This window comes from Sceloporus occidentalis, unplaced genomic scaffold (assembly GCF_023333645.1).
Source record: "Sceloporus occidentalis isolate IW3139 unplaced genomic scaffold, rSceOcc1.0.p SCAF_3, whole genome shotgun sequence".
NCBI lineage: Eukaryota > Metazoa > Chordata > Lepidosauria > Squamata > Phrynosomatidae > Sceloporus > Sceloporus occidentalis.
In genome coordinates, this window is record NW_028316983.1 from 205,134,314 (window position 1) to 205,256,209 (window position 121,896).

The window sequence follows — 121,896 nt, forward strand, 5'->3', positions numbered from 1 at the left end:
CCTTTTCCCAGCAGAGAGGGTCCTGTCCTCCTGTAATCTGGGATTTACAAAAGCCCCCTCGAACTGGGAGGGAGGTGCTGCTAGGAGACTGTGGGCCCCGACACAATCTGTTGGAGGAACTTCCTTTCAAATGATGCCTCTGCGGACTGAGACACGTCCAGTTTGTAATGTCTTATGAAGGTCGAAGGAAAAACTTCGCTGGCTCGAAGAGAACATCCTGCTAGGAACTTAGGCAGGAACAAGACTGAGGCTCAGGGGGGCTAGCTCCTCCCTATATAGGGGCCGGTCTTTTGTTTATTGTCCCTGCCTACAGGAGCAAATAGGAGGAGCTAAACCCAGATTACAGGAGGACAGGACCCTCTCTGCTGGGAAAATTAGAATATATGTGGATTGAAATATATCATAGGGATATCAAGGTACTTACAGGTTACCTACCCTGTATCTACTATAATGAGTGAATTGTCACATTCAGGTCCTGATTGTTGAAGATCACAGAAATGCACCTCAGCACTCAAGATACATGTCTCTGCATAGAAAGACAACCTCAATTTTCCTACATGGTCCTTTGTCTGCTCAAAACCATTTTTTAACCTCTATGGTTCTTCAAACTGGCTTGTGAACTCACACAAATAGGTCCTGTGCTTGCACAGAACCACACACAGGAATCTCTTGAACTGAGTAGGGGTTTTGGCGGCATTTGCAAGAGATTTTATCTGCAAAATAGTTATTAAAAGTACCACAGTGAGTTATTGAAAGTTCCTAGGTTTGGTTCAAGGGGGAGAGTGCCTGAGTTAGACCTCTCACCACACCACCCTGAACAGCTCAGATGGACATGAATTCACAGACACAATACATGCAGAAAAGATAGCTTTCTTTGCTGCCACTTTATAGGAGCAAAGATGTTCTCTTTAGCGTGTCTTCTCACACAGAAGTCGAGTTTTCTGCCATCTGTGCTCTAGTCGTCATCCTTCCCATTTTAGTTCCCTGGGGGTTTCTGTTTACAAAAAGTTTGGGGAGGATGTTTGGGGATGACTGTGTCAATAGCCCTGGTTAGGTATTGGTTCCATTTATCAACCAGAGCTACAACAGGGCTGTCAGTGATGCCAGACATATAACCCTACAAGGAGTCTTGGAATCCTAATGGACCCATTAGCCTTCAAGGGAGGATCATTTTAATAGGTCCTCCACCTCTACAGGGGCAGGTTGTAACTGTGATGCTAGCCCTGGCCAGAAAATGATCTGTCCATGACAACTCAGAGGTATTAGTCAACTCCACCCACAGATCTGTATATTCCAAGCTTAAAACCACATAAATGGTGTGACCTTGGGATAAGCCCATCTTTGTCACAGATACCATGAACTCCCAAGCTGCACCTGACAGGCTGGTCTCCAGTGGTATGTTGAAGTTGCCCAGAAGCAAAAGTCTGGGGGACTCAAATATCTCCAAGACCAGTTCAGTGAGCTCAGCGAGGGAGTCTGATAGAGAGCAGGGTGGATGGTACGCTAACAGAATCTCCAATCTATCCCTGGTTTTCAAGCTCATGGATACATATTCAGTGTGGCTCAGCTCCCTGATAGATAAGACTATCTCCTAGGACTTCTGAATATCCACAATTTACTCCCATACCAATTTCCCTAATCAGCAAAGGCATAATAAGAATGTGCTGTTTTGCACAGCTTGAGTAAATTGGAGTGAAGGAAATGCAATCATCCAAATCATTCATTCTAGATGTTGCTCTCCTCCTCCTTCCCTCCTTATCCTTTCAAGTTCTTTCTTAAAGAATTTTTTCAGTGGCTTCCATCTTGTTTCTGCTGCCCAATGACTTTTTGGTGGTATTTATGTGGTGTCTGTTTTGAAAACAGAGTGAGGCGCGTTACAGACCGCCGGATTGCGGCGGTCTGGCTCCGCCTCCGCTTTCAGCATCCAGGAGCCACAGCAGCCAAACTGCGCGGCTCCCGGACATCCGAGGAAGGAGCGCGGAAATCACGCTCCTTCCTGGGCCCTGGAAGAGACGCCGTGAGGCGCTAGTTGCACACTCGCGGCGTCACTTCCGGGGCACGACATGCAGACGCACAGCGTCTGCTACATCAATATGGCGGTGGCCATGTGGAACGGCCGCCGCCATTTGTCATGGACTCTGTCCGTGATAGGGTTAGGGGCGTCTGGAAGAGACGCCCCTTTTTCAAACTGGGACGTCCTCAGGACGTCCCTAATGGCAGTCTGTAACCTGCCTAAGTAAAGGGAGAGCATTTTATATCTCTACGAGAGTATTTGAACCTAGGACACTGTTAGGCCTGAATTTGAGGAGCTTAAACCTCACATCTAATTCCTACAAGCTTAAAATTTGATCACTGTCACCTAAACTGACTTCGCTTTGCATTGTGGCTCAGGGTTGGGAGACAAAAGTCTGCTATGGCTGCTGCACAGCCTAGTACTTTATAACAAGTACCCAACCGTCAACAGGAAAGCCTTATATAGGCCTTGTGATGTCAAGCTCTTGGGTTAAAGAATAGTGTTTAATTTAAAGATATGGCAATGTTGGGAATGAAGAGAAAATGGAATATTGGAGTGAATGCAAGTAATGGAATGTTTGAGATTTGCATAAGGCTGGTGACAAGTGGTGTTTTGGTATTAGCTAGAGTTGACTGACAATTAACAAATGATTGTCCTTGAAATGTAAATCATTGTTTTCTCCTGGCCATCACAAGAATTGAAATACCCAAGAACTGGAAGACAGGCAGCTTAACAATGGACAAATAGTGGCATAGGCTGTGGGACAGTTTACCAATGGAAAAATTGTGCTTCTTTTGAGGAGAGATGGTGTCCTTTTTTGGAGTATATTAACAATCACTCAACTCAGCCAAAAACACCAGATCAGCATTTGAATTTCTGGAAGGGGACTTTTACAGAAGTCTAATGATGATGATGGCCTATGGTTGTTTGTTGGAGTCCCTTGTGCATCCCTCCTTAGTAGTATTTTGCCTGTGTCCAACCTCTGTCTGTTCTATTGTGATTTCTTGCAAATTATAATAAAGAATTTTTAAAAATTGGATTGCCCTGATGTATAACCTGTACTCAGGACAAGAGGCTATTGTTAGGACAAAATGCAGAGAAACAGAATGGTTTCTAATTGGCAAGCAGGTCAGGCAATGTTTCATCTTGTTAACCTGTTTACCTTGTATGCTGAACATATCAAACATAAAGCAGAATTAGACTCAGAGGAAGGAAGCATGAAAATTGGAAGGAGGAACATCAACAATTTAAAACATGCAAATGGCACCATTCTACTAGCAGAAAATAACAAAGAATTGGAACAATTACAGAAGAAAGTCAAAGAAGCAAATGCAAAGACAGACTTACAGTCGAATATTAGGAAAACAAAAATAATGACCACAGATGATTAACATAACTTTAAAACAGGCGATGAAGACACTGAAATAGTTCAAGACTTTCCATACCTTGGTTCAGTCATTAATCAGAATAAAGACTGTAGCCAAGAAATCAGAAGATGACTATTTATTTATTTTTATTTATTATTATTTATAAACCACTTTTCCAAATTTGATCAAAGCGGTGTACAACACAAAACAAAAATATGAGACAATAAAACAAATCAATAACACATATCATCAATTAAAATTATATAAAAAAGTTTAAATTTATTAAAACCCAGAATAACAAACTAGCTGGATCACCCAATTGCATATCAAGGGGAGAACAGAATGGAATCAAGACACATGGGGGAAAGCTTGTCGAAAAAGAAAGGTCTTAAGATTCTTCTTAAACATGTCAAGGGAGGAGACAGAGCGGAGCTCGTCAGGAAGGGAGTTCCAGATCTGCGGGGCCAAGGTAGAAAATGCCCTATGTGAAGACGAGGAGTATCTTGTCTTTGGAACCCTCAGCAAATGCTTCCCGACCGATCTGAGAGTGCAGGGCGGATTATATGGGGAGAGGTGGTCCTCTAAGTACCCTGGGCCCAAGCCATTTAGGGCTTTATAGGTAATAACCAACACCTTGTATTGCGCCCGGAAGCGAATAGGCAGCCAATGTAGGTCTTGTAAAATAGGTGTTATATGGCTAGTCCTGGAGCATCCAGTAACCAACCTTGCTGCCATATTTTGTACCAACTGAAGCTTCCGGGTTTGGTACAAGGGTTGCCCCATGTAGAGCGCGTTACAGAAATCCAACCGAGAGGTTACCAGAGCATGTACAACCGTTTCAAGGTCCCTCTGGCCCAGGTAGGGTCGCAGCTGGCGTATTAGCCGAAGCTGGTAACAGGCGCCTCTGACCGTCGTATCCACCTGAGATGTCAGGCGGAGTGACGAGTCCAGAAGCACCCCCAGACTGCGAACTGAGTCCTTCAGGGGAAGCGTGACTCCATTCAGGACAGGTGGACAAATATCCATCCCCGGGCCAGGGGAACCAATCACAAGTACTTCCGTTTTCTCTGATTCAGACTGAATCTGTTTTCCCTCATCCAGCCCATTACCGACTCCAGACAGGCATTTAGAGGAGAGATGCCATCCCTAGTCACTGCATCAGTCGGAAGCACAGAGAAACATATTTGGGTGTCATCAGCGTACTGATAACACCACGCCCCATGTCTCCGGATGATCTCGCCCAGCAGTTTCATGTAAATGTTAAATAGCATGGGAGACAAAATCACTCCTTGAGGGACACCAGATGTTAGTTCCCTCTTATCGGAATGACAGTCCCACAGCTGCACCATCTGGAATCTACCCGAGAGGTAAGAATGGAACCACTGAAGCACAGTGCCCCCAATTCCCAACTCTCTCAGGCGTTCCAGAAGGATACCATGATCAATGGTATCGAAAGCCGCTGAGATGTCTAAAAGCACTAACAGGGACACGCTACCCCTGTCCATGCCCAGACGGAGATCATCGACTAAGGCGACCATGGCAGTCACAACTCCGTAGCCTGCCCGGAAGCCAGTTTGAAATGGGTCTAGAAAATCCGTTTCGTCCAAGATCGCTTGAAGGATTTGGAAGAGCAGCTGTGATGAAACTAGACAAGTTCCTGAAGTCTAAAGATATATCATTGAATATCAAAGTCATGCCATCATATTTCCAAGATGAAACCAAGATGATTACATTAAGACTGTCATACTTTGAATATATCATGAGAAGACATGACTCACTAGAAAAGATAATGCTTGGTAAGGTAGAAGGCAGCAGGAAAAACAGAAGCCTGCATTACAGATGGATGGACAATCAAAGATGCCACAGCCCTGAGTAAGCAAAAATTCAGCAGCTGTTGATGATCGGGCAACTCGGAGATGCTCATTCATAGGGTTGCCATACGTTGAAGGAAACTTGACAGTAGTTAACAACAACAAAGTAAATTGGGATTATTGAGGGGTATTGATGGTCTGGGTGAGGGAGTGTGGAAGATTAAGAATAAGTCAGGTTTAAGAATAAATTAGAGGTTTTTGAGGGTCTGAGTTACTTAGAGGAGTGTAAGAGAGAATATGTGATGTTTATTTATTACATTTTTATTATTATATTACAAATTGTCCCACTCTATTATGTATTACATATGTAAATAAAGTTTTCTTTTGTTCTATACACTTTTGGCTTCTGGGAATGCTATCCATATGAAAGGATGGGTTTAGAAAAGGTGTTCATGGTAGCAGCATTGAATATGGAGGGGTAGTATTCATTGGAGATAGACGTTGCATAAATCCTCATAAGGACTTTGAGGGTTTTTAGATGGTCCCAACAGTTTGGGTCCCACCAGGGGAGTAGGAGGAAGTCACTACATTGGGGCAATGGCGGGTATAAGGCACAACCCACACTCTTGCTGATTCCAGTAAGCATTGTGGCAGTCTTCACATTTGGTAGGTTAAAAGGCAGAAATCCCACATTTGGCCACATTGGTGGGATTTTGTGTTGGTGGCATAAATGTTGGAAAACCCCACATTTGGTGGAAACTGTGGGATTGCCTCAAGGGAAAATCCCCCACAAGTCTCATCAGTCTGGTGTCAAATCTCACAAAATTTTACCAGGTCCCATGAGATTCCACCAACCTCCAGACGTTTTCTCCTACTCAAACATAGTCATACATATATCAGTACAAACACATGCACACACAAACCCTACCTGTATGTACATATACGTGCATGCATACACTATGTTGCAACTAGGAAAGGTAGGTTGCTTCTGTGCCTTGCTTAAGCTTTTAAGCTTAAGGGGAAACCTTTGAACTGGTGTAAGAGGAAACCTTGTTTTCACACAGGCAGGGAAGTTGGGGTAGAGGTGTGACACATATGAGGCGGGGTTAACCTTTTCCTCCCTGCATAGAGTGATTCCTTCCAAACTAAATCTCCCCAGACACATCAAAGTTCAAGGGGGACAACTGTTAGTGCCAGTGGGGTCTCTCCCCCCCCCAGCTTAAGTGCCATGGAGCAGAAATTTGGGGTGGCGTATCACAGCACAGTGTGGCATTGTGGTTTGAGGGTTGAACCCCCCCCCACACACACACACACACACAACCACTGGATGATCTTGGGTAAGTCACTTTATCTCTGCCTTAAAGCAATGGGAAATCTGTATTGGATGCCTAGTAGGAGTCATAGTGAGAGTTGTGGACTTGGAAAGAGAGGAAAATAGAAAGGGTTAGCAAGAACAGATGGGGAGAATGGAAGAATGACAAAAGTTTGGGAATGGGAAGCAAAGGTAGCGGGGAAATGATGCAAGGAGAGGGCAGCATGAAAAGAGGGAGCTTGGAAAGAGAAAAAGAAAAGGTGATGGGATGAATGGGCTTCTTTCTTTTCTGTTCTGCAGTCCCTGAGGTCTTTCACTCTACCTTTCAAGCAAGCGCCCACAGAAGAAAGCAAGCAGAAGCAGAACATATGAGGAAGCTTCCCTTTAGTGCCTCACTCCAGGCACAAAGATAAAAAGGACCCAGCCAAAAGCCCACACTTAAACATACACTTGGATAGTTTGAGAAGGACATCCTATCCAGATTCATAACTCTTTAAGAGGGGAATCAATAGATTTTGTTGGTTGGGGCCCACTGAACCCAATGGGATTTACTCCTGAGTAAACTCCTGAGTTCGGCCCATGCCGAAGTGTAGGATATGTTGTTGTTTGCCTTCAAGTCATTTCCAACTTATGGCGAACCTAAAGCAAACATATCATGTTCTTGGCAAAATATGTTTAAAGTGGGTTCTTTGCCTTTCCCTGAGTCTGGAAGTGTGACTTGCCCAAGGTGACTCAGTGGGTTTCCACAGCTGAGTAAGTATTGAAACTGTGGTTTCCAGAGTCATAGTCCAACATTCAATCCACTCCACCACACTGGTTCCCATACTGCAGGATATATGTGGCCTACTGCAAATACAATGTGGTCCTAGCCCCAAAGGGCTGAACATTACACACTGCATGGCATTACTATATCCCTGGAATTTAACGACAATCCTGCCTCTTGTGTTGATCTTAACAGATTATTTAAAACCTTATTCCCACTACATAACAAACCAGTTTTCAGACCTATCTGAACTGGTTTAAATGGCCCTTGTTCGCACTTACATCGAATTTCTGACATGTTTTGCCAAGGGGGGCACAATGCTAAACCCACTTAAACCAGTTCTTCCAGATCTGTGGCATTCTCCACTTCTTTTGAAACGAATCAGTTCAGCGCAAGTGTGAATGTGCTGTCCATTTGATTCAGTTCCTGTGGCGCAGTCACCTGTGAGGCGACTCCATGGTGAATCGATTCACTGCTGAATGTGAACACAAAGTAGATTAAATTGAAACAGGTATGTTCGATCACGGCTCGAATAGTGTGAATGTCTTTTTGGTGCTAAATCGCTTCATCGATTCAACACAAAAAATGGTTTATTTTGTAGTGGGAATGAGTCCTTAAATTCAGTTGAATTCTAGTTGAAAACAGACACATGAAGCAAGACAAAAATAAGATCTCAAAGCACAGTACCATCTTGTGGTAATTAAAGAGTATTGTTCCAAAAACAGTCTGGAAATACCTAGAACTTTTATTGAGAACTGATTTTAAAATGGACTAGCCTGCAACTATGGGATTTAATCTATAAAACATTTGTTATTTTTTGTACATACTCTATGCAGGGCATACTAAATGAATATTTTCAGAGTATTAAAAAACCTGTTTCAAATCACATTTTCAAAAGAGAAACTATGGATGAGTTTTCTGAGATGACTGTGGCAGAGGATCTCTCAAAAACAACAGGTAGTCAGGCAAAGCTGTATTTTATCACCCCATCTGTTTAACCTGTGCATTAAACATATCATACATAAAGCAGGATTAGACTAGGAAGAAGGTATTTAAGATACGCAGATGACAGCATACTGTTAGTAGAAAATAGCAAAGACTTGGAATGATTACTGAAAAAAGCCAAGGGAGAACGTGCAAAGGCAGGTTTACAGTTATCTTGAACTATTTCAATGTCTTCATTGTAAACTTTAAAGTTACGTAAATCATATGTAGTCATTATTTCTTTCTTTGGTGGAAATGAAAACACACTGCGGAAATATTCCAGTTTGAGCCAGCTTTAACTGCCCTGACTCAGTGCTAGGGGACCCTGGGAATCGTAGTTCATTGTGGCAACAGAGCCCTCTGACAGAAAGGGCTAAATGTTTCATAAAACTACAGTTCCCAGAATTTCCTAGCACTGAGCCAGGACAATCTGTTTTGCACCAAAACCAAACAAAAATAATAACCACATATGATTTACATAACTTTAAAGTACACACTGAAGATACTGAAAGAGTTCAAGACCTTCCGTATCTTGGCTCAGTCATTAATTGAAATGGAACCTATAGTCAAGAAATCAGATGAAGACTAGGACTTGGAAGGGCAGCTATGAAGAAGCTAATCAAGATTTTGAAATGTCAAGATATATCACTGAATGCTAAAATTAAGATGATCCATGCCATCATATTTCCAGTTTCTATGTATGGTTGTTTAAGGTGACAGGAAGAAAATCATCTCATTTGAGACGTGGTGCTTGGGAATACCCTGGATTGCTAAACAACAACAGATAACTGGGTCCTAGAGAGCTAGCATGGTGCAGTGGCTTGAATGTTGGACTAGTACTCTGGAGATCAGGGTTCGGTTCTCTGTTCAGCCATGGAAACCCACTGGGTTACCTTGGACCAGTGACACACACTCAGCTCCACAGGTTCACCGTAGGGTTGTCAAGGAATGCCTTGAAAGCACAGAACAACAGCAGAACAAATCAAAGCTAGAAGCCAAGATGACTAAACTGAGACTACCATACTCTAGAAGCATCATGAGAAGCCATGACTGACTAGAAAAGGTAAAAATGCTAGTTAAGAAGGGAGCAGGAAAAGAGGAAGACCATATTCCAGATGGATAGACTCAGTCAAGAAAGCGACAGTCCTGACTCTGCAAGACTGTGGGAGCCAAGCCTGAGGCTCTTGTACTTTGGCCATGTCAAAAAAGAATACACTTGTCCCTCCATATTCACTAAGATTCGGGGCACAAGGCCCCCGTGAAGATGGGAAAACCGCAAATAACAAAAGCGCCACGTTTTCACCTGAGAGACACCTCTCTAGGAATCTCTAGGTCCTCCGGTGCAACTCTGTGGTCAACATCCAACAGACACTGACCATAGAGCTGCACTGGAGGGGCTACAGATCTCTCTAGGAATCTCTAGGTGTGACTTTTAGTTAAAGTTGACCATAGAGTTGCGCTGGAGGACCAAGATACTCCTAGAGAGGACATATTAATAAAAAATCCATGAATAATCAAATCCGCCAATTTCAAATCCGCAAATATGGAGGGATGAGTGTAATTAAAAATGGCAATGATCCTAGGAAAGGAGGAAGGCAGCAAAAGGAGAGGGAAAATGCAGAGCCCTTGAGCACAGAGGCTCTTGGAGACGCCTCATGCGCACCGAATGCAAGAGCCAAGGCCAGGAAGGCAGTTAACAACAATCCGCCCCGCCCATCCAGGATGACGTCACGCCTCAGCCGGCGACGCTATGCGAACGCAGCCTGAGGAGAGCGCGGTGCATGCTGGGAAACGTAGTTTCTACTGAGAACCCCCTTCTCTTTGTGGAAGGAAAGAGCGAAGTGGATGACGTCACTCCTCGGCCAGTCGACGCTCCGCGGACGCAGCCTGAGGAGAGGAGAGCGGTGCATGCTGGGAAACGTAGTTTCTATTCCCCTTTCTCTCTATGGTAAGAAAGACTGAACAGCCACATCCGGAAGTTCTATGCTTCTGCGCCGGAAGTATATATCTGTTTGCGCCGGAAGCAGTGAGGCGCAGTGTCCCGCACGTGTGCTAACATGGCGGCGGCCGTGCCGGTGGAGGAGCTCCTGGCCCGGGCCGAGGCGGCGGAGGCGGCGGCCCTCCCTCGCAGCGTTTCGGTGCAGAAGGAGCTGGAGCTGGAGTTCGACGAGGGCAACCTGCTGGCGGTGGATAGGAACCCTGCTCCGCGAGGCCTGGCCCGAGAAGGAGCCCTGAAGGAGGAGAGGGAGAAGGAGAGGGAGTCGCTCCTCCGCTCCTTGGCCCGCGACAACGCGCAGCTGCTGGTGGCCCAGCTGTGGGCGCTTCCCTCGGAGCGGGCCGAGGCCGGGGCGGGCCCAGTGGTGGCTCGGTTGCCGGAGCCTTCGACCAAGCTGCCCAGGGAGAAGCCCCTGCCCAAGCCCCGGCCGCCCACCCGCTGGGAGCAGTTCGCCCGCCTCAAGGGCATCCGCCCCACCAGGAAGAAGCGCGGGGGCTCCCTGGTGTGGGACGAGGGGGCCAAGGAGTGGCGCAGGCGATGGGGGTACAAGAGGGCCGGCGGCGACAACGACCCCAAGCGGCCCCAGTGGCTCCTCGAGGTCCCCGCCTCGGCCGACCCGATGCAGGACCAGTTCGCCCGCAGGAAGGAGGAGAAGCGGGAGCGCGTGGCCCGCAACGAGTTCAACAGGCTCCGCAACCTTGCGCGCGCCCAGAGGAGCCTCGGCAGCAGCAGCGCCAACAGCTCCGGAAACGGTCCTAGCAGTCGTAACAGTCGCGTCGCAAGGCCGGGAGCGGAGCTTCACCCGATGGGACACCAAGACCGGGCAGAGCTGGGCCGCGTCACCTCCCTGGCCCGCCTCTCCACCGCCTCCAGGGGGCGCTTCCAGCCCCGCTTGCCCAAGGAGCCCCCCATCAGCACCGTCAGGGAGAAGAAGCAGAAGCGGCGCTTTGCTCCCCTGGTGGGAGACCTCGAAGGGGAGAAGATTCGGCAGCTGGAGCTGGCCCGGAGCCTAGGGAGCAAGAAGCCGCCCCTGGACCTCACCCGCGCCGTCAACAAGCAGCTCCGGGAGGAAGAGGCCGAGGCTGGAGCAAGGGCCAAGGGGAAGAAGCGTGGCCAGAGAGGGAAGAGGGGCCGACGGCAGCAGCAGAGGCCCGGAGGAGCCAAAGGGAGGAAAGGAGGAGCAGCGTCCCGAAAAGGAGGCCAAGGGAGGCCTGGAAACACTGGTGGAGGTGGCAAGAGGAGGAAGAAATGAGCCCCCTTCCCGCCACCCTAGGAGTGCAAAGGCCGAGGGGGAAATGGCAGCACCTCTCCCCAGCTTTTCCCTACGCATGCTGCATCCACACTGGAGGAATAACCCAGTTTGGGACTGTTTTTCAGCATCCTGGCTCAAGGCTATGGAATTCTGGGAGTTGGAGTTTGTTGTGGGCCCCAGAACAGAGCTCCGCTGTACTCTGGGCCCCACAACAAACTCCAACTCCCTGAATTCCATAGCCTTGAACCAGAAAAGAGTTAAAGCAGTGCCAACCTAGGTAATTTCTCCAGTGTGGATGTAGCCGCAGGGAGCTTCTCATTGTTATTGTTGCTTTGGAAGAGTAAATTAAGACTTGTTGTTATTAACTGCACTTGAGTTGACGCTGACCCTGCAGATGAGGCATCTCCAAGATGCTCCCCTTCCCCCCCCCCCCCCGCCCTCAACTGCTCTGCAAATTTATGCCCATGCAATTGAGTCAAGCCATCTGACATGCGTGTGGCCTTCCTCTCTTTCTTCTACCATCCACCTTTTCCAGCATTATTGTCATTTCTAATCAGGCGTGCCTCCTCACAATGTGGCCGAAGTACGACAGCCTCAGTTTGATCATCTTGGCTTCAAGGGGTGTTTCAGGCTTGATCCGGAGGAGAGGCCAAGGGAGGCCTGGAAGCAGCACCAGCAAGAGGAGGAAGAAATGAGGTGGAATGATTTGTTGTTAGCTGTGTACCTCAACGCATGGCCTCCCTGTAAATGAGAGATCTCGAAGACTCCCTGTCCTCCCCTGCTCTGACCAGGTCCTGCAAATTCATGCCCATGATATCCCTGATTGAGTCCAGCCATCTGGCGTGCAGTCTTCATTTCTTGCCTCTGCCCACAGCCTTTCCCTTACTATGCCTTAGGGTGGGTAATTGCTTTTGTTACAACAGTGAGGAAATGTGACCTTGGTTTTGTGGTAACTCTTCTTTTGAGTTTGACAGTGGCCTTGTGACTGTAGGGAATGTGCCTGAGGAAGAAGAACAAGAACATAAGCCCTCTAAAACCCAGTACTGCAGTAACAAATTGGTGATGGTGGTGTTAACTGCCCTCCAATCAGCCCTGACTCATTTTTTATTCCAGTCTTAATAAGGTTGTTGGGAGGGTGGCGTGGGTGGAGCAATATTTGTGTAAATCTTTGAGGAAGAGTTGTGGTGAAAAAGATCTGATGGTGCTTATCATTTTAGAAAGTTACGGAATTCTGGTTGTTTGCATTCACCTTTTTCTGTAAGCTTAATTGAAAGTGCAAAACAATCTTAATGGGGCTGTTCAGTGCTGAGCTGTTTAGAGGGTTGTACTTTGTAAAGAAAAAATAAATAAAATCCTTCTAATTTTTGCTTGTTTTTTAATGAGATTTAAGTAACAGCCATCCTTCACAAGTCAAAATGTGTTTTTCATGGTAAAAGGTTAATACTGTAACACAGATACAGAAATAATAGGAGAAGTCAAGTTATCTGAGACTTTATGCATAATAGGACCAGGCTAAACTGAAAACTTGATAATTGCATGAATCTTAAATCTGGTGACATGTTAATTATGAAGTTTGACTAATACCAGAGATAGTAGCTACCTTTTGTATTTTATCAGTTTAAGTGAATATTATATATTTATATTGTCTTTGAGAGTACTGTTAAGTAAATGCTAGGGCCCAGTGGCACAGTATTCGTGGATTTGAGTTTTTCCTGTGGCCAAATTTTTTGGTGAAATAAATAGAAAGAGTAGCTATGTTAACCATAAAATACAATCCATACTGTGTGGTTACCTTTATAAGGCCAGACACAAGATGCAAAGCACCCTCATTTTTTAAAGTTTTAGGCATCTTCATGAGGCAAAGATAACAAATACTTAAGGAGATGGAAAGTGCCTGCGAAATTCTCAGAGGCAGACACAGTTTGGTGTGAGTATGCACTCTGTATCTTCAGGTGGAGAAGCAAAACTTTTTTACTGTTTTTGTCCCCAGTCAGCTCATAACCAGTGTGTTGATGGTGGTTCCTAACTTTCTGTTTACAGACCCTTACTCAACAACATCTCAAAAATGTAAATAGCAGAAGTTTACACCATCACTTTCCTTCTGCATGCTTTTAAAATCATAGTTGCCTGATGAAGAAAACGGAACTTGAGCAACTAGCATGGTTGACCTAATAAAGGTATCACCACATCGTAGACTTCCCTTGTGAAAGATATACTTTCTGTTCCCCCTGAGAGATTGAAAAAACATGTACTGAATCAGGCATAGCTAAGATGCCCATGAAATGTTATATAATTACATTTTAGATTAAATCCAAATGCATCTGAGGAAATAGATTTAAGTCTACAAAAGCTCACACTGCCAACTGCTTTCTTTCATTTAGTTTCAAAAGTGCAACAAGATCTCTCTACATAGATTAAATCCAGTTTTAGCCTACACTAGAGTAGACCCATTGAAATAAATAGGATTTATATAAATGCTGACTAACAAGACCCATTCATTTCAGTCAGTCTGCTTAAGTTGGCACTAACATGTCACTTAGCTCATTAGCTTTAAAGTGCTATAGTGATTGTGTTTTATAGCATCCAGTTAATGCAGGAAGCGGTCACTGAGATACCTGAATCTATGTCATGGTCCAAGTTGATCTGTAAGGCCAAAGTAACTAAACTTGTTTTCAGATATATCAGATCACACTAGGAGAACATATACTGGCATATTTTGTAGTAAGGGGAGGACATGAAGGGGATATCATTTTGGTTGTATATCTGCCACAAAAAATGCACTAGTAAATAAACATTCTACATATTTCTGTCCCTTTTGAGATTATAAGGTTTTAGACATTCAGAGATGTTTTGGAGAGATCTGAGTGAAAACTGTTTAGTTGTGAGGCTAAATAAATCTTCACACATGCTGTCCTAAGAATGAAAACATTTACTTTTGAGTTAAGTCTAAAAGAACTGATAATGGATACTCTGGCTGTTCTTTCTGCACTAAGTTTGTTGTTCTTCAAGGCTTAAGAGGAAAACATCTTTTTTGTGAAATTGTCGTTTGTCTTTTATTAGCCAAAAAGTAGAGGAGACAAACACCATGGGATAGGCTTCCAACCTACCATCAGTGACTCTGAAACCTTTTTCTTTCCCCAAGAAAGTAAGAGATATTCCTGGTGTCTCCAGTCATAGGGAATTATTGTGCAAAGGGAGCCCTGCTTTTGTGTTCGGACATAGCAGGAACTCAGTCCAGTTGTCAACTGGCACTTGGCAGGGGCCAACTGAGTCTCAGTTCAGAACCCAGACATCCTGTAGAACAGGGGTAGGCAATCTTTTTGAGCCGGGGGCCGGGTTGCTGTCCCTCAGACAACTGGGGGGCCGAAGCCAAAAAATAAATAAATAATTTTTTAAAAAAAATTAAATATATAAATAAACCAGGACAAATGTAGGACAAAATTTTCAAATGGAAGACACTTTTTTTAAAAAAAATGGAGGACACGCGAAAAAAATTGCTGATTTTTAAAAAAATGTTAATGTAAATGCATGTTTCTGAGGCTTCTATAGACAATTGCCCCCCAAAGGCCCCAGCAGCAATCGGCGGCAGGACCGGGCTGGGGCCGGTCCCAAGGCCTCGCCGGGCCGCATCTGGCCCGCGGGCTGCAGGTTGCCTACCCCTGCTGTAGAAGAACCAACTAAGAGCAAATTGCTCTCCTTCTCTGCAGGGGAAAGCAGAAGATGTTTGATATCATTGCTGATCATCCAGAATCCAAGGAGGTCCCCAGGACTACCATCTTAAGAGGGTTTCACTTTTCCCTTTTTGTATAGGAAGGAAGATAGTGGAATGAAGCTTGACTCCAAGAAGTGCCAGATGAAAAGGCTTCACTTGGTGCTTCTGCTTGAAAAGCCTCATGATTTGGGTATCATCACATTCTCTGACATCTTCCTACCTATTGGGGTCATTGCTTTTTAAAAAACAAATACATGGAGAGATGAATATCCTTATATAAAAGTTTTTTAAAAAACAAATTTAATCAAACTTATTTTGTAGGAAGTCAGCCTTAAAATGTAAGATTCTAAATAGTAGAATCTTTGCTAGAAAAGCTGGAATCATTGCAACTACTTAAAGAAAATATTTGCAAGATACTGAAGGCTCTCTTGAGATAATAGAAGGCTAAGCAAGTGGCACTTTGCGTTTCATCATCCCCAAGGGTTTGTGCCTGGCCTCTACTATAGCGTCAGATGCAGTCATTCCCTTATCTACCCCAACCACTCTCCTGTATGAGTCAAGGAACAGACATTAAACTCTATGCCTCCCAGAAATACCATCTGCAATGAACTTCAAATGCTTGTTCAAAATAAACACCTTTCAATTGTTTGGGCTTCTAAAGTCAACGGGACAGGGAGGTTTGTAATTCTGGTCACTTCATCCTTTTGCTCGAGTGATTTGGCGTTTTAGCCCATCTATATGTGAATCAATGGGCAGAGATAATTAAGCTGGCACTTGACCAGTTAGTGATCAACTCATTCTGGCTCCTATTAAAAATAGTTGATTGATCAGAGTATAAAAGATTATCATGGCCATGACAGTTTTCTGCTTACTAAAAGGCTTGAAATAGTTTCAGATGTCTATTCAGGAAATAAGAGCAACATAGGTCCAAAACACACAGCAGAAATTATCCACTTTAACTGCCCTGGCTCAATGCTAGGGGATTCTGTGAACTGGTTTTGTGAGACATTTAGCCTTCTCCGTCAAAGAGTTCTGCTGCCTCAATAATCTACACTTCCCAGGATTCCCTAGCACTGAGACAGGGCAGTTAAAGGAGTCTCAAATGATTATTTCAGCAGTGTGTTTTGGACCAATGCCTCCTTTCCCTGTCAGACAACTAAATGAGAGATTGGCTGCATCTGCACTTCAGAAATTATCTGGTTTGACACCACTTGAACTACCATAGTTCAATGCTATGGAATTTTGGGAATGCCATAGGTGCCCCAACAAACTGCCATTCCCTGAATTCCACAGCATTAAACCATGGCAGTTAAAGTGTCAAACTGGATTATTTCTGCAGCGCGGATGCAGCCATTCCCAGAAATGAAGTAATCTTTTAAATCCTGTATGTAGAGAGATCTTGTAGCAGCTTTGAGACTAACTGAAAGAAAGTTGACAGCATGAGCTTTTGTAGACTTCAGTCTACTTCCTCAGGTGCATATACGACTATATGCATCTGAGGAAGTAGACTGAAGTCTACAAAAGCTCATGATGCCAACTTTCCTTCAGTTAGCCTCAAAGGTGCTACAAGATCTCTCTACATACTGATTCCAACACAGCTATATCTTTGAATTCTACCACTTTTAAAACCTGATGCAATTGAAGTGACTGAATCATGCCCAATAGGATGGTTGAATCTTAGAAAAAAGATAATTGTGCTTGAAAATTTCAGAACTATTCTGTTGATCATCTGATACTATGAAATGAGCTGTTGCAATGAAGAACAGCTGATCTCCCCTGCTCTGTTTACACAGCCTTTCCAGACTGCTTACCCATCATGCCTTGCTGACCCAAGTAAAGGCTGCAGAAGAAGCCATGGCAGGAGGACGGGAGAGGGTAACTCATTTGTTGAAGCAACTGCATCGGGCATCGTGAGTGTTTCTACCTTCTCTGCTTCTCATATTTATGAGTGATAAACTCTAATAAAGCTGACTGCCTTTCTACAAAGCCTGTCCCCTTTACAACATTAAAAACACCAACACTGCATTTTATTTTATATTTCCACAATGCTTGAGAAATCTACAGGTCTTTGAGTCAAAAGAAACTGCTTTATTTTGAAAAATGTGTCCCCTTCAGAAGTAAACTTTATCTGTCAGGTTCCATTTGCCTTCTTGCTGCTGAAAAAATGGAATGATCAGGCTTGTTTCAAAAGAGCCTTCTTACCAGAGGAATGGACTTTGGTATTTGCTGAAAGTATGTACCAGGTTACATGGTGTGTGTTTTTTTAATATTCCCATTGCCTACCTCAAAGGCTTGTCCAAGCCTGAGCTGGGATTCAGACCCTACACCACACTGGGTCTTTACTGTATATTATAAGGGTATGTCTTTATTCCACTTCTTTCCAGGTCATAATGTTTCTCTTGAGAGATACATTATTAAATGCAATAATTAAAACGCAAAAAGGAATAAAGTAACTTTTCCAGATGGGGAAAATTGAAAACATTTAGAAGTAGTTTAATATTTTTAAAAAAGAGTTTTTCCAACTGGACTTTATCATATATCAAAACACAAAATCAGTTGCGTCTGTAACATTATTTTTGGAACTGACCCAAACATTTTTTGCATGGATTCCAAGAGATTACTTTAAGCAAATAAAATGTGTGGAGAAGTTGGTTAGTTTCCTATAATCTCATAATCTTCCTCTCTGATAATTCATAGAATCATCTATGAAATTGGCTGCCAATAGATTCAGGACAAATCAGAAAAAGGTGCAATATGCTTTTTACTACTTTTTGCTTTTCATTATTTTCTGGTGAGCAACAACAGGAAGGTGCTTTAGCCTCTCCTGTCCTCTTTGTGGACAGGAATCTGGTTAGCCACTATGGCTTCCTGTGGGAAGCAGGATGCTAGAGCTACAGAAGTGTTGTTTCTCATTCAGCAGTGAACTCTTCTTTTGTTCATATCCCCTCTGGAGTATGCATCCTTATGATAATAAAAAGGCTGCCAAGTGTAAGTCATATATATGCTCATGTGTTATATATGGGTTGCACAGGTTTCTTAAGATAACAAAAGACTGCTAATACTGTAAGACATCTACTCAAACAAATTCCTCTTGCAGCATATAGACTTGTTTCAGAAAAAGTGCATTGTTAATTTGTTCTAGCCATAGTGTTTGTTCCTATTGTTATACCAATGGCCTCATTTTTCAAGGTTTCTTCCTTGAATCATTTATCATTTGGGGTAATAAAAAATACAGCTTTTGGTTGATGTCTCTTTCTCAATACTACCTTCTTTCCAGTTACTTTGTAGGTGTAGCTTGAAATGTCCTTGTAATTTCGGCTCCTGCATGCTGTCTGTCATGCTTTTGTTTGAAGACTGAACCTACAGACTCCAGCTAACTGCTTGGACCAGAGATGAAGGACTTGTGGCCTTCCAGATGTAGTTGTGTTGCAATTCTCATTAGTCTTAGCCAGTACAGCCAATGATGAGGGATGGAATTGTAATCCAGTTACCTTTAAAGGACCCTGGTTTAGTGATCTTAAACACATACGGAGGGAAGGCAATGTTATTTAAGTGATTAGACATGTTTCCATATAATCATTGTTCCTTATGCAAAATAAAAAGCATCTAAATCTTGTTCTTAAGTAGCTATGTATGTAAGCACATAATTGTGGGCTGCAAATTTTATAGATTTTAATAAGTCTTGGAAATGTTCACTTTTTGAGGATTGCATGCAACCCACAAATCTGTTATAGTATCAAACCATGTTCAAATATATATTTAAGACTAACACTCTAATTTACAGTGCATAGCACAAAGAAACATTATTCCCATATGTTTGAACAAAAAGCATGAGCCCAACATTTATGTTCCCTTTTAAGATTTTGTTTTCATCAATTGGGTTGGATTCAGACCACTATTAGTTCTAATCCCAGTTTAAATCCCACAAATTTTAGTAGGTATTTTTGGGAATATCTGCTTGTCACACTATTGTCACCACTTGTGATAATCCTCTTCTGCTCAACCTTACCTGATCAATATTTAATTTTGGCATAGCAACTCCGAAAGAGATGTGGGTATAAACAAAATAATTTATTTAAAAGAAGTTAATGAAACTGTTCACAGTTCTCCAGTAAACATGACTTCAGTCTGGATACAATCTGGTGTGTCTGCAAATCCATACTGTTTGTAACCATCAGCATCCAAAAACTAGGAATCAATCAAGATTTTTAAAAAGTTTTTTTTACATTTATGTAGTATCATATAGTGCATCTGTACTGAAGAAATAATGCAGTTTGACACCACTTTAAGGGCTATAGCTCCAACCTATGAAATCCTGGGATTTGTAGTTTTACAAGGTCTGGCCTTCTCTGCCAAAGTGTGCTGGTGAGTCACAAAATTACAAATCCTAAGGTTCTTAGAATGGAGCCATGGCAGTTAAGGTGATGCCAAACTACATTCTTTCTACAGTGTAGAAGCACCCTAAGACTATTCAGGTGGATTCAGATTAGACTGGAACATTGTTGGAGAATTGTAACACAGTTGTGTGGACTGAGCATTTTCATAAGCAAAGGCTATTACCACTTTCAGACGCTAGGTGGCAAGGTGCATTTGTGCAATAAGATTTTAATTATATTACGATACAGTGTTGATACTTTTTGGTTGCTCTGTGCATTGTTACACAAACTGTTTCCCCTTTCCCCCCTTTTCATTAGATGTGTATGCCCTGCTCATTCTCACACCTATTCCCAAGGTAAGAGTAGCATTCTTTTGAGTCTATGCATCTGTTCTTGATTTTAAGCCTTTCCGATGTCAAGTTTCTGTTTAGCATATATTATGCCACAAACAGGCCAATGCACTTGTCAAAAGCTAGATATAATAATAATAATAATAATAATAATAATAATAATAATAGTTTTTATTAGTGGTGTGTTAGCAGCATGTTGATGTATCTGTAACATTTTCAAATTTTGCAAGTTGTTTTCTTGTGGACACTACCTATCTTATTCCAGTATGATGGAGTCTCCCTCCCTTCCACATGCTGGTTTATACATGTTAAAAATGGTGTGCAACAGTAAGTTGAGGGGCCCCCTGCAAACCCAATGGGCGTGCACACAGACAGGGCTCTATTTGTCAGCTCTGGCACATGTGCCCTGAGTTCACTATGGCTGTTATATAATATTTTTTTAAAAATAACCATAGTAATGAGATTGTAAATGACTGACTTTATTACAACTTCTGTCCAAGAAGTATTCTGTTTAATGAGTATCCATACTGCAGGTGAAACAATATAATTTTCCAAGCTCAATAAAGTCTTTGACAAATGCTTAGGTCTGCAAAATAATACAGCAGCAGGACATCTATCATACCATCCAAAGGAGATAGTGTAAGTGGGCTGGACGTGTCTTTGGGATGTCAAATTAATTACAGAAACTACAACAGGCTCAGACACTAGGGGAAGTCAACCATGAAGAGGGCTGGCAAGAGACAGTGGGAAAGGTAGCCAAGGGTAGCAGACAAACAGGATTCTTAAAATATATTTATGTGTTGAATTATTTAGGTCACTACTCCAGTGCACCCCAAAGTAGTTGTAGACTCAATGGCTATGAATTCAAAGACTAAATAATTAATTCAAATACCAGATGGAAGAAGTGGTTTGCTTTTTGACTGGATTAAGAAAAGCATGATTTGACTTTCTAGGGTGAAGAGTTGCTCATTTATCTTGTGTGTTCCACTCTGTAGAATGAGAACTGTGGGTTAGTTAGATCAGATGCATTGAATCAGTGCCCATGACTTTACATGGCCCACTCTAAATATGGCTAATGTCCAAAACACACTGCAGAAATAATCCTGTTTGAGACCTCTTTAACAGCCCTGGCTCAGTGATAGGAAATCCTGGGAATTGTAGTTGATTGTGACACCAAAGCTCTTTAATAGAGAAGGCTAAATGTCTCACAAAATTACAGTTTCCAGAATTTCCTAGCATTGAAGCAGGGCAGTTAAAGTGATCTCAAACTGGATTATTTTTGCAATATGTTTTGGACCTAGGTCTGGATCCAATCTTATGGCACTTTCCTCTGCCAGATCTGAAAGAAGAGCTCCAAACAGAGTGATAACAACCCAGAAGTCTGAAACATCAATGCTAATGACATATCATAGTCAGACAAAATGATAAGTGAGAATTCTGATGTATTGTTCATGAACAGCATGTTCATGTATGCTGCAAAATCACTCCTGCATGACTCTTGCCAGCAGGAGTGGTAAAACAAAAAGCACAGAATTCATTGAATCATAATGGACTGCAAGGGCCATCCAGTCCAACCCCCTACCGTGCATGTTTTGTTCTAATCATATTCTTGTAATTTGAACCCAGTGGTTCATATGATGAGCCACATTCACGGTATATTCTACTTCAGCTGCCATGACAATATCCTATGAATATTGGGATTTGTAATTTAGTGATGGACTAGCATTCTTTGGCTGAGAATATCCTCTCTGCAAACACCAGCATTAACACATTTAGTTCTAAAGGGGAAGCATGTGTTTTTAAAAACGATGAATAGAGATGCTTTGGGAAGGAGCTGCATTTACCAGCTTACAAATCATTTTGTCTTGCTCAAGTCTCTTTATTACACAGTCTCCCAATGGCAAAGTACCTTATATTGCTCTTTTTTCAGTTCCAGGTTTTAGATAAATTATGAGAGATGGATAGATACGGCCTATAGTGTTTAGGCAAAAGGTTTTGTTTTCTGGAGTATAATTCCCAGAATCCCCTAACTAGTGCCATGCCAGCTTGCGGTGGGGACAGGTTCTGAGTATTACAGTCCAGTTCCCAAGTTCTGAGTTCAGGAATAAAGCTTTCAACTGTGAGGATCAAGCAAAAGATTGTTTTTTTCATAGTGACTTAGTACCTGGTATTTCTTCCTTTTTTAAAACTAAAATAAAGAATTGTCAAATGAGCTTTCAACTGAAACTATTTATGCATGACCAGTTCCATGATAGCTGGCCCCATGTAACCTTCTAGTAGCACATAGTTTGAACCTGTTTTCATATGGAGGTTCCATTTATGTGAACAGGTGGCACTGTGGAGATGCTGTACAAGTATGTGTTATCTGTGACAACAATGGAAAAAGTAAGTAAATCTCAGTGGAAATATGCTAACAAGGACACCAAGAAGTACTGTGTTAACCCTTGAGATTTATACCTCAAAGCAGAAGATTCAATGAACAAGTGTTTCCTGGAAACATTTTTTAAAATGTATTTTGACCAGCCAGCGGCTTGCTAAATTTGATATATAATTTCTGTTACAGGTATTGAACATGCTACATCAGGGAAAACGGACTATGCTTTTGAGGTAAACTTCATGAATAAATCTATTTGAAAACAAAATAACAACACTGTGTTCATGTTAAACCTCCAGCTTGCTGAAGGTGTAATGCACATGTCAAATATATTCTTGAAATCCAATATTAGTCCTGTGTGGAACAGACCCCGTGAACTGAATTGTGTCTGTTAGCTATAACTAACCTACAGTAAGTCCTGTTTTTAAATAAATATGTTTTAGGTAGCTCCATTTAGAACTTTTTTTTAAATGTGCACTTTCTTAACTTTTCTAGATGGCTGTTTCCAATATCCGATATGGAAAGGGAGTTACTAAAGAAGTGGGCATGGTAACGTATCATTGGTATTGTTCCATGAAAGTTGCTACTACCTTATTTTTTTAAAGAATCTATAGTATTAACAATTTTCATGAATGGTATTTGAGGGCAGGGAACAGTCTAATTAAAAATAATAATTGTAAACCATTCTGATAGCCTTTAGGGCTGAAGAGCAGGGTATAAATACCAAATAATAATAATAATAATAACAACAACAACAACAACTTCCTAATCAGTAAATCAGATCTTCCTAATCAGAAATGTGGCAAGTAATTATGTTACCTGTAATGCATTGCTTTGTACGATAATGAGGAGCCAATTGCAGCATTTTCCCCATGTTTCCCTTCATATTTTATGTTAACATGGCCATTTTTCTATTACTTAAAGCTTTTTTAAAAATCAAAATATTAAAAAATGATGCATTTGCTAATACAGTACCAAAAGAAAGGCAAGGTGTAAATAAAATTAAATCAATAATAAGATAATGAAGACATTTTTAAAAGTAACAACTAATGAATAGCCCAAATTCTGTTCTGAAATTACTGTATAAAATTTGCTGTACCTGCAAAGATGAGATTATGATGAGAACACACAGATACTTGGGTTTTGGCATCATTGCAACAAAGATGTTAACCATTGGAGCCACACATACACAAACACATGAAAATCAGAAACACCCAAAGGCATATAGTGACATTCATTCCAGTGAGCCAGCAAAGTAGTGGAGGAATGTGGGGGTACAGCTTCCCTGCCCTCATGCCATTCTTGAGGCAGACCTTATATAGTCCTGTGTTATGTTGCACGCACCTCAATTGCCTGGGCCTCAGAATAACAGGTACCAGTCAAACATGCAACAGATGCACACTTGAAGTAACTAGTTTGCAATTTGAGGCCATTTTGCTGTGCACCAAATGCTGATGGATTTGCCCGTTGAGTGTGACTGGTGCCCACTTTTCCTACTCATACCAGATTTTTAAAAATGTGGGATTTGAGGGCATCTTATATTGCCTCCATATGGAGCTGGAGTTTTAGCCCCCAAATATGCATTGTCCAGTACAGAATAGGACTCCTCAGAACACTAATTCCTCAGAACCCTACAGCAATCAGCACACAAATCTGAGGCGGGTTATAGACCTCCACTTGGGACGTCCTGCGGACGTCCCATTTTAAAAAAGGGCATCTCTTCTAGACGCCCCTGGCTCTAGTACGGACTCTGTCCGTACAATATGGCGCCGGCTGTTCCACACGGCCGGTGCCATCTTTACGTATCGGACGCTGTGCGTCCGAACGTGTCGCGGCACTAATGACGTCGCGAGTGCGCCAGCGGCGCCTCGTGACGTCATTAGGGCGCCGCAGAAAGAAGCTCCATTTTGGAGCTTTTTTGCTCCGCAAGGGAGCCGCGCGGTGTGGCTGCGACAACTCCCTTACGGGGCAAACGGCGGCGGCGGCAGACCGCCTCAAAGCGGCGGTCTATAACCCGTTCCACAAATAAAGCAGACTTATCAAAAAGTAAGGGATGGAGTGTAGAAAGCCAGAGTGGACAGCTGGCTAACAACTTTGCTATTTAGCATTTTGTGCAAAATTTCTGTTGCTTTTACATTGGTTTCCTCATTTCCTTTCTCTTCTCTTTCTCCTTTTGTTTTCCTGGTCTAGGATCTGCAGAACATGGGTGCCAGAAAGGTTTGTGTGATGACAGATAAAAACCTTTCTCAGCTCCCTCCTGTAAAAGCAGTACTGAATTCTCTGATCACGAATGGTATAAACTTCCAAATTTATGACAGTGTAAGGGTGGAGCCAACAGATGAGAGGTACTTAATTCTTTTTCACATCATTCAACCGGCTGTTTACTACTTGACTTCTAAGTTTCTGTAAAGAAAAGCTTTCGATGAGAGATACCAGTTATTCAGCTTTTATGGTTTAGCATTCAGGATATTAAATTTCATCAACAGATTATTACACTCCCCTTAGACCTAGTAGCTTTACCTACTTTTATTTCATGGGTAAATTTACTACACTTCATAGCTATGTAATAAATTGCATTGAAACAGATTAGATTATTTATTATCCTAGCTCAGAGGTGGGAACTCTCTTGCCCTGGGCTCCCAGGCCACAAAATGTTTTGAAAGAGTTCAGCTTTTTTCAAGCAAAATTGTCCTCTCGGAGGTGTGGCTTGCCCAGTAAATGCTGTTTCAGGAGCATTTAATGCTATAAAATGTCCCTCTAACCCTGAAAAATCATCATCCACACATTTACCCCAATCTAGCCCAATGTTGTGTAACCCGACTGATAAAGATAGCTGTTCAGAATCTCAGACGAAAGGTCTTTTCCATCATTTGCTACCTTATGTCAGGATCTGAACATGACATGTTCTGTATGCAAAGTGTGTGCTCCACAACAGTACACCAGCACTTTAGGGCAGCTTCCCTCCATATGGTTTCTGCCATATATGTTGGAATGCATTTTTCCAAACCAGCACAACCACTACTTTCAGGCCTGTATTGTTTTTCTGTAGCCTTTCTAGCACAATCCCTGTTTAAGGTCTTAGCAGCTCAGGTCCATCATAGTTAAGAGGTCTCCTCCACTATTTCTTTTCATATCCCACACAAACTATTAAGATTGGCTACTGTATTCTACTGTACTACATGGACATAAAATCAGAGCAATATGGTTGTACTGCATGGTGATTGGAAAGGTTGCTTTTGATGCTACAACTTCATAATCCCCCATCCACCATGTCATGTGTATTTGCTGGCTTGAAGATTCTGGAAGTTGTATCCCTCAAAAGTTACTTTTTCAAAATCTAGATACAAATCTGATCTGCAAGCACTGAAAGATAAAGGCCATGTTTTAGTAAACAGAAATAAGTTCAGATTGACAAGGAAGGAAAATTATTTTAACCACATTGTTCCTTGTAATTTTATTCTGATCTAGGTGTTCAATTCTCTAATGTAGAGATAATTTCTGGAGATGATTTCAATATTATATCTCTCAGGACAACATAAGGACATTTGATTTCAGCATGTTTACCAGTATGCTTTCATGTGAACTGTCTAGTTCATTTGTATTGCAGATTTCTAAAACCAAAATCAGTTTGTAAAAGAGGCATTATAAAACTATACACATTGGTTTGGAGCTAGCTATGGCTCGATACAGAGGGGCAGCAGGGAGCAACTTCCGGCTGCTCCAGGGACATGGCATTTACATGATGCACACCCCCAGAACTCTCTGAAGCTGCTCCGAGGCTGTTTAAGGTGGCCCAAAACTGGACCCAGAAGGAACACTCTTATTTGGGACTGCAGAAGGAGGTGCCCTTGGGGCTGTGGTGTATGTTCACCATTACCCTGGGGCAATCAGACTCGGAGCGGCCTGTAGCCGCTCCTTCCTGCCCATCTACTTTGCCCCTACGACTACATCTGCATGGCAGAAATAATCTGGTTTGGCAGCACTTTAACTGCCATGACTCAATGCTGTGGAATTCTGGGAATGGTGGTTTGTTGGGTACCCCAGTTGTATGCTATGCTCTCATGCCACAACAAACTACAGTTCCCAGAATTCCATAGCATTGTACCATGACAGTTAAAGTGGTGTCAAACAGGATTATTTCTGCCATGCAGATCAGCCTGTTAATTCTCATTAGGTTTGTCATAACTAGCTTTTCACATTGACTTCATTTGGAGTTAAATTCAGCTTCAATTGTATCTTAACTACATAGTTCAAGCAGTTAAATACGAGTATGTTTGCATCCTACAGAACTCAGGGATTTGGCTGATATGTCAGATGCATTGTTTCCTGGAAGTTAGGGACCTAGAAACTGTGGTGCACATGCTGGTAACCTCTCGTCTCGATTTCTGTAATGCACTCTACATAGGGCTACCCTTGTGCTTAGTTCGGAAACTCCAATTAGTGCAGAACATGGCAGCCAGGCTGGTCTCAGGTAAATCTAGAAGAGACAATATAACACCGATTTTGAGATCACTCCACTGGCTGCCTGTTAGTTTCTGGGCGCAGTACAAGGTATTGGTTATCACCTTTAAAGCCCTAAATAGCTTGGGTCCAACCTATCTTCAGGACCGTCTCCTTCGTATAATCCACCCCGCGCACTCAGGTCCTCTGGGAGGAATTTGTTGCAACCTATGAAAATTAGAATGTCTGCCACCTCCTAGAGGACCTTTTTAGCAACCGCTCCCAAATTATGGAATGGCCTGCCAGAAGAGATCCGTCACATCACCAACTTAAACAGCTTTTAAAAAGCTGTTATGACGGATCTCTTCTGGCAGGCCTTTCCTGAAAAGATACCGGACACTATAACCTGAACTTGTTATCCCTGAACTCTGCTATAACCACTGCCTGATTTGAATGCTTATTTTAAAGTATGTTTTAATTCTGTATTGTTTAATCGTTATTTTAGTGGGGTGGGAGATTGGGATATGGGTTTGTACAGTTTTAACTTGTAAGCCACCCCGGTTGTATTGCACAGAGAGGTGTGATATAAATAATTTTATTATTGTTATTATTATTTGAAGTTTGGGGAGGTACTTTGAATTCTCATCTGGAGAGCTCTTGTATTACATTCCAAGGGAATGCACTAGAGCTCACTCACTCTATTACAGAGCTACAAGTCCTAGGATTCCAACAGATGGAGCTGTGAAGTGGTATCAAACTACTATAGCAATTCTGTGTAAATAAATCAAAGGATCTTTTCTTTCGTAGCTTCCGAAATGCCATTGAGTTTGCTAAAAAGGGAGAATTTGACTCTTATGTCGCTGTTGGTGGAGGTTCAGTCATAGACACTTGTAAAACTGCCAATCTCTATGCATCCAGTCCAGAGTCAGATTTCTTGGATCATGTTAATGCTCCAATTGGAAAAGGCAAGCCTGTTAGAGCCACCCTCAAACCACTGATTGCAGGTAAAATAAAGAGGTTGATTGGGTTTGCTTTTGCATATATGTGTGAGTGATTATGAAATGTGTGTGTGTATGTATGTGTGTGTGTGTGGTGCTTTCATATTATTAGTTCAGATATCTTAAGTAAGCCTGGCCCTGTAAATAGTTTGATTAGGAGGCTGTCTGATAATGTTTTGACCCTTTGGGGGGAACAATGAAAGTAAAAACATGATAAGTGAATCATACTGATTAAAAAATGCACACAGCTTGTCTTCTAGGTTGGAGAACCTGGTGGTGTTCACAGTGTCTCACCATCATTTCTACTGGTGCTTGATATCTAGCCAGCCTTAGTAATAGGCAAAGTAAAGAGGCTACCTTAGGCAGATGATGCCAGGTGGCATAGAACTGGGGTAAACATTGGAGGTTACAAAGCAGGTGGTTTTTATAGTGGATCCATTCTGGGTTTTAGTTTAAAGTATCCATCCAAGATGCTGAACACTGTTTCCAAAACAGTTTCAGTACATTATGGAGCTCCTTTACAGGACAAACCAAAAGTACCCACAGTCAGTTCACTGCTTCATTGACATGGGAGCCACCAGCAAGGTCACAGCTGTATATGCTACAGAGCTCACTTTGTATTTATATGAGCTTTATATCCTCAGATGAAGTGGAAGAAGGTTTTCTTTTGGCAGCATTTGTTCAACTGCCACTTTCTGAACATAGAGTGGGAGCCATCTTTTAATCTGCCACAGGCAGTGAAATGTCTTGGCAAAATTCTACTTTGACATTTTGTGATAGAGGGTGAAAAACAGTAACTAAACCTTCTCCACAACTTCTGCCCAACTTGCTGCCATTTGTGTTGCAGTGATAGTGCTCTTCCTAGCTGCCACTAATTTTTGCACAGAATCTCTCTGTTTGAAAATGATAAAGTGTTGTTCTAAGAAGATTTGTGCAGAAAAATGGCAATTGGCAACCAGAGGCTGCTAGGAAGAGGTGCCTCCATCCAGTTTTGCCCCTTTCTTGAAAATGAGTGACATAGGCCTAACTCCAATTGCTGATTATAACTAGATTAGATACACTGAATCAGTAGAACTTGCACAAGTGTTGACTTATTATTCAAAAGTTAATTCATTTGGTCTACTCCATGTGGGATAATTGCATTTTGTTGCGTGCAGATTTACTTTTTGGATTGCTTTGCAATAGTGTTTGTGTACTAAACCTCTCCCCTCCCACAGTTCCTACGACTGCTGGAACTGGAAGTGAAACTACTGGAGTTGCAATTTTTGATTATAAAGAACTAAAAGTAAAAACTGGTAAGAATTTTATCAATAGGCCTCTTTTGTGAATTGCATTATTGCTTCTTCTCCCCCCCCCCCCACCTGAAGTTTCTCTGTCTCCCATTTTATGGAATTCAGTGTCAAATGCTGAGAAATATTCTTGGTTGCATGCAACAATGACATGGTGCAGAAAGTTGCCAGTGAAAAAGGAAACTCATTTGAAGGAACTTTTAAGTGTTCTACTGTCTTTTTCTGGAAGAAAAGGAAGAAAATGATGGTTGGGCTTAGCAGATGATAACTTTCTTTCTCGGAAATGTGTAAGGATGCAATTAATATTTGTTGTTGTTAACTGTCCTCAAGTCGACCTCGACTCATGGCAACCCTGTGGATGAGACATCTCTATAAGATTCCCTACACAATCTTTTTAGCTGACGGATCACCAAACTAGTAACTGCAGAAGCACAACTGTACACCTCCAGAGCTTCACAGGACCCCCAAATCAGCTGGTATTGCCTTTTGGACAGTGGAGTGTGCCCATTCAAGAACTGGAGTGTGTTTCCCTACAGAGCCAAGCTACATGCTGCATTAAACTCTTAAAAACATAGCATTCAGTTGAAAATCACTTTTTTTTTAACTTTAGAAGTGTGTGGCCTTGATTCCAATCAAGATCAGGTGAAGGAGTTTAAACCTGTCTATCATCTGACTTTTGATTTAAAAATTAGATTACAGTTTGTTAGTGGTGATTAAAAAGGGGATAAAAACTCCTCCATTAGTACCATTTCCCCCTTTTTAATCCATGTGCAGAGGGCTATTTTTAAATAGCAACCAGATCAAATGGGAAGCTGCAATCTTCAATACATGTGCATGCTAGTACTTTTCTAGACTAGGTCCTGACATTTTTAAAATGGGTATCTTAGGCTGCACATTTCATGCTTAACATGGTGGACTCCTCAAAGCACCAACAAAGCATCAGAGCAGCTGGACTCCTCAGAGCCTCATAAGGCACTGTGCCAACCACCTTGATTACTTTTACTGAACAAACATTATTGTTTTCTGATTAATACTAAATACATTTAACTCTTGTTTGGTTTTATTAGAAGCATAATAAGGTGTTTAAAACTTGCCCTTCTTTCCATGACAATCCCTTAAAGCTCCAGTAGTGTGTATGATCACTGTTCTTATGCTACATTTATATTATTGTAAAATCTTTTTAGAAAAGTCCTTTCTCGTAGATTGATGTGTATATAATTTCAATGTTTAGGCATTGCCTCTAGAACTATCAAGCCTTCTTTGGGTGTAATTGACCCTCTACATACTCTCTGTATGCCTGAACGCGTGACAGCTAATAGTGGCTTTGATGTCCTTTGGTAAGTATTTTAAAGGCACTTTGACATTTCTTGTGTGTGTGTGTTGATGGTTATTTTTAATTAAATATTTTAGAATTTAGTACTATATAACATTTCAATTTTCAGCTGATTTACTGGTTTGTTTGCTTTCCAATCTTCCCCCTTCCCCTCTCTCCTTTCCTTATTCCATTTTTTTCTCTGGGTATATCCCTACTACAAACTTAAACTGAACTAACAGTCCTTTCCAGTTCCTATGGAATACTTAACCCTAAAAGATCAATAATACTTTATATTTTGTAATAACATAGATTATTGTTTAAAGACTTTTTCTGCTTCCACCATTATCCTCACATGCATGTGAGAGTCAAACGAAGGGGGGAATTCCATTAACACCAATGGATACTTTGTTTTGTTTTTTATTCCTGTGCAGTGGGGGAGATAAATGTACCTAACTGCACCTAAATGGGAAAGGGGCAATATGGATTAACATGCAACACATGGTACCTACCATGGGCCTGATCCAAGCTTGAAATTCTGTCTGGCTTTTAGCATGTTTGTCAATGTTTGTGCACTGTTCTCGCTGAAGAAAAATTATCACGGATGGTTTGCCAGGCAGTATGTAGATTGGCTTTTTCACTTATTTATTTATTTAATATGCTGCCTTTTTCTCAGTGTGGAAACCAAAGCAGCTTACAAATGTTAAAAACAAGATAAAATAAAACCTGATAATAAAAAATTTAAAACACAATTAATCGTAACATTAAAACACTATGAAATTTGGAAATTATAAACTCATTTTAAAAACCATAGCAATAAAGCTAAAAAATACAGTGTGCACATGCACATACCCTACAAAAGGCTCTGTGCAACCAATTAATAATTAAAAGCTTGTTTCATTAAGATCTTTGTCAATCAAATGAAAGAGAGCATAGAGGAGACCAGCTGAGCCTCCAATTGAAGAGAATTCTACAGTCTGGGAGCAACCATTGAGAAGTCTCCCTCCCATCCCCATCAGATGGGCCTGTGATGGTGGTGGGACCCAGAGAAAGCCCTCTCCCCAAGGATCTTAAGACTCTGAAAGGTTTTTCTAGGGAGATAAGATCTTTTAGATAAACTGGACTGAAGCCATAGTACGATTGTCAGGAAACAGCAACAGAATAGCAGCTATGTTAATTGTACCCCCTTAGTAATGAATACAACTTTAGTCAGGGCTGTCTCTGGTTTGAATATTTGTGCTTCTGCCAACTTAATGTAGTATTGTTATTCTCACCCCAATTCTGTGAGCAAGGAGATTGGGAACCCTCTTGTTTTTCAGCAGTATTGATTTTCAAATTCTTATGAATAAATTCAAGTTCTTAAGTATTTTCCTCCACTTCCTTCCCCACCCACCCACCTGCCAGCCATGCCCTCGAATCCTATACTGCCCTTCCCTACCATCAGCGCAGTCCCTGTCCTTCAAATCCAATGAACCGACCGGCTTATCAAGGAAGTAATCCTATCAGTGATGTCTGGGCCATTCACGCATTACGGATCGTTTCTAAATATTTAAAAAGGTAATACTTTTCTAGGGACCTTCGTTTCTTTCATTAAAAATAGAAATACTCCCTCATGCTATGCAGATGCACCTCTAACCTTGAATGAAAGAGTCTTCTTATAATGTGGTCCAACTTGGGACATTATCACATGAAATTGAAATGTTTGAAATGTAAATAATTGAGCAAGGTTTTTAAGACTGAAGTTCATAATTCATGAACTCTTGAAAGTGTGACTTTCCTTTCATTATGTATCAAAGCAAAGTTGGAACCTACAAAGCTGGTTTATATAAGTCACAATATATCTAAATTTGTCCCAGTAGTGTCTAGTCTGACTGGCACCAGCTCTTTGAGTCTCAAAGATCTTTCCCATCATCTTATTGTTTAACCAGAGATGCAAGGACTGAACCAGGGCTTCTGCACATAAAGCATGCACATCAAACATACTGCCTTTCCCAAGTAGTTTGCTGCCTATGAAAGCTGGTGCCACAAAGATCTCATATGCATTTTTCTGTACACACATATTTGTTTCTTTGAATAAAATGTTGGTATTTGTGGACAGAGCCATCAGGGACCCCGAAGATCAAGAAGCAAGGGCTAACATGCATCTAGCAAGTGCTTTTGCTGGCATTGGCTTTGGAAATGCTGGTGTACACCTTTGGTGAGTTGAGCATTTTGTCTTTGGGGGCTGAAAATCATCCAGAATGCATCAAAACATCCTGCAAATGCAGCTATTCACCTCCTATCCACCACCACAACCACCAGATCTCTAAAAATAGCTGCATAGCAGCCCAAACAGGAATCAGATGTGATAGGATGTCACTTCCTGTGCACTGCTGGGCAAGCTGGGGGCGCTCCATAATTTTTGCATGTGAGCAAAAATTGGGCCTCACTCCCTCCACCATTGCCCACCCCTGATTTATAGAAGCAGGATAAATCATTGCTAGCAGGTTATTTTCTGCCTTTCTTACTATCCACATGGAGAATTAGTCATATGCAGAAATAAGCCCTTGCTGTATGAGAACTCTTAATCAAGGACCCCAGGTTTTATTTTTGTGCTATTTGCGTTGTATTATTATTAAAGAATACCAGTTTACACCTTGATACAACTGAAACACAAGCAAGCATAGACTGAGAAGAACAGATCAATTATGCAAATATAAAAGTGTATTTTTTTCTAGCTGATCATGAGATTGGTTTATTTTAATATTGATTTATTTTAATACTGTTTTAATATTGCTTTTTCCCCTCTCTAGTCATGGCATGTCTTATCCCATTTCTGGCTTGGTGAAGAAATATAAAGCAAAGGATTACAACGTGGATCATTCTTTAGTGGTAACAACTTAATATGACTGTAAAGTCATTTGTCTGTGACTACATAATATTGTTGCTTTTGGATTCAGTCCTCTTTCAGTACAAATTGTCAGATTAATGTGAACTATGTTTGCTTTCCTTCAGCCACATGGCCTTTCCGTTGTCCTCACATCCCCAGCAGTGTTTACTTTCACAGCACCAATGTGTCCTGAGCGTCATTTGGAAGCTGCCCAGATAATGGGTATGGTTCTCTTCATACAACTGGAATGTTTAAGTAAAGTGCTTTTGAGATGCCCTTGGCTCTTCCAGAGCCTATGTCCATAGAAAATGCATTTTAAAGCAACATTTGTTCACTCTGGAGGGTTCTCAAACTGACATAAGGAAGCTTTGTATATTTTTAAAAACGTGCCCCATTTCCCTCCAAATGTGGCACATTTCTTCCACAGGATGGGCATAACCTGCTTGAAAGCTGAAGAAATATGTGATCAAAGAGCAGAAAAGCAAAAGCCGTAAGAGCAGAGTACTATTCCACTTGCTTCCAAGGCATCAGTCAGCATGTCAGTTCACTGACAAGAAATTCACACCATTTTTTAAAAAATTTGGTAACTTATTTGTTGATTTATCCCTTTTAGGAAGTATATAAGCAAGAGTGTGTTGTATTAGGGTTGCCAGGTTGAATACAGACAAAGATTTCTTTACCTGTAATAGTTAACAGATTCTGTAAAGTTCAACCAGGTGGAATTATGCAACATTTCCTCCCCCACACCTAACCCACAATTTAGCTGCTGCATCCCACTCCCAACACAAACATTTACTAGCTAGTAGAGAGTGTGAGTGGTAACAGAAAAGTTCAGTTCTCTGCTTCCAGCTCTTGCTTTTCAACAAAGCCAGTAAATGGCTTTGTTGAGAGGGGGGAGGGGGATGCAGCTGTAAAAAGTGGGTGTGGGGGAGGATGAGGGAGGAGACATTGTGTAATTCCACCTGGTGGAAATTTACATCTTTTTTTTTAAGAATCTGTAAGCTATTAAAGATGCAGGAGGCTCCCATATTCATCCTGGAAACATCTGTGTGTGTTTGTGTATGTAAGTGACCAGTCATTGACTCAGGCTGCATCTGCATTGCAGAAATAATGCAGTTTGACACCACTTTGGCTCAATGCTATAAAATCCTGGGATTTATAATTTGTTGTGGCACTAGAGCTGCCTGACAGAGAAGGCTAAATATCTCACCAAACCTTTGTTGGTGTCCATATTAGTTCTAGTTGTACAAACCATTATAGTGTACAAAACACTATCTTGTTGTGTTTCTAAACTAACATATAAATATAATTTGATATTACCTGTAGGGAAATTATTGCTGTGGGTATGTAGCCATGCAATTTTATTTTTATTTATTTTTTATGTTGTATTTCAAACTATTTGAGAAGTGATGCAATAAACAAGAGGATATTTCTTTTTTACTTGCTTCAAGTTTTTTTCATTTTAGGAGCTGACATCAGCAGTGCCAAAATCAAAGATGCTGGGCTTATTTTGGCAGACACTCTCAGGAAATTCTTGTTTGAGCTTAATGTTGATGATGGGTTAGCTGCTCTCGGTTATTCTACAGCTGATATCCCTGCCTTAGTTAAAGGCACACTGCCTCAGGTAGGACAAACAGCAATGGTCATTTCTCTTAAAATAAAATAAAAAATCCTTCAGCTTTTTCCCCTTTCTTGCATTTATTTGTCTTTTGGCAGGCAATAATCAGGAATGATTGAACTACTGTGTGAAATCAGCTATCAGTTCTTCTGCTTTGTAGAAGGTTCTTAGTAGGAGATGGAGAGTTTTGTGACTTTCCATCCCTGTATTCCCAGAGAAGGAATATCTGGTGACAAACAGAACAACTGTCACTCTGCAGCTCATATATCCTCAAATATATATTTTTGTTTATGTTTGTGTCTGATTAGCTTGGAAATGTGAAGAAAAAGACAAGGGGATATGTCTGTATTAGGCTGGGATATTTGTGCCTCTTCAGGTATTAGTAGATGATGATTCCGATCACCCATGACCACTTGCTTTGCATGATGTGGATGACAGAAGCTATAATCACATCTGGGAGCCACATGTATGCCATCTGTTTGCTGTACTGTTTCACTGGAAATCTGCTCTTTCCATACCAGCCAGTTTTGATCATCAGCTTGATAGATCAGTCCAGTGGGCCAGAATTAAAGTGTGGGCGGGCAGGTGCCAAGCAGCAAGAGGACCATTTTTTATACATCCTGACTGTCAGCAAGCCACACCAATGTAGTTGGTGATGACTGGAAGGTCAAGATCCTGCATCTGGAGACATAGCTATGGAGATGAAGCCACATCCCTGTGGCTATATCCCCTGACACTACCGTCCAAACCCTACCTTTTAATCAATGCACACACACCCTACCACAAACCTAGCTATTTCTGTGTTTCCAGAGAATGGAGGGATGGATGTAGAGACATCCTGCAATAGGAATACACATCTCTAAGATCTCAAGCAACACAAAAATGGCTGTGTTTGGGGAAGAGGGATGCACTACTTAAAATGTAGATTTGCAGGGGACTTTTTATCCTTGTGTAGTTCAGAAGAGAATTCTGACCTACACATGGACCATAGTATTTTAATTAGTTACAACATCATAATTCATTAATAGGAGTGTATCCAGTCATAGGAATTTGGTTTTGGTCACTTTTAAACTGCATTTGTTGCTGTCTTGTGATGTCTGGACCTAAAACATGTGTTGTAGGTCAAAATGCCACACAGTTTTTCTTTCTCATTTAAAAAGCTCTCTCAGGTTATAGCCAGCGTTTTATTTTTCTTGTTATGAATAGCAAACACACCTGTGGAATATCACAGGCTTCTCTTGAAACTTCCTGCAATTCCAAAACAGTGTTTCTGTGCTCAACAAATGCAAGTCTGTGACTATATAGATTAGTTGCACATTTCTTTGGATTCATGTTGTCCCCTCAAGCTGTCAACAGTCATGGCCTAGCACATTTTGCATTATACTTCTTATTAAGGATTAGCAGAAGTTTTTCAAGTAGCTTTGTTTTTCACTTTGAATTTGAACTTCTATCTATGAAGATGGTATTATTGCATATATTTTCTCTACAGGAAGTTATTATTCATTTGATATATTCTATATTCCTGGATCTGAAATATCTGAAATTGTTAATATCAATGTAAATATTTCTGTTTACACAATATTACACAAAGAGATTATTTCACCTCTGGGTGACTAGAGAGTGGACAAAGGTCATATCCACTTGAGACAGGCTCTTACATTTCCCGGAGTTTCAATTCTTTGCTCAGAACAATGTTAGTAGGCAGTATTTGGTACTAGGCTATCAGGCATAGTATACCTCACACCTGTGTATGTCGTTTTTCATCACTGCACAGATTGGTATTCTTTTCTACTCTCTACGGTGACCAGATTTAGCACACACACACAAATGTCTCAGTGGATGATATAACCACTTTATGTCTAGCTGTGAGAACACAGATGCTTCTCTTCCTTGCTACCAGCCACAGAATGGCCAGGGAGAGGGGCATGATAACACCACAGTATACAGAGAAGTTCTGCAGATCTTTGGCAGATGTTAACCATAATGTTACACTGGGGGACTTAGAGATTCCTAGAGAGGCTATCTAGCAGATAAAAAAGTAGTGTTGTTTTTTTATTTGTGGCTTTTCCACTTTCATGGGGGTCCTGTGCCCCTAAATCCAGCAAATGTGGAGGGCCTACTATACCTACAAATCTGACTGAAAGCATACTGATTAGTATTATTCAGGTTTGCATATACTGTATGTATGTATAGCCTTAAAGTATGAAATAGGACTATTTCATCTTTTCATATTTTGCCTTTTTGCCTCTAACCCAAGTAGATGTGGAAAGAATATTTTAAAATATTCAAAAAATAATTGAAATCAAGAAAATCCAAGGAGAAGAATCTTGTACTGACTAGAATTTTCACAGTTTAGAATTTATTCTGCACAAAATCCACACAGGGTTGTTTTGCACAGAAGAACCATGTGCAAATGTGGATGGGTAACTGCTGAATTACAAATAGCTTTTGAAAACTGGGTGTTTTTTGAAGTCTGTTTTACAGCAGTAAGAACGTGGCTGAAATTACTTGTTGCTTCCTTCGAGAAAAAAATTAGCAATGAACTACTGTACATTCCTAGCCACAAGTCTGCATGCTGAGAATGGATGCCTTGAAAAGGATGGCCATGCACATTTTAAGTAGTCACATGCCACATTTAGCATGCAAACAATCAGAAACAGGACCTGCCTGGACAGGATATCAGAGCAGAGGCAGAATGGGTAATACCTCTGTGCCTGCCAAGTATGAGCCTGACTTTTGAACAACTTGAACAGGGTTGTTAACTATAGCTGGATGTATAGTTCTGTTCACAAAAGATTATACCATGAAGGAAGAAGTATGATGAGGAAATATTTGAAGCTTATTGTAAAAGAACAAGGAGAAAAAGAACAATTGCTCACCATCTCCAAACACAGGAAGTACAGCCCAGTGCACACTTACTCCAGTGAGTTCAGTAGGGGTTACTTTAAAGGAGGTATGTGTAAGATTTAATATCCTTAATAGTGCAACCCTTGGAAGAATGTACTACACGGAAAGCAAATTTCACTGGGGTTACTTTACAAGGCATCTGCTTCACTCAGTTATTAATTTATACAAGATCTTTCACTTCTAAATAAGCATGTATATTCAACCTGATATTTGTCCCAACCTTTACATAATTCTGTCACTTTTCTTTTTTTTAAGGAAAGAGTGACTAAATTATCTCCACGTCCCCAAACTGAAGAAGAATTATCTGCCCTGTTTGAATCTTCCATGAAACTATATTAGCTTTACAATAGAACCAATCAGTGGCAGTTTTACCTTCTGAAAACAGTAATTTTTAAAGCATTTTATCAATGTTGATATACAAGCCAACATGCACATTTTAATGGAAATTTACAAATAGGTTGTATCATACAGAAAAAATATATGAATGTTATTCCAATAATGTATAAATAAAAGACCACTTTTATGCAAATGTGTTGTCTTGTCTACATTCTCAAATTCTAATTAAAATTGTCCATTTGATCATAAAAGCAATATTCTATACCTTATATGTCCATTCAACCTTTGTTACAGATGTTTTTTTCTGGTTACTAACAATGCACATTAATGCATCTGTTAATAAGTATACAATCAATTCTATATCTTTTCATATAACAAAACATGACCAAAATCCACTTAGCAGGTGGGCAGAGTTTAAGTTTCTGCCAGCATACGAATGCTAGTCATCCAATTCAGAGACTGTTTCTTCAAGTCCAGCTGCCCTTGCACACCTGAGAAATGAAGAGTAGCCTCTGCCCCTGCTGTAAAGAAGCTACTGCTTCTTCCATGGGTGCTCCAGAGCAACCAAAATGTGCCCAGGTGTATTCCTACAATTGATAAGTGGCTGGGTGGATGATGTTCATCCAGGGCAAGGGCTTTGCATAAGTAGTGCAGGATACCTCTTTCCACAATGCATCAAAAGGTGTGTAGGTTACGGCAGCATGTATCACAGGATTTCAGCCAATATTATTAGTGGATCCAGTGACAAAATATAACCTGTCATATTTTGAGTGTCTTCCAAAGCAGCCAAAATTCTCTTACCAATAAGCATATCCAAAATATATGCTATATCTGCATCTGTTGCTTCAGATCTGCAATTGATTCTTCCTGATCAATTTAAAATCTTTACTATGTTAAAGAATATTTTTAATTTTTATAAAGAGACCATCTTAGTCAGACAGTCTTCTTCGGATGAAACCTTTGGTGATATAACATGGCCTATCAGTATCTTTTTATATTTAGAAATCCACCCACCAGCTACACTAGTAAACTTGTTTTGATGAAGTGTTTTAACGCTAAATTTTGATTCCCTCCCTTCTAACTTAAAATTCAGATTTTTGTTTTTGTAATTTCAAAAGTAATTATTTTTTACTTAGAGTAGGAGTCTAAAAAATATGGGGTAACAAATTAATTTTTATATTTGTTATGTATGAAAGGTCTTGAAATCACTTTTATGGTTATAGTTCGTCAGATTATAGGTTATCCAAATCCCCCCAAATTTTATTTGGAATGTCCCTCCTAGGAACTGCAAAAATACCTTGCAATTTTATTTTATCACTGATATTCAGATTAAATTCCATCCATTCTCATAACATTGGCCTTGCAACCTGAAACCTGGCTGAACTGTTTCAATAAGTTCAGGGCTCTTCAAGTTATCTTTTTTATGCTTTAGAATCAACATTTATATCATCTGGAAGTAACTAATTTTCCAGCTTAACAATTCATTATCTCCATATCAAATGGATCAAGCATTATTGAGAAAAAGAAAAACTTTACAAGTTTGGGGGATGTTGTGCTCTAGAGGCATTTCTCATTCAAGACTCCCTTTCAAAGAAAAGGACACTTTGTGCTTTTTATGACTGCCTTGACCTCTTGCCTCAATAAGGCTGCTACCCACCCATTGTGTATTAGAAACTTTTTTTTTGGCAGTATGCTGGATGTGGGTCTGTAAGTCAATTTATTGCTTGTAAAAGGGGCTGGCAGGAAGTGGCATGGTGGCATTGGGTGCTTTCAGAATGATGCATAAAAACAAAGATGCAGTGCTATACCAATACAGTATGTTATGTGTTTGTTTTTTGTTTTTTGACTTAATACTTTTCCACAAAATTATTTTTATCACGTATTCAAAGTATTTCTGCATTGCCCCCCAACCCACAAGGGCTCCCAAAGTGACGAACAAATAAAAACCAATTTAAAAAATACCAAGATAAAACATATTTTAAACATATTTTAAAACTCTTTAAAAAGCCATAAAAGCTGTCTCAAAACAATCGTAGAATCCAGTTTTAAAATAGTTATAACTCATTTAAAACACAGAATGTGATGTGGAACAGCACTGTTTTGGCTGCCCACTGGAAGTTAAAAAAAGTTGGGCCAGCCTAACTTTTGGGTAGGGAGTTCCACAGTCAAGGAGGTGCTGCTACAGAGAAAGCCCTGTTACGTGTACCCATTAACCTAACTACACAAGTGTTGGGACACAAAACAGGGCCTTCTCTGAAAATCTCAAATGTCTGGCAGTCATTCACATATCCTGGCCCCAAGTCATTTAGACCATCACCAGCATTTTGATCTTAACTCAGAAGGAAATTGCAATATGTTCTTGCAAGACCATTGATTGTTACATGATCTCTTAAATGCACACCTGACACCAGTCTGGCGGCTGCATTTTGCACTAGCTGCAGCTTCCAAACACTTTTCCAATTTTTACATCACAGCAAAACAAGATACAGAAATAAGTAACTGCATGCTTCAACTGCTGAATTTTAATAAATGCATGCATACAAAATCCTAAAAGCTTCAAAAACAGTAAATTGGGCAACAACTCAAACAGGTATGATATGAGTCCACAACAAATTGGTTTGTCACAAGTTCCTATTTTAAGAATTTTAATTATGATGCAAGATGGAATCTCTAACACCATATCCTGATCTTCATAAATCAGTAGTACCCAGGGCTTTGAGGGAGAAACTGTGAAAGATATACTATTTGATGACAGTTTGAACCTAGTTGTTACCATGATTCACTCAAGAAAGCCATGGCAGTGCCTTTGCAAGACATGAGCAATACACAGACCAGGGCTCTTAGAAGTATCTCATTCACAGGGTTGATGTAAGCCAAAATCAACCTGACGGCAAGTAACAACTATCAATAGTCTTTTTCAGTGCTGTGAGTCAGGAATTCATGTGGGAGTGTACAAGTCTTTAAAAAATACTGAGATGCTGAGGGCCTCTTCACATGTTACATCAACAAGCTAGATTTTCTGTTGACCAATCTTTCATCAGAAAGATACCATTGGAAAGTCCAGTCCTCTGACAAGAATACCAAAATAGACACCTATACACAGCTTTCTACAAATGTATTCACCTTGTTCACATATTACTGTACATTTTTACAGGTACATCTTTAAAATTTTATGCATGCAGAAGAGTGTTGAGTCCAGTACTATAATGGCTTCTACCAGAAAGGCTTGTGTACAAACCAACTATGCCTGTTCTTCTGTGGAAGGTGTCTGTCATGCATCTGAAGAAGTGAATTATAATCCACAAAACTCATATTAAAATAAAACTGGTGGTCTTAAAGATGTGGCTAGAATCCTCCCACTTTTTTGGCTTAAATGTCTCAGCCACATATCAGAATGAATGCCTCTGTTAGTCACCTTGGTGACTCCTGAACTGAATGTGGCACTTTTAATGAGATACACAAATGTGAATGTTGGTCCCAAAGGGCTTGAGTTCACTGCTTGGCATTCACACACTTATTTACAGCTGCAACTAAAATGGATAACACATCTTAAAGATGGATTGATTGTCAGAGACTCCAATGTGCTGCTTTCTCCCTTTCCATTGTGTCACTTGCTTCTCAGCACTTGAAGGGCACCAGCCATTGTTGGACATTGTTGGTGTTGCTGTGGACACAGCCATAGCATTTTATTCCTGTGCAGATCTTCTTTCTTCTCCCAAAGTCCTCATATTGTGGAAAACCGAAATAGGAAAATATGGCTGCATTTTTCCTCCTTCACCCATTTCCTTTTCTACACACACATGATTCTGACACAAACAAAATTATGAATTTAGTTAAGGCAAACATGCTGGGGAAACAAAACTCCTTCATCTCTAAATTACTAAATCTGATACTCCATAACCTATGGCAAAGTTGAGCCAGTCCAATTCTTTATAGACTAGTTGCTATCATAACAAGCCATAGCAGCTTTTCTTGCTGCTACTTACCTCAGCAAATAGTCCAGAGATAGATTTATCACAATGCTCTGGGCCATCTATCACATATTTTTAGCAAAATAATTCACTTATGTGAGTCAGTGTGCCAAAACAAGGATGGGTATACTTCTTTTGTTCTGAGACTAAATAAAATCAGTTAACAACAACAAAAGTATATAGTTGATAGGTTTATCAAGTTGGTAGATTATAAATTGATTCCCAAAATGCATAGACAGAGGAGCTTAAATAGACAGAGCTTGGGGAAAGTTACTTTTTTGGACTACAGCTCCCATAATCACAATATAGATTTGGGGGTTCTGGGAGATCACTTCTCAAAAAACCAAAAAAAAAAAATTCATTCTCTTGAGACAAGTGTGCAACTGCCACATTCCTTTCCCCCCCCCCCTCTTCCTACCTTTTTTTGCCCTACCTTTTTTTGCCGCAAGAGACTAACACAGCTTCTTCTTTGGAAACGTCTCCAAAAAAAGTTGTGTATATACTCATGTATAAGTCTAGAAATTTTAGTTAAAACACTGGCCCCCAAAACAGCCGACTTATCCATGGGTCAATGTAAGTATTCTGCTTTAATTCTTATATTAAAAAAAAGAACCGTCCTCTGTGAAAGGCAAGAATATAATCTGCCCTGGAAGCATTAACCCCACTCTACTCTCTCATCCATCCCATCTTTAGTATGAACAAAACCAGTTATGCCTGATGAAATTTTCTAAGTTTTTTGGCATCATTTTCCTTTGCTTCATCCTTTAAATCCTTTATTTCATGCACCTAAGTTTTACTCTCAACTTATCCATGGGTTGTATCAAAATCCCTAATTTTGGCCCCTAAACCTGCCCTTGACTTATACAGTATCGAGGACATATGGTAAGTCTGCCAAGTCCTAGCAATAGGTGTTCTCATACAGTCCCCCTGCATCTCTCTGACACCTAGCAAAACAAAGAATATTTGAACGATGAGCAGTCTTCTTCCCAGCTGTTTCAAGCCAAAATCATTCTACCAGACTCCCACGCATTGCCTTCCAATATATCCAGGATGGGAAGCCTCCAGTTCCTGGTCTTTATGAAGCACCCAGACATTTTCTGTACATCTCACACCCTCCCATCCATTGGCCCCTACCCTTGCCTCCACATCACAGACAAGAGTCCCTTTCCTCACCCCTTTCTTGCTATTTTCTTCTCTTTGCTTCTTCTATGGTGAAAGCAAAGGTGAGACCTTGTGGGGCAGAGGATGTGGGGGCCAAGCCCTATCATTAACACTGGGCAATGTCTGTATTTAGGTTGTTCTCTGAGACCTCTTCCTCCCCCTTCCCTCCAAATGCTCCCTCAACTTGGGGCTTTTTTTGTTGTTGCATGTGCAACAACAGATGGCTAAGTCCCTTCCATAGGTTCTAGCTGGAGGACTGACATTATCAGTCATCTCCTGAGGCCTCTGTTTCAGCTCACTGCCAACCCATGTATTATTTGCTCAGACTGTAACAACAAACTGTATATGCACTTGAAATTTAAAAAGATGGATCAGCTGATGAATGGAGAATGTCCTCTCCTTGCTAGAGGGGAGGAAAACTAGCATCAGGAATTGAGATAGGAGAGGTTGTCCTGTATATCAGTTCCCAAGGAAGGAAATGCTCCTCACTATGTATTTGTAGCATTCATAGATCTTGTAATCTGAGCTGATTTACTTTAATCAGATTCACAGAATCAAGCCATGTACTTAGTGGTTCAGCACTCTTAATAGCTATAGCAGTAGAGTGACTCTGGACTGAATCAGTGGGCAGAATGAAGTGCTACTTTGTCAGTAAGAATTTCCTTACAGACAGGTATTATATACCATTAGTAACATGAATATGCCTAAACTGATAGAAAAACTATGTAAATTTTGCATTCCAGACTAACATTACTATGTCTTTGAATTCTATCCCTAAATTCAGTTTACTTATGTTAGGTGTAACTGAGGTTTTGAGGGATTTAGCTTTAGATAGGACAGTAATTCTAACCATAGCTAATAATGGCAGTTTACAGACCACCCAAAAAGGGTGGTCTGCTGCTGCCTCCGTTTCCGCCACCGGGAAGCCTCAACCTCCAAACGGGGAGGGTTCCTGGTGGCAGAAAAAGAAGCCGCAAAAAGCGGCTTCTTTTTGTGGTGCGGTAATAACGCCACAAGGCGCCAATGCTGCACTTGCAGCGTCATTTCCGGGCTGCGACATGCAGATGCTAAGCGTCTGCTACATCAAAATGGCAGCGCCCATGTAGAAAGGGCACCGCCATTTTGTACATGCTTGGCATGTACTAGGGTTAGGGCGTCCAGAAAGGACGCCCTTTTGTAACCCTAGTACATGCTGAGCACGTACTATTGGCACGTCTGGAACGCGCCAATGTTTAGGATTATAAAAGGTAGGCGTTTCTGAATACAGATTAACATTGCTTGCAATTTGGGAGCCAAAACTGAATTTGGATGGCAGCTCTTTTGAGTGGGGTTGGGACCTAACCAATTATATTGCATTTAGACTGCTAATACAGTCGGCCCTTCTTATACACTGATTTTTTATACATGGATTCAAGCATCCACAGTTTGAAAGTGTTCAAAAAAAGTATAAATTTCAAATATCAAACCTTCATTTTCCATTTTTTATAAGGGACACCATTTTGCTATGTCATTATATTTAATGGGACTTGAGCATCCACGGATTTTGTTATACACGAGGGATCTTGGAACCAAACCCCAGCGTATAACAAGGGTCCACTATAGTCACGTGTCCTTGTTTTAGTGCAGTGCAAGGCTTCCTCACTTTTTGACGGGGTTTTTTTCCACATGTTTTAAAGCAATGCTATGTATTGTTATTTTGTTGAGTAAAGACTAGAAACTCAAATGCACTGTGTTGAACAAGCTTCACAAAGGCCCTTGGTTTGGCTGCAGCTGATCAGTCTCCCTAGCCATCTTGAAAGAATTAAGTACAATGCAGGTGTGTAATCTACTAAAATTGTTAATTTGTTGACAATATTAATAATTCTGTTGTTACAAAAGAGATACTTTTGGGCCTTGTTTGCTCTTTTTTTGCAAATTCATACCTCAGATTCAGCAGATTATTGATAAACTTCTCCCATAAACTTTAAATATTCATGTTAATATTTTGCAATGCAGATCTTGCCAACTAATGGTCAGCCACCTTCCTCCCATCTCATCAAATGTCCAACACCAAGCATGTGCTCAGTGGTGTGTCTTAAGTCATTAGGGTTACTTTGTGCCACTTTTCAATGGTTAATTGTGCAACATTTCAGTTCACAGTCTCAGTCCAAAAATACTTGAGGTTTATCCTCACCATACTGACAAGTTAATAGCAAGAAGGAGGCTCAGGTAGATCAGTGAGGATCAGATTTACTGTTATGCAACAGAATATACGATCCAATGAGAACTATACCATGATAGACTTTGATTTGGTAACAGACCCTGAGAAGGATAATTGAGGCCAAGGCCTCCACACTTTAGATAGTCACTGTATTTGCTTCATATCAGAGTTGAGCTACAACATTGTAGACTTGTTTCAATAAAACTTGCCACTGAAATTTCTGGTGTGTTGCTTTGCTGTAACCCAACTTATCATATTGGATTGCAACACATATATCTCTCTTATTTGGGCTACCATAAGTGTATTTTTAGACCCTTGCAAACAGCACGGGAGCTCATTTGTAGGGTTCACATGCACCGAGGTAACCATGCACCTTTGCTTTCTCCACTTGTTCCAACATGGCACAGCTATGCCAGTGGGGCCTACAAAATTCTTGTAGAGGGGATGAGGACATAGAATCAATTGTGAACTTTTGTACAGAATCCTGAAAGCCCTAAGAGCACAGCTAGGCCTTCAGTGTAGGTCAGGCAAGAAGCTTCTAAAGATTATGTCAGGTAGGATGTAATTGGGCAGTTGCAGCCAATTTGCCAATCATTTGATGGCTGTGCAGACTGTGGTGGGAGCAAATCACATGGTATACTGAGATCTGGGTGCTCATCAGTAATGTCCTGATCACAGCAATTGTGTCAGCATTTAAGGTACATGTACTAAGCATTTTCAAAAATTATGGAGGTACAACAGCTATTCCTTCCCCACACCCACCCAAGTGTATGTCTGTTGTTGCTTCAAATGCTATGGCTATGGTTTTAAAAAGAGAAATATTCTTTTGTTATTTGAAGTAATCTGCTGACATGTAAAAAGGCTGATCAGATCTCACTGTCTCGTTTTAAATTTAGCATTATTACAGCTACTTCATGAATAGCAGGTGATAACGAATAAGTACTTCTGAAGATGACAAAATAATAAACCACACCAAAAATAAAATGAAGAGGCTTTTCTCAAAAGATATGGTCATTGTTCCTTCAGGCAAGGGAAGAGTTTAGTTACCTCCATGTTCAACTTTCTTTGAGGAGTGCCTGAAGTATGTACACAACACATGGGTATTGTTTAATTAGTAAAGGAAAGGTTCTTGGACTTCAACATATCTTGAGATCACATAATTTGCAGTGGAAACTATTTCCTTGAATTATAATTAGTAATAAGAATTCTGCATGTGTTCAGAGGCCCTTTAACATTACATCATTTTGTTCAACAGATCTAAGACACACTATCAGTATTTATTTAATGGAATCATTATAGAGGAAGAAAATTGTATTGCTCCTTTTACACATGCATATCCTCATGTGAAGAGATATATTATATAGAAAGGGCAACAGAACTACACTGCTGGCCAGTCTCCAGTGTCACAGTGCTTTCCTATCCCATCCATTATGGAACCTATCCACACATTGAGTGTTAAGGTCTAAGATAGGAAAATCTCTTCCCATTGAGCTGCTATACATACATAAATTTTCCTTGTACTGTACTGTATCAGTGTTAGGAAACCTTTGGCTGTCCAGATGCTTTCGATTGCAGTTCTCATAATCTGTTATTGTTATAGCCCAAAGCATCTGGAGAGCCAAAGCTTCCCCACCCCTTACTATTTCAGGCTTCAACATACTTCACATAGATACCAGGAAATAGTGAAGAAAACTCAGTGGCATCAGAAGTAGACCATCAACCCCACCTCCCCCTCTCCACTGGAAACCTCTTAAATGAGGCAATGGCCTAGCTCCAGTAGGCACTTCCAACATTTTGCAGGTGACCAAGCAACAGAGTGGGGAGAAGAAGGCAAAAGTTACTGATGAATAAGAACACACAATCTAGGAGATACTGCAACAGTTTAGTTTTGGCTGAGCCTACAGGGAAGGATAAGATAGCATCCCCTTCCCCCCGCCCCATGCTTAGTTAATAGAGTGCAAACCAGGTTTACACTTTGAACTCAGTTTGGAGTAATTGAAGTAAGCTGAGACCAAAGAGGGGAAATGGGGGAGGAGAGAAAAACTAGGACTTTGAAAAAGTGATCTGACAGAGGATTAATCAGGATTGTTCCTTCCAAATTGGACAGTTGGAGGGTATGCACTGTTGAAGTGCAAGTCTCTGCCAGTGTATTTGTGCCATCGAGGAGTGGGGTCCCACATACAAATTTACTGTTGGGTTACACAATAGCAGCCAGAGAAATCCTGGTTACCACTGCGTTCTGACTGTCCTTGTGCCTCCATCCCCAGCGTAAAGCTGTTCCTTCCTCCCCAGGTACACAAGGGGAAGTAGGATGTTTTTGGGCATACACTGAATAGCTGAACAGTGTCTGGAATGGACCTGCAACCCAGGTCCCCTTCCCAGCTACTATTGCACAGGTGGAGCAAGAGGTAATGTACAAAAAAGTACAGGATACCTCAAAGAACATGTGTGCAGGGGGTAGCTATAAGGGAGGGGAAATGAGGGTATTTCCCACCTGATAAAAATTCTTTTCTCCCTCATGAACTTTTCCTTCAGTCACCAAATCTCTAGCATTTCAAAGAATGGGATACTAAAAAACATTCATTCCTAGAACTCTTCTATTTACTATGTTCTTATTTCTTTGGTAAATTTATCTGGCTCTTTTCTTTAGATGTTTAATATGTATTTCAAAATGCCCAACTGAAGTATTTTCATTTTAAATAATTTTTATTCAAACATAAAACTGCTTTGATCAAACCCTGGAAAAGAAGATTACAAATAAACCATATTATTATTATTATTATTAAAACGATGTTCCACAAATATTTTGTATATATATCTAAAACATACATACATAGGAGACTATCCCACAGGTGGCATTTGGGGGATTAAAAAAGCATTTTCCTGGGAAAGTTGTGTAATCATGGTGAAGATTTTCAAGCACATAGCAATCTGAGAATACTTATCCCGGGAAGAACCAGGAATGTTCCAGCAACAAACCATTCATAAGGAAATCCCATGGAGCATTCCTAGTTCTTCCCAGGATAAGTCCTCTTAGATTGCAATGTCATCTGAAAATCTTCCCTGCAATCTCACAATTTTCCCGGGAAAATGCCTTTTTAATCCCAATTTTCCCTGTATGATATTCTCCAGTCATACATAGATAATAACAAAACTATAAGCACTAAAAAACAACAAAAACAATACTACTGATTTACCACCTACCTGATGACAATATTCCACAATTTACTCATTTTTCTTTTAAATGACAATATATTTATGCATCCATATAATACAAACTCTGTTTAATTTACAAAACCTAAAACCAATGTACAGCTCCAACAAGACTGTATAAAAGTAATGATCAATCCCCAATCTTTCTAAAAATTACAACAATGCTAGAACTTTGGGGACTAAATGAAACTTTCATTCACATCCCCCCACCCCAGTACCTGCACCCTGAACCAAATGTGATAAATGCAAAGGAGGACATGGTGCCTCAAAATGTAGGACAATCAAGAAAAATGTTGAACATAACCAAATAAAAGCTAAAAACACTCATATAATTATAAATTCATGCTTCCCAACCATGATAAAAATTGAATACATTTTAGAATTCCTTCTGGACAAAAGGCCAAAATATAGGACATACCCTGGAAATGGAGAACATCTAGTCACCCTCTGCTAGTATAACCAGGGGTGATGCTGTTCCATGTCACCTATAACATCCTTGCCAATATGTGAATAGGGTCCTCCTCATGGAAACCCTGTGGCAAATTCTCCTTACTACACTCCTGGGTTAGGAGTATCTCCACCCTACCAACAGCCACCAGGAAAAGTGGTCATCATTGCAATAAAAGTTTGTAAAGTTTATAGCAGGTTGCAGAGGGATTTTCAAGATAGATTTTTCAGGAAGCAGAGTGTTCCTGTGGCAAGGATAATGTGTCCACCAGCTGTTCTTAAATGAAGTAGTTTTAGTTTAAAGCTGCAAATGTAATTATCAAAAGGTCCTGATGCTGTTGCTACTTAGCAGTGGGGAGGGAGGTAGTACAACCAATATAGCTCTAAGGGGAAGGGATGGGAGAGTGCATTCTCATTTCCTTTCCTCTTCTAAGCATAGCCTCTATGTTTCTTACCCTTTGGGTAAGGAGCAGCAGCCAAAGCAGACCCCTCTAGACCCTGACAGCTAGTAGGGAGAGGCTTTGGATTGGGCTGAAAGGACTGTAGCATAGCCCCTTGTTCTCCATTTCCTCCACCACCCCAAAAAAACATATGTAGGAACCAATCACAGTATTGTGGTGACAGAGTGTTACGCCCTGCGTTCCTGGTGTAGGGACTCAGCCTTTTTTGTTTCCATTTCAAAAACTATGAAAACTAAGGCACACAGAGAGACTAATGTTATCGAATGACAAAGTCTGAGTATTGTCTACCATAGTCTGAATGTCTTCTCGAGGCTAATGGCTTAATCTTAGTGGTAAAATTAACTTTTATTTCAATTGATTGTGATGCTTATATCTTCATCACTGAATAGCCAAATGCTTACTGAATAGCCATTGGCAGGTGGGGAAAATAAAGATGGAATCTGTTACAGCTTTTCATTTTTGTCTGTGGTGCAATATGTGGCTCTCTATTATGTCTGATCATTTTTAAAAGCTTTAAATCCCCATTGCCTCACCTCCTCCGCACTGCTCACTGCTGAATAGAAGATGCACTGATCTTTTTATTGGTTGGTAATGGATTTGGTTTGATTGCTTGACAGAAGAACAATAGAAGGATAAACAATTCCATTTGTAGCCATGAAATTCCCCATCTGTTTAGTGTGCTTGTGCTTGGGAGGAACTGGACAGAGACAGATGAACAAACCAGCCGAGTCTGATGTTAATAGCATCAGTCATACAAGCAGAACATGTGGCACAATAAATCAAAAACTAATTGAACTCTGGGCTGATTGTATTGATTGTTCTCTGAACATTTTCAATACTCCAGTGTTTTCTACAACAACAGTTTTTCGTCCCATCCACCGTAATAGATTGGGTGCCATGGGACAGTTTGAAAACTGCCCTATACGAAGGTCAAGTGATGCAAATATTGTGCTAATTTTCCTTTTGTTTTGTTTCAAGCCTCTTGTGTAACAACTGCTTTTGTCTGGCTCAGCCTAATTCATCAAATATTGAACTCATCGAACATTCTAGTGAATCAGAGCAGCGATTGAACATTATGGTTCCATGGTATCAGTTCTGATACAAAACTGTGAGCATTCCTGTATGGCCATTTCTCATAACATCAGATGAAACCTGTTTTTAATTCTATATGACTTCAAATGGATAAGTTGAACTTACATTGCAACTTCTCAACCATTAACAATCCTTCTCCAGAAAAATTATAATATATGGGATATTTCTAATACTCTCTTCACTGTAACATTTTGGTGATGAAGATGCAAAATCCATCTCAATCCCCCAAATTAATAACATTTTAGGATCATGACTATCCAAGATGAGTGGATAGAGGAGGAATGGAAAGAGGAGGAATGGAATTTGCATTTGCTTCAGTGGTCCTTACTTACTCTTCAGTAAGTGAGTGCAGAATTACAGCTGATGTCTTGTTGTTTTTAGCAGGAGATCAACACCTCAGCAAACCAGGCCACCTATTAAAAGAGCTAAATGTAGGTTTGACTGCTTAGAGAAGGACAAGCATCTATATTTGAAAATGTTGATCTCTGTGCTAAAAGGCTACCTTATCCCACTGGCTGGTAAAACAAAAGACCATTGAGAGCAAAATATGCTTTTATCATCCATATCCTAATGTATTTTTCTTTGTTATTATTTTTAGAAGGGGAACACCTATGCTTTGATTTTGAAAATTAAAAATGAGCTGGAAAAAAAAATAAATATTATAAAATAATACCCAGTTCAGTTCCTCAAAAAAAAAAAAACCTTATTTCATAATTCCCCATCTATATACTACCAGTCAACATTCCTTCAGTTTGCCCCTTAATATTCTTGAGGGTGTCAGGAAATCATATGGTAACTAGAGGTGCTATGCAAATAAAATGTTACTTAGCATGGCAGTGGTTTGAAGGAAGGGCAAAATCAAACCCCAACGTGAGCAGAATTCATACAAAGCCAGACGGGTGTAGAAAATGTTGCAATGAAGAATATGGAATGAGATGAGATCACAGCATCAGTCTGTCCTTTGTGGACCTGGACAATGATCACAGAGCCAGATGGGATTAGTGAAACCTATTTACTAGAAGTTCAGAGCAGTTGCATGAAGCCGATAGGCAGCCAGAAGAGAGAAGTGAAAAATGCACCAGATTTACAGCTGCAGTGATGAAAATTTAGAAGTTTTCACTGTGATTTCTTCCAAATGTGAGTACCCGTCAAACAGCTATTGCTGTTGAGGGAGGGCTGGGGCTTTTCTTGAACTGGCATGTTTGGAACAAACCTTCAGCATGATCAGTTCAGATGCTTGTATACTTGTACTTGCTGTGTAGTGATCTCTGATTTTTTTTTACTCCTCTTGGAGAAACTGCAGACAGATGCCAAGATACATAAACTGAGGGAAGTATTTCCAGAGCAAAAAACTATGCATAGGCAGTGTACCTAATTTGCTGAACCTTTGTTGCTAAACCACCAATTAAGATGACTGGACGTAATGTTAAGGTTAGAGAAGATGAGATCCCAGTTATTTGTCATATAAAGGAAAAATGGTTTTATTAAGTCATGACCCACTAGATCAAAGCAGAGACAGTTCTCAAATGCATGTTCTTTTCTGGGACTGATTGTATACTTAACCTTAGTACTAGTCTGTCACAGAGAGAACAAGTCAGACAAAAATCAATACACATTCATGAGAACAATGGTTTTTCATAAGGAATAGATTAAGCATGGGAAGCTCTTTGTGGTGAACAATGCCATCTAAACTCAGTTGTGCTTTCCCAAAAATGATTAATGGCAATATTGTTATTATCGGCTTCGTGATAAGAATATGTTTGTCACACATACACTCATTTATTGAAACAAATTTCCATGGTCAGATTGTTCTTTTCAATTGCCCAAAGACTTGCTTCCTGTTCCATTACTCTTTCACTGTAGATAAAGAGGAAAAAAGAGCACAAGCAAGCCTGCCACCAATCAAGGTCCTACCCCTCAGATACACCCCAACTTTATTGTCCAGAATTAATGTAATACAGATAAATATTAGGAGCACCTTCTCATCCAGCACATCTTTGTTGATCACTTTTCTCCACCCAGAGTTAAGCAAGGAAATTTTTGTTGTTGTTTTTCAAAAATATAATTTAAAGTGAAAGGGAATTTTTTTTGTCCCATTCATGCCACAGCATCACCCAAACAATTCTGTTTCCCAAGCCCAGCTCAGAAAACTAGACATTCTTTCACACTGCACATTTCTTTTCCCCCTGATATGGTACCTATGCCTTTAAAGGTGGTACAAAAGGCAGAACTTCAACAGGTCAAACTTTTACTGGCCTGAAGACAGTATGGTGAGAAAAGCTCTTCTCAGATGAATTTCTCTGTTTATCACATGGGTAAAGGTGTGCAGCTGGGGAATGGGTGAGAAGGTGCCCACCATGAATACAGACTGACAACAGAAGCTAGTATTTGAAAGGACTTTATCACACCAGGAAAATTGGGGGTTTAAACGGTCATTTTCCCAGGAAAGTCATGAGGTCATTGTGAAGATTTTCACATGACATCGTAATAATAATAATAATAATAATAATAATAATAAATGTATTTGTATCCCACCCAATCAATGAGGCATCCGGGCGGCTAACAACAGTGGAAGTACAATAAAAATACAATAAAAAACAAACCAATTAAAGAGGACTTTTCCCAGGAATAACCAGAGAATAATCAGAAACAAATCATTCATGGGGAAATCCCATTAATGATTTGTTGCTAGTTATTCCCTGGTTATTTTTAATTGTGATATGTGTAAAAATCTTCACCTCAATCACGTGACTTTCCAGAGAAAATGACAGAGAAAATCCATTGCCCATCCATTTTGTCTATATGTGGAATTTGTCTGTATATGGAATTTGGGGGACTTGTAAGAAACTAATCTTAATCTTTACCGTGAGCAGCAAAATGTCTTAAGGTAGCACTTTCAACTTGAGTTAAGATGACTCCATAGAAGAGAGGTCAGTTGGAGCTGTTGTGCAGAAGAAGAGGTATTTTGTCTCAGCCCTGCAGCCCTATAGCATCTCAAGCCACATCTATAGTTGGTCCTCCTTATCCATGGATTCTTTATTTGTGGATTGAAGAATCCATGGCTTGAAAATATTCCAAAAAGCAAACCTTGATTTTGCCATTTTATATAAGGAATACTATTTTACTATGCTACTGCATTTAACTGGACTTGAGCATCCATGGATTTCAGTATCCATGGGGGATTCTGAAACCAAACCCCAGCCAATACCAAGGCCCCACTATATTGAAATTCCCTCTCTTATACATCTGTTAAAAATATAGCAGCCCAATCTTGAACTCAGAGACTCTACTATAACTACATGTGTAATAGTATTCAAAGAGTTGTAGTTATATAAGTTCATTTTAGCATAAAAAGAAAGAAAATAATCCAGCAGGACTTTGGGGGAAAGGAGGTTTTTGTAGACTACAGTCCACTTCATCTGACACTGCTGCATCTGATGAAGTGGACTCAGTTAGAAATTTGTTTTTCCTGGTTAGTGTTAAAGGTGCTCCTGGAATCTGCCTATATATATATTGTGGGGGGTGGGGTGGGGGCTTCAGGTCACCTGTTGACTTATGACAACCACATGAATTTCATTGAGTTTTAGGTAAGATATATACAGAGGTAGCCTTGCCAGTTCCTTCCCCTGCAATATAGCTTGCAGCACTTAATATTTCTTGGTGGTCTCCTATCCAAGTACTAACCAGGGTTGACCCTGCTTAGTTTCCAAGACAGGATGTGGTGCCTTTAGCATATTTAATTTAGTGTGTAGCATCACTACATGGGGCATCAGTATATTACAAATCATAATAACATTGTATAGACAGGAACTGTATTCCAAATTCCCAACAAGCTCATTTCTACTGCCTCTCCCAAAATGACCTGCCACAAATTCTTCAGATAAATAATGTCACATGTTCAATCTTTCATATGTTTACTTGGGACAGGGGTGGAAAACCAGTGGCACTCCAGAAATAGTTGCATTGCCATTCTCATCAGCTCTGATCAGTCTAGGGAGGCATTGGTGAGATGCAGTTGAACAGCATCTGGAGAGCCAAAAATTAATCATACCTGATCTGAGCAGCACTGTGTGAGACTATTGGCCCAAACTTTGGATATATAGATAGGACTGATGAGAACATAAGAGCAAGATCAGATCAAAGGGTATTTTCTCCAGATGGCTACTACTATGAGAAGCAAGACATGAGTGCAAGAGCTGTACCATTCTGCTTCTATTCCCCAAAACTAGTATTCAGAAAGGCACACCACATCTGGTACTGGAGACAACATAAATTATAATTATAATTGTGGCTGAGATCCCACATCACATTTATAACTATGTAAACATAGCTATGAATTACCTAAGGAACTGACACCCAGAATTCACCTTAAACTCCGGGGAACTAATCTGAATAATGGAGGGGCTGGCCGCATCAACCTGAAGCATCCCACTCAACTGCACTGCAGACCTCCATCACTTGGAGTGGCTCCTTGGTGAGTTTCAGGAGGCATTTATCATTGTGGCAATACTGCCATGATTGTAAATATATAGCCTAGCTAATACATAAAAGTTACAGATCCCTAACTCAAGATTACAGAATTGCAACTGCAGTGCAGGATGTCAGGCAGTATCTTTCAGTAATCTGACTAATTTTGACAAATGGCAATCAAAATTGCTGGCCACCACCATAAATTTATCATAACTAGTTGCCAGCCAGTTAGAACAGAAGAATATAAAGACATTCCAGCTCTCCAAAGATACAGTATTTAATGCTTCTGCACTTTGCATGCAAGTTTTTATTTATAATGCTATTGTGATGGGTTTATATCTACACAAAGGAGCTTTGTTCAAAAGGGGACTTTTCACATGCTCAGACATTCAGGCCAAAGTGCAAGAATGTGTCCAAACAAACGAAATCATCTTCTAAGTGTAGTTAGTGGCTGATGAATCATTTGTGTGCTTCAATATAAAGCAGTCCTTAATTCAAGATGATGTGGAGGGGGAATCAGTCTGGCCCACATCTCAATGGCCAGCTGTTCCTTTGAAATGCCCATTTGAGAAGGTGTTACGTCTATTAGGAAACTATTCACACAGTTCCTTTCTTCCCTTTTGGTCCAACAATTTGCTGCTTTCTCTTCCTGCAGACATAACAACGTTTCAGCTAGAGGGATTACAATGGACAAAATGAAAATATGCCAGATGCATATTTATAAGGCACTCGTGGCTGTTTAATCTGAAGCATCCTTAATGTAATTAAAATTGCATTAGTAAAATACAGAATGTAAATGATTTTTCAGCCTCCTCCTCTTCTTTCTACTATGGACCCCAACAAATAAATTGCATAACAGAAGAAAAGCATACATAGGTTTACTTTAGGTAGGCATATAAAACAAAGCACTGGTGTTTTGCTTTCAGTGCTTCTCTTCTATGACTAATAAGAGGCCCTTGCTAGATTTTGTTTGTTTATTACTTTCTAGATATTAGCTATTGTTACAGGATTGTTTAACTATTTGTAGTAATTTTATTGACGAAAGCAACCTGAATTCTTGGGGATGGGAACTGTCCTAAACTGATTTTAAATATCATCATAACCCGCCCCCGCCCCCCCCCCCGCAATGTGAATGAACATTTGTTGAAATTTTCATCATAATTTTCCAACGAAACCAGAAAAGCCATTGTTTATGAATGAGCCCAGCAGCATCCTAATGCTCCCACCCCAATGTTGTTAGTCTGCAATTCTTTCATTGTCCCTCATAACTTGTCATGCTTTCTGGAGCTGCTGGGAGCTGTAGTCCAATGACAGCTTGAATGCTACAAGTTGCCAATCCTTGCTATAAGGCGGGAGAGAAGAAAATCTGCTTGTAGTCTACAAAAAAAGGGGTTGCAGCAAACAACGTGCAAGCCTCCACTTTTTTGAGCTTTCAAAGCGTCCAATTGTTCCCCCCCCTAAAAAAAATCTTTACACTCCCACCTAATCATGTTTTTTTAAGGGAAAAAATGCCTTGAAATGTTTAGTTCTTGCTCCCAGAGGCCACCAGGAATGGCAGGTTAAGTAAAAATCCTCCCAATTGCTACCTTCCCCAACATTCTGTATAGCGGACCAGTGTGTTACAATTAAAAGTCTTTTCTGGTCACTTTTGGTCAAATGTGTGGCCAAATTTTGGACACTGCAGATTTCCACAGACTCCCCTACCCCTCAGTGCAACTGTCCATCCCTCCTATAACAGGTAGGTAGTAGGTGGAAACACTGTCAATGATCCTACATCATACAGCATCATATAGCATAATGCTACATCAATTCAGTTTCATATCCCTTCTTCCCCCAGAAGTTGGTTCTAAGGAGCCTGATCCCACTGCCACCACCATTTACTGGCTGGTGGGAAGGCAACCAAGCAGTATTTGGCTACAATTTGCAACCACAGAAAGAGTGCTGAGATCATCAGCCTGGATCTCCAGTGACTACCAAGAGATCTGGGCAAGCAAGTTAGCTTTCTTCTTCCTGCTACATCTTGGGTACCTTCTCCTCTCTTCCTGCCAGTAAATTATGGCAGCAGGCTCAATAATAATAATAATAATAATAATAATAATAATAATAGAGATTTATTTGTATCCCACCCAATCAAAGAGAATCCAGGCTGCTAACAGCAATAAGAGAAATACAATAAAAAGAAAGTAGAATAAAATACAAAATACAAAATAACCCCTTCCCGATCACATAACTAATACTTAAACAAACATGATAAGCAATATAAATACAATAAGCAAGTAAAAGAATACTGCACAAGTTAAATAAGTATAAAATTAAATACAAAACATACTCCATCTCTTTACATCTACCAGGTATTGCAGAAAAAGGTAATGAATACCTCCTTCATAATGTACCAAATAAGGGACACACTGTGGGCCCTTGGTATCTGCTGGGGTTGGTTCCAGGACTGAACAAAAAGGGAACAACAAGGGATATGTATAATAACTAGACTATGTCTATTCACAAGATATATATATCCAGATACATAATTACAAGACACATCAATAATAGCCAATATATATCTAAAGAGTGAAGTGGTAACAGTCCAAGTACACAATGTTGCTGCAGCAACATTGTGTACTTGGACTGTTACCACTTCACTCTTTAGATATATATTGGCTATTATTGATGTGTCTTGTAATTATGTATCTGGATATATATATCTTGTGAATAGACATAGTCTAGTTATTATACATATCCCTTGTTGTTCCCTTTTTGTTCAGTTTGTCTAAGTGTAAGCCTGCTGCTCGTTGGTTGTTGGTTCCAGGACTCCCTTGGATACCAAAATCTGTTGATGCTCAAATCCCATTAAATGCCATGGTGTAGTAAAATGGTATCCCTTATATAAAATGGCTAAATCAAGGTTTGCTTTTTAGAATATATATACAGTCGCCCCTCCAAGTCTTGAAATTGGCAGACTTGATGACCCGCGGTGCATGCCCTAATGCTTACGCGCAGGAGTGCGCCCCATTCATTTCAATAGGGCTTGATTATCTGCGAGTCTCCTAACTTGCGGGGGGGGGGGGGTCTGGAAAGGATCCCCCACAAGTTAGGAGGGGCAACTGTGTGTGTAATTTTTTGAAATGAAAGTCCCACAAAAATCTAAGAAATGTTTTTGTGGCATTATTTATAATGGTTCGCACAGAAGGGGACTTCACTTCCTCTCTCTCTCTCTCTTTCTATCACTCTCCTTGATGGACACTCATAACATAGAAAACAAAAATTATAATCTGTATATTTAACACTAGACAATCAAATTCAGAGGTAGAAGACACACATCTTTATTTAAAACAGTATTTGTCCTTAAATTCATTGATATCTTTTACTACGTCCTACATGAGACAACAGAGTTGAAAAGCCAATGCAACATAATGAGAAAAAGACCTAGGTGCAAATACTGGCAATGATAATGCAACTGAGAGCTAGTGAGCAAGTCCTCTCTTGACTTTTCCCATGTGCACTGGCTTGTCTTGATAGTGGCAACAACAACAACGTTATTTTATTCCTTTTCAGTATTGCTGATGGTAAAACAGTGAGATATTTTTTAAGCTTACCATGGTTACTTAGCCATACTCTAGGAACTATAGCATTATTAACACTACATAACACATTAATATATATGTGAAGTGGCCTTTGAAGCTCGCCTTAAAAATGGCAGATACAGTAGTTCAGAAAATAGCAAAGAAATTGCTGACTGGGACCAGCTGGCTGGAACATACTTTGCTAACCCAGATCCATAGGCCCCCAGTCTGTTGCTGAGCAAGATTTAAAATGCTGACATTGACCTTTAAAGCCTTTATTGCTTGCTTCTGGACAAGATTTAAAATGCTGATATTGACCTTTAAAGCCTTCTGTTATTTGTGTCCAGGGTTTTCAAAGAATTGCTAACCAGGGTATCACTAGGAGGGTGCGGGAAATTTAGATAGCACTGGGCGACACCTCTGGGGGCAAGAGTGGGACAGTAATTCCTGTCTGTCCCAAGAGACCCCTGTCCACCCCCTCTTCTAGCCATGATGCCTCTACCATCGATTATCTGTGAACAATAGGAATGGAGTGCTGCTGCCACCTGGCAGCTCCTTCCAGGCCTGGTGGGGCTGCTGGCTGAGCAGAGAAAAGGTTGCTGGGCAGTAGCAGCAGCCCACTCCCACTGGTGGCCACTGCTCAGAAAGGGCTGCCTTGTGGGTCAAGTGGGTTAGTTGGCTGGGTGGGTAAGCAAGTTGACTCCCCTTTTCACCCAGCCAGCAGCTCCACCAGGCCTGGAAGGAGCTGCCAGGTGACAGCAGCAGTATCCCACTCCAACCAGGAACCACTGGTGGGAAAGGGCTTTCTTCTGGATCCATCAGGTCTGTAGACTAGACAGAAAAGTGAATCAGCTTCACCAGACCTGGAAAAGGTTGTTGAAGAGAGGAAGAGGGTATTACAAATACGGGTGTCAAAAATACTAGGTATGCCACTGTTACTAACCCCTACATCAATCTGCCCATAAGCAGTAGTCATTATTGGAAGCTCTTCTCCAGATGTTCATACTGAATGATGTGCAGAGGTTGCAACCAAACATATTGTCCAAGATCCAGTAGACACACTAATGGAGCACAAGTCTTCACCAATGTACTTAATGACATCATCTGTAGGAATGAAGGTAGCTCCTTCTTTACCACTTTTCTGTGGGGATAGAGGTAGCTCCCTCCTTGCTACTATGTGAAGAACAACAGGGCAGCTTCAACTCCTCAGCCACTTGTTTGCCGTGGAGGCTTGCCCAGGTACTTGCTGTATTTCCTTGCATTTGCAACAGAATATCCTCCATGCCCACATAAGGTTGCTCCTCCTTTCCTGGGTGCAGGAGGGCAGCTGGAACACACCTGGATGCTGTCCTAAAGCTAATGAGTGGCTAGAGGGAATGGATCTGGGCCTGTTGTTGCATACTCAGGGTGGGGAACATTGTGTAGCATTGCAAAAGGAAAGGATGACCAGATGTCCTAACTGCAAAGGAGGACAAGATGTAGAACATTCAAGAAAAATATAGGGCATTACAAAATAAAAGCTAAAAACATTTATAGAAATATAAATTCATGTTTCTTAGTCATGTTCAGAATGGAGAACATTTTGGAATTCTTCCTAGATAGAAGGTTGAAATATAGGACACATCTGAGAAAAGGAGAACACCTGGTCACTTGGCACAAGGAGGTAACAAGACACCTCCTTCCAAAATATCATAAAGAAAAATGCATACAGGGTGTAAAAGAGGGTTACATAGGCCTGTTACAGACTGCCAAAATAAAGCTGCTTCGGGTCTCTTTGGAGGTATGCTATTTAAATGATGCATGCATCCTAAGAATCCAGAAGCTGCACCAAAGCTGCACTCCGGTGCTTAGGAACGGAGTGTGGCTTTGGTGCAACCTCCGGACTTTTAGGACCCATGCATCCTTTAAATAGCATACCTCCAAAGAGACCCGAAGCAGTTTTATTTTGGCAGTCTGTAACAGGCCATAGGCATCTGTCACCAAGAGGATTCTAGCCATAGTCTTCTTCATGATAGTGTTCCATCCATGAAGAGTGCTATCCCACCAGAGGCTGTATTCACTAAAACCCCTTTTACTTTCCTGAGTCTTAACTAAATTAGTTCTGAATTTGAACTGTCCTAATGCTGATTATTTGTATAAGGGGTATTATTCATACATGATTATAATTTAAATTTTGTATTTATTTAGTTACTATATAACCCACCAGCCTTTTTAAAAGAAATATTTGAAGGATGACATATGGGGGCCCTCTTCTGTGTCCCACCAGTGAGGTCAATGCACTGTGTGAAGATGTGGGAAAGGGCCTTTTCAGCCATGGCACCTCAACTGTGGAACACCCTCTCCTTCAAGGCCTGATTGGCACCAACGGTAGTTTCATTTAGGCCCCAGGTGAAAACACAGACCTTAATCAAATGGTTTTAACTTGTTAAACATGTTTTAACTCATTAATGTATTAATATGTTTTATTCTTTTAAAAGTATTTTTAGTATCTTACATTATTTTAACTTTTTTGTATTGATTTTATATGTATGTACTCAAAGATCTTTTGACATAGGGTTCAATTGAAATATTTAAATAAATAAAAAAGCAATAGCAATAACAAATACATTTCTATACTGCTTATCAGTGCACTTAAGCACTCCCTAAGCGGTTTACAATGTGTAAGCTAATTGCCCCCAACAATCTGGGTACTGATTTTAACGACCTTGGAAGGATGCAAGCCTGAGTTGAGCTTGAGCCCTTTTACTGGTATTGAACTCGCAACTGTATGGTTTGTGAATGAGTGGCTGCAGTACAAGCATTTAACCACTGTGCCACCAGGGCTCCTGTGCGCCACCAGGACTCCTAGAAAAGGAGGGGAGCCTTTCGTGAAGTCAAGTTTCAGAATGTCTTCCAAACATCATTTCTTATGGGGCAGAGAGGGAGCAACCTCATCTATTCTAAACACCATGGCTTCTATCCATACAGTACTAGCTCCAGGCAGTGGCATTGCCAGCCCTGGTGTCCTCCGGTGTAGGGGGCAAAAGGCCATGCTCACCATTTCTCCGTCACCACTGTGGTGGTGGCCTCCTCATAAGGAGACCGCCACCATGGTGGGGAAGCAAGGCTGAGTGCTCTCAGCCTTGTCCTTCCCATGGTGGTGATGGTCTCCTTGTGAGGAACCGCCACCACAGTGGGGGAACAGGACTAGGTGACTTTGGCCTTGATCTTCCCCATGGTGTCATCAGTCTCATGATAAATCACTGGTGCTGCAGGGAAGTAAGGTGAGGGGATACTTGCCCCTTCCCCCCACCAGTGGGAGGACAGCCCGATTGGGTGTCACTTAGTATGGGCCACACCAACACACACACCCTAGTGATGCCAGTGGCTCCAGGTTTGAGGGGTACCTTTGCAAAGAACCCCATGGTGGGTTTATTATTCCAGTAGGTCCCTCTTCCTGTATGATTCTAGCAGAAGCAACGTTCCAGTCTATGTGCCACACAGCTGCCAGCTGCCATTTTAATGTAATTGATTTCAGATTCTCAGATAGCATCACTTTGGGACACTGTGGGAATTATTTGTAGCTCCCAGATTCAGCCAATCAGTCTAACTAGAATGCTTATAAATAAATAGGAAAGAGGACCATGGAAAGTGTCAGCACACTCTGGGGTCTGTAGTCCAAAAAAGTAAGTCTTCCAAACTTGCATTTACAAAACTTCCAAGCCACAGCTACCTGAAGGATGCTGAGAGTTCATACTGGGCCTGTCTTGTCATTAAAGGGAATTTGAACAACCTCTGAACTTCCCATTGACAATATTTCCATTCTTCTTGCAGCATGTAGCCCAGTCCGAAGAAAAACCAAAAGTGCACAGTGCATCCTATCAAAAAAGGTAAGAAAAACAGTGTTTATGGAATACAAAATACACATTTGTTGTAAGCCTTCAAGTCATTGTCAACATATGACAATCCTAAAATGAATTTATCATGGTGTTTTCTTGACAAGATTTATTCAGAGTGAGTTTGCCATAGCCTTGGTCTCAGACGTAGAGAATGGGACTTGCCTAAGGTGACCCAGAAGTTTCCATTACCTGAGCAAGGATTTGAACCATATTCTCCCTGGTCCAGCGCTCAAACCACTAACAACATTGATTCTTAAAATGTAAATTTGTGATATCTTTATTAGATCAAGCAAAAGGTACAAATAATTTTCTAACTTTCAAAGAGAGTTTCAAAAGCCGGTGTGTTTTGTATTTTGGCACTTCTGTTTGACCTAGCAACTGTGCCAGCGATTTGTATTTTGTTTAATAGTCAACATGACTATACTTGCATTCATTTATTAAGGAGGCTGTTTCTTGTCTATGAATATTAAATACACGTCTTCCAAGGCTGTAGTGTGAAACTGACGTGTACTTGTCCAAAGGAGAGCTAATATGATTCATAAATAGCATGCACAACTGGCGTAAACAAAAAAAATCTTCAAAATATTTTGAACAATTAGTTTGAAACCTATTTGGAGAACTCAGAACCACTTCATATTTTATGTTTAAAATGTCTGAGAAAAGCAAGAAGAATTTGGAACTTATGTAATTGTTGTACATAATCGCTCATAGATATTACAAACCCCTCATACTTCCTTTCTTAAGACAAATTTGGGAACTTGGGCTACTGGTAAGAAGGTATTCATGGGCAGGAGAAATGGTCCTAAATTCTTCCACCTGCAAATGTTGTATATCAGAACATTTAAAACCATTCCCCTCACATGAAACTATCCCTTTGGATTTTAAACAGCAGTATATACAAGTACATATTCCAATGGGCATCACTAAAGAAGGAAAAACACAACGTTTTTATAAACACCGTTTTGAAATAATTTTATTAAACTTATTTCAATGTTATAGTATCCCTCTGGGATACCTGAAAACAGAATTGTTCAATTCCTTTTTCCCCCAGTAATATATATGGAGTTTATCACATGGGAGGAAATGAAAAGAAAGTGGGACCAGAACGCATTCACGTGAATTCTCTAATTCAGCAAATTTATGTGAATTCAAATTGCATTCGAACTGACTTCCCATTGCCTGAAAATAGCTTGGCATTGCTCGAAATTGTGTCTGGTAGTCTATCACGCAGTAATGTGGATATACTTTCTGACCTTGGGTTCTCAGACTCTGTTCTCGACTGGTTTCGATCTTATTTGTCTGGCAGATCTTTTGCAGTGGTTGCAGGAGGTCAGACTTCTTCTCCTGTTCCCTTATCTGTTGGAGTTCCCCAGGGCTCTGTTCTGGGTCCCCTTCTGTTTTCTCTCTACACACTGTCCTTAGGAAAACTCATCAGCTCTTTTGGTTTTTCCTACCATCTCTATGTCGATGACACCCAGTTATATCTTTCCACCCCTGACCTTTCTCCAATGCTTGAACAGCAAGTCTCGTCTTGCCTCACAGCCGTCTCACAGTGGATGCGCCATCGGCGTTTGAAGCTCAACATGTCCAAGACGGAGCTTCTTGTCTTTCCTCCTAAGCCCACCCTTCAACACTCCTTTTCTGTCTCTGTGGACAACATTTCTATTCAACCAGTCCAGCAAGCCCGCAGTCTTGGTTTTATCTTTGACTCTTCTCTGTCGTGTATCCCTCAGATCCAGACCACAGCCAAGGCTTGTAGATTCTTTTTCTACAATATTGCCAAAATCTGACCATATCTCTCCGCCTCTACTGCCAAGATCCTGGTCCATGTCCTAGTGATCTCACGACTCGATTACTGCAACATCCTCCTGGCTGGGCTTCCTCTCTCTCACCTCCGTCCTTTAATTTCTGTCCAGCAATCAGCTGCATGCATTATCACATCCACCCACCTCTCTGACCACATCTCCCCTGTGTTGGCATCCCTTCACTGGCTCCCCCTCCCTTTCCACATTCAGTATAAGCTCCTGCTGTCGACATTTAAAGCCCTCCATGGACTGGCCCCTCCTTACTTATCAGACCTTCTTTCTCCTCACCTTCCCACCAGGGCCCTCCGTTCTGGTAGTCAAGGTCTGCTGTCCCAGCCCAGGATTTCCTCTGCCCCATCCCGGATTCGCCCCTTTTCACTTGCTGCCCCTCACTCCTGGAACCTTCTTCCCCTGCGAGCAAGGACCATCACTTCTTTAACCAGCTTCAAAACGGAGTTGAAGACCATCCTGTTCAGAGAAGCATTCCCAGGCATTGCATAATTCTCACTTGCTATTTGATGTTCTTTTGTTGTCTGTTTTATTGAATCATTTGCTGTATTGCTATGTATTTCATATGTATTATCTTACTAGACAGGCCCCTTCCCCACCACCACTCCCTTCTCCTTCTGTGTCATGTCTTTTTAGATTGTAAGCCATGAGGGCAGGGAACCGTCCAATTAAAAAGATTGTATGTACAGCGCTGTGTAAATTTACAGCGCTTTATAAATAAAGGTTAATAATAATAATAATAATAATAATAATAATAATAATAACGTGAAACCCCATGATTGCATTCAGACTGACCTCCCATTGCCCGAAATGCGTGTGGTAGTCTATCACACAATAACATTAAACCCCATGATTGCCTTCGGATTGCCATTGGATTATACTTCCAATTTCCCTTGTCTGATAAACTCCTATGTCATTCCAGTATACAGTAAAAACCTATGTGAGAAGAAGGTTCTGAAAAACAATGTTTTTCTACAGTGTAAAAAGTTGGCTCCTTTACTTCTTGTTAGCACTGCTATTCTGCCTGAGATACCATGAGGTCTTCCACCCTGGTAATCTTAGTAAATGTATTTATTTAATCCCAGACAAGGCAAAAATAGCAGGCCTTGTGGAAACCTGCCAGAGTCTTTAACAGCAATAGTGCATTGAATGTGCCAGGATAGTGTTAAGTGCTTCTCAATCATATGACTACACCCCTGAGAATTAACCTCAGATGCCCTCGTGTTAACCATTTCCTGACAGCAATCATACAGAAAGAAAATTTCTGTATGTGAATATTTATTGGGAAGTAATTAACTGATAACCACAAGCATGCCAATCTCTAATTCATTAGTTGTGTTATCATGATATTTACCTTGCCTGTGATATGTGTTTTTAAGAAAACAATATGTGAACTTAAATTAAATTTATGAACACAGTTTAATTTATACATACTTTGTTCTGCTGGATTGAATCTTACTCTGAAAATTTCCAGTGATGTACATGCTCATCCTTTGATGATGCATAATCATCATCATCATCATCATCATCATCATCATCATCATCATCAGAGTGACACAGATATATAGTTCTGGAAATAAAACTGGGTTTTTGTCTAATAGTTTTTGTTTTGTTTTGTTTTTTGCAGTATATGGATGCATAGTACACAGCATTTTTCATTTCCTGCTTATTCACGCTGGTTTCTCAGTTTGTTTGCTTTTGAATAATAATACAAAAATAACAAAGTCGCAGTAGCTTTTCTGACACAATTAGAAAAGAAAAGTGATTTCAAGATAATCCCAGCGATTTACCTTGCCTGTTCATAATGACCTAGAGAAGCCTCCAATCTTGTTTGGGTCTAAATGGTGCTACTATTGGCTTGGTTTCCTGACCTACATAACTCATCTGTCTTAATACAACAATGGTTTTAGTCCCTCATATACATCAAGAAATTTGGTCTCATTCTTCTAAGAAAGACTACTGTTGGAAAATTAAGAAAACATGTATGAAAGAATAATGTAGCAGCAGCAGAGGGAATCAGAGAAGCATATGGCTATGTCCCATAGCTATATGCAAAACAATGATATAATTTGCCAAAATGCACCAGGCTCTAGGCTCAGCAGAATATGCCATCACTCTCTGCCTATGTTTTTTATTTTATTTTAAACATGAGATCAGAATTATTGTTATTAGCATATATTCCATTAAAATCATATGATAATACTTCCAGTTCTTTTTTTTTATGATAAAAGATAGCAGCATTAAAAACCTTACACTGTCATCTGCAGGTTATTTGTACTGGACACTGGGTGAAATGCCAGATGAGGCATTTATCATGTCCGCGATCTGCCTTGCTCACTGAATTTTATGGAGGCTTCACATAAGGATCATTTCCTTTTGTCATCCTCTGTTGTCTATTTCTTCCATCTTTTTTTTTTTCTTAATGGAGAAAATCTATAAAGGATCCATTAAGATGGAATAACTACACAATGCCTTTTGGTTTTGAAGATGAAATCAGAATTTTATGATAGGAAAAGTCTTCCCTAAGTGAAGTGTGGGAAATGTTTTCAGATCAAGGGGCAAATTCAGATTCATTTAACTTCTTGGGAACATATTCTAGAGATGAGTTAGGCAAAAGGCTGGTACCAAATATATAAGCCTATTTTAGCTTAAAGCTCTTACTGCCACTAACTGTGGCTTAGAGGAGTCATTTCAATATTTAGAAGAGGGAGAAGACATTAGATATCATGAGGAAGAGAGCATTACTATTTGAATAATCCCATAGGGCCACACTGAGAGGGCCAAATTAGCCCCAGAGCCTAATATTCCCCACCCCTGTCCAAATCTGCATCTGGTAAATAATGACTACAATCTAACATCCCCTCAGCATGATGTAAATATCTCCACACAGAATCATGGTATGTAAGCACATTCAATCCTCATGTCAATTAAAAATATTGCAAACACATGTGAACAATTAGGTGTCATTGGGCAATGCACATTATATGATGCACAACCACAATATGCAATATACAATATGGAATCTTCAAAAACAAGGCACAGATGAACATACTATCTGCACAACCCTGCTTCCATCACTAGAAGCAGAGTACATCTGTTGCACAATGGTGACTTTTTGGCTCTGCATGCATAGTATGACTTATGCATGTTTATGTCTCTGACAGAACTCTGACCAATATGTAATGAAACAATTTCATCACCTTCCCTTAGGTGGTAGCAGTATCTGACTACCATCCCCCAAGAACAGAAGAGTTGCCATCTCACCAAAGGGATCTCATTCAAGTCTTCTGCAAAAATGAAGGTGGGCAAGATTTCAGCCATCTGCAGAATGGACAGCAAGCATTCTTCTCCAGTCCTACCAGGTGCACTGCAACATACAGTAAGTCCCAAACAGCACTTCCTTCAATACACAGATTCATTAATTATTCAGAAGGGTGGCCCTGTTAAACAAAAATTGTCTTTCGGGCAACTAACCTAACTCATTCACTATTGTATGAGTAGATTTATTATGATCAACTGATCAAAATATTGTATGAGCAAACCAGAACAACTTTTCATTTCCATGAAAATTGTCTGTTTGAAAACATCAGTGTTGGCCATGAAAGTTTTTTGGAGTTTTTTCTCCACATAAAAACGATCTCATTAAATTAATTAATGTGGGAATAATTTAGGAAGGCATATTTACCTACAGCAGAGCCTGCACCACAAATTCCAAGCTGGTTAGGGAGTCTGGCAGTTGTAATCCAAAATAATAACTTTTCCAAAGTTTTTTGTGGGTTTTTCGGGCTATGTGGCCATGTTCTAGAAGAGTTTATTCCTGACGTTTCACCAGCATCTGTGGCTGGCATCTTCATTTCTCTGAAGATGCCAGCCACAGATGCTGACAAAACATCAGGAAGAAACTCTTCCGGAACATGGCCACACAACCCGAAAAACCCACAAAAAACTATGGATGCCAGACATGAAAGCCTTTGACTAAACTTTTCCAAACTTTGACCTACAGAAGCAGAGCCTAATCATCACAGTCTCCAAAAAGAACTTTTTTAATATTGCCTGTCTTTTGAAATACTGATTTGGCAACCCTAATATCTAACAAGGAAAGAGACAAGAGAGCAACATCCCCTATTTGCCCAATGTTCACCTCCAGTTCAGAGTTAAATCTGGTTTTAGCAGAAACTAAAGTAGACCCACCAAAATGAACTGATTTATCACTACTTAAGTCTTATTGATTTCAACTGATCTACTCTAGATAGGACTTAAAATGGGATTTATCCCTCTGACCTCTCATTCCACAGACACACAAGAATGAGGGGAATGGCATTAGCAGCTTGTATAGTGGTGTTATACTTCTCTATATAACACTATGCAATTTATGTATAGAAACATATTAATAATTACTTTTCTCCTTTGTATTATGCATTGCAGCAGGAATTTCTAAACAACGGTCATTCAGCTGTAGCAATAATCAATCAGATGCAAAGACTTTGGTAAGTAAGACGTAATATAAAGCCACATACATTTGTAAGATATGTAAATCACAATTGTTACACAGGCCTTGTGTGTTTCATGTAAAATTTAATTTCATGTCCTTAATCTTCTTACAATGATGCTTTTGCAATGATACAAAATGATGCAATGATGTATAGTTTCACAAACTCCTGACACCACACTTTCTATGACCTTTACTCATTTTATTAACTTTTAAAAAAATCCCACTTGTATGAAGTAACTGAAAGCAGCTAACATAACAATTACAATAAATTTAAAACAGGTAGTTCAGACCTAAACTATCAGAGCCAGTCCTCAGTATAATGTCAGCATTCTTTTTTCTGCTAGAAAGCCAATAACCATGTTTGTTTAATACGTTTAATTGTACCTGATTATGGTGATTGTATGTCAGTTATTAACATACTGGATTCTCATATAATTCAGCAGCCTCAGGCATCCCCAAAATCAAATCACCATGCAAAATGGATTGCAACCGCAGAACCAGCAGCAAAGAACAGCATTTTTTCAGAACAGTAAGTTTCTTTTCATTATACATTCCTCTGATCTCAATGCAGTTACTAATTGGGCAACAAAGCTCATGAGGATCGATAGCATGGGGCTCAGGATAAGAATCACCGATACAGAAAGAAAGATGTTAAACTGCAAATAAGTCTGTTTTACTTATTTACAGGCCATAGCTCAATGGCAGAGCATTGCTCTGCAAGCAAAAGTATCAGATTAAATCACATGAAACTCTAGAAAGACTCCAGCCTTGAAACCCTAGAGCAGGGGTAGGCAACCTTTTTGAGCCGGGGGCCGGGTTGCTGTCCCTCAGACAACTGGGAGGCCGAAGCCAATAAATAAATAATTAAATATTTTTTAAAAAAATTAAATATATAAATAAACCAGGACAAATGTAGGACAAAATTTTCAAATGGAAGACACTTTTTTTTAAAAAATGGAGGACACACGAAAAAATGTGCTAATTTTTTAAAAAATGTTAATATAAATGCATGTTTCTGAGGCTTCTAAAGACAATTGCCCCCCAAAGGCCCCAGCGGCAATCGGTGGCAGGACCGGGCTTGGGCCGGTCCCAAGGCCTTGCCGGGCCGCATCCGGCCCGCGGGCCGCAGGTTGCCTACCCCTGCCCTAGAGAATCCAGGTCTGTCATAAGACATAAAAAGAAAAAAATAAGTATATTTGGTTTATTCCAAGATAAAAGCACTGTGTTTCAGCTCAACCCCAATGTGTTGGGGCCTTTATTAAAATAACCTAAAGGGGTATTTGAAAAATAAATCTCCTAAACACCATAACTAACTTCCAGTTATGATGTTTAATAGATCCCAGAATCAAAGAGGCATGATTGTTTGCACAAAATGAGTAGCGGAAGAGGAAAAACAGACAATGTTTATCTTTCTTTGGTCCAGTTAGTCAAGCCTTTTGCTTTCTTGCCTGTTTAGGTCAGTTACCCTTCTTCAAGAAGCTAGTTAGTCTCTTTGTTCCCTTTGTTTGGGAAGGGAGTAGCCATGCAGCTCCAAGCTTGGCTATGGATACTAGCTTACTCCAAAGCATTAGAGCCAGCCTTTCAGGGTTTTTGTATCCAACGTCAGCTTCTTTTGTCTATCTCTTTACTTATCCGAAAATGGATTTCCTGAGACAATGAATATAGGATACCATGCATCCTGAATAATTAATCAGTTTCCTACTACAGCTTTATATTGTACTAACCCTACTGTGGCTTGCATAATACAGATACCCAATATTTCTACAAGAGATACATTTTCCAGATTTTTTAAATAAAACTTCTTAAGAAAGGCCTGAAACAGGGGTGGACAGAATACAGAATAAAGTATAGCTTGCAGGCTACGTGCAGCCCGCCAAACTGTTAGTTTTGGTCAGTCCCCACCCCAACCATTGCCACCCAAATGACCTACAGTGTTTTCCAAGCCTTTAGGGTTGCTGCAGATGTCATTTCCAAGCACCCCATCTCCATTAATTTGGAAATGCTTCAGTTGGGGCACTGCTAGGCTGCAACGGAAGATTTGCAGGGGTGAGGTGGCATCATCAACTGTAACTGCTATGGCAGAGCTCCATCATTGTACTATGGGTCCTTGGTACCCACTGAGGTTTGGTTCTAGGATCCCCCATGGATACCAAAATCTTTTGATGCTCAAGTTCCATCAAATTCAATGACACAGTAAAATAGTGTCCCTTATATAAAATGGCAAAACCAAGGTTTGTTTTTTGGAACTTACATATATTTTTGAATATTTTCAAGCTGTGGATGGTTGAATCTATGGATTAAGAATGTGCAAATATGGAAGACCAACTATATGTGCATCTCAGCCACTGTTTCTTACCCAACCTATGGGTTTTTTGCTCCTTTGTTCAGCTTTATTCTCTCTCTCTTGCTGCTCCCTGCTCTTGAATCATCTTCTCAAAAACCCACTCTTTTAATTACTGTTTTTAAATTTCTGTATAAAATTTCTTTCTTAAGTCTTTGGAACTCTGGTTTAATTTTATCCTTCCAATTTTGTATATAAAGGATGCCCTTCCCATAGGGGCAAATTTGGTCCCCCTTCCACCCACAGATGAGAAAAAAATGTATGAGTTCAAGCCAGATTACAGTCAGTAGGTTGCAATTGTGTGTGGCTACATGGAGACATCGCCATTGACAACAACAGGGCAGTGTGATCCACAAACACTCAAGTCCACGGATGGACAGTCTGCTCATATGGCAGGCCCACTGTAATTTGTACATTCAGAGTATGCATATCTAGATTATATTCCCCCTTTCTTTTCTCATACTCCTTTTTTTAGTAGATTGTACACTTTTTGCAAACCACCATGTATACTGACAGTGCTATATAAATAAAAAACAAAAGTATACTAACATGTCAATAAACAGTTTTATTTATTTATTCATTTAAATAACAATAACAACAACAGAATACAATCAGGACAGGGAACTGACAGCCTGCAAGATATTAGCAGACCTTCCTACTGTCACTGTTGAAATACACCTGCATCCCACAGCAATTCAGCTTGAGAAACCTCCTGTTATACATCCAGGCTAAATTATGCATGGAGGTAGTGGTGTGGTGTTTTATGTGAAAATGTGTGTGCATGTTGTGGGGGTTGGTCTACACCAATGATGGCGAACCTATGGCACCCGTGCCAGAGGTGGCACTCAGAGCCCTCTCTGTGGGCACACATGCTGTTGCCCTAGCACAGAGTTTGCCAGAGTTTCTTACTAGAAAGCCAGAGGGACATGGCACTTTGCAGTAAATAAGTGGGGTCTGGGTTGCAGTTTGGGCACTCGGTCTGTAAAAGGTTCACCATCACTGGTCTACACTGACCTTGCATACTGTTTGGTTTAGCTCTTTCCACTGCAAAGACCTGGCCCTGTTGAAAAAGGCCTTCTTATACTTAGTATATTCAGGATGGTTTTTGAATGTGATTTTAAAAACCAGTATTTCCACAAAAAGCTCACATAAAATATTGTTTAGTATTTTACTATATCACGTGCCAAAATAGTAAATGTGCTGTAATTAATTAATTAATTAATTAATTAATTATATTTGAGGAAATTTGCAATGTTGAACCTATCCAATTTTCACCTTCAGGCATGGAAGTCTCTCACGGAAAAATACTGAAGACAACATAAGCGCAGTTCAAGGAAATGAGGCCTCTTTACCCTTGACTGGCAGCACTTTGTATGGCACACCAAGCCTCCTGCGAAAAATATGGATGAAGCATAAAAAGAAGTCGGAATATCTGGGGGCCACCAATGGTGCCTTTGAGGCAGACTGACAAGCCTCAGCCTTGCTCCTGTGGGACACCAGTTCCTTTTACAAAGGAACTACATAATACTATTGTGTTTATCTGCTAGTGAATGCAGGGCAGGTCATATTCACCCAAGGAAATAATATTTGCTGGACTTACAGAGAAGAAAATGTACAGGACCACAAACTACACAAACAACTCAGTTTATATATTTTTTTCTTTTTTACATATTTTTGAATAGCCAGTGAATGTGTTAACAGATTTGAATGTGTGATCACACATCACCCCAATATTTTATTATTCTGTCCTGACTGATCTGGATTCATTAGGAGAAGGCTTAGAGGAGTTTTTGTAGTCCTAACAACCAATTCTCGTGTGTCATTTGCAGTACAATCAAGCAAATGTATTGTGCAGTTCTATTCTTGAAAATGATATATCTAAGTAAGTAGCTTTCAAACACTGCTTTCAGGGAAGCTTTCCCATTGAATTTATTTGGCTGAGGAGCCCTTGAAAATTACAGAAGATTCTTTGATTTGTTCTAAGCCTGGTTCTCGGGCATTGGGGAGCTGAAGTCCAAAACACCAGCAAGACCAAAATTTGAGACCCAGTTTTCCAGAAGGCAAACATTTAGTTCACCTGAGGCAACAGCCATGCCTCACCGTTGACTCATAACTGCACTGTATACTTTTGGCACAGGCTCCCACAACTTGGTAACTTCTGAACATGTTGGACCATGGCTCCCATAATCTTTACACATCATAGTCTTTGGCCATGCTTGCTGGGACTGAGCAGAGGTGCCTTTCAACACATCTGAAGAGCACCAAGTGCAAGAAAGCTCTTAGCACGTAGCCAGTAATCAGCATCTCAGTAATGATAGTCTTTCTGTAAAACACTTATCCTTTTCTACTGTTCATCTTCCTATCAATGAACCATGACAAACATCTAAGGAACTCTTGCATTCTCTAGAACAGGAATGGGCAAAAGGTAGATCCCACTAGTACATTATTTGTTCCAAATCAGCAAGGATTCCAACTCTCAATGATTTAACAAGGACAGAAATCAAAAGGCCCCTTGATCTGCATCCTCTCCAAATCATATTACAGTGGTATCTGCTGTGGCTTGGTTCCAGGACCCCCTGTAGATACCAATATCCATGGATATTCAAGTCCCATTAAATACAGTGGTGTAGTAAAATGTTACCCCTTATACAAAATGGCAAAATAAATGTTATCTCTTTGGATTTTTCCCCCCAAGCTGTGGATGTTTAAATCCTTATCTGTGGATACTGAGGGCCACCTGCATAGAAATTATGAATACTTTGGGTAACCATTTTGCATGTAGGAACTCAGAAGGACTGTGAGCTCTATGTTTCTGATACAAATTCCTGCTGTAGTATCCTTTTGTTCTTAGTGTATGCCTTTTGCACTAGGTCTCAGTCAATGGATTTTGGGATGGAGTGAAAAACAAAGTGAATCTTGCATGCCCATACCTTCTGTGGAATGCAGGAATCTGGCCCAGTTACTTTCTCTGTTTTTAAAACAAGGCAGTATAACACATTGCATGTGCATTCATGTGTACTCACCTCTACTAAAATCTCTGCTGCCAAGAATCTCAATAAATAACTGTGTTTAAAAACTGTGTATCAATGACTAGTTAGCAGGAAAGCCTTGTGAAATCAGACATCTCTTCCTTAGCTTTTGGATATAAGTATATAATAGCTTTAAAGAGTATAAAGAAGGAGAGATACGTGATTATTATTCTGACAATTCTTGTACTTTAAAACACATTTTCTTCTAATTTATTTAATTTATATGTCAGATATAAAAGATTTACAAAAAAAGTATTAATTTAATTTATATTCCTTAACATTGCTGAAAGTCTTTCGTACATGTAGCTAGTACTTACTGGATTATTTCAAATAAAGAGTGTCCTTTATACATACAATTCTATGGATCTGTTTACTGTCAGGAAAAATGGAGGAGGGGAGGAGTAGCTATTCTATATGAATTTAATGTGAATGGCTATTTTATTGTTAATAGGTTTACATTTAGAACCGTACAACTGATCTAACATATGTAGGGCGACCTCTAATCGTCTGGAGGCCCAAATTTGGCCTAAGAATAAACTTGGGCTGTACCCTGATTTAATATTATTATTATTATTAACCTTTATTTATAAAGCGCTGTAAATTTACACAGCCAATAATAGGAAACCACTGCTTTTAGAGCCTCCAGGATTGGAAAAAAAACCATTTGTGCCAAATCTTTGGGGGGGGGGGGGCATTCTGGAGGGCCCATGTGCAAAAGTCTTACCCAGTTCAGTCTAGAAACATGAACTTTCCTGACCCTTCCTTCTCAGGCAGCCCTCAAGAATATGCCATGCAGAAGTATATATAGGGTGAACAGTGAAATAGTGTGAACTGGGGAGTGGACAGGTGAGGACTGCCTAATACCAGCCAAAAACTGAATGCAGCTTATATTTTTATCCTATTTTCAGACACATTTGATTACACAAAGCAGAGGGAAAATAAAATAATCCCAAAACTTTATTATCATTCTATTCTTTTTCTTCTTTCAAGGGGCTGAAGAATCTACATATCATGGGGCCAAGCCAAACAATATAGCATTAAAGGCCAAATAAATTTTGTGTATACTTTTAAAATGTTTATATATCATTACATAAGGACAGATAACCTGATAAAACCTATAGATGGAAGAATATAGAGCCTACTATTCATAATAGTGTCTGCCTATTTTTGGTCTTAAAATAAAAGAAAGGGGAAAGCTTGTGTAGATTTGAAGCCCGGGTAAACTGCCAGATATTACCTTAAAACCTGTAAGCAAAAACTGTAAAGAATGATATCAGGTTACCCTGCAAATTGGTAAGATTAGAGATATCTATCAACATGTGTATTCCAAAAGTGGAGTGCACACTAGATTCAAGTGCAGTGCACAAAAAGAGAACATGTAAACCTCTGACTGATACACTAAGTGGGCATCAGGAGAGAATAAAAGAGCTAAGCTAGAGCCATGTCATTAGGCTGCTATTCAGCACAACTCCACTGCAGGAACCGAAAATTACATGTAGCCCTCTGAAGAAAAGTTCCTGATAAGGCTCCCTAAAATGCTGATTCTGGTAAGGCTAGGAGATAAGTGCTTACATATAGAATCGTAGAGCTGGGAGAGACCACAAGGGCCAACCTGTCCAATCCCCTGCCACACTGGAACCCACAATCAAAGCACTCCCAACCGATTATGTAATTAATGCAGTTAAGAATTACTTAAGGTTGAATCCCTTGAATGCCTGTTATACAGAAGACTAGTAGAGTTGTAAAATTCCTCAGATGAAATTGACATGGATAATTAGTTAAGTGGAATATGGCTAAGAATATGATAAGGGACAAAATTGTAAAAGGGTTTAGGAATTGCCTGCTCCAAAACAGGCCATTCTCCATTCCCTGTGTTGTTCAGTGCAGGGAAGGCTGGTGGTGTGGCCCTTGACATGTGGACAATAGATCAGGCTGAGTTGGACCCGATCCAACTGCCCACATGCAAAAAGCACATCTGGGATTTCTGGGAAACACCAGGCTTTCCCCTGACTTTGCATAGTTTGGAGCAAAATTGGAGCGAGGGCCAAACCGAATAGTATCACCCCAGAAGTAGCCATATGTCATGACTGCCAGCACTGACTGGGGTGAGTTCAGCATTTTTCCCCATGTAGGCAAACCAGCAGTTATAGCTTCATTCTTGGGGGAGAAATTAATTCTATTTAACTAATCCAGATTAGCATCCTAGATGCTAGTTCGCTTGAATCTCACTACTCCCTCATATACATTTATTCCCATGGTGGAAAGATGATTACATTAATGGCAAATGATAGGATTATGAGGCTCCTGGGAACTCCATATGCTGTGTAAAAGCCAGACCCTGAACATTTGCTGCATCAGTTGTTCTGAAACAATCACATTTCATTCAATAGATTTATAATATGGGTCACTACTAGATGGTTGAGAACTGGTAGCCCTTCCAATGTTACTGGACTCCCATTAACTTCATACAGCTTGGTCACTGTTGAGGTTTAATGGAAATAATAATTCTGCAACAGTTAGAGGGCCACAGATACTCCATCCCATGTGACTGTCTGTCATGCTTTATGTGTTGTCTCCCTGTTACACTAGAGTATAAAGTGCCTTTTATACTTTTCCTTTTCCTGCTCAGTAGCATCAACTTCACAGAGCCAGCGCTTTAGAGTTTATGTGGAATATAATTTTGTTCCCGAGTTAATTTGGAAAAGAGACTGGCCTATCCATCTTCCAAAGTTCCACATGCTTAATTCCATAATTACACATTAATTTGGTAGAAGCAAAAGGAGACTAATAAAATTGCTTTGGGAAGTAGGAGACAAAGCTCAAACATTGCTCAATATTCCAGAACATGGCATTGCAAACTCTAACTCATTTGTAAATCGAACTGCCAGTATCGACTAGAGAAAACCCAACAGTTCAGTGGAACCCCGATAAGTGTTGATTTAACAAATTACCATTTAATTAATGGGTCTACACTAGATGAGACTAACAGTAGTAAGAGTACACCATCTTGTACTCGGAAAACATGACCATAGGGAATGGCCCAGTTACCATTCTAGATTTTTCTCGAAATTATTTCATAAGCAACGAAAAAGAAAGGATTGCTTTTCTGCCAACAATTAGAGGAGGGGACCAAGTCTGGGAAGAGACCAGCAGAATTAAATCTGATTCCTCTGGAAGAAAGCTTAATTCCTTTTGAGATGGCTTGTGAGTGTGATATAAGAAAATTTCACCTGTCTAGCAGCTGTCATGTTGTTCTGGTAATGCAATCATGCGCAGATGCTTGTTCATATACAATAGTGAAGCTGAAAAGCTAAGTACAAAAAATCCTTTGTAGTTCTTAAGGACAATTATCTGTTTGAGGCACTGAAGAACTCACCTACAGCTGATAATGAATACTGCACTTGAACAAAGAATGGGTTCATGAGATAATACTACAAGTTATGAAACAGTAGCAACAGTATGCTACAAGTTTGACTCCTGGACCAAGATTACAATTTAGAATTCAGTATTAGGTGACTGAACAAGAGGGGAAGAATTTGGTATCAGAATACTGTTGCATCTCTAACTGCAGACTGCACTGTATATCATGCTTCTCCAACCTCACGCTCTTCAGATATGTTCGACTACAAGTGCCATCACCTGCTGCCAACATTGCCTTTGGCTATGTTGGCAAGGGATAATGGGAGCTGTAGCAGAATACATCTAATGTAGGGGATACTGCTCGACATGAACAATGTTTTGCCTCATGTATTTAACAGGAAACCCAGCTGAGCCCCCATTATCCAAGCCTTAAGCAAAATACATACAAATTTACTACATATTGTCCATCTTACTCCTTGTTACAATATTGGATTCTCCAAACATGCCAGCATCCCCAGAACTATTCAGATGCAAAAGGTTTCTGTATGCAGTGTAATCAAAGTTCACTTCTTTTTTTAAATACTATTTGTTAAGCTAAATCTTCTTCAGTTTGTCATCATATTAAGAGTGTATGTGTATAGGTCTCTGAAATTCATCATCTTTGTTTTTTAAGGGAAAGCACCTTTTTTTAAAAAAAAAAAAAAAGGGAGATGAGGAAGCAACCTATGGCAAAATGTATACTTTAAATGAGCTGAAAGCTTTTGTGCCAAGAGATATAACTCTCTGGAGGCTCAGGTTGGTTGTCACAATTTTCCACTTGCTGTGAAAGGCCATAGCAGGTGGTGTCTTCTTTTGTCATCCTTCCTCCCACAGACATAACAAAAGGAGCTGACTTGAAAGCTTTTTGGCTGAATTGAGTTGTCAAGGCTGAACTGTGCAGTGAACTTTCAGTTCAGGGTCATGGTGCTGATGAAGCAGCTTAGCAATATAAGTGTGTTTAAATTAATAATCCTTGGCTCAATTTCTTACCAGGTTCTTAGCTCCTACTAGGGGAGAGGAGGGGAATGCCTGTTTTTAAGCCTTTCCTTGTTATCCTCCCCAAAGTTAACTTTCTTTTACTTTGATGTGACAATATCCATTTTACATGTTTCATTTGAGAACATTTGACTCCAGACTTCTGCTTCTATTAAGATGGCCAGAAAAAGGAATGAGAGAGAGATGGAAAAGCACAACAGGCAAAACTTAAGTGTGTGGGGAAAAATATGTTTCCATCTCCATGTTCCCCATATAATGAGAAAGTTGCACCTGTTGGATTTCAGCCTGGCACATCCATTAAAGATATATAAGCCCTGTAAGGGGAAAAAATAGATGGCAATCCTAGCATTTCAGTTGAGCTTTTGCCTATTTGGCTCTATATACAGTTCTGCATTATTGTATTTGTTATACTGCAAAAGACTGCAATGTGTCAAATATTAGCCTATAGAAGTTCAGCAGTGCCATTCATCACATCTAACCACATTTCTTTCATTTGATAACACATTGCACAATTTAACAGTCTTCAACATTGTTGAAGATGAGAAACAGATGTACATAGTTTCAAAACATCCTTCCTTACTGTAGAACTCTGGTGACATTTCAACCCCTTTATAATAATTATTAGTAAGGGTTCTACCTCAAAGATTGAAATGTTTCCTAATAAAATACAATTAATTTTATGGTTCAAGATACTGATAATATTTATCTGATTGTGAGAGGATCTAATGCTTCCTCAGGTATGCACAGTTCTGCTTTTCTCAACTGGAGGATGTGAATTTAGTAAACTAGGCAAAATGCAAAACTGAAAGAATAATTTGACAGTCTGGAGAGTGGGTTAGACCATCTTTATTTTCTTTGAGAAACTTAGCAAACTCATTTAAATCATAAGACACTTTTGACTTTTTTTGGACTACTGTTTGCAGAATATCCCAGCATGCTGTGCTGCTTGAGAGTTTCTGGAAACTGTAGTCTGGAAAAACAACTTCCAACTCTAGAGACTGCAATAGTTAATGTTTTTTAAAAGAGTGAAGCAAAGTTTTCCTCCTTCCAAAATGTATGCAGCAACAATAGTCCCTCAGGAAGCGTGCCAGATGACCCATTTCTCCCGCTCACAATGGCAGGCCATCTGGTGTCTAGCACACACAACGCCTGGCCATTTGCCAAAGCAGGACAATGCTCAGAAGGCGATCTGGTCCACTTTGAGTGTGGCAGGCTCTGGGGAACTGAGGGTACAGATGAGTAGGTGGTATTCAGAAGCTTCTGTTGATGAATAAAAGCTACACCACTCAATTCTAGACAGATTTCCAGTTACAAATTAGATGGAGATGCCTGAAACATCTGCACACTGGAAATAAGTTCCAGCTTTGTTCTCAAAAAAATCAGCATCATTTCAAAGACCTTGGTGCCAAACTGTTTTTAAATATATATAAAATGTAAACATATTATATTGTAATTCTATAATAATATATAGAATAGATACTATATTATAAATATATAATTATAATTATATTATAATTAGATACTTGTTACAATCCACTAAGCATGTGACAGGAAAACTCTTCTAAATTGAGAAAATGTCTGCCACATCTTAAAATGAATGTTCTTAAAAATGGCTACTAAAAATTGGAAAACTATATCTTACTGGGGAGCAAATGCATTATAAGTTCGGAAATCATAATTACTCAAGAAAGGCTATATTGAAATGAGTCTTCTGCCTGCTTTCTCAATTTCCAACCTGCAATTGCCATATTTGTCACAGCAAGCAAAACATCCCCAGCTTTCCGATGCACACTTTAAGGCAGTGAGGAAGGTTGAATGTAGAAGTAGCTTCTCAGAGAAGCAATATTCCATCAAGTATCTAAGCTCTGAGTAGGGCACCCCAAGGTGGGATGCTCAAAGTGGCGACATCAGATTGATGCATTCATCTTTCAAGGAATAAAAATAAAACAGCACAAGAAAACTGACAAGCAGATAAGCTCCAGAAAGGAAGCTATTGGGCACATCAGTAATAAGAGGTGACAGTGTTAAAGGATCTCTTAAAACAATGATAGTGATATTTTAGCTAATTTTTGTTAGTACTATGCAGAAGATGGCACTGGTAAAACCACTTCTGAATGTCTTCTATCTTAAAAACCCTTTCTTCTTCTTGTTAACTGTCCTCAATTTGATCTCAACTCATGGCTACCTTGTGGATAAGAAATCTCCAGGCCATCCTATCCTCCACTGCTCTGCTTCGCTCTTGTACATTCAGGCCCATGACCTCTCTGATTGAGTCTAGCCATCTGGCATGTGGTCTTCCTCTCTTTTAATTACCTTCTACTTTTCCTAGCATTATTGTCTTTTCTAATGAGTCATGCCTTTTCATGATGTGGCCAAAGTACGACACCTTTGATTTGATCATCCTGGCTTCCAGGAGAGTTCAGGATTGATCTATTCAAGAACTTGTTTGTCTTTTTGGCTGTCATCTTCAGCCTAATTTTCAATATAAGTAGTTCATGATCTGTAACACAGCCCATACCTGGTCTAATTTTGGCTGCAAGAATAGAGCTCCTCCATCTCCAATTATCTGATTCTATCTGATTTTTATATTGACCATTTGGTGATGACCATGTGTGTAGTCTTTTCTTTGTTTGTATCAAAAAAGTGTTTGCAATGAATTGGTTGTTGACCTCACAAGATTCTGTCCTCTTCATTTCTTGTGCTTAGTCTGAATTTTCCTTTCATTTTTTTTCTTTACTGCCTACTTACCTATGATTACTTTGAAGTCCTGTGTTGATGTGTTGTCAATTTCTTCCTGGACTTCTTCACAGAATCTCTCAATTTCCTCTTCTCCGCCTCTGTGGTTGGCACATATACTTGAATTATGGTAATATTTATAGGCTTTCCCTAAAGACTGTATGTATGTATGTATGTATGTATAGAGTATGATTTTGCATTGTCTCCTTTGACTGCTTGAGAACTCTATGATGAGACAATCCAGAATGAAACAAGATATAGTAGCACTGAATGAACTACTGGGGAAAAGCAACGGACAAGCAGAAACAGCACTGAATCCAACGATACAGATGGGCTCAAGTGCAAAGGATGTTCAGCTGCTGATATGCTCAGATGTGAAAGGAAAATCCAAAGCAGCAGAACACATCAATGTGAAAAACATAATCAGGGGGTGCTAGAAATTATTAAACAAGATATAGAATTTTAAAACACTGCAATATTTGGTGTGATGAGCAAACGGAAGTGTCCGGGGATGGGACATTTAAAACCAGATCATTACATAATGTTGTACTCTGGAAATAACAGTACAAAAAGAAACAAGAGTAGGATTAACAGTGATACTCAGTGTAGCAAAAGGAGCTAGGAGATACAATGTAAAGTCTGAATAGTGTCAATAATCAATTTGATTGTACAGTCCGTCCTCGCCTTACGCGGGGGATCTGTTCCGGATCCCTCCGCGTAAGGCAAATTCCGCCTATGCTCGAGCCCCATTGGAAACAATGGGGCTCGTGCGTGGTGGCACGGCGGCGTGGGCACGGGCGGGGCGCAACGGGTGCGCACCCATTCAATTGAATGGGACGCGCCGCCCCTTCCACCCCGCATGCATGCCGCGGCTTGAGCGCGTATGCTCAAGGCCGCGTATGGCACGCCCGCGTATGGCACGGGAGCGCTGTATCAATATAATGATAATCCATGTTTATGCTCTACGACAGAGGAAGAAATCAAAACATTTTATGTAAGTGTTCAGGAATAACTTGATCATTCATCAGAACAGGATACGTTGATAATCATAGGTGACTAGAATTGAAAAGCATGAAACAGAGTAGAACCAAACACAGTTGGAGAATTTGGCTAGGATCAAGACCATGAATGAGGACTGCGAACCCAAGCCAGAGATATTATAAGAGGAGAATGCAAAAAGACTGTCTATAGCCAAAAGAAAACAAAAGCATCATTGGATGACTGATGAAACTCTTCAGATGGTTAGATGAGAAGCAAAAATAGAAGGTGACATAAATAGGGTTAGAATACCAAATGGAACTGTTCAATTAGTGCAAAGAAATAGAAAACAACAAAAAAGAACAAGAGTTATCTTCCACAACAAAGCAAAGGGAAATGTAAACCAAAAGTAGAATTGCTGAAAGATCAATGAGGAACACATATGACTATGACAAAGAGGGAAAAAGACAATGAAAGCAATACACTGAAAAACTATACTAAAGAGATAAAAAAGAAGGCAGCTTGTTTCAGAGTAGAACCTTTTGATGAGAACCCACGATCTCAGAAAGTAAAGTAATAGCTGTGTTCCAGTCACTTGGAAGAAATAAATCACCAGAAACACATAGCATACTAATAAAGCTGTTTTAAGATATGGAAATAGAATCCATCCAAACTTTAACAAAAATCTGCCAAGAAATATGGAAAACAGAATAATGGTCCAGTCTCAAAATGCTCAGTATACATTCCAAACTCCAGGAAATGAACATCAAGAACTGTAGTAACCACATCATTACACTAATCTCCCATACAAGCAAAGTAATGCTCAAGATTTTATAAGATATGAAGCATGATTTGCCAGACTTTCTAACTGTGCACAGAAAAGGCAGGGCCCTTGGTATCATACTGCAAACAAACATAGGCTAATGGAATGCACCAAAGAATTTCGAAACAAAATCTGTCTGTGCTTTATAGACTAAGCAAAACCTTTGGTTGTGCAGTTTACAAAACAAACTAACTAACCCTAACAACTATAGATTGCACTAAAAGAAATGGGAATGCCTCCGCATTTGATTGTCCTGAGGTATAATCTATACTCTCAAGAAGGAACCTCTGTGAGGACAGAATATGGAAAACAGGTGTCCAAATAGGTCAGACAAAGATGCATTTTATCACTCCATCTTGTTTATATATACAGGGAACATACCATATGGATTAGATTCAGAGAAAAATAAGAAAAAGAAAGAAGGAAATAATGAAGAAACATCAATAATTTAAGGAGTACTGATTTAAGTCAAGGAAAAAAGTGCAAAAGCAGAGTTACAACTGAATATTAAAAGAACAAAAATAACAACCACAAATGATTTACCTAACTTTAAAGTGGGTGTGAAGACACCAAAATAAAGTTTTTCTATACCTTGACTCTGTCATCAATCTAAATGAAAATTGCAATCAAGAAATCAGATGTCTAAAGTGAGCCACAACCCTGATTTTGCAAGACCTGACCTGAGCAGGGCTGTTACTAACAGGGTCTCCTGAAGCCAATTTTATAGCACATTAACATAGTCAAGCAAAACTGCAAAGTCAGTATGGTGTAGGAGTAAATCATGTGTTCAACTAGGATGTGGGAAGGCAGAGACCTAGGTCTAGCTAGAGTCTCTGATAAGGGAACTGTCACCCTGTTGTTAACTCTCGACTTTATCATCTGGAAATCATGTGAATGCAACATCCTATTCTCAACAATCCTGCTCTATTCCTCAACACTTAGGGCCATGTTCTCTTTGATTGAGTCTGTCCACCTGGTATGTGATCTTCCTCTCTTTCTACTACTTTCTATCTTTCCAAGCATTCGCATCTTTTCATAGAATCATAGAGTTGGAAGAGACCACAAGGGCCATCCAGTCCAACCCCCTGCCATGCAGGAAATCCAAATCAAAGCATCCCCGACAAATGGCCATCCAGCCTCTGCTTAAAGACCTCCAAAGGAGACTCCACTACACTCCGAGGGAGTTTGTTCCACTGTCGAACAGCCCTTACTGTCAGGAAGTTCCTCCTAATGTTGAGGTGGAATCTCTTTTCCTGCAGCTTGGATCCACTGTTCCTGGTCCTGTTCTCTGGAACAGCACAAAACAAGCTTGTTCCCTCCTCAATGAGACACCCCTTCAAATATTTAAACAGGGCTATCATATCACCTCTTAATCTTTTCTCCAGGCTAAACATCCCCAGCTCCCTAAGTCGTTCTTCATAGGGCATGGTTTCCAGACCCTTCACCATTTTAGTCGCCCTCCTTTGGACATGATCCAGTTTCTCAATGTCCTTTTTGAATTGTGGTGCCCAGAACTGGACACAATATTCCAGGTGAGGCCTGACCAAAGCAGAATATAGTGGCACTATTACTTCTCTTGATCTAGACATTATACTTTTATTGATGCAGCCTAAAATTGCATTGACCTATTTAGCTGCCGCATCACATTGTTGACTCGTGTTCAACTTGTGGTCTACATGGACTCCTAGATCCCTTTCACATGTAGTCTCGTTCAGCCAGGTGTCCCCCATGCTATATCTGTGCATTTCATTCTTCCGCCCTAAGTGCAGTACCTTACATTTCTTCATGTTGAAATTCATTTTGTTAGTTTTGGCCCAGCTTTTTAGTCTATTAATGTCATTTTGCATTTTGATTCGGTCCTCTGGAGTACTGGTATTAGCTACTCCTCCTAGTTTGGTGTCATCTGCAAATTTGATTAGTATGCCCCCAATTCTGTCATCCAAGTCATTAATAAAGATGTTGAATAGGACTGGGCCCAGGACAGAGCCCTGTGGGACCCCACTGGTCACTTCTCTCCAGGATGAAAAGGAGCCATTGTTGAGCACCCTTTGGGTTCGGCCTGTCAACCAATTACAAATCCATGTAACAGTTACTTTGTCTAGCCCACATTTTACAAGCTTGTTTGCAAGAATATCATGGGAAACCTTGTCAAAGGCCTTACTGAAATCAAGATATACTATATCCACAGCATTCCCTTCATCTACCAAGCTAGTAATTTTATCAAAGAAAGGGATTAGATTTGTCTGGCATGACTTGTTTCTCTGAAACCCGTGTTGACTTTTTGTGATTATGGAATTGCCTTCTAAATGTTCACAGACTCTGTTTAATGATCTGCTCTAGAATCTTTCCTGGTATTGCTGTCAGACTAACTGGATGATAATTGTTGGGATCCTCTTGTTTTCCCTTTTTGAAGATGGGGGACAACGTTTGCCCTCCTCCAGTTTGCTGGCACTTCTCCTGTTCTCCAGGAGTTCTCAAAGATTATTGCCAGTGGCTCCGATATTACATTTGCCGGTTCTTTTAGTACCCTTGGATGTAGTTCATCTGGTCTTGGAGACTTATATTCATTTAGATTAACAAGGTATTCCTCTACTATCTCTGAAATTCCCCTAATCTGTCCTCTGCTCCATTATCCTCAGGTTGAGCACCCTTTTCCTTTTGTGAGAAGACTGAGTCAAAGAAGGTGTTGAGTAATTCTGCCTTTTCTCTGTCCCCTGTTAGCATTTTGCCATCTTCTCCACGCAGTGGCCCTACCATTTCCTTCTTCTTCCTTCTTATTTCTTTTGCTGCAGACATATGCAAAAAAGCCCTTTTTATTGTTTTTAACCTCTCTAGCAAGCCTGAGTTCATTCTGCGCTTTAGCTTTTCTGACTTTACCCCTGCACATGCCTCATTTTTTGTGATTTCCCCCTTTTTCGTTTCTTATACATGTTCCATTTAAAACTTAGCTCAGTTGAAAGTTCCTTAGTCATCCATCCTGGTTTCTTGAGACACCTCCCGTTTCCCCCCCCCCCCATTGAAACTGTTTGAAATTGTGCCTTCAGTATTTCCCTTTTGAGAAAATCCCATCCATCCTGAACTCTCTTATCTTTTAGTATTTCTGACCACGGGATCACCCTCAATACTTCTCTAAGTTTACTGAAATCCGCTCTCCTAAAGTCTAGAATGCATGTCTAACTATGCCTGGCTTTTCCTTTCCATTGTATAACGAACTCCAGGAGAACATGGTCACTTCCACCTAATGATCCCACCGCTTGCACCCCATTAACCAAGTCATCCTTGTTGGTTAGGATCAGATCTAAAATAGCTTGTTGCCTCTTCCACCTTTTGGACAATGAAATTGTCTTCCAGGCAAGTGAGGAATTTGCTAGACCTTGAGGATTTTGCTGAGTTTGATTTCCAGCAAATATCAGGATAGTTGAAGTCGCCCATCACTACTACATCTCTCCTTTCTGACTGTGTGGTCATCTGTTCTAGAAAGGCATCATCCAATTCTTCCATCTGACTTGGGGGTCTGTAGTAGACTCCCACCATAACATCCTTGTTGTTTCTCTCCCCTTTAATTTTTATCCAGATGCTCTCCACCTGGCTTCCATGATTGATGTCCTGGATCTCTTCACTGGTGTAAATATCTCTGACATATAGTGCTATTCCTCCTCCTTTCCTGTTTGGCCTATTTCTCTTAAAAAGGTTATACACCTCTATTTCTACATTCCAGTTCTGAGACTCATCCCACCAGGTTTCAGTGATGCCTATTATATTATATTTGCTTTGTTGTACTAGGAGTTTGAGTTCATCTTGCTTATTTCCCATGCTCTGTGCATTAGTGTAGAGACATTGCAGACCATGGGTCCCCTTTACTTGCTGCCTGTTCAAGTTTTTTTGCCTCCCACTGTTGGGTTCTTGCACTTTTTTCTTGTTTCCTCTATGTCTGTTTGACTATTTTCGCCATCCCTTTCGCGTTCCTTAATATTGTCTCCCTTCCCCACAGAACTCAGTTTAAAGCCCTCCTGATCAAGTTCTTGAGACTGTTGGCAAAAACATTTCTTCCAACTGGCGTGAGATGCAACCCGTCCGCTGCAATGCAACCCGTCCGTTTTCTAATGAGTTATGTCTTCTCATGATATGCGAAAATATGAAAGCCTCAATTTAGTCATCCTGGCTTGTAGGGAGAGTTCAGATCTGATTTGTTTGTTTTTAGCTGTCCATAGTATACACAGAACTCTTCTCCAGTACCACAGCTCAAATTAGTTGATTTTCAACCAGCTTTCTTCACCATCCAGCTCTCGCACCCATACATGGTAATGGGAAATACAAGGGCTTGGGCAATCCTCACTTTAGTGTTCAACTGTATATCTTTGGATCTTGTCTAGTTCTTTCACAGCTGTCCTTCCCAGTCCTAATCTTTTCCTGATTTCTTGACTGCAATTTCCATTCCAATCAATGATTGATCCAAGGTATGGGAGGTCTTTAGGTATTTCAATTTCTTCATTGTCTATATTGAGTGTACAAAGATCTTCCCTGGTCATTACTTTTGTTTTCTTAATGTTCAACATTAAATCTTCCTTGGCACATTCTTCTTTGGCTTTCCTTAGTAATTATTTTCTGCTAGTATTATGGTGTCATCTGCTTATCTTAGGTTGTTGATATGCCTTCCTCAGATCTTCACTCCTCCTTCCTCTACATTTAAGCCTGCTTTGCATATATTTTCTGCATATAAATTGAATAGGGCAATAAAATTCATCCTTGTCTGACTCCCTTTCTGATTGGGAACCATTGGTTTTCCATATTCTGTTATAATGATATCCTCTACTCGTGAGTATAGATTGTGCACCAGGACAATCAAATATATTGGCACACCCAGGTCTCTAAGAGCAATCCATAGCTTTACATGATCTATCCAATTGAAGGCTTTGGTTATTTCTATAAAGCACATGCTGATTTTCTTCTGGGATTCTCCAGTGCACTCTATTATCTATTGCATGTTTGCAATGTGATCCCTACTGCCTCTTCCATTCCTGAACCCAGCCTGCAACTCTGGAATTTCTCCCTCCATATATGGCGCTCTAGGATACACATTCACTTCTATGTGTGTTGACTCAGAAGATGCTCAGAATTGAATAGGACTTTCTCCCCATAAGGCAGAGGTGGACAAAGTGTGGAACTGAGTTGTGGCTGTTTATGAGCTGCTCCAGATTCCCTAAACTGGCCTTTTGCTAGCTAAAGGGTGAATTTTCTCTCCAGAAAATTGTTTTTCTTTCTTTTTGCTTTCTCTTGCTGTGCCATATGAGCCATGAAGTTTAGGGCTAGATTTCAGACCTAAACATGAACATTTTAATATATTTTTGAATGAAGTTATGCCCCTCTCCCCTCTAAAACCATCAAGAAATAGAAATGTTCAAAATTGCCTTTTGAACTGTTGACACCCAATATTGTGTGATACAAAACATAAAAGCAACTATCTGTACAGTATATCAAGGGGCTGGTGGTTCCGAAATGTGAGGGAAGGAAAGAATGTCCTTATCCACCCCCCCCCCTTTTTTTTTTTTTTTTTTTTTTTTTGGTTTCCTTTTCTAATGATAGATCATTGCATACAACTTTGCAAGCCTTCAGTGAAATCAAAATTAGCACCATCATGCTTGCAAGTGTTTTTTCTCCTAAATGAAGGGGTGGGGGAAGAAACATTCTGGAGGAATCACACAATATTGGGTGTCAACAGTTCAAAAGGCAATTTTGAACATTTCTATTTCTTGAAAAAAAATGCTTTAGTAAACCCTCTATTAAAAATTTAGATTACTGAGTTTGAGAGTAAATTAATCAAAAGGTTAACGTGTATAAAACACAGGGTATGTCTCCTACAAATATTTGAAAAGAGCTGCCAGAAATGTGTTTCCATTTTGGAACATTTTAAGGTGAGCAACAGCAATTTCACATAGCCTTCAGAAGTGTGTTCACTTCTGCTTGCAAACAAAATACTAGATATGAACTGCCCAAGCTTTTCCAACTACAACAGGTAAGATAATTATTTTTTCATTCCTATTTTATCTTATGCATTTAATGCATTCTGCTTTTCAAAGTTGTTGCTTCCTTTAGCATATTCTGTGGAATGCTTCTCAGACTTGTTACTCTTTGGACAGCTCTTATATTTCTTCTCTTCTTCAACCTCTCTTCACCACATCCCCAACCTTATTCGTCTATTATCTATTTTAATCCCCAAATGAAATCTATACAATCACTTCTATTGGATTTCATTTTCTTATCTTTCATTTCCCTAACCCTGATCTTAGTTTTTTGCTGTATGCCCTGTCTTATTACACAATTTTCCCCAACACCTCAATCCTGGTTATTACTGTCCCTGAAACCATCCCTATCACTTATATTTGACACTAATCCAAAGTGCTCTTGTCATTGTTCCAATAAATTTCATATACCATTCCGTTCCACCAGAGAAAGGCAAGAAAACAGTGTATTATGTTTTCTCTTCAGCCAAATTAGCAATCAGAAAATTTAATGTAACTTATGAAGATGAATGGAGGAGTACTAAAACATCTGTAAATTATGAGCTGAACAAACCGGCACTTTGTGCTGGGCTGTACGCACAGTGAGGGGTGAGCATCCACACACCCCGAGCCCTCACCACGCCGCCTGGGCGCCATCTTGGCGTGCACCCATCCACACGGCACGTGCCATGATGACGCATCTTGTGCGCAGTGCCCAAATGGTGCTGCACAGAAAAAGCATCATGGTACTGCGCTGCGGCACTTATGACGCCCCGTCCAGGAAGCTGCTTGGAACAGCTTCTTTTTGCTCCCCAGACGGAGCGGATCAGTGTCACTGCGTGTGGCTGCTGCGACACCGATCCACGGCAAAAGGGGCAGCATCCCTCTGCCCATCTGTACAGCCCCTCAGGAATCCACTCCTGTATGATGGCTTGCCTCACATTTTGAGGAACAATGAACAAAATACCAATTCCAATTATACTTAAAAGTAACTTTCCAGTAGGTTATGTGCATAAATGTTTTATTTCTGGTGTTAATGTACATCTGCATTGTATGCAATATCCATTTAAGTGAAACAAAATTTGTAGTAAAGCAAAAAAATTAAAAACACAACAAATATTCACCTTACAATTAAAAGTCAAACTGTAAAACAAACATAACTATTAACAGATGCCATCATTTTCCAACATGCATATTTTCTGCTGCAGGTATATTCTACTTATAAACATAAAAAATTCAAATGCACTTAAGACAAAAAAAAAGTATCAAAAATGTCTAACACGTCAAAGGTTTAAAACCTTTTTTTTTCTTTTTTACTAAAACACAAAGCAATTAACTGAAAGATTTAACCAATACAAACCCCAGTTTGTATTACTTACCAGAGACCTATATTAAACCTTGGCACTGGTGGCTTTGGTACCATTAAAAGAATTATATTGAATAATTTACTTGTCTCTTGAAAAGCAGATTTTTTATCTATAAAAGATGGGAGTGGGATCTAAAGAGCTGCAGTCAGTGTACTGCAGAAATTATATCCCTCTCACTGCATCCCAGACTTTCAAGAATAGCATCCAGCACAAACACAGGACACCTCAAGGAGGAGGAAATCCAGGCAGTGCTGATGCATACAACACTTCTTTGGATCTTGGCATACTAGTCACAATTCAAAAAGCCCATTTAAATGCAGCTACGTGACTGTATATTCAGGACAGCTGGCACATACCCATATTCTATAAACTGACATTAAGGATTGGAAGACTTTTGCCATAAGGCTTGGAGATGGGCTGAAACTCAAAATAAAAGAATCAAAAGCCAAGGTGAGTATTGTTAGATGCACAGTCCTCTGGATGACAGCCTTCCTATTCTAGGCACATCTAGTCATTTAACTCCTTTGTTCATCAGGCTGAGAATCTTCTAAAGAAACTTTCTCTTTCTAGAGTTATACTGAAAAATGCTAACCATTTAAAAACTGGCTTATTAAAGGCAGCTACATGAACATTCTATACATATATATATAAATATTTAGTTAGAATAATAAATAAATAACTATGGAATGGGGGCTCGCATTTTAAAAGTATTCCTTCACCATAGATTGCTTTACATACCACACACAACATTAAAATAAAATCATTTTTAGAGTTCTTGGTGTTATGTGGCATCAACTTTCTTTCTATTGTGTTAGTCCCCGCACAACAATGGTTGATATCAAGTTAACTTGAGAACATGCCATTATTCTATTTGCCATTTTACATACAGTGCATATGATGCTCGCTCTTTCCATCTCTCATAGCAGCAAGCAGACTCTGCTACTATCTATAGCAGCACACCCAGGAGTGGAGAGGAAGAGTGTCAGATTTATAAATAGCTAAACATCTACAGTATACAATTCTATTTACCTGTCAGTATTTAAGTTGACAGCACACCATTATGTTCTACAAGAAATTAACTAAAACAAAACAGCTACAACAAAAGAAAAACAAAGACATTCCTTCAAACAGAACAAATAAGTGCAAATGTCTAAAGCAGGTAAACGGAAGCAATTGCTGTAACCTATGAAGATTAAAAGCATGAAGCAATCTTTAAAAAACTATTTTGCTTTTTAAATAGTTTTGTAATTGTGCTGAGGCTTCAACAGCAGCTATAAAGTATTTTAAAATCAGTTCTTAAGTGAAGTGCAGGCAGCCACAGGTCATCCTTGGGGGAAATGTGGATGTGGTCTAGGCTTTGCAATGTGAGAGCCAACAAGATATTCTGCAACTATGCACTTCTTCAACACAGATACAGAAATAATTGTGATTGTGATTTAGTTACAGCTAATTCATCCCAACATCTTTATGCAGGAAAAGAAATCTACATGTGGCTGAGGAAGACCTATGGCTGCTCACATCACGTGAACTGACTCGTTTCTCTCAGCCATGTAAAGATACACACCAGTATTAATTCTTGTATAGGGCCACAAGAAGCCACAGCATGTCATCACATTCTGTCCTTACATAAACATATCCCCTTTAATAACCAGGTTCCTGGAATACTTGAACTATAATAAATCTAGACATTAAAGACTATGGAGACCTACATGATTTAAAACAGTATAGTGCAATATTTAAGTAGATGAAATGCAAAACAATGTATTTCACAGCCTATTTTTCTCCTATCCAATGTTCCAAGGTTACAACTTGCCTTCCCTCATGACAGTTGGAGCTATTTTACTTAGAAAACAACATCAGCTTCTAAAACAACCTGCATGTATGTATATGTGTATTTTTATGTGTACGTGTATTTATAAATATCTACATAACAAGACTGCAATCTGCTTATTGATAGTGCCAACACAGACCCACACAAGATACTAGCATTTGCAAAGCAACCCAGACATATTCTGCCATAGCAGCTAATCCTTCATTATTATCCTTCATAGAGTGGACAATTATTCTCCCTTTTTCCACTTTCAATTTCTGCTTTTATTGACATCTTTATTATTCAGCTTGGGCCCAGAAGAGATTGTCTTCTTTGAAATGCCTTTATATCTAGGCTTGTCCTCCTTCATGACCACAACATTGTACACTTTTGCTTTGATTAGGGTAAGTAGGACAAGATCAGCTACAAACATTTCATAGAAACCCTTCCTCCATCTGACATCTCATGTACCAAACCTAAACTATCCTTTCAGGTAAATTAATTTGTGGGAACTATTTGTTGTAAAAATTATTTCAGTTATGCATCCTCCTCAAATATTTCATTTTGTTTAATTTCTGCTATGAATAATATTCTGCAATCTTTCCAGAACATTATTAGTTGTGATACTTTGTGTTATACTAGGTCTTCTCCTTTTGCCCTTTCCTAATCCTTTGCAGTTTTTTCTTAATAAAGATCAGTCTCTACAGAGGAGTAAATATTCCAAGCATGGTCAAAAAGTACCTTTGGCGATTGAGAACAAAATTAACCCGTTAAGGTGCAGTGAACCTTTACTAACACAAGATGCTCATATGTTCCTAAACAAAAGAACATTCTTTTCTTTCATTCCATGGTGTACTATTCTAGGATAAATCCTACTTTACTACCCTTTTATTTTTAGCTTCCTAAAAATCTGTCTTTCCCTCTTCTTGCTGCTCAATTGGTATTTTCTGTAGTTCTTAAAAAAAAACACCAAGGCTGGAAGAAAAGAGTTCAGTTGGTAGTGTAGTTTTAAACTTGTATACAGAAGACAACTTAGTACTTGGTCAGACATGACAGGCTGCTGCTTCTGCTCTACAGATACTGAGAGGTGTGGTTATGGAAAAACAGAATGACAAGGAGAAAAAGGAGGAATGTAGTCTTTCTCAAAAACAATCAGAATGAGTTGCAAAGAATGTAAGGTAGATAACCAACAGTACTCATATTATTTCTGAGCAGTGGGCATCTTCCTTTTCTGTCTTTTAGAAGCAAAAGAAAGTTTGCTACAACTGCCTCCTGGGTTCATGTTGCTTTGCAAAGCATCAAGAATATGGGGCAATTAGAGATTGCAACCTTAAGCCTTAAAATGAAAATAAATTAAACTGCCTTCCAATTTAGAAAAGCTTTCTTGCTCCCACATGCTGTATAATACATTCAACAATTGCCTCGGTTTGAGATTTATGAATACTGATGTCTTATCCTAATGAAAATTTAGTAATCCCTTTTGTTTACTCTTATTAGAAGTACCATTCTCAAATAAATACATTTAACACTGTAATTAATTTTGTGCAGCATACCTAGTACTAGTAGTGCAACCTTCTATTTTTCCTTTAGTTTCCTTTCTTTTGTGTTTATAAAAAACTGCTACATACGTAAATGAGCATTTAAGCAAAAGCATTCTCAAGGAGTCATGTATGTTTTCCTTTCATAGATAACAAAGTACCTGTAAACCTAGGCTACATTAAAATATTTTTAAAGGAGAGTATATACTAAAGAATAACAAAAATTGGTTGATAGAAAAAATAGTTACTCTTTAGAGTAGTCTTTTTAAAAGACTGTTTAAATTTTGCTTTAAAAAAGTTTGACATGTAACCCCCTCCATTTTGCCTTATAAGGCAATCTCAAATTTAAAAAATAAATAAATAAAATCAGTACATATATTACTGAAATAAACATTTCAGCATGAAGTCCATTTTGAGACATTTTGAAGCAATCACAAAATCAGAGCCCTTGAAGTGCTGCCAGTAGCCATATAGGTGCTCAGGTATCGTCTTGCTTGCTCAGTCATAATAAGCTGATCTTCTGTCTTCCCAAAAACAACAGCTTCCCATTCACAATTTGCCTGTAATACATAGTCCAGTTAACAATTTCTTTCAGCAACAAAAATCAGAGGTACTTACTGGCAGACAATGGCCATCTCAATCCAACATTATTATTTTTTAAAATCTATTTTAGCCAGAAAACAAACATCTTGATGTCATTAGGTGTCTTCAGACAGGCTTGGTTTTCAATCTCAGCCACCACCAACCAAAAACTATAATATCGGAAATACCGTGTCCCCTCCGCATTTGCTGGGGTTAGGGGCACAGGAACCCCTTGCAAATTAAAAAAGACATTAATTTTTTTTATCTGAGAGAAGTCCTCATTAGAAATCTATAGACCCTCCACCACAACTCTATGGTCACGTAGACCATAGAATCGTGCTGGAGGATCTAAAAATACAGAGAGAAGTATCATAGAATCATAGAGTTGGAAGAGACCACAAGGGCCATCCAGTCCAACCCCCTGCCATGCAGGAAATCCAAATCAAAGCATCCCCGACAGATGGCCATCCAGCCTCTGTTTAAAGGCCTCCAAAGAGGGAGATTCCACTACACTCCAAGGGAGTGTGTTCCACTGTCAGACAGCCCTTACTGTCAGGAAGTTCTTCCTAATGTTGAGATGGAATCTCTTTTGCTGTACCTTGCATCCATTGTTCTGGGTCCTAGTCTCTGGAGCAGCTGAAAACAAGCTTGCTCCCTCCTCAATATGACATACCTTGAAATATTTAAACAGTGCTATCATATCACCTCTTAACCTTCTCTTTACCAGGCTGAACATCCCCAGCTCCCTTGGTCATTCCTCATAGGGCATGGCTTCGAGACCCTTCACCATTTTAATCGCTCTCCTTTGGACATGCTCCAGTTTCTCCACATCCTTTTTAAATTGTGGTGCCCAGAACTGGACACAATATTCCAGGTGGGGCCTGGCCAGAGCAGAATATAGTGGCACTATTACTTCCCTTGATCTAGACACTATACTATTGATGCAGCCTAAAATTGCATTGGCCTTTTTAGCTGCCGCATTGCACTGTTGACTCATGTTCAACTTGTGGTCTACTTGGACTCTCAGATCCCTTTCACACGTAGTTTCATTCAGCCAGGTGTCCCCCATCCTATATCTGTGCATTTCATTTTACCACCCTAAGTGCAGTATCTTACATTTCTCCGTGTTGAATTTCATTTTGTTAGTTTTGGCCCAGCTTTCTAGTCTATTCAGGTCATTTTGAATTTTGGTCCTGTCCTCTGGAGTATTAGCTACTACTCCTAGTTTGGTGTCATCTGCAAATTTGATGAATATGCTCTCAATTTTGTCCTCCAAGTCATTGATAAAGATGTTGAATAGCACTGGGCCCAGGACAGAGCCCTGTGGGACCCCACTGGTCACTTCTCTCCAGGATGAAAAGGAGCCATTGTTGAGCACCCTTTGGGTTCAGCCGGTCAACCAATTACAAATCCATGTAACAGTTGCCTTGTCTAGCCCACATTTTACAAGCTTGTTTTCAAGAATGTCATGGGGAACTTTGTCAAAGGCCTTACTGAAATCAAGATATACTATATCCACAGCATTCCCTTCATCTAACAAGCTGGTAATTTTATCAAAGAAAAAGATTAGATTTGTCTGGCATGACTTGTTTCTCTGAAACCCATGTTGCCTTTTTGTGATTATGAAATTGCCTTCTAGATGTTCACAGACTCTGTTTAATGATCTGCTCCAGAATCTTTCCTGGTATTGATGTCAGACTAACTGGACGATAATTGTTGGGAACCTCTTTTTTCCCCTTTTTGAAGATGAGGACAACGTTTGCCCTCCTCCAGTCTGCTCACTCTATGAATCTCTAGGTCCTTCAGCATGACTCTATGGTCAGCTTCTGGAGGAGATTGACCATAGAGTCATGCTAGAGGACCTAGAGATTCCTAAAGAGAACATATTAATCAAATCTGCAAATAATCAAATCCGCAAAAGTCAAATTTGTAAATGTGGAGGGCTGACTGTATACTATTCAGAAGTATAAGCACTGGTTAAAACTAATGTAGGCATAGTGTAGCAGTCTGAGCATTGGACTATGACTCTGGAGACCAGGATTTGAATTTCCATTCAGCCATGGAAACCCACTGTGTGGTCTTGGCAATTTACATTCTCTCAGCCTCAGGGGTAAGAGGAGGGTAAAACCCTTCTGAACAAATCTTTCCAAGGACACTCCATGACAGGGTTGCTTTATAGTCACTTTAAGTCCTTGAAGGCACACAGCAACAACATATATGTGAAGTACAGTACGCCTGCGTTATACACGGATGCACCTTACGCAGCTTCCAGCATACGTTGGAAGCCGCACCAGAAAAACACCGGCACACCTCAGAAGAACTAATGGGGCGTGCACCTGCACCGCGTGCCCCTTGCCATACCGCAGACACAAGCCCCATTACTTTTAATGGGGTTCAAGCATAACACATTTTTCCCTTATGCGGGGGGTCCGGAATGGATCCCCCGCGGACAGGAAGGGCCCACTGTATTTGGCACACTTTAAACTCCAGCCCACTGAAAGCACAACACTCATGTGCAAGTGACTGTCAAAGATGAATACAGCCCTCTTGTTCTCAATATCCCTTTCTGACATCTCCATCCAAGTTTTGATATCCATTTTACAATTTATACAGTGCCCTCAAGATGGATGGGACTATAGTGATGAGATTCCACCTAAACTTAAGAACTTCTTCTCTGTAAGAACTCTTCAACAGTGGACTGTGCTGCCTCATCTCTGGAGATATTTAAACAGAACATCTTTCAGGAGAGCTTTAGCTGTTTATTCTTGTACAGCAAGGGATTTGACTAGATAGCCCTTGTGATCCCTTCCAGTTCTATGATTCTATTCTATACAAAGGCTTCTCATTCACTAAAAACTTTGTGCTCCACATGCATACATGGAAGCAGTAGTAAGGAAAAACAATGGCTACACTGAATTCTCAAGGATTTTCTGCTATAGTTGGTAGATTGGAGAATGCCCTTGAATTGCAGCAAGGCAGGACTGAAGATGTTTAAAGAGAAATAGCATTCAACATTTTGTTCACAGCAGTCTTTCCATTATATAATATATATAGCAAGGATAGAGGGAGAACACATTTATTTTTACAGCTCTGATGTCTGCTGTGCAGTGTCCTGAAAGAAAGCCAATGCCTGTACTATATGCAAGCAAGCTCTCCATGACATTTGACACAACACATAAATGTTAGGCCTGGGGACAGTAAGCATGTTTATAGTCAGTGTGAGAGGCAGACATAATAGTGCCACTTCTTCCATAGGCATACCATAAACTTTCCTGACTTTCCCTGATATATTGCAGTCTGGTTCTAGTGTTCTTTAGCAGGCAATTATGATGTCTATTGAAATCTCAACAGCATTGTTATTAAGCGACAAAGAGGACATTTCATTAAAATCTGCATGAGTGCTACTGAATTTAAAATTAAGCTTTCATGTGTGTCTTCGTGAATTTAGAGTTTGAACTGGTGGCATGTGGCTGGAAACAAGCTGTTTCAAATACAAGAACTTTCAGTTCTTTATTCGTATCTATATTAAGAAATAGAAATGAACAATACTACAAGTTATAAAGTATTCTTTCAAAGCAAATACAGTATAGTCAAACTACAAGAGCAGAATATTAAAATTTTCCAAATACCAACCTGAAGTGTTTTTTCTGTTTTGACATTTTTTGAAGTGCAAGCATTCAGCTTTTTTTTCACTGCTATATTGAGCTTTGTAGAATTGGAATCCTGTTTCTCTGGAGTCATATTGCCTCTATTGTCATGTATTTCCAATAATGGTATCATTAGGAGTGATGTTGTATAGATATTTTCTGACTATATTACAAAGAAAATATGTTTAAAAGATCAACCTGCAACTTAAGTTGAAGAATAAAAATTTGAAGAAATTATAGTAAGTTATCAAATAGTTGGTACTTAGTAATCTGGGTAATATATTTAAACAACACACCTTCAAGGAAGCTACAGTTATTTTATAATTTCAAGATTCCCACTTTCAAACATGTTATGGAGTTGGATGAAAATGCCCTAGTTTTACTAACATGGCCATAAAGCAGTCTTAAAATGTTAATATTAAACATCTAAAATTGTCATAATCAAGAAGACCGTTGATTACTTCAACCAGTGAAGTAATCAATCGATTGCTATTGATTACTATTGACTATTGATTACTTCAACCATGTGTTTCTACCATTAAAAATCTTTATAGATATGATGAAATACCAATTTCCTGCCTGTTGTTTAAAGTGAGGGCTCAAAATATCTTTATCTTTAATATTTTTATTTTTGTATCATGCTACTTACCTGTTTATCTGAAACATTGTCTTCTGTGAAAAAGTGGGCACCAAGCTCTTCTTTTTCCCAGGGATCCAAGACCAATGATTTTCTGACTTTCTTTGCAGAAGGATTCTATGACCAACATTTTAAATAAGAAGTGTGGATTACATTTTTCCCATAGTTCCTGCACGTTTAGTGTTGAACATATGATATAACTTACCTCCAATTTGCAACCCCTATAGACAGAATCTTCCTCTTCCTTGAAGAATATATCTGTTCCAGTTTCTTCCTTTAAAACCTCTCTAATATCTTCCTCCAAATAGGCATGTGGCTGACACTAAATTAAACAGTAAAATGAAAAGTAACAGTAAATCAGAAGTGATGCTTTCTTACTCTGTGGCTCACTGTGATGTGAAATAGGAAACAGAACTCTTGCCTACATTTTACAATGTTTAACTATGCATTATAGTTCCAAATAGTGATCCAAATTAAACATGTACTCAGAGATTTATACAGTTGCCCCTCTGTTTTCACGGGGGATCCGTTCCAGCCCCCCCCCCCCCGTGAAAACAGAAATCCGCCGATATTCAAGCCCTATTAGCTTGAATGGTGGCATCGCCCTGCGGGCTTCCTCCCATTTTAAGTCCCTCCCTTTGCCCCTTGCAAGTCAGCAAGGGACACAGATCCGAAATCCACACAAATGGAGGGACGATTGTATATGTACACCAACCAAAGAATACTGCATATACGTAACTGTAAGTTGACCTCATGTATAAGTTGAGGTCAGGTTTGGGGGCCAAAATTATAGATTTTGCCATGACTCATGGATAGATGGAGGGTAAAACTTGGAGGTTCTTTCAGTGTGTGTATGTGTGCAAGAGAGACTATCATTGAGACTTTTCTTCATCATTTCAGCCACACACGCGGGTGGGAGGGGGACTCTTAAACAGCAATATCAATCAATCACCCAGGACTCTTTTTGCTTGGCTCTTTCTTGCTAAACTCTTCTCCACACCACATGGGGAAATCTGAAAGAGCTGCTATCACGTTTCCATAGTGACCCGTAAATAAGTCGAACTGGGATTTTGGGCTCAATTTTTGGGCATAAATTTTTAAATTTATAGACGAGTATATACAGTAAGTTGCTCTAGATACATATCATGACATGATCAAACATTTCATTTTTGCAATCATTTAATTCATGAACACCCAAAAACACAATAGCACAAAAGTATGTGGGGAAACAGGACAATAACAAATCTTTGTGCAAGACTTTTATAACTACAGATTACATAATATCACATGCAAATGTATGTGGGTTTAGTACAACAGGAAAGCACATTCCCGTCAAGGTTTCACATTCAAGCTCTGTTTTCAAAGCTAAGAAAATGAAGTATAAATAACTGGTTCAAAGCAACTTTCTATGGAATAAACACAGTCTTCTTGCCTGAAGAGCAAGTACTGTATTTTCTGGTGTATAAGACTACTTTTTAACCCAGGAAAATCTTCTCAAAAGTCGGGGGTCATCTTATACGCCGGGTGTCGTCTTATAGGACGGGTGCTGAAATTTCCGAGCTGGACTGGAGATCTGCGGTCACCGTATATTGGGGGGAGCTCAAAAACGGCTGCGGCCGCATCCCCTCCATATGTGGCGACCGTATGAAAGCAGCAAGGGCAACGCTGTACTAGTATGGTAGAAGAAAATCTTGGAGATAGGGAGGGCTTGGCAGGGAGGGAGAGCTGACCAATCCAAGCAGGCTTTGTATACAAGTTTTCCTGCTAAGTACCTGCATGTCATAAGCATTTGAATTAAAATTACCATATTGAAATCAAATCTGATGGGTTTTTAATTTTTATTTGGTGTGCATTGGAAGAGGGGTAATCTTATACAGCAAGTATATCCCAAACTCTATATTTTGACTGGAAAAGTTGGGGGTCATCTTATACGTCCAGTCGTCTTATACGCCGGAAAATATGGTATTTCTACTTGTACTGCTACTGCAGAGTTCTACTCATGCTTATGCAGAAACAAGTCCCACTGCATTAAACAGATCTCTTAAAAAATTAAGTGTGTGTAGGACTGCAACCAATCATTAACTATTAAAAAGCTGCTGAAAATGAGGTCAGGATGTGAAGGTTTCATGTCTGATATATCTTTTCCATCCAATTAACCTTATGCACACTGTAGAAAGGATAGGAATGAAAATGCTACATACCACCATTTTCAAAGGACCATACTTTTTTTCCTGGGCAGCTAAAGCATTCTTAAACGGAGTAGGCGTTCTTGGTGTAGTTCCTAGTAAAGATCTTCTAATAGTAGGTGTCCTAAAACTACAGAAGCATCAAACATTATTTTACATAGCTAAAAATCAGAGAGTTAAATCAGCCATTGTAGATAAAAGTTTCTTCAGGAGTGAATCAACTACGTGTCTTTTCAGGATACATAAGGTGTCATCCTTTAGTACATCTAGATTTACTTGTTTTTCTTTTAATTATTCTTTTAAATATACATTCTAAGAGTCACTTCAAAGCAAATAATCTACATACCCTGCATTTTCCTTTTGGTCTTTGGGTGTCACTTCTTTGTTATGCAAAGGTGTAATAAGAACTTTTTGGCCACAAACTGGAGTTGATGTAAATGCAGGGTTTTCAAGGTTAAATTGGTCATTTCCGGAACAGGTGTTGAAGAACTGCATAGAAAGCAAGTACACAAACTGCTCTATTACATTATCAGTATCACCCTCAGAATGCCTGTTCTGAACTGGCTTATAAAGCTTTAAATGTTTAGCATCTATTTTTCACTTTGCTTATTCCCACACACACTCTTATGAGCAGCAAAAGGCAAAAGAAATCTTTATTCAGCACCTTGTGTATTCTCAATATCTGTAAGCAAGTGGTTACACTTTATAAAGAGAGATTTTCAGGCTACGACTAGGGAAAGTTGTCCATTTATATAACTCTATCTATGCACTATGATATATAGAAAGCTAATTGTTGCCACTCACAACAAAGTTCTCAAAACAACGCTGTTTTCAATTTACTCTAAGAGATGTTTATCCACAGGTAACAATCCTTTCAGAGAGCTAGCATGGTGTAGTGGTTTGAGCACTGGACTCTGGAAATAAGGATTCAATTCCCCACTCAGCCATGGAAACTCACTGGATGACCTCAGTCAGGCGAGTCACACACTCCCAGACTCAGAAAATCCCACAGATCCATAAATCAAAAACAACTTGAAGGCACACCACCACAACAACAAAACTATCCTTTCACCAGAACTCAACAATTAATTAATAGCATTACTTCCAATTGTCTTTAAAAACAACGAAATATCCCTTTCATTGTACCTTGCTGTTTTTCTCAATTTTATCATTCCTGTATTTTTTGTATTTCTCTCTAAAGCCAGAACTAGAGAAAACCCTGAAACTTTACAAAAGTACTGCAAAACTTTTACAAAGCTACTCTTAATGCTAGTAAGCACCTCAGCCTTTGCCTGATTCAATTCTACTTTTAAAAAAAATGAAAAGTAGAAATAGCTTATGCTTCCACAACCCAATTATTTCAAATGAACTAATGGCTGGATCATTACCTGCTGAGTTAATCTATAGCAAAGGGCACTGTCTATTATACACAACAAAATCAAATTTTAGAGCCACAGTTTAAAAACTGTGTTAAGCACTTTTCAGATTCTTGCCACTTCAGGATGTAGCTGTTTAGTTCCTCAGCTGTTAGTTTTACTTTAGCTTTATCCTGTGGTTGCTTACTTTAAATGTTACATTGTTATTTTCTTGCATTTTATGATGTTACCTCTATTCTGTGAACTTCCCAAATTGTTCTACTTACCAGCCAGCATAGGAATATAAAAATAAGTACAGCAACTCCAAGAAGTGACACTCTTTAAAACATGCCACATTATTCAATGATCACTTTAGATTGTTGAATATAATCGGAATCACCGAGGACCCAAAATTCTAGTCAGTATCTTTTAAGACTGTAAAAACTAGGTTAATAAAGTTTAATAAATACATTGATATAATCACATTTACCTGTGATGGAGAAAAGGGTAGTGTTTTCACTGGTGTTTGTTTTAATGCAGTATTGGAAGTGGTACTATACAAAACGTCATGCTGTTCACCAACTGGTGACTGTCCAGGTCTGAGTTTCTTTTTTTTGCGCAAAATCGTGGGAGGAGAACTGAACTTGGCTGCATTTGGAGATGTTGATTCTTCTTCTTCACTGTTTTTTTTGCTATCAAGTACCACACTTACATTAAATTGGCACTCCATGGCCCCATCATTGTGTTGAATCCGCATTAGTTTCATTGGTGCTTGAGTGACAGGAGATGTAGCTACATCAGTGAGGTCAAAGCTGGTGACATCACTCCATGCTACAGGATCCTGCAATAGTCAAATAAATGGAAGGGGGGGGAGAATCTTTCACTCCTCTTTGTTTAAAAAAAACCATTATTACAACAGGATTGGGCTGGTGGCAATCAATGGCTTGATTATGCATCATTGTTCTAACAAAGAATGAGAAACTGGATTTATTGTGAAGATGCATTCTAAGATGACAAGAGGAACAATCCACTATGACTGAGTTTATTCCTGAGTGACAAGCAGAAAAGGCAGAAACAAGACCCCAAACAGCAGAAGTCTTCCTCCTGTCAATATTGTGATCTACCCCTTTCTTTGGATAGATCCAGCTCTTCTACCTTGATTCTGTTGAGCAAATGTTCCTGGCCTACCATACTGCATTCTTGACTTAAACCATTGCTGATGTTGAAATCTAAGTCTATAATTTCCCCTTCCTCCAAAAAAGGAAGAAAATTACCCATAAAATGGCCTCCTTTCTAGCTTCATCTTCTGTTTTTCATTCCCACTTTCTAATAGAATCTTTTCTAGGGCCTGCTCTCCCCAGAGCAAGTCCCCTTTAAATGGAACATATGTCAAGTTGTTTCTACATTTCTGGTCCATCTCCCAATGGCATAACTATGAACATCTTCTCACAATTGTTACTGCGTTTATACTGCAGGCTGCAAAAGCCACAAGGTCTTGAATCTGCCATGTGTTCTAGCATATTTCTAACATTTCCTAAAGCTCTGTTCCAAGAAAATTATTCCTGCTCCTCAATTTCCTGTATCCACAGGATCACTGCCCTAGCAAACATTCATGTTGCCACTAATGCTCTTATGGCTAATGCCAAAGCCTCCTGAGCTTTTTTCAAAGCTGTATCGGCTCACATCTAATCTCCTTCCTTTAATGTACTGTTTCTCTTACATGTGAGAATCACCCCAGAGACAAGTGCTGCAATTGGCCCATCTACCAATGGGATTTTCAGAAACTCAAATGTTTTTCCCAAAGGAATAATGCCTGTTTGTATAGCCTAACAACTTTCTTGGATTTAATGAAGTTCCCCATTCAGGTTGTATCAGCTTTTCCATTCCCTGATACACATGCCTCTTAATTGTGGATGCTACTTTATTTTTCTTCCTTCCTTCAACTGTGCATTACCTCTAGACTACTCAAACCTAATGTCTGTAACACCCTTCTTAACAAACCTTCAAAGAATCTCTTTAAAGTAATCTATTTGAATCTAATTCCTTAGCATACCCTTCCTCTGAGAATTCATAGCCCAAACCAGGTACATTTATCCTCCTGTCATACATCTTCTTCCATTTCCTCTCTATGCTTTGATTTCCTAACATAGGCCCGGAACATACGGGCCATTGCGGTGCCCTCATCACATGCGAGGGTTGCCTGGTGGCCGGAGCGCCCACACACCCAGCAACTCTCGCACGTGACAAGGGCGTAACAATGGCAGCGCCGTTTACATGGGCACCGCCATTGTTACACAAGTGCCGCATGGCATCCGCACGCATCACACACTTACGTAACGAGTGTGCCACTGGCGCACTCATTACACCGCTGCCATTGCAGAAAAATAACCCGCTTTATGCGGGTTCATTTTCTGCCGGCAGTAAACTGCACAGTTTGTCCACTGCGTTTTCCCCCTGGCGTTAAATAAGGCGCGGGCATACCACCCTTTTTGGGCGGTCTGTACCCCCCCTACTTTCTTTGACCTTCCTCCCTAGAGTATGCATCTGTAAGTATTTTTCTTTTTATTTAATGATTTATCACAGTGTAGCTCACTATTCTCTTGCGCTGAACGTTGTGCATTTTCCCGTCCTGAGAGTGCATACTTTAACTTATTTCCCCTTCCTTCCAGTATATTCAACAATGCCATCCAATTCATTGTCAAAATTCATGTCATTAAAATTTGGTTGATAATTCAAGTGAGCTCCTTGAAAGGCCAAGAAGACAGGGTAAGCAGAAAGTGGGTCCAAGAAAACGGGAAGATTTGTGACAGTGATGTTATGGATACTGTATTTGTATCATTTTTTTCTATTTTTATGACTCAGAAAATAATAAAGATTATCTAAAAAAAAAAGATAATTCACTCCATTAAATTCCTTAAAGTTTCCCAAATCATTACAATGACTAGTCTTAGATGAATACATTCAGTTCAAATCATTCAAAATGATCTCTCTAATAAAAGAACACACAGAAGAATCAGCACAATTTAAATTCATTTTAAGAAGATGCAGGCTTAAAAGTTATCTCAGCATCATTTGAGTTTTCATTAACTCCAAAACTCAATTACGTTAACAAGGTATGGTACATTGCCCAGTTGATCACCTCTGCAGATAGGTATATTCCTTTGCTGTTCCAAATTCAGTTGAGTTACATTAGGCACACCCTTAAACATTCCTTTCAATAAATTCATGAAATCAGCTATATGCCATAATGGTGAATAAATCAAACCACTCCCCTGAGGCAAATGCATTTCCTCAGTATCTGCACAGCACACATAAGGCAATGATGAAACTGGAGGCACAGAGCACGTTTGATCTGAAAAGCTGCATTCTAATGTGCAGCCCTTCCCATTGCTTTAGAATCCTGAAATTCAAGATGGTGCTCCAAAGTAATCCTTGGGAAATTTTGCTGCTACCGCAGCATTTTTCTCCAATTTTGAACATACTGGAACTCCCTTTTTCCTTTTTCTTCCTTTGCTATATTATATTTCCCACCTCTTTCAGCTTGTACATCTGGGGATTTTTTGGTCTTTCTCCTCTCCAGTCTTTCAGTAACATGTGCCTTTAAATCTTTTTTCACTTTCACTGGAGCAGTGGTTCCCAACCTTTGGTCATCTTTTTGTTTTAGACTTTAGATCCCCGAAGCCCCAGCCAACTTGGCCATCAGTCAGGAATTATGGGAGCTGAAGTCCAAAACATTTGGTGGACCAAAGTTTGGGAACCACTGTACTAGATATGGAAACTTTCCATAACTCCTCTCTCTTGTTCTCCCTAGACTTGTGGATTGGCGGTCATCTGAGTGGAAATTTACTTTTTCTCATCTCTTGATCAGCTGCTCCACCACCAAGGGAATTATATTGACTTTTATTTTTTGTATCTGACATTCTCTTTCCATCTCTGCTAAACTCTTTCCCTAACTTTTTTCTCCATTACTATCTTAGTAATTTTTAAAAATTCTATAATAATAAACTGGTTTGTCAGAGAAGGGTAAATCAATTTGGGTGGTATTGCAGGACAGGAAAACTGTTAGATAAGGCAAGGGGTCCTAAAGGTCACAAGTGAAAAAGAACATGGGCTCCTGCCTTATCCCATGGGCACGCAGGAATAAACCCAACCATAATGGAGTGCTCCTCCACACCATATCAAGAATGACAAATCTTAACACTAGTAGTAGCACACGTTATATACATATTAATTCAATTCTTAATTATTTAATGTTATTCCAAAATATTTGAAATGTGCTAACTGTAACACTGTTCTACCTCACAAAAGTCAACAATGCCTAATAATATTAGGTTTCTGTCTCTATTATCACATGGAACTTACCATGCAGGAAAACAAATCATATATCTTTCATTAATAAGTTATATTTAAAATATCAAATTTTGCATACTGCAGGTCAATGTATGTTAATTCAGACTTACAGATTCAATAAGTTCTAGTGTCTCTGCAAATTCAGGAATCGTCTGTAGAGATGACAACACTGCATTTGCCTCCACAGCCAAATATTTGGTAGGTGAGTTTTGCTGAACTGTTGCAGCCTGTCCATCCTCCAGATTGTAAAAGGCATTTGTTTGCTCCCCAAGACAATTTAGGGTATTTGATATGTTGTCTTCCATAATGAAACTTCCAGACCAATTAGAAAAATTTCCACCTTGCTAAGAATACAAAAAGGTGTTGCTGTTTTATTGAAGTTAAACATGTAAGATAAATCAAAATTACTGCCGTCCGCCCTGCCCACAGACTGCAAGTTCCATTGCCCCTACTGGCCACGTACACAAACACCACTTGAAAACAACAGGACTTGAGGCGCTCCTGTTTATTTCACCTGGGGGTAGGGGTCTGGAACAGAACCCCATGGATACTAAGGGGTAACTGTATAGAGGATTTCAGGTTTATATCATTGAGTTCGCTGACAATGATGGAAATGCAATAGTACATGTTATTAGCATATGTACCTAGAATTAAGTCCCATCTTGTATCTACACATTGCATTCATATGTGTCCAACAGAGCTACAATGTCTGATTTAAAATTATCTTTAGTTTCAGGAAAGCAACTTTGAAAGAGTAGAATTTGGAACAAAGAGGGGGAAAGGTACAATATTTTCTCCACTGCCACTTTCACTCCATATTGATCCCTCCCTAAGCTACTTTTGAACATAAACTAACAAATAAAGATCAGAGCTTTATCAGGGCTCCATTACATATATTATGCACTGTTCAATTACCACTTTAAACAAATAACTCATTTAGTACAGTTGGTCTGTCCAGGCTCTCTCCATGCAGTGTCAGATGTAACTGTAGTGCATAAATGCTATGGATAATGCAATATTAATCCCACGACCAATTTTAATGGTTTACTCCCAGTAAACCATGAAAACCATGGGATTGTAGAAGAAATTATACTAAGAATGAAAGGCTTCTGAAAACTGAAATTATTTAGAAGCAAACAAGAAAAAATAAACAGGTCTTTAAAAGCAGTCATAAAGTAGTATGTACATCCATTTAAGCAGATCTAACTTTACAAGTAACTGTCTATGAAAGCTTGTGCTTCCAACTTCTTTCTCTCAATCTCAAAGGTGCTACAACATCTCTTTGTACAGGATAACTGTAGTTCATGACTTCCATATTAAGTCAGCCCTTCTTATACACGGATTTTTTATACACGGATTCAAGCATCCACGGTTTGAAAATGTTCAAAAAAAGTATAAATTTCAAATATCAAACCTTGATTTTCCAATTTTTATAAGGGACACCATTTTGCTGTGTCGTTATATTTAATGGAACTTGAGCATCCACGGATTTTGTTATCCACAGGGGATCTTGGAACCAAACCCAGCATATAACAAGGGTCCACTATATGATGTTTCAGTTTTATAAATCAATTTTTATATTTTTACAATGTACATTAATCTCAAGTAATTCTTTTGTTATGACTAATTGACTAAGGCAATACAGTCATCTTACAGAAAACAGTCATCATTAAAACCAAAGTGTAGGATGTGGAGACCTCTGTTTACTTTAAATAGTCACAACAAAGATGGGGGGGGGATTACCTCTCCAAGCCTATGTCTCTGTATGTTCATAACACACTTTTTGATATGTACACCAGAAGCCACTGTACATAGTGCCATATTGCAATAACAGAAGTCATCTGAGCCCCACAAGAAGCTCTGTGGATCACCTAGCCCTGCATTATCCATAGCAAGATGTATTTGATGTTTTTAATCTGTTTTTTCCTTTCTATATGGTAATTTTATCTATTCCTCTTTTAATTGTTATTATCTTAGAATGTACGCCTTGGGCAGGCTTTTATTTACTCCTAATTTTACCAACTTTGTACAGCGCTGTGTATAATTACAGCGCTATAGAAATAAAGTTTAATAATAATAATAATAATAATAATAAAGATCATGCTGTGAGTAGGGGCTATTAGGACCCATAATATATCTGAGATGCTTTCTTGTACCTATCAGCTGATCTGATTATGTGCTTTACTCCTTCCCATTTTAAAAGAGCTAGATGATAACCTTAATTACATATGTTATTTTCTTCAAAGTAATAACGCATGGAAATAAGGACTCATGGGTTTTGCTTAACTGTTTTGTGATATCAATGTGTGATATGAGTACTGAGAATCTATACATCCTCCCCTCCGAAGTCACAGATCCTGGAAAAATTCCACACTTAGCACTTGTTGCATGACAAAAATTAATTGAGGTATTTATGTACTTTGAATAATCAGCTATTAAGCATGGATATGTATAGGTTTTCTACCTACACCTCAAGTATATTAAATTCTGCAGGATAAAACACATTCTCCTAACTAACAAAATAGGTTATTCATAGTTCTGAAAATGGCAGAGATAGTTTTTAGTTAGTGTAACTAGTGTTGCATAAGATGCCCCTTGTGCTTTTCCTTTGTCTTTCCTCATCTGGCAAGGGAAAAACAATGGAATGTGCAAAGTCCATAATGCAGGCTTTGAATATTTTAAGGAAACTATTGAAAGTAGCCCATTATGTAATCTAAATACTGTCTTAACTGCTGCCCTCCCTCTTGTCCCAGTTGTTAAGGCAAGGGGAACAGATTCCCTATAGTATCCTCAGATTCATGAATGAGAGCACAAAGGAGAATATAAAAGCAAGGAGACATATACATATACATATTGAGACATAATGAAAAATGTAAAGCCAATCATTAATGCATTTAAAATAACAGCTATAGGATGTCATCAACCATCACTACATAGTCTTCCAAAAGACATATTTAGATAAGCTTTCCTTACAGATGAGACTCTCTTTCTTCTGATTTCATTCTCAGCTGACATAAGTAGCAGCTCAAGTTCTTTTATTTTTTTCTCTTTGTCAGGATCATCATCAAATGACTGCTGAAGCATACATTGAAAGAACAAAACAGAAAGAGGCATAAGAATAGTATTTATGACATGTTACAGTACTGAGAAAGATGGAAATAGTAGATTTTGCTACTATTGCAAATATCGGAACACAAAAGCAAAAGCAAACTTAGAAAATTATTTTAGAAGTGGCAACAAAAAATTGATGTGCAAAATTCAGCTCATTAAAGAGAAATACAGCTATGCAATATCTTTTTTAAAGTGCCTCAAAGCCAGTTCAGAGTAAGGTTGTAATCCTGACACATTGACTTTAATGGAGCTATCTTCTAACTTTTTGTGAATTTCTGTTGGAATTTACACTTAAACCTGTATCCTATCTGCATTCCACACTAAAGTAATCCCATTCAATGGAATTTACTTAAGTATTTGCTCATCTTTCAGTTGATTTTATAGGTCTGCTCTAGTCGGGACTACCAATAGGATTCAGCCCTCCCACTTTTTTTTTGCAACCTACATTACAAATCATCTAGACCATGCCTTTACTCTCATGTCAGACTGCTAATTTTTGCAGTCTGAGAAGTAAAGATTCCTGTAACAATTTGCTTCCTGTTACAGTAAAATCTTCCTCTCCAAAGGGGAAAAATAATCATCTGACCAGACTTTTAGGCAATGACTCCTAAACTGGTCACATCATCAGGATAGTCTGCAACACACATACTTCAAACATATGCTGCATAGGCGGACACTCATTTCATTGGGACTGAACATATCTCTGGTGGATTGTATCATATGAATGTAGAATTGCAAACAGAATAATTTTGAATTAAAATGTATCCATGTTGACTGCTTGACAAAGAATTCTCATGGTCACATAAAGGGATAACAAAATTCATTATAAATAGCAAGGAAGTTACCTGAATGAAGTCTGAAGAGGCTGAGACATGGTCTATGCAGTTGCCTTCTGTTGACACATATTGATATCCTGGGATCTAACAAATCAGAAGTGTTCTTTATACTCTTGTTTCTAAAGCATTTCTTAAATGTTTTTCAGTTTCAGCAAATGTTCAATTTATACATGTCTATTTTCAAAACTTGACGATAGTAAAAAGGCTAAGAAAGTTATCTTTTTTCAGATTGTTATACACAGGGAAGAGACCACTATTTGAGTTAAACTATTAAAACACATATATTATTTACATAACAGTAGAATTTTAGAAATGAAAAGAGAAGAAAAGCTTGTTAACTATCTTTCCCACGTTAGCATCCTTATAACATGAATACTATGCTTTAATGGAGTACCCTTCCCCTTATTTTATATAAAGTTTTTCTTTGAGGACAAAAAGGTTTTTAAGAACATACATGCACCTGAACAGGTATATAAAACTGATTTGGGGCATGAAGATGGTCTGTAGATGTACATGTTTTGTGTGGAATTTTTGATAAACAAGGTCGCTCAATCTTGATTCCATCTTGTAAATATCCTTCTTGTTCAACTTTTCTTCTCATGGTAGAGTTCCAATGATTTTTTATTGAATTGTCAGTCCTAAACAAATGAAAAAACACAGTTAAACAAAACATAAGCAAGTTGAAAGTCACAATAAATTTAATGGAACACAGATAATCTTGGTGCTTAACTCTAATTGGAACACAGACAAGTAAGTGTGTAATCAAAGACCAAAAATACAGGAATGTTGTAAAAAGAATATAGGTCTAAGTATTAAAGGGGGTTAATCAAATCAGGAACAATAAGAAATACAATGAATTTGAAGACACAAGAGCTGAATCCTATTTTAGCCTCAAAGACATTAAATTGAGAGAAATGAATGCAATTTATTTGTCGCCACTTTTGTAAGTTCCATTGACTTGAATAGGTGCACTTGAGTTGGAACTAAATTGCATTTAGCCTAATTATGCTTTAAATATCTCTAAAAACAGCATTAATGCTTCTATGACAGCACCTTCTTTATACTATAAAAATGTGGAGTGGGATGTCCAAAATGAAGCTTCTTAAAGAGATGTACATCAATGCAATCTTTTATTTTTATTTCTTCCAAAACAATACTCAAAAAATCCTTCTGAGAAGTTTCCTATGTGACATGGTGTATATCCAAGTCAGTATAAAGGCCCTTTAGATACAGGGAAATAGTTTCATGGTTCTCTGCACCACAACCAAGGATGAGAAGTAACTTGTATTGTTTTAGTGTGGAAGTAGCATCTACTAGAAAACTTATAAAGACTGACAAAATGGTAGCACATGCAAATCCTTGCTCATATTAATCACTGTATAAAATAACTTGTGTGTTGGTCCTAATCAGATTTGGAAGCATTTTATAGAGGGAAAAGACTCTATAAGAAAAATGATACTGGCACTTTTTGTTTCAGCAAAGTATTTACTCTCAATCATCTCACCTAGAGGAATAATAAAATCAGATTAGCAGTAGCTAGTTGGACAAGGACTCTGGAGACCAGGGTTTGATTCCCAGCTCAGACATAAAACCCACTGACTAATCGTGGACAAGTCACATGCCCTCAGCCTCAGGGGAAGGCAATGGCAAACCTCCTCTAAATCTTGCCAAGAAAATCCCTATTGACATAAATCAGAAACAACTTGAAAGCACAGAACAACAACAGAGTACATACCTTACAAGTGATCTGCCTGTGCACACATTACTGTGATTTTAATGTTCCTGCATATAACCCCACTTCAGTATCTGAACCATTTTGGGCAAAAGCCATTTACTGCTTTAAGATATATTCTGCAATCCAGATTTAGATATAATCCAGGTATATATAATTCAAAATTAAAGGTGAATTACAGAGCAGAAAACAAATAAAGAAGGTATGTCGCACGATGCACAGGCTACTGACAACTTCTAATCTAAATGGCACACTGACAGCACTGATAAGAGCTGGTCTGAACAGGTAAAGGCACATTGTTAACTGGGGCTGGCTACAGGCAGAACATAGCCCCCTTCTTGCAACAAATCCATTGGCTGCTGGTACATTTCTGGGGGAAATTAAAAGTGCTAGAAAGCCTTATGATTTTAGGGACCATATTCTCTCATATGAACTTGTCTGTATTTTGAGTCTCCTGAGGAAGCTCTTCTTGCTCACTGTCCCACCACTGTCACAGGAATATCTGGTGGGAACATGGAAGGGGAACTTCTTAGTGGCTACTCTCAGGCTACGGAACTGTCTTTCCAGAGGAGGAACAAGCCTTTCATAATGTGCTGGTCTTAAATAAATTATGTACTTATTTTCTTTTTAATGGCTTATCTTTTTAACTGGTTCTAATTTTTTTTAGAGTTTAATTACCTTTAAACTTTTGTATGTTGTGAATTTTTAGCTATGTTTGTTTATTGCTGTAAATGCCTTTGGGACCTGAACTGGAAGAAAACCAGGGTATAAGTATAACAACAATAATGTACTGTATTTTCTGGCGTATAAGACTACTTTTTAACCCAGGAAAATTTTCTCAAAAGTCGGGGGTTGTCTTATATGCTGGGTGTCGTCTTATAGGGCTGAAACTCCCAAGCCGAACTGGAGAATCTGTGGTTGCCGCATATGGTGGGGGGAGCTCAAAAGCAGCTGCGGCCGCATACTCTCCATATGTGGTGACCGTATGAAAGCAGCAAGAGCAGTGCTGTACAAGTACAGTAGAAGAAAATCTTGGAGTCAGAGAGGGCTGGGCAGGCAGGGAGAGCTGACCAATCCAAGCAGGCTTTGTATACAACAAGTTTTCCTGCTACGTACCTGCATGTCATAAGCATTTGAACTAAAATTACCATATTGAAATCAAATCTGATATTTTCTTAATTTTTATTTGGTGTGCTTTGGAAGAGGGGTAGTCTTATACAGTGAGTATATCCCAAACTCTATATTTTAACTGGAAAATTTGGGGGTCGTCTTATACACCCAGTCATCTTATACGCCGGAAAATAAGGTACTTGTGCCAGTGACTGGTATAAGCTTCAGAAGTACAGAAATAACTATACATTCATTGCCTTTTGCACAAACAGGAGTATCATTAAAAAACAATACCTTCCAGGAAGCAATTTTGCAATTTCAGCCCACCGATTTCCCAAACGTTTGTGAGCTTCATAGATGACTCTGTCCTCTTCTTCAGTCCATGAAGATTTCTTTACTTCAGGATTAAGGTGATTGTGCCATCGCTCTCGACACTGCTTTCCTATTCTACCTTTTAAATGTTTTGCAATTAAAGACCAGCGCTTTGGACCATATTTCTGAACAAGTTCAATAACCTGGAATGCAAATTGAACATAATTCAATAAATTAACCAGTGGTTTAAAAGTGTATACTTGCTAAAATAAAAAGAATTTCAACTCCATTTATATATGATGTACGCAGCTGGGGGGGGGGGGGGGAATCTAAGGAGACAAAGCATATGTCTAGTCTTTAAAAAACTATGATAAAAAACAACTGCATTTAAAGATCCCAGCCTGTAAAAATATACTGAAATAGTATTCCTGAATTCCTACAGCTTGACATATTTGTTTTGAAAGTGAGGAAATTTAATAATTCATGTGTTAGGGAACAATAGGAACTAATGCGGATTTTCAAATTTAACGGTGGTTAAGGACTATTTAAAATGATACAAAAGAGAACTCTTAACTGCATAAACACGGAATTGCAGACATCACTAACATGATTTTTCTCTCATTTATACACAGCCTTATTTTTAAACCACCAACAATGACAGTTTGTAATTGGGTAACTATGCTGTACTTCTAGAAACAAAATTAGCACTCAGAAACAATGTAAGTGCATTACCCTCTGATCTTCCTCCTTAGTCCAGGGACCTTTAATAAGCTCTGGATTTAGGACTTTCTGCCATCGATGCTGACACTGAAAATCTGAACGATTCTGTAGAAGAATGATGAAAAGTTTTATCAGTGAAGACTGTCATTCCAATTCAAGATTCTGTAAGATTCAAAAGTATACACGGAGTTCCTACTAGAATTCAAATTCACTGTTTAGTGCCACGACAGCATGACGTAGGCAGTGGGATTGCACATTGAGACTTATAGTTTTGAAAGCTGCCTGTTATCTATGTATTTACCTGTTCATATTAGCTGATGAATAGATGACTTTTTAACACTTGAGCATTAAGAAAAGCCTCAGTGAAACACTTTCCACTTACTTGTAGATGACTAGCAATAAATGCCCAGTCAATTGTCCCATGCTGTTCTACTAGTTTCTTCAGCTTTTCATCCTGTTAAAACAACAATCAATTATAAATACATATAACATTAAATCTAAACATGAAGAGAAATTGCTGTCTGGTTAAGACTCACCTCATCACGTGTCCATTTTACTCTATTACAAATCTTCTTTGTCCCTTTTTGTTGTGGCACTTCATAATCGTGATCTGCGTAGTGAAGGTCTTCATCATCTTCCTCACTGCAAAGTGCAAGCTAATATTAAGTTAACATTGACAGTGAACACATGATTATGTAACAACACAAGAAGCCACTGACACTTTAGGCAAAAGCCAGGATCTGTGTTTTGTTTTTTTTGTCTGAAGTCATGGCTATTTCTATGTAGCTCATGGACTGGTAACTTCCCAATTACTCTACTGAAATGCGCTCAACAAGGGGCTGCCCTTACAAATTACTCTGAAACTGCAGCTAATGCAAAATGCAGCAGTTAAACTGCTGATCAGAGTATCATACAGAAATCATATAACAACACTTTTAACAGAATTGAACTGGCTGCCAATACGCTTCCAGTCTGAATTCAAAGCGTCGCTAATGGCATTTAAATCATTAAGCAACTTAGGACCTTGATACTGAAAGGGGTTTCCTTGAATTGCTTACCAAATGTTTCAGACCTGATGGAGAAGGGCTCCTCCTCAGTGTCTCAACAGTCAGGGCTATATGTTATTGGATGACATAGGAGGGCCTTTTCTGCTGTGTGACCTCCCCTTAGAGGTTCGGTGGCACCTACATTGTAGTTGTTTTAATGCCAAATGAAAACATGGTTGTTTACAAAAGTATTTTGGGGTCCAAATAGTTTTATACTAGTATTTGCATGTACATGGTTTTACATTGTTTCAAAGTATTTTAAGTGGTTGAATCTGTCTTCTTTTAACTTCTTAAGTGGTTTCACAGGTTTTTAGCCTTCTAAAAAGTCTTTTAGTTTTTTATCTTGTTTTGTAATTGAAATGCTGAAACCAGAAGTGACATAAAATAAATAACATAACTTCTGGCAGTATTGGGCCCACTGATTCAGCCTAGAATCATAGAATAATAGAGTTGGAAGAGACTGCAAGGGCCATCCAGTCCAACCCCCTGCCATGCAGGAAATCCAATCAAAGCATCCCCAATAGATGGCCATCTAGCCTCTGTTTAAAGACCTCCAAGGAAGGAGACTCCACTACACTCTGAGGGAGTTTGTTCCACTGTCAGACAGCCAAGGAGGGGTGCAAGAGTGAAAACTAGCCTCTGTGTCAGCTGCAGTTGCACAACTCTGTTTTAAAGGCAAATTAAGGTGGAGAGTTAGCACCATGGGAGAGTCTGACTGGGGTGCTGGATGAGATATTTAACACCCTTTCTTGGTGCTGAGAGCCTGATCTAGATCTAGCTTGCAACTCAGCTTCTTTTGGAAAAGAAAAAATGTGGAGAATCTATGAGCAGGATTAAAAATACAGCATTAAATATTTAGTTTGACAGCATTGTGGAAAATAGCATGCCCTTTTCTACACTGAAGTTAATTCTATGCAAGGATAAAATACATGGTAAAGTAGTTCTCATGTTGCTGCATTCCGTTTCAAAGTTGCAAGCATGGAAGTTTGTCACCTTTGTATCCTAAGAATCATGTGCCATCTACTGGCCTAACAAAATAGTACTTTTTCAACACACTTGGGAGTTTTTATCATACATATCTATGATATTTCTATCCCATTCTTCCTTTTAGAGAATACATGGAGCTATCACAGTTACAGTAAAAAAAATGTCCACTAGTTTCTCACAATCTTCATACTTTTAGCTTCTTTTCAAGATATGAGGAACAAGCTGCAGCATTTGTGAATCAATAGCACTTCTTATCTCAAGACAATTCATATCAGTTGAGTAAGATATAAATAAAATCACCACCTACAGAATTACATATTTTTGAAACTTCAGATGTGGCAGAAAACATCTTGTTAAACACAGATAGTTTTAAACAGCTTTTTTCAGAAATGAGTGTGACATTTTTAGGCCTATGTTTTTTCAACTGTTGATTCTATCCAGACATACAATATATTTTTCTAATAAATGCACAGACTGAAAGTTTTTATACACCAATGAAATGGATTACATATCAGACTATCAATCTTGTACACTGTTTTAATTACAGGGGAAAAGCTGTACTACTGTACATTACATCCTCTGGTTGCTTGAGTTGGCAACAATGGAAATAACAGGTTACTGGCCAGAGCACAAGGTTATGTGAAAAAACATGGAGAATTGCAGGATTAAATTAAAGCTGCAGACTCCCAAGAATTAAGACATTTAGAAATAACTGCTTTAATGTGATAATGCTCACCTAATTTAGGCTACCTGTTTTTGTAAGAACAGATATTAGTAGTTTATGACTTTCAGTACTCTGATGTAATATATCACTAAAGACTTCTCTCTTTCACCAAGGGGCTGTACAGATGGCCAAGGGGCGGCAGGACGTTGTCCTTTTCCCTACCGGATCAAGGACGCGGCAACCACATGCCATGCCCCCAACCCAGCAGATCCACAGAGCAAAAAGAAGCAGCACAAAGTGGCTTCTTCTTGCACCACAGAAAGGGTGTGCATAGCCACCAGTGTTGCAGCTTTTCGGCAATCCTTTGGCGCAGCGCGTAAACAGGCCCAGCCTCCCATTTTGCGCAACAACATCCAAAAAAACCCTGCACATATTATATCTACAAGTATTTGAAATTATCTCTGATTCATTTTTAAAAAGAATTCTTCCCAAAGAATTGTGCTTAAGAGTTGCAGTGCTATATACTACCAATTCAAACTAAGGGACTCGATAGGCCACCCTTTTTAGCGCCAGATCGGGGCCGTGGCAACTACCCCGATTTCTCCTTTTTGCACCCCGGAAAGGGCACCATAGCCGCTAGCGCACAGCTTTTCTGTGCTCCTTTGGCACTGCATCATGTAAACGGAGGGCTGTGACACCACGCTATATGGAGTGGTGCATGGCATCACATCGGCCTGGGGGCAGAGTCGGGGCATGTGTCATGTGGATGCCACACCCTGACGCCACCCCCTGGTCGGCCTTAATGGTCAGTATGCCAAGCCCCTAAGTTGACAAAACAAAAAAAAAAGGCCATTAAATTTCAGTCAAGCCAGAGCACAAATACAAATACAGGCTTAATGCAGGAAAAAAATTATGGATTTTGAGAGGACCCCTGGATAAGTTGAGGGGAAAAGTTGAGGGTATGTAACAAGGATCTAAAGGATGAAGCAAAAGGAAACAATGCCAAAGAACTTACAAAATTCCAGTAGGCATTACTGTTTGTGCTCATACTAAAGGCTGGGTGGATGGAAGTGTTCAGGTCAGTGCTTCCAGGACAGATTATACTCTTGCCTTTCACAAGGGGATGGTTTCATTTTTTAATATGAGTTAAAGTACAGTACAGTGGATCCTTGTTATATGCTGGGGTTTGGTTCCAAGATCCCCCGTGTATAACAAAATCTGTGGATGCTCAAGTCCCATTAAATATAATGACATAGCAAAATGGTGTCCCTTACAAAAAAATGGAAAATCAAGGTTTGATATTTGAAATTTATACTGTTATTGAACATTTTCAAATCGTAGATGCTTGAATCTGTATATAAAAAAATCCATGTATAAGAAAAGCCGACTGTACTTACATTGACCCATGGATAAGTTGACTCCAGATTTTTGGGTCAATGTTTGACTAAAATGTCTAGACTTATACATGAGTCTACATTGGCTCTTGGAACTTGTGGGCGATCTGTTCCAGACTCCCACCCGCAAGTTCTAAAACGTGTGCATATTCAAGCCCCATAGGTTTGAATGGGGCGCATGCATGGTGGACGCATGCCACAGATGCGCGCCCCACTGGCGTTCATGGCAGTCGCCACTCCACAAATTTTCAAGTCCACAGATCTCAAGTCTGTGGACTTGGAGGGGTGACTGTATACAATACATTCACAGAAAAGAGGTACTGGAAGAAGGTGATGCTGAAATAAATGAACAGGAGTGGGCATGGTGTGTGTGCTGGAATAAGATGGCATACAATGCCAACAACAAAGAGGTTTTTGTAATTATATGTAACTCTGGGCCAAAAAGTAAAAAAGAAAGACACTTAAATGGAGAGGAGAAGGGGTTTATGTTGTTTCCCTCAGAGAATACTTTTTGTAGATGGAGGGGTTGGCGTGGCATGGTGGTTTGAATGTTCATCTATGACTCTGGAGTCCAAATGCTGACTTGGAAACCTACTGTGTAAGTTTGGGCAAGTACACACTCTCAGCCTCAGGGGATGGCCAGGGCAAACCTCCTCTAAACAAATCTTGCTAAGAAAACCCCATGAGCATGAGAGGGTTGTCATAAGTCAGAAATGATTTGAAGGCACACAGCAGAAATGCACACACACTGTAACCAGGACCAGTAGGTTTCCATGGCAGAGCGGGGATTTGAAACCTGGAGTAGTGGTTGGTGTTGGACTAGGACTGTGGAGACCAGGATTCAAAGATATAGCCATGTTAGTCTGTAGAATAGGTATGCAGAGAGATCTTGTAGCACCTGAGACTAGCTGAAATAAAGAAATTGGCAGCATGAGCTTTCATAGACTAAAGTCTACAGTGGGCCCTCCTCATTTGCAGGGGTTAAGGGCAAAGGACCCCTGTGAAAGTGGGAAAACCACAAATAAAAAACACTACGTTTTTCACCTGAGAGAACACCTCTCTAGGAATCTCTAGGTCCTCCAGCACAACTCTATGGTCAACCTTTACCAGAAAGTTGACCACAGAATCATGTTGGAGTACCTACAAATGCCTAGAGAAGTGTTTTTTCTAATAGTTTCTAAGTCCTCCACCACAATACTATGGTCAATTTCCATCTGAGTTGCGCCAGAGGACCTACAGACTAATCAAATCCGCAAATAATCAAATCCGCAAAAGTCAGAGCCACAAATGGGGAGGGCTGACTGTACTTCCTCAGATGCATATGGAAGGAGAGGAATAGGCTCACGTCTAGGAAAGCTCATGCTACCAACTTCTTTCTCTCAGCTAGTCTCAAAGGTGCTACAAGATCTTTCTAGATACTGTGGAGATCAGGGTTCAGATCCTAGCTCAGCCATGCAAAAACCCACTGGTAAGACCTGGAGCAAGTCACACACTCTCAGCCTCAGAGGAAGGCCAAGGCAAAACCTTCTCTGAACCAATCTAGCCAAGAAAACCACTGGATAGGTTAGCCTCAGGGTTTCCATAAATCAGAAACAACTTGAAGGCAGACAATGCACACACTGTACTCAGGATCAGTAGGTTTCCATGGCAGAGCAGGGTCTGAGTGTTGGACTAAGATATAGCCATGTTAGTCTGTAGAATAAGCATGTAGCACACTTTTGAGAACCACTGAAAGAGAGAAGTTGGCAGCATGAGCTTTCCTATAGACTTCAGTCTACTTCCTCAGATGCATTTGGACTTAAGTCTAGGAGAGCTCATGCTGCCAATTTCCTTCTTTCAGTGTTTCTCAGAGGCGCTACAAGATCCCTTTGCATGCTGTGGAGACCAGGATTCAGATCCCACGCGAAAACCCACTGGGCAAGACCTGGGGCAAGCCACACTCTCTCAGCCTCAGAAGTGGTATGTGTGTGCCAGGATATGATGGCATACACTGCCAGAAAACGATGAGGTTTTTGTACTTGAATGTAACTCTGGGCCAAAAAGTGGGGCAAGTCTCACTCTCTCAGCCTCCTCCGAAGAAATCTTGCCAAGAAAACCCCAGGACAGGTTGGCCTTAGGGTCGCCATAAGTCAGAAAGGACTTGAAGGCACACAATGCACACAGATGGAGGGGCGGGGAGGGAGTTGGAGGGAACAGATGGTGGAAAAACACAGGTCAGAGCTCAGCTCTGGGGAGCAAAAGGGAAGAAGGAAGGAGCCGGAGGGCAGGAAAGGCACTCAGGGGGCAGGGTGACCAGGCCGTCCTCCATTTCCAGGACACATCCTACATTCCAACCTCCTGCCCAGGAGAAATCCCCAAATGCCATCCACTTTGAACAGGACTAAAGACAGGGTGACCAGGCCGTCCTCCTTTTCCAGGACACGTCCTCCATTTGAACTTCTTGTCCAGGAGGAATTCCAACATGTCCTCCATTTACAGGTTCACTAAGAAGCATAGATTTACACTTATATTATTTGGGTCAGGGTGACCAGATGTCCTCCTAACCACAAAGGAGGGCAAGGCACTGCAAAATGGAGGACATTCTGGAAAAAAAGGAGGACGTGACCAAGTCAAAGCTCCAAAACTCTCACAGAAATGTAAATCCATGCTTTTTGGCCGTGCTCAAAATGGGAGGATAATTTGGAATTCCTCCTGGACAGGAGGCTGGAATGGAGGGCGTGTCCTGGAAAAGGAGGACATGCCTGGTCACCCTGTTCTTAGGTCCTGCTCAAAATGGAGGACTTTAAGGATTTCTCCCGGACAGTGAAGTCCTCCTGGAGTGGAGGGCGTGCCCTGGAAAGGAGGACGCCTAGTCACCCTATTCTTACTCCTGCTCAAAATGGAGGACATTTGGGAATCCCTCCTGGACAGGGGATGAAAAGGAGGACGTGTCCTGGAAAAGAAGGACATCTAGTCACCCTGTTCTTGAGTCCTGCTCAAAATGGAGGACATTTGGGAACCCCTCCTGGGGAGGAGGACGAAAAGGAGGACGCGTCCTGGGAAAGGAGGACCGAGCCTGTGGGGGCTACTCACCTGCGCGGCCTCTTCGCCATCCTTGGCGGGCACCATAAGGCGAGGAAGGAGGACTAGGAGGAGGAGGAGGAGGAGGGAGCCCAGTCGGACAGCGCCCAGCAGGGAAGGAAGGGGCCGGGAATGGCGGAGGGGGCTTCTCTTATCCCGGGCCCCACTTGGGGGTCATGGCCCGGACACTGGGCTCCCTCTGGAAGGGAAGAAGGGCTCTCCCTCGGCTGTCAGCCTCCTTTTCCTCCTCCTCCTCCTCCTCCTCCTCTGGCTCCCTCTGGTCCCTGCTTCTGCTGCCGCCGCTGAATCTCG

At 39.8% G+C, this 121,896-nt stretch overlaps 4 protein-coding genes across 12 annotated transcripts; 3 read left to right on the forward strand and 1 right to left on the reverse strand.

Annotated features, from left to right (window-relative positions):
• Nucleotides 1-10,293: 10,293 nt before the first annotated feature.
• On the forward strand, nt 10,294-13,055 carry LOC149317382 (ribosome biogenesis regulatory protein homolog). The gene has a single exon (XM_089517385.1). The coding sequence runs from the start codon at nt 10,309-10,311 to the stop codon at nt 11,497-11,499; it is 1,191 nt and encodes a 396-aa protein (XP_089373511.1). The 5' UTR covers nt 10,294-10,308; the 3' UTR covers nt 11,500-13,055.
• A 3,966-nt stretch (nt 13,056-17,021) lies between these two features.
• LOC149317383 (hydroxyacid-oxoacid transhydrogenase, mitochondrial-like) lies at nt 17,022-38,263 on the forward strand. Of its 4 annotated transcripts, none has more exons than XR_016280625.1 (14): nt 17,022-17,121; nt 19,906-19,943; nt 22,501-22,544; nt 22,807-22,860; nt 24,502-24,656; nt 27,559-27,755; nt 28,967-29,044; nt 30,270-30,375; nt 31,755-31,907; nt 32,449-32,547; nt 33,143-33,221; nt 33,345-33,441; nt 33,647-33,802; nt 34,686-34,768. XR_016280625.1 is itself a non-coding variant. In XM_089517387.1 (14 exons), the coding sequence occupies exons 1-14, from the start codon at nt 17,066-17,068 to the stop codon at nt 38,081-38,083; spliced, it is 1,398 nt and encodes a 465-aa protein (XP_089373513.1). In that variant the 5' UTR covers nt 17,022-17,065; the 3' UTR covers nt 38,084-38,263. The 4 variants fall into 4 exon arrangements, 2 of the variants coding, with proteins under 2 accessions (XP_089373513.1, XP_089373514.1); XM_089517387.1 differs by lacking the exon at nt 33,647-33,802 and adding an exon at nt 38,000-38,263 and having other exon boundaries at nt 34,686-34,843; XR_016280626.1 differs by lacking the exons at nt 33,345-33,441; nt 33,647-33,802 and adding an exon at nt 38,000-38,086 and having other exon boundaries at nt 34,686-34,843.
• Nucleotides 38,264-51,604: 13,341 nt separating this feature from the next.
• VXN (vexin) lies at nt 51,605-72,808 on the forward strand. 2 transcript variants are annotated; one of them, XM_089518894.1, is made up of 6 exons: nt 51,605-51,762; nt 62,469-62,524; nt 67,558-67,726; nt 68,773-68,834; nt 69,280-69,368; nt 72,462-72,808. In XM_089518894.1, exons 1-6 carry the CDS (start codon nt 51,699-51,701, stop codon nt 72,646-72,648), a joined length of 627 nt encoding a protein of 208 aa, XP_089375020.1. In that variant the 5' UTR covers nt 51,605-51,698; the 3' UTR covers nt 72,649-72,808. The 2 variants fall into 2 exon arrangements, with proteins under 2 accessions (XP_089375020.1, XP_089375021.1); XM_089518895.1 differs by having other exon boundaries at nt 68,776-68,834.
• A 17,336-nt stretch (nt 72,809-90,144) lies between these two features.
• Nucleotides 90,145-121,661, reverse strand: MYBL1 (MYB proto-oncogene like 1). Of its 5 annotated transcripts, none has more exons than XM_089517393.1 (16): nt 121,597-121,661; nt 114,970-115,075; nt 114,816-114,887; nt 114,446-114,538; nt 113,696-113,916; nt 111,020-111,197; nt 110,569-110,643; nt 109,586-109,687; nt 106,723-106,956; nt 102,753-103,103; nt 101,254-101,396; nt 100,923-101,037; nt 98,927-99,043; nt 98,734-98,838; nt 98,071-98,247; nt 90,145-94,415 (listed from the first exon to the last, which is right to left on the reverse strand). In XM_089517393.1, exons 1-16 carry the CDS (start codon nt 121,614-121,616, stop codon nt 94,287-94,289), a joined length of 2,238 nt encoding a protein of 745 aa, XP_089373519.1. In that variant the 5' UTR covers nt 121,617-121,661; the 3' UTR covers nt 90,145-94,286. The 5 variants fall into 5 exon arrangements, with proteins under 5 accessions (XP_089373519.1, XP_089373518.1, XP_089373517.1 ...); XM_089517392.1 differs by having other exon boundaries at nt 111,014-111,197; XM_089517391.1 differs by having other exon boundaries at nt 114,970-115,089; nt 121,597-121,655.
• Between the last annotated feature and the right edge of the window lie 235 nt (nt 121,662-121,896).

Bases quoted from the DNA above. Each gene is read 5' to 3' on its own strand.
- LOC149317382 (XM_089517385.1), top strand. From the start codon at position 10,309: ATGGCGGCGGCCGTGCCGGTGGAGGAGCTCCTGGCCCGGGCCGAGGCG.
- LOC149317383 (XM_089517387.1), top strand. From the start codon at position 17,066: ATGGCAGGAGGACGGGAGAGGGTAACTCATTTGTTGAAGCAACTGCAT. The intron at 22,545-22,806 runs GTAAACTTCATG...TAACTTTTCTAG, and splicing joins AAACGGACTATGCTTTTGAG to ATGGCTGTTTCCAATATCCG. The intron at 31,908-32,448 runs GTAATACTTTTC...ATTTGTGGACAG, and splicing joins GTTTCTAAATATTTAAAAAG to AGCCATCAGGGACCCCGAAG.
- VXN (XM_089518894.1), top strand. From the start codon at position 51,699: ATGCACCAGATTTACAGCTGCAGTGATGAAAATTTAGAAGTTTTCACT. The intron at 67,727-68,772 runs GTAAGTCCCAAA...TATGCATTGCAG, and splicing joins CAGGTGCACTGCAACATACA to CAGGAATTTCTAAACAACGG. The intron at 69,369-72,461 runs GTAAGTTTCTTT...TTTCACCTTCAG, and splicing joins AACAGCATTTTTTCAGAACA to GCATGGAAGTCTCTCACGGA.
- MYBL1 (XM_089517389.1), bottom strand. From the start codon at position 121,632: ATGGTGCCCGCCAAGGATGGCGAAGAGGCCGCGCAG. The intron at 113,917-114,445 runs GTAATGCACTTA...TTTGCATTCCAG, and splicing joins CTAAGGAGGAAGATCAGAGG to GTTATTGAACTTGTTCAGAA. The intron at 98,248-98,733 runs GTAAGTAGCATG...TTTGTAATATAG, and splicing joins ACAATGTTTCAGATAAACAG to TCAGAAAATATCTATACAAC.